Raw genomic sequence first — 131,082 nt, 5'->3', positions numbered from 1 at the left:
CGTGACACGCAAAATCCGTTTGATATAATATCCAAAGAAAATGTTTCAAAATATGTATGTACAGGTAATATAAACCTTATGCACCGACGAGATATATTACAAAGACTGATGGCCTTATGGGATTTAGCGTACCAGAGAAATTTCCCTGGTGAGGCACCCGCGCGAAAGAGACCGTCTCGCATTTAGCGCAGTAAAATTTAATGGAAACTAATACTTTTCAATTCTTTTCTTCGGGTCAAAAAGATTCAGAATTCAGACATATTCAAAATGTCGATACCTTTTAATACGTTTCAATTCGACATTTTATACAGGAAAACAGGACGAAGGGAATGGGATGCGGGCAATGATACATCATGCGTCTCCAGACGTGTCAAATCGTTTATTATATAGGAGACTTTGACACGGCAACATGTATTCGAATATTTAATCGTCCCATGGACCACTTATATATAATAAAAAAAAAATTAACGCGGATAAATGAACGAATCGTATCAATTTTTCCTTTTCTTATAGAGCAATGAAAGAGCAATGATAGAGCAATGAAAGAGTAAATCAGTATCGAAAATCGAATACCGATTAATACCATAAATCAGTGTCAGAAAATTGTCCAATGACAATTTGTTCTCATTTTTCAAGTAGTTACCGCTGTAATTTACATAACAAATTAACTCGGTTAAACGAACGATTCGTACCAATTTTTCTTCTCTTATAAAGAAATGAGAGAATAAATCAGTACCGAAAATCGAAGGCCGATCAATATCTAATTTATTCATCAAATTAACGCGGATTAATGGACGATTCGTATTAATTTTCTGTTTTCTTATAGAGAAATGAAAGAGTAAATCAGTACCGAAAATCGAATATCGATTAATACCGTAAATCAGTGTCAAAAAATTGCACACGTGCAACAACAATTTGTTCTTATTTTTCAGGTACATACCCCTCTAATCTTATTCAACAAATTAAATCAGATAAACGAACGATTCGTATCAATTTTTCACGTCTTATAAAAAAATGAGAAAATAAACCAGTAATGAAAATCGAAGACCGTTCAATAACTAATTTTTTCATCAAATTAACGCGGATAAATGAACAACTCGTCTGAATTTTTTCTTTTCTTATAGAAAAATGAAAGGAGAAATTAGTACCGAAAATCGAATACTGATCAATAACGAATTTATTCATCAAATTAACGTGGATAAACAAACGATTTGTATCAATCTTTTTTTCTTTTATAGAGAAATCAAAGACTAAATCAGTACCGAAAACCGGATATTGATCAATGCTATAAATCAGCGTTAGAAAATTGTCTAAGTGCAATGACAAGTTGTTTTCATCTTGCAGGTACTTACCCCACTAATTTACTCAACAAATTAAGTCGGATAAAAGAAAGATTCGTATCAATTTTTATTCACTTATAAAGAAATTAGAGAATTAGTCAGTACCGAAAATTGAAGACCGATCAATATTTAATTTATTCGTCAAACTAACGCGGATAAATGAACGATTCGTATGAATTTTTTTTCTTATTGAGAAATGAAAGAGTAAATCAGTACCAAAAATCGAATATCGATTAATACCAGAAATCAGTGTCAAAAAATTGTCCAAGTATAATAACAATTTGTTCTCATTTTTCAGGTACTTACCCCTCTAATTTACTCAACAAATTAACTCGGTTAGACGAACGATCCGTATCAATTTTTCTTTTCTTATAAAGAAATGACAGAATAAGTCAGTATCGAAAACCGAAGACCGATCAATACCTAATTTTTTCATCAAATTAACGTGGAGAAATGAAAGATTCGTATTAATTTTCTGTTTTCTTGTAGAGAAATGAAAGGATAAATCAGTACCGAAAATCGAATATCGATTAATACCATAAATCAGTGTCAAAAAATTGCCCACGTGCAATGACAATTTGTTCTTATTTTTCAGGTACTTACCCCTGTAATCTTATTCAACAAATTAACTCGGATAAACGAGCGATTCATATCAATTTTTTTTGTCTTACAAAGAAATGAGAAAATAAAACAGTACCGAAAACCGAAGACTAATCAATACCATAAATCAATGTCAAGAAAATTGTCCAAGTGCAATGACAAGTTGTTTTCATCTTGCAGGTACTTACCCCACTAATTTACTCAACAAATTAAGTCGGATAAAAGAACGACTCGTATTCAATTTTTATTCTGTTATAAAGAAATTAAAGAATCAGTCAGTACCGAAAATTGAAGACCGATCAAAATTTAATTTATTCGTCAGATTAACGCGGATAAATGAACGATTCGTATGAATTCTTTTTTCTTATTGAGAAATAAAAGAGTAAATCGGTACCAAAAATCGAATATCGATTAATACCAGAAATCAGTGTCAAAAAATTGTCCAAGTGCAATGACAATTTGTCCTCATTTTTCAGGTACTTACCCCTCTAATCTTATTCAACAAATTAACTCGGATAAACGAACGATTCGTATCAATTTTTTTGTCTTATGAAACAATGAGAAAATAAATCAGTACCGAAAATCGAACACCGTTCAATATCTAATTTTTTCATCAAATTAATGCGGATAAATGAACAATTTGTATCAATCTTTTTTTCTTTTATAGAGAAATCGAGGACTAAATCAGTATCGAAAACCGGATACTGATTAATATTATAAGTCAGCGTTAGAAAATTGTCCAAGTGCAATGACAATTCGTTCTCATTTTTCAGGTACTTACCACTCAAATCTTATTCAACAAATTAACTCGGATAAACGAACGATTCGTATAAATTTTTTTTGTCTTATAAAAAAATGAGAAAATAAATTAGTACCGAAAACCGAAGACTGATCAATACCATAAATCCATGTCAAGAAAATTGTCCAAGTGCAATGACAAGTTGTTTTCATCTTGCAGGTACTTACCCCACTAATTTACTCAACAAATTAAGTCGGATAAAAGAACGACTCGTATTCAATTTTTATTCTGTTATAAAGAAATTAAAGAATCAGTCAGTACCGAAAATTGAAGACCGATCAATATTTAATTTATTCATCAAATTAACGCGGATAAACGAACGATTCGTATAATTTTCTTTTCTTATAGAGAAATGAAAGAGTAAATCAGTACCGAAAATCGAATATCGATCAATATCGTAAATCAGTGTCAGAAAATTGTCCAAGTATAATAACAATTTGTTCTCATTTTTAAGGTATTTATCTCTCTAATTTACTCAACAAATTAACCCGAATAAACGAATGATTCGTATCAATTTTTTGTCTTATAAAGAAATGAGAAAATAAATCAGTACCGAAAATCGAACACCGTTCAATATCTAATTTTTTCATCAAATTAATGCGGATAAATGAACAATTTGTATCAATCTTTTTTTCTTTTATAGAGAAATCGAGGACTAAATCAGTATCGAAAACCGGATACTGATTAATATTATAAGTCAGCGTTAGAAAATTGTCCAAGTGCAATGACAATTCGTTCTCATTTTTCAGGTACTTACCACTCAAATCTTATTCAACAAATTAACTCGGATAAACGAACGATTCGTATAAATTTTTTTTGTCTTATAAAAAAATGAGAAAATAAATTAGTACCGAAAACCGAAGACTGATCAATACCATAAATCCATGTCAAGAAAATTGTCCAAGTGCAATGACAATTTGTCCTCATTTTTTAGGTACTTACCCCTCTAATCTTATTCAACAAATTAACTCGGATAAACGAACGATTCGTATCAATTTTTTTGTCTTATGAAACAATGAGAAAATAAATCAGTACCGAAAATCGAACACCGTTCAATATCTAATTTTTTCATCAAATTAATGCGGATAAATGAACAATTTGTATCAATCTTTTTTTCTTTTATAGAGAAATCGAGGACTAAATCAGTATCGAAAACCGGATACTGATTAATATTATAAGTCAGCGTTAGAAAATTGTCCAAGTGCAATGACAATTCGTTCTCATTTTTCAGGTACTTACCACTCAAATCTTATTCAACAAATTAACTCGGATAAACGAACGATTCGTATAAATTTTTTTTGTCTTATAAAAAAATGAGAAAATAAATTAGTACCGAAAACCGAAGACTGATCAATACCATAAATCCATGTCAAGAAAATTGTCCAAGTGCAATGACAAGTTGTTTTCATCTTGCAGGTACTTACCCCACTAATTTACTCAACAAATTAAGTCGGATAAAAGAACGATTCGTATCAATTTTTATTCTCTTATAAAGAAATTAGAGAATTAGTCAGTACCGAAAATTGAAGACCGATCAATATTTAATTTATTCATCAAATTAACGCGGATAAATGATTCGTATGAATTATTTTTTTCTTATAGAGAAATGAAAGAGTAAATCAGTACCGAAAATCGAATATCGATCAATACCGTAAATCAGTGTCAGAAAATTGTCCAAGTACAATGACAATTTGTTCTCATTTTTCAGGTATTTATCCCTCTAATTTACTCAACAAATTAATTCGAATAAACGAATGATTCGTATCAATTTTTCTTGTCTTATAAAGAAATGAAAGGATAAATCAGTACCGAAAATCGAATATCGATTAATACCATAAATCAGTGTCAAAAAATTGCCCACGTGCAATGACAATTTGTTCTTATTTTTCAGGTACTTACCCCTGTAATCTTATTCAACAAATTAACTCGGATAAACGAGCGATTCATATCAATTTTTTTTGTCTTACAAAGAAATGAGAAAATAAAACAGTACCGAAAACCGAAGACTAATCAATACCATAAATCAATGTCAAGAAAATTGTCCAAGTGCAATGACAAGTTGTTTTCATCTTGCAGGTACTTACCCCACTAATTTACTCAACAAATTAAGTCGGATAAAAGAACGACTCGTATTCAATTTTTATTCTGTTATAAAGAAATTAAAGAATCAGTCAGTACCGAAAATTGAAGACCGATCAATATTTAATTTATTCATCAAATTAACGCGGATAAACGAACGATTCGTATAATTTTCTTTTCTTATAGAGAAATGAAAGAGTAAATCAGTACCGAAAATCGAATATCGATCAATATCGTAAATCAGTGTCAGAAAATTGTCCAAGTATAATAACAATTTGTTCTCATTTTTAAGGTATTTATCTCTCTAATTTACTCAACAAATTAACCCGAATAAACGAATGATTCGTATCAATTTTTTGTCTTATAAAGAAATGAGAGAATAAATCAGTACCAAAAATTGAAGACCGATCAATACTTAATTTATTCATCAAATTAACGCGGGTAAATGAACGAGTCGTATCAATTTTTTTTTTTGTTGAAAAATGACTGAGTAAATCAGTACCGAAAATCGAATATCGCGATCAATACCATAAATCAGTGTCAGAAGATTGTCCAAGTGCAATGACAATTCGTTCTCATTTTTCAGGTACTTACTTCTACAAGTTTGGATTTGGTAAAAAAAAAGTCTTTCCCGAGTCGAAATATTAATTCTACATTAATCCTGCAAATTGCATCAAATTTGAAAAATCAATGCAGAATATCCAGATGCGCAATAGTGAACATGCTTTGTCCTACCTGAACGTTACATCTGGCTACTCTCGCAGGCTCGCCCATGATGAGTCTTCAACAGCGACGTATTCCGCACTTATTTAATACTCGTTTATATCGATAATGTATATGTACTTAATCCTTATATTCTTAATTAATAAATGAGCAATTTTTGTTGATATTGATTATATATTCGCTTAACAGCGCAAGGAAGAGAACAAAGATAAAAACGTAAATAGAACTGCCTGTGTTAAAACTGCGCGTGAGATAAATATATAAGGATTAAATAATCATATAAGAATTAGAGGAAATGGGAGATGAAAAACACTTTTTATTCTCATCATTCTTAAAGTTCTTTTTTCCTTTTTTCTTCTCTTTTTTTTCTTTTCTTTTTTCTAATAAGAATGATGAGAATTGTAGCTCTCAAAAGAGCTGAAGCTGCAAAGGCAAAGACAACGGTTATGTCTAATAATGCTGTTTCACTAATAGAGATTTTAATTCAGATTCGGTACAATAAGAAAGATAAATAAGAATGAGAAACGGACATTCTAGCAGATTCTAAACGAAAACAGCAATCTGAGCATTATTAGACGAATAAAAATCAACACTTGTAAAATTTATATCAGATTGTAAGATCATTATTCATAGTTTTCTAAATTATGTGCAACTTTTTATTGAGAACATAATTAAAAATTTGTATTCATAAACCTTAGCTTGCCTCAGCAACCTTGCTTAAATAGACATTCATATTTTATGAGAAAAGAAAAGTAGAACTCATGTTACGTGAAATTAGGTTAACGAATAATCAAATCTCAAGCTATTTTATCATTTTTCAGATGATAAACTATGAATGCTGATCTAATTTCGACTCGGGTATGTCCTTACTTCGAGTAAGGTCCGTTAAAATCAGAAAAATCCTGCGTAATAATAATGACTCGAGGTACCTCGAATATTACACATGATATATCGCTGTCCACGTCTCTCGGCGCGCTCCAAGTCCTCTCTCCATCCTGGCTTCTCGATCCGACGTCCTCCTTCTGGTTACTCCGTCGCAGCACCCCCGGATACTCCATCGTAGCACTGGCGACGACACTGACTCTAGCTCTAACACTCGCGCAAGTAAGATTCGGGGGCAAAGAAACGCGTATTAACCGACACTCGTACTATTCTATGTCGCGGTATGCGCGTCGTTCGTCGGCCCGAGGCGCAATGTCCTTTCCGCAATCACGGAGTCATATATAAACGTACGAAACCAAACAATCGGGAAGGCACGGTTATCCCCCACCTTGCCGATCAGTGTTGATGCCTGCGTCGTCCGTTAGCTGAAAATGAAAACAACTCATGTTTTCAAAGCATGCAAAGCTGTGAGAGACTCGCTTCAAACTTCACAATACTTATTTACGTCTGTTCCAAGAATCATATTAAGCCGAATTCAAACTGTCTCTATTGACATGACATACACGAGATCTGCGATCGCATCATTGATCTTTCTTTGGACAAGAAAATCCTGAGAGGAACGCTGTTCAAGAATATCACATTTTATGTTTCAGGTGCCTTGCAGATTATCGAATCCGATGTAACAGATCAGGGAAAGTATGAATGCGTCGCTATGAATAACACGCGTGGGCACGGAGTACTCCAAGTCAATTACGTTATACGTGAAACGTACGTATATTTAATATTATATAAAACTTACCTTTTTAAACAAAAAGGTAAAAAAAAGGCGCCAAGTACAAGCGCAACACGTATTGTGTTATTTTTAGAAGTATCAAACTCAAATTATTTTTTTTTATTGTATATATGTGTACATAAGTTTTTACAAGTAAAACTTATAATTATAATAAAACTCTGCAACACTTTTCTACTGTACAAAAGAAGTGATATATCAGAACAGTAGCGCCAACTGAGAAACCTAACATATATATATGATTATTGTATACTTAACTTAATATTTTTAGAAATCTCAAATTCAAATTATTTTCTTTTTTAAGATATATATTATGTACATAAGTTTTTATAATATATGTACATAAACTTTTAAAAGTAAAAATTATATCGTGTTATAAAAATTTAACACGTTTGTTAATAGTGTCCAATATTTAAAAAAATATATTTTTAAAGGTTATGTTATTCAAAATATTCAAGAAAACCTAGCTACAAAAAATGTCCATAACATACATTTTTACATAAGTAAAATTTATTACTATTTATTAGAACACTGAGTTATATGGTTGTTTTACTTGTTATTGTAACAAATTAATTATTATAAAATGCAATAAAAAATATTTAATACAAAAAATCTTGGCGCGGCTGCACCAAAAACTATATCGAACTAAAATTGTTTAATACATATATGACAGCATTTTTATTATAATATATTCTATAATGAAGGTTTATAATTTATTTATTATAATACTATATAAACTTAAATAAAACATTATACCGTATATGCACAAAGAGAATTTACAAGAACATTTTATTATAATAAAAATGCTGTCATGTATGTATTAATCAAGTTTTAGTTCGATATAGTTTTTTAAAGTCAAATTAGATATCATTGACATTTCGTCAATTATAATAAGAATAACACCATTGAATAAAAAAATATCAAAATATGTAGAATATATACACATTCGATATGTATATTCTATAGTGAAGGTTTATCATTTATTATAATACTATATAAACTTAAATAAAACATTATACCGTATATATATATAGAGAGAATTTACAAGTACATTTTATTATAATTACATAATATTATAATTATAATTTATTATTATTATATATACGAGAGTAATTGCAGATTCATAAAGTGTCTATGATTACTAGTCGGATGATGACGGATCGTGAATGCCGAGCGCGAAATTCCAACTTCTTATTCCCGGAAAATTCGTTAAAAGGTCAAACGAAGAGCAAAAAGTGTCGTCGCTCGCGAGCCGATCAACACAATCGGCGCGATATAAACATTGCGGGCCTCAGCGGCGGTTGAAGCAAGAGAGTCTTGCCCTTGGGCATCTTTTCTTTTCTCGAAGGTTCCGGGATAACGAGGGGAATGCGAGGAGGTCTTTCAACTGTACGCGACTTTGATTTACTACTTATTGATTACTGAAAATAAAGAAAATTATTCTGTCGAAGTATCGGATATTTGTTAGCTTTATGTTAATTAAAGAGGAGTGTGTACGATTAGAAAATATGTTAGCAACTAATTGTACAGAATGTCAAAGTTGTTGTGACGCCGTTTGCGGAGAATAATTAAAGATCATGGTAGCGTTAAAGAGTAGAATTTCATCTCATGCGAATTTTGTCTCGTTCTTATTAAATGTTAGATTATCCGCTGCGGACAATAACTCTTCTCCTTTTCATCTAATATTCAATGATAATAAATAACATTTAATTGCATTCGTTTGGCTTTTTTTTTTTCGAAAAGAAAAAAATATATACCAGGGTGAGATTTCACCCATGACAACATCAACGTGATTTTCTTTGATGCTTTTTTTAAAAGTTCAAATATTTCGTCGACTCGCGGGATATTTATAATCAGAGTCTCGTCGCGTTAATTAACATGTGCTCCTCCGAGCGGATCGAATGCTCACCGACGGCCACTGTCAATGCCACGAGCGAATGTCCGGAGCGGACGGGATGTTGAATTGAGAAGCAGGACGAAGGGAACGGGACGCGGGCAACGATACATCATGCGTCTCCAGACGTATCAAATCGTTTATTATACAGGAGACTTTGATACGGCAACATGTATGTAGAGGATTTAATATTTAATATGTACTTTTATTTTTCCTGCTCCCCCCCCCGCCCCCCGCTCTTTTTAGACCTTCGGGTATAGTCTGGCATAGAGATAGTAACTATGGTTGCAGCACGGACATAAACCGCCTGAAAGTGGATGTAGCACGGACTTCCACCACATGTAGATTTTACCAGCAAGACCTAAAAGTGGAGTGTAGCATCGTAGTTCTCCTGTCAAAATGGACGCAGATGGCGGCCATTTCCAGCGCGAGAAATCGGTGTCGCCGAAAACGCCGTGTTGGCCGCTCTCTCAGCTTCCTCTCTGGTCGCATAGGGTTTTTCTCGCTCGGCAGTGCCGCTCCGCAGTGGCCGCAAATCAAATGTCCGTAGAATAGTGCGGCGGGTGTGTTGGACGTTTGAAAATTCGAATTCCTCGAGACGATCGGCCGCGCGCTACTCGAGGAAGCGTGCGTGTGTTCCGCCCGTCGAGCGATGTCCGGCGATGTGCAGCCAAGAAAGCGAAAGGACAAGCGGCGCAAAAAAGGTAAAAACGGGGAGCGACGGTGCGCGTACGTGCGCGCGAGCGAGCGAGCGAGCGCAATTCACATCGCCGCTTTCGTAACACCGATCCCACGGTACGGTATTTTTAGCGACACGTTTGTTTTCTTTATTTTTATCCTCGACAATGATACTCGCGCTCCTACTGTTTTCACCGCGACGTCTCACCGCTCTCTCCGCTCCCTCCCCCCTTCTCCTCCTTCTATCTCTCTCTCTGTCTCTCGTTTTTGGGAAATGTCAATCGGCATTTTTCGCCCCTACGGCTCTTTTCTTTCGCTCCTCAGGATCACATCGCGATGTCGCATCGTCACATGTTTACAGGTGTGAATGCCGTTGCCGTATCTCGAAGAGCGGGCCACGTCCCGTCGCGAGATTATGATATTACGAGCGCATAACACAATTTTACACTCGCTCCGTTCGGTGCGCCAAAAATATCCGCGCACTGTTGCTTGTTCGCCGCTCGAGTATGCGTTCCATCGGAATTTTTAAGTCGGTCTTTTCGTACATAAATTCTCTGGGCCTTTCGACAACGGATTCACACCCGTCGCGTCGCGAGAAAATTGTTATTTTTAATTTTTCAATTAATCGGAGGTGTCCGTCGCTTGGACAAAAAATGCCACTGAAAGTTTCCGAAATCCGCTATATATATATATATATATATAGGACGCTTTATTTTGGGCGATGACCGTTTTCGAGGTGTTTCGTGTGCTTTAACGAATTAACATGGGACGATATTTGACGTGCGACTGGTGCAAAATCGGATTCACCGATAAAATAGTTGGATATGGAATTCCGATCGATCCACGGAAGCTTGGCAAAGCTGCTCAAGTGCAGAAAATGCGGGTTTCAGATGCTCGAGCCAACCTACCTTTTAGCTTTCAAAAATAGATTAAACTGTATTATCTAGCCCAAAAGCATTTCTCCTTGAGTCGCTTATGAGTTCCGCTCGATTGTCCTTACGCGTTTTTTCTTTTTCAACTTTTGTCAACTAATTTTCCACATTTCCACTTGGACGCCTAACGAATCGTACGTCTCATATACAGGGTGTCCGGGATCGTTTGGAAACGAAAAATTGTGAAGATTGATCAGACGAAACTGAGAAGAAAAATCAACTAGCATTTTGCAAAAATCGCCATAATTATTAAGTTATTAGCAATTGAAAATGACCGCGTCCAGAAGCTCTTTTAATTGATTGCTCGAAAATTTGCCTACTTATCCGCGAAATGGTAAAGGACTTTTTTCTTCAGAACGACTTAATTTGCAATTATATGACAGCTATTATGCCCAGCGACAGGTTCAAGATTCAGGATTCAAAGTTCAATATACTAACATCCAGAATTGGGAAGTAACTCGTTACTTGTAACGAAGTTACAGTTACAGTTATTTCTTTTTGGTAACTATAACTTAACTTTATTCCGTTTATTCCGTCTATAACTTATTCCATCTGTAACTTGACTTAGTTACATTTATTTGATAACTAGTGACTAATTTAATAGTCACTTTAATAGTTACTTTATATATTTCAATCTTAAGTTTCTGGCAGATCAGCACAATAACGCGACGTGCGATGTCCAATAAGTATAACAATTATACCGGCTGCATTTGGAAAACGCGCTATTGCGTCATCTATCTTTATCGTTCATTAGATGCGAAACAAGGATAAAGTGACACAATAGCGCTGATAGTCTTCTCTTTGAACGCAACCTATATTTCTTTCAAAAATATTGTACGTCTATTAGATATTTTCGTCGCGCGTCGCCAGTCCTTATTTGTTAACATAAAGTGCGTTCAGCATGAAGTGTGCTGCATGGTTTCAGTTACATAAAAAATTCAAGCAATGGATAAAACATTTCAATCTTCGGAGAAGGATTGTAAAATGCTATAGCTAGCATATGCAGAAATATTCGAGTTACAGCAAAAACTTGGAAACGAGAATAACTGGGCACTTCTCTGCAAAATTTGCGCTGGCAAAAAGTTACTTATGCAAATAGAACTTCAACTGCAAATTTAAGAAAACATATGAGCCTAAGTCTTTATTTATAAAATATCAATATATTTTTGAGTGAAAAAATCTAATTTTTTATGTCAAAATTACTCTTGGTAATTTTAGTATTTATTATCTCCATCAAATTCATTCACTTTCTTATAATTGTTATTAATAGTTATTAATTGTTATTAGTTATTAATTGTTGATAGTCTTAAAGAATAAATATGAATTACTTATTTAAATTAATGAATCTAATTTGTAAAAGTTACAATTACAATAAGAGTAATATAATAATCAACAAACCATTCTTATATAAAATTGAAGGAATTTACGCAATTACGAAATTTAAAATAATAGCTCAATTATTGTAAAAAAGTAATTGAGAAGTAACGACTCGTTACTTTCCAAATAACACTATAACCGTAACATGTTATTTTTGAAGGTCAGTAACTTGTAACTGTAACCAGTTACTTTTTCAGTGAGAAAAATTCTAACTGTAACTAAATATTTTTACGAAGCACCTTTCCGAACCCTGCCTTTACCATTTTGCAAATAAGCAGGCAAATTTTTAAGTTGTCGATTAAAACAGCCTCTAGACGTGGTCATTTTCAATCACAACTATTGCGATTTTTGCAAAATGATACATGACTTTTCTCTTCAGTTTGATCTGATCAATCTTCACAATGTTTTCTTCCCAAAAGATCCCGGACACTTGCTGCATGTCGTCGCGTATCCCTAAGAACCTCCCATAAATTAGAGTATATGCTATATTTAGTATCACCTACTTTCCGTACATTTTTAGCAGACGGGGTATACACTATTCAAAGGATACGTGGTGCGAGTATCGGTACGGCATAATTTTTTCTTAGTCGTAGGTATTTCATCATCCCTATTCTTTTCCTGCGCTTTTCTTTCAATTTCTATTAAACGGCCCTTGTGTGCGCGAGGTAAGACTTGAAGTAAATTTTCCGCAGCATGACTTAAAGTTCAGACATCACGTCACAATGTGGCGCACATTTAACACATGTGCCTCGAGTAATTGGAGCAAATTTCTAGATTTCGATTTCTTAACGTTGACCTAAAAGAACCTCCGCAAAAAGGGTCGATTTTTTGTCCGTTTTTCGGTCCTCGATTTTGGAATCGAATTTTATGCCAAAAGATAGTTCATGATGAGACATTAATTACAGAAAAGTTTTACGTTGAGCATACGATTGGTTCCAAAGATGTACCAGGTGTGGCGGTTAATAATTCTTAATTTTTTTAAGAGATGGCGCTGGAAACAAGGATCGGTTCACAGTCTAACCTCTTGTGTCATTTTGTTGCTATGACAGTACCTTTGCCATTGATGTTTAAACCATTGAGTTTAAACCATTTAAGCCATTGATGTTTAAACGACTTCGGGTTAGCGTCATATTTTTTTATTTTTTTATTTTTTGTGGTAAACATGTCGAGTTTCAAGCCAAACAAAGAGCATTTGCGGCACGTACTGCTTTTCTTGTTCAATCAAAAGAAAAACGCGAGTGAAAGCCGTCGTATACTTGTGGAAACTTACGGTGACAATGTCCTAACGCAAGACTTGCTTGTGTGCGTTGGTTTAGACGATTCAAAAGTGGTGATTTTGACTTGAAAGACAAAGAACGCCCAGGTCAACCGAAAAATTTCAAGATGCCGAATTGCAAGCATTGTTGGACGAAGACGATATGCAAACTCAACAACAAATGGCAGAGAGGTTAAATGTTGCTCGCCGAACTATTTGTAATCGTCTGCATGCCATGGGAAAAATTCAGAAAGCAGGAAAATGGGTACTACATCAGTTAAACGACAGACAGATGGAAAAGCGAAAAACGGTGTGCGAAGTTTTGCTTTCTCGGCATAAAAGAAAGACTTTTAGAGGGTCAATGTGGTCACTATCTACTAAGAAAGTATGACACTAATAACGCATTATCGTACGAATTTTTGCAAAATTCGGTATCTATGGGTTCTTTGAGTTCTTGCTGATTATGAATCTGATGTCAGATTTTAAAAATTCAAGATGGCAGGTGCAACATGGCGGACGCACATAGTGAAACAATCATTTACTTTTATTGGAACTGTTATGTTGTGGTTTTTTGGCTAGCAGATTGCGAATTTTCTATTAGGTTTCCATTAGGTTTTCTATTAGTTTTCGAAAGTAATTTTTCCAACGACAATTTTTGAGTGGAAAAAATACTTTTTTTATTGATTTTTCATAAAAAAAAATATCAATTTCAAATTGATACGTTACATGACGCATAAAGGATAACGTGACAGTTTTATTTGTTATATTTAAAAGCTTATTTTGCCTCCATTGGCTGGATAACTTTTTCATCTTGCCTTCACTGGCTGGATAACATTTTTATCTCGCCTTCATTGGTTGGATAACTTTTTCATCTTGCCTACACTGAAGGTAAATGTTGTAAATCTGATAAAAAATTCGTAATCAGCTAGCCGAAAAAACCACAACATAACAGTTCTAATAAAAGTAAATAATTGTTTCACTATTTGTCCGCTATATTACATCCGCCATCTTGAATTTTTTGAATCTGACATCGAATTCGTAATAAGCAACTAAAAGAACCCATAGATACTGAATTTCGCAAAAATTCGTGCGATAAAACGTTATTAGTGTCAAACTTCCTTAGTATAGGTAGTAGTTACCACTTTGACCCTCTATATCTCTGAAACCAATCGTATGCTCAATGTAAAACTTTTTTGTGATTAATGTCTAATCATGAGCTATCATTTCGCATAAAATTTAATTTAAAAATCGAGGACTGAAAAACGGGCACTTTTTACGGAGGTTCTTTCCGTTACTAAGTGTCAGATATATATCAAGGGTGTGCAAAAAGAAACGAGTTTGTTCACATAGCGCTCTCTTTCATTTGTTACATCACGACGTTTAGACGACGAAGATACCGGGACACCACCGCCTACGTTGATCAGTTCAGCCGACACTTCTGCGGAAAATGTCTCGATCCATATCTATAAGGAAAGCAGCACAGGCGGCCATTGGTGTGCTCGTATCGTGTTCTTTGCTTTACTGGCCGTTCTCGTCGGACTGATCGGCGTAATAATCTTTGAACACAGAGGGACTACGGACGGTAAGTAACAGGATAAAACATCATCACTACCGTGTCCTTTAAACAAAGAGGCGGAAGGCTTCTCTCTTTACAAGTGGAAAGGAAACGCGCAAGCTTCATGTCTTCTGATTGATCTGTTCTGCATTTTAAGTTGACACGCCACTAACATCGTCACGCTGGGCGAGTATATTTGAGGGCTGGGTAGATGATTCACTACTTAGCCATGCTGACGAATCGCACGGTCAGGACGAAGCGGCGGAAGCAAGCGAGGAAGCCTTAGAGGAGGGGACAAAAGAGGAACATGACGAGGAAGAATCTGCAGAAGCTGAGAAGGAAGAGGAAGAAGGTAAAGAAGGAAGTATAAAACAGGATGAGGAAGATGAAGGAATCGGAGAAGAAGAGGAAGAAGAGGAGGAGGAGGAGGAAGAGGAAGAAGAAGTGGCTGAGGGAGCAGAAAGAAGAGACGTAGAAGAAGAAGACGAAGAAGAAGGGAGCGAACAAGAAGGAGAAGAAGAAGAAGACGAAGAGGAGGCAGACGAGGACAATGCGGAATCTGAGGAGGCAGTAGATGGTACATGAAACGAGAAAAATATTGATCCTTTTTTTTATAGTAATCATTTCCTCTTTTTGTCTCTAGACAAAGACAGCAAAGAGGATCAAGAGGAAGACGAAGGTATCGACGAAGGGGACGCCGATGAGGATGAAGACGATGACGCACAGCGAGAGTTCGATGATAATGGTATACTGGAAGAGGTTGATGATACAGATGAGAATGACGACGCGGATGAGGAAGATGATACACCGGACAATTTCGATGCGGAACTTGACGCCAGTACTGAAGACGACAGCTTGGAGGAGAAGGATAACGATGAGGACTCTGAGGAATTCACGGGCATACCTGGTGTTAATGATATCGACGACAATAGCGCCGAGCCTCTGGAAGAGGTACGTTTTGTCGCCTTTATTTCTCTTCTGCACCTGTCACCCTCGTCATTAAGGATTAATGCTTGATGCCTTTTTATCAGATAGAAAGCGAAGAATCTGAAGATGTAAATGACGGAGACAGTGAGCCTGAGGAGGAGGAGGAGATCGAGGAAGAATCTGCCAGCGGTGAGTAGCCTGTGGCCTGAGAGACAGCGAATGCATTAGAAAACGCCTTTGAACGACATGATGAAAACTAGTAACGTGATCCTCCATGCTCTTACTTGGTTTCATTCTTTGGCGCCAGCACCGCGAGTTCAGGCTGGCAGGCCAAAATGTCGCTGCTACTATATATATATTACTTATAACACTCTTCTGTGGCAAAGGGGTAATATTATCGGAAATAACGTATGGTGGTTGCAGTGGCTGTGAAGTTCGGGGTCGGTGTCGCGCTTGTCGTTGCTGCACATTTCGTTCTTGTTAGACGGTGGAACAACGGTAAATTTTATATTACACTATCTCACACTTTGACGCATTTCCTGCTGGTTAGGATTATTTGTATTATTTATCAGAGACGTGTAGTAGGTTTCAGGTATAATTACAAAATCAAATCGAAATTTCACAGGTAAGTAATTTTTGATACAGATCAACTTATCGTAGACATTCAGTAACTGTATTGTGTATCTCCGGATATTTATTCGCGACAAACAACACTGTGTGTGTGTGTGTGATCTGATTTTTCAGTCGACATTCCTCCGCGGGATACAGATGACACGCCTGACTTTGCAAGACGCAACACGATAGTTCCACCTCCTCACATTAAACAACTGATCAAATCAGCCGAAAACGTTGAAAGTAAAGTACGTGCGCAAGCGCAAGCAGAAAGTTACGAAGCTTTAAGATCCAAGTACAGTAATCTGCAAGAAGAAGATATTCCAATCGACATAGGGAAACTAATCCCACAAGGTGGAGCGAAAGAGAAAGATACACGGTCGACCAAAGAAGGTATGGTTAACGTGTTGCTTTTCCTTAAGGTTTTCTTATGTTTTCCGTTGATGAACTGTATATCTGATAAATTTATTCACTTATGTTTCTCAATTATAGAAATTGGTGCAAATCGGGATCAACCTAAAGCAGTATCATCCGAAGAGGAGGAGGAGGAAGAAGACGATTATGAAGGCGAGGAATTAGAGACATCAGAAGGTGAGCATGTTTCTGGTGCGGAAGAGTACGAGGAAGAACAGGCAGAAGAAGAGGAAGAAGAGGAAGAGGAAGAGGAAGATGAAGAAATTGAAACTGTCGACGATTCCGAGTTAATAGCTAAGCTTGAAGCAAAGTATGGAAAATTACCCACCCCTCAAGATAGCGAGGAGGAACAGGAAGAAGAAGAGGAAGAAGAGGAGGAGGGGGAAGAAGAAGAAGAAGAAGAGGGAAATGACGAATTGCCAGAATGGAAACGTAAATAAAAAATTATTAAGTAATATACATTTTGATTGCGTATACATTTTAATAGTATGGTTTTATCTGTACTTATTTTTTAAGTGGCAGGTGTTTATTACAGGTTGTCCCAATAGTTCTTTTCGTTTTCTTACAAGAAATTAAGCGCGCGAAGCTTCATGGACGACATAATTTATTAAATTACGTACGAACGAATTTTGCGAATTTTGTTGTCATTCGAGGAACCGAATTTTTTATGGCAAAGAGAATTTGTTAAAGAAAAAGACAAGTTATCCATCTTTCAGAATCTTCAGCAAGAGAACGGAGCATTTTTCGAGCGAATAAACGCACCATTGGAAAAAGCAAAGTCGAGCAAACACGAAGATATCAGCAAAAACTAACCAGGTCTGCCTTTTCGTTAGCCAGCAATGCGCGAATTGCAAAAAGAATTTTTGGGACAAACAATCTAATATATATGTATTATAATTTTATTAAATACATTGTTGTACTAATTAGATTAAAAATAACATGACGATTTCATGAGCACCTCGCAAGCTTTTCGATGCATATGGACATTGTGCAAATTATCTTTTAGCTAGGTACAAGTGGAAAATCAAAATTTGGCATTTGCGAAATAATCAAAACGAGCATGGAGGATTATTGTACTGAAGCGATCTTACGCTAGATTAAGAATAACTTTTTATCCTTAACTGCTTAGAAGGATATACACCGTATAAAAATCTAGTAGAATTACTCGTAAAAAATGATAAAACAGTTGGATATAATTTGGTGTAATTTTTGCAAAATTATCACTTTGCAAACAGGTGCTAAAATGCCGAAGGACCCTCGCCTCCAGTCTCAAACGAGAAAACCTACTCAACAATCGACAGGAATAAGAAGAAAAGAAGCAGATACTAGCGGAGCCAAAAGCGAAGGAAGAGCTTATAATTTTAACAACGTGTCGAGTGCTGATGACGTAACTGTTCATGAAGAAAATGATTCTGTGGTGCTCCAAGTTGGAGAATTTCTCGATTAGAATATATGCGTTCCTGTAAGATAATTTTGATATAAACTTACTTGTTTTCTCAAGCACAGAGAGATGTCACTGTCTTCTCTATAAACAATCCTACGTTTGTATCGTTATTAATCGTTATTAACTTAAATTTATATCGTTATTAACACGATGTATGATTTGCAGTTTTCAAATGTTAGAGTATCGATCAGTGTCATGTATATAGGAAAATGATAATCTCTTCATTCGTCTCTTATTCTTCGTGTATAATTTATTATCTAACTGCTTCTACTTTTTTTTGTTTGTTGTACATAAGGTTATCTCGACTTGAAATGTTTTAACTTTGTTAAGGTCTAACCACTGACATACAACATATATAAAAATGGTACACCAAAGACATTAGATCTTTACAAAAGTGACTGATGTAGTATTAAAATCAAACGAATTTGGAGGGAAAAAAAAAAAAGAGATAAAAGATATCTCTTTTACGTCGTAATTATTTAAAAATCAATAAATTACGAAAATGTAGCAAGAAAAATGAATGTATTCCCCTGCCTTCTTTTCGACAAGTCAACGCACACGTAAAAGTAAGACACATTATTTTTCATGTATATAAAGTGATTTATTTGAAATGTTTACAATGCAACGTAATAGTCTTGTTACATGTACAAGAAACACATTACTTCACTCAAATCTGAATTACTTCTTGCAGCACTTCCAGGATATTTAACAAATATTTAATTTGTTAAATTTAATAAATTTACATGCTTCTCTTCATGAATTCAAAAGAAGAAAATTATTTTCTATCTTTATATTTTATCGTCGGTATATATATTTTCCTGTCGACTGCTTTTCAAACAAGCATATATCTGAGAGGTATTGAATGTGTGAGCGCGTGCTGTATAAAATAAATTTCAGCCTATAATAAAATATTTTACGTGTTCTTCAACGCTTAAGCGTCACTCACGCAAAAAAAAAAATATATAGAACATAATGTGTTGAATATTTAAAATTAAAGAATTTAAGCAATAGAATGTAACAAACAGCGCTTTTTCCTTTCATTCGTATGTTCCGTATAAGAAAAATATATAACAAGATACATATGTACGATAAAACTCGGTCGAATCAAATCAATCGACACTCACTCGTAGTGAATACTTAAGTGTTCATGAAACGTGCAACGTACGAATTATTCTGTTATTATTCTGCACAAAATATAATACGCGAAATTTCGTGACGTAAAAATAAGATTTTTTTATTTTAAAATAATTAAATATTGAAAAAATACTATTAAATACATCTTTTATGATATATGTGGGAAAATAACTGCATAAAAACAATTACGGTAAGATCAATCATGTCTGTTCAGTGTTCCATCATAAAGTCTACCTTATTTAATACCTACAAACATAAAATGAGATAATAAATGTTACATGACCTAGAAAATAAAGTTCGGATTTGCCTGCGAAGAGGATAATTCCTTAAACGACGTTCAGTACTTATGCTTGTGTCTGTGTTTACGCGGGGAAGGAGAAGGTGGACTACAAGCTCTATGTTTCGAGGAAGAAGTACGCGGAGGAGGCGGTGGCGACAGAGATAGAGGCGATCTACGTCTTTTCCTGTCGCAACGTTCATTAATGGGAGATCTGCGTGAGGATCCTCTGCACGAGGAGAAGGAAGGCGATGGTGTACGTCTGATGCGAGGTGGCGATGGCGTAACCGGTATACGTTTCTTATATGGTGACCTGGATCTGCGTTTGCAGCGCGGCGATCTGCTGCGAGACCTGTGCGAAAGTTGTAATTACATTAGAATTTTGCCTTTGTCTCTCTCTAAGACAGAGGTCAGAGTTACATTTAAAGATTTTTTTATTTATATTTTAATATTCTAATATTACAATATTTTAGTTATATCTCAATATATATTTTTTTTATTTATAATTCAATATTATAATTTATAATTTAATATTGGAATATATAATTAATATTATAATATAATTTTATATTGGACCTTGATAACATAAAATATATACAGAGTACCTGGCGATGACACACAAACTTTCCGTGTGCGTATAGATTGAATGAAACTGAACGAAAAATTCCTCTACTATTTTGCGAACAACCGCGTAGAATTTTGAGTTATTAATTGAAGAATCGTGTCAACCCAAAATTTTACATCTTTGTCGAAAGAGTAGAGGAATTTATCGTATCGTCAGACATCCTGTATATGAGAGAGAGAGAGAGAGAGAGAGAGAGAGAGAGAGAGAGAGAGAGAGGGGGGGGGGGGGGGAGAAATGAGCACACATATAAATATTGAACATGTTTACCTGTATCTTGTGCTCTTAGTTGATGGACTCGTTGATCGTCTCCGATCTCTATAGTGACTAGGGGATTCCGGCGTCGTGCTCCGTTTCTTCTCTCTTCGCTTATCGTCGTCACGCTCCTCGCTCTTCAAATCTTTCATTTCTCTCTCGCTCTGTCAGTATCAATCGTGATGTATGAACATCAGGATGAACATAACTACCTTGTACATTACAAATTACCTTTCTTATAAGTTTCTTCCTATAGTGCTCCACTTGCCCTTGTATCGTCATGCCAGACTTCAGCGTTCTTCTGCCGCTCTCTAACTCGTCTTGGTATTGCATAATTTTTACTTCGATCTCGCGCAATCTGTTTCGCCTCTCCTCGTTATAGTCTCTGCCGCTGTTGAAGTAATTTTATGTAAACACACATTCCAACGTTTGGTTTATATGAATTACGGAGCAACGTAATCACCTGGAATCCATGCTATTATCTTGCGAATTAGAATCTTCATTCTGACCCAACTCTTCCCACTTACTGGTGGTCATAGCCTGTGCCTCCACCTGATAACAAAACAGGTGTTACATATCGGCTTTCTACGGAAAAAGATCAACGTTATTTGCCGAAAGTATCTCGAAACCTGGTCAGGATCGACGGTTTCCCATCGCGAAGGAACAAATCCAGCCGGCATCGACGATTTCTTCTCGTCCTCTCTATTTCGTACGTTCGTACTGTCGTCGTCGTCCATTGGCACTCCGTCGATGTCTTCATCCACTGTTGCAAATAAACGCGACAATTCATTAACGTATAAATGTTACATCACGTATTTATTCTGTGCTACAGAGATGCGCGGATCAAGGATTTCCCATGTCGAGTCGAATCGAATTCTCAAAAAAAAAAAAAGTTAACTTTTAATTAAAAACATAATTAGCAGCACGAGGACTCAGGAACTAGTCGCTGATCAATTAACGCAGAAATCAAACATGACTCTTCAAGAGATTTGTATTTAAATTTCCCTCCGCAGTTCCAAATTTTCGAGCAATTTGAACTTGAACAGCAAGGGTTTAGATTCGAATCGAATTCAAGTGCTTCGCACATCTCTGCTATACTGCGCATTTATTTCAGGAAGCGGATGCTTACTGGGAATCCCGTCAATATCGTCATAGTTTGAAGTCGTTTGTGGCGTAAGGCCATGTTTCATAGCACCTTTCAACAAGGCGGCACCGTCGAGTGGTACTCCGTCCAGATCTTCGGCACCGTCCCCGTCAACATCCGACAATGGTGCGCCATCGATATCTTCATCATTTTCTGGCTCAGGCTCGTCCATCTTAAAGAGAGATCGCTCATGTGGTCAATTGTTTATACGGAGTAACGTAGCTGTAGACGCGTGATTTACCAAGACAAGTCCTAGGAAAGTGTTCTGTAATTTAACTAAGAAATCTCTCGGGTACACTGCCCAATCTTCCCATGCTCTGAACATTCGCATAACACGCACTTTGAATCCTTCCGCCTTCAGTCTACTGTCAAACTGTTTGTACGCCTGGTGGACCTCGTTAAAGATATCTAGAAGACGTGTCTCAAATCTACAGAACGAGCAGATACGAGATGTTGTAGTATGATGCGCGTGTAATTATAATAATTATAACATACGTCGCAGTTAACACAGTAAGTTATATACAGGGTGTTTCAAAACGGGTGGACTGGTCATATATTTCTCATCGAGACAAACAAGGTTTCTACAAATGTAGCTTGTTTTGCGCTTATTTAAAAGATCAATGTCGACTAACTTTTCGAGTCGAATTAACTTTTGACATTAAACGTTTTAATTATGTGTACCACATAATGTTTCGTTTGTCCGGATGAGAATTTAATTATATAGCTCGCCCTTCTTGGAACACCCTATATATATATATATCTGTTTCAACGTATGCCGAGCTGAATATCACACTCACGCTTTTCTATAAATAGTGGCGTTAGTCACTTTAACACCACAGTTGTGCAATATATCAGATATCAAGTACAATCTTGCAATTTTCTTATTTACTGGAGTTTGCAGTATTGATAGCGACTCTGAAATACAATCACAAATCTCCTCTGCCGCTTCTGCATGTTCTATACAAAATACCATAGCTTCTGCAACTTTTATTCGTTCGGGTGATATGTTTCGCAATAAATCTTCTAAACGATCTCGCTGACTATGAAGAAATAGAACAGGTTTAAAAAGCTTGTCACATTGTATCCTTCGCAGGAAGGTAACATTTGATCGAGTTCGAGCAATGTATATACCACAAGGTGAGCAACTCCTTATCATTGTGCTCTGTGTTACCTGTTCGAAAGGCTACCCCTCCTAGGCTCCTGCCTCTCCTCCATTTCTATGAGCTCTTCCGGCATGCCTTGTGTCCAAGGATTGATCGGTGGTGGTCTCCATACACTCCCACCCTTGAACATTCTGAAATCTTCCGTATGCCATTCCTTTTGTCCGTCTCCTTGCAAAATGGAATACAGTTTCCAGCGGTAATAAGTGTGCGCGGCGGAATAATTGTCAAACAGAAATCTGCAAACAGTCGAGTCACCTTGTCAGTTTAGCCGAGAGATCATGAAGGGAATGGAAAGGGCGTGTCTCCGCGCTTATCGGCACGTCTCCTCACCTGAACATTGGATTATTCAGTTCCCTGTTCATAATCATCGCTTCGAACATCGGTCCCTCTCGTATGACAAATTCCACCATTCTATGTATTAACATGACTAAGTTCCTATAACGCACAACTTCATTAAGTACACGCTCACATCAACATCCCCGTTCGACACGAATTATCACGAATATCACGACAGAAACTCATAGACTCATTCCTCGTAGGTATACGTACTTACAGATCTCTCATGTTATATTATTAAAGTGAACAAATACCTTTCTGTTGGTATAACCACTTTGACAACAGCATTCTGCAAAACCTGATAGTCCAGATCATAGTTCAACAGTGACAGACAGACAGAGAGAGACGACAGGGCGTTCCGATCCAGATCGCCAAAATTGTGTTGTACCCCAAGAACGGTCGCCGACAAATTAACACAACACAATTCGTAAGCGCAAATTAGAGTGTCTTTTTGAAAAAAAAATGTTTTTTTTTCTTTCTTACAAAGATACTCATGTTCCAAACAAAGATACGTCATCATTCTTATCTCGTTACTAAGAGTCTTTGTATTGCAAAATGCTCTTACGCTCTATAGAGAACTTACCAATTTTACCCACTTAGAACATTACCTTCTTTAAGTTCTCTTTTACGTACAGATTTTATGTATGCGAATTTGCGCGCGTTTATATAATGACTCTTAAAGGTAACGGTAAGAGGAATTTTATAAACGGAACAAGCACCAATCGATCGAGATTAAATATTATCTAACTGAGACTATCAAATCGCTGGAGTTGTACAGAATTTGTTATCGTCAACGTAACATACACTACTGTACCGAAGACAGAATAAATTGTTCTAACATAGGGATAATGTTACCTTTTCAAAGTTTTCCTTTTCCTGCGGGTCCGCGGTCTGGATGTTGCGGATACGTGGTATCTGAGATTATGTTTCAAAAATGGTTATACGATTCCAATGTAAATTAGCAAGAAAAAAAAGTAAATAATGACAATTCGTTATCAATCATCTTGGAGTGTCATTTTTATCGGTGTCGCGCGGAAAGTATGAATGCGAATTATCGTACAGAGCCGTTTTTTACGTTTTCGTTAAGTTACTACGAGTGCAATTTATTCGGCATGTGCGTTGTTAGGTGCAACAAAACTTCGAGTTGAAACTCGAACATGCTGAATCAAACGAGATCAAACGAAAGATGTCTCTCGTGAGACCTTTCTTACTACTTTTAGCAAAGAGACGCCTTTTCAAATCCTGCGACAATTGACACACGTACTTATGTAATAGAAAAAGAAGTATATATATATATATAGATATATATATAGAAAGAGAGAGAGAAAGAGAGAGAGAGAGAGAGAGAAAAAGAGAGAGAAAGAGAGAGAAAGAGAGAGATATATATGCACTATACATAAATTACAGATATTCGGAACGTGATTATTCTCGAGGGTAATATCAAGTAAGAAGAAAACGAAATCGTTTAAACGTATACTTGATCATTTTATTAACTGCGCCCCTCAATTGCTTTATTTCGTGTACCTTGTGTCTGTCGCGACGATGCGGTTGAGCATTAAACGGAAGACCAGACTGAGGCGGTGGCTGCGTGATGTCCATCAAAGCGGGCGGAATATAAATAGGGTAAGGCGGAATCGGTACACTCTTTCCCCAGCCTAACTTCATCTCATACTGCATTATGTCGCGACCTACCTCATCATATTGTGGTAACATGTCTTTAATGTTCTCATAGTCAAACGTGATCGTAAAGTATTGCTCAATAGAAAGGAATAGCGAATAAACTGATAGACGAATTAAAAATAATATACATAAATGAGTGAACTTGTGTCCGTTACACACAATTTATGTCTTTTTCGCAAAACGCTCTTGCCATATTCTCACCATTGAGGTTCTTCAGCGCCCGCTCCCCGTCTTTGCGGCTCATGAATGCAACGAAACCACAGTTCCTTTGTCTGGCCTTCTCCTCGTCACTGCGTGGCCACATTATCTTTATACTGGCTAGTGGACCGTACTTTCCAAATATCTCCATCAGCTGTTGCTCTGTGATCTGCCATAAGAAAAAAACACACATGCAACAAGTATGATACAATATTTTACATATATAACAACAATTTAATAGAGAAGCAGCATCTCTTACTTTAGGATTTAAATTTCCCAGATACAAGTTTGTAGTGTTTGGATCACCATTGTCGAATGAACCATCTGTAAAGTAATGGCAACTTTCAGTTCTTATCATAATTGCAAAATAGGGAGAGATGGCAAGGATAAAGGTAAGGAAGGACGATGGTTACCCTCATATATCAGGGCTAAGAGACGGGCATCATCAACGAAGTTATGCAGATTAGCCTTTCGCGGATCCGGATATGAGGATATACTACCTACTGAAGTTACAATTATGCTAGAAATGTAGATGCTATGATGCATGATAAAAGTATACTGGGACAATCCCATTCTACCACAAGGTGAATCTGACTATTTCACTCAAGAGTTTAGGACCCCAATTATTACCAAAATTAAAATAAGGATGGGGAACTTTCGGCAAGAACTTGTGATGCACATACCTTCCACACATTTCAAAGCAGCCATCATTGGATCTTCAGATTGTGCGGATATTACAGTCTTTACCACGCCCTTATACTTATGTCTCTCTTCACGTTCCTCTTGTATCATTTTCAGTTCTTCCTTGAACAACTCAAGGTTGCTTTTCTTCTTCTCACCTTCCTTCTTCTTTTTGCCCAATCTATCCATTTTCCTTTCATTTGAACCAAGCAATCGTGCATATTCTTGAGCTTGTTCAGCTGATGATCTATTGTCGAGTAACTCTGAAATTTTTGACTGTGGCTTATAAAGCTTCCCCTTTTCCCTCGTATCTTCCTCTGTAAAGTAGATCACTTGTAAGTCCGACAAATCTGTATGAAAGTAACTCTTGGAAGTGTATAAGACTGCAACTGTATTTACGTCTTTTGCCAGCATCATATGTTCCTGCTTTAACCCAGACTTTATTGGTAGTTTTACTGGGTGTTTCTTGAAATGTTGCCACAAATTCCTCAAACGCCTGCATATAACACAATAATTTATGTAAGACAGCCGGGCAAAATATGAAAGTCAAGTTACACATAGCACTATTCACCTGAGCCGCAGCTTGTTCCTGCTCCTTCTTGCGCTGTTCTTCCAATTCCTTCTTACTCAATGGACGTTTACCCATTGTGCCGATAGAAAAAGCTTTGAGCTTTTGCTCAGCAATTTGCTACAAATATAAAGAGATTCGCAGTTACGCAACTAGAAAACACAAGCCCAACGTGTGAGACTCTACCTTCATTATAGCCTTATCCGCCATTTGCTCGGATATGTTATAACCTAGAAGAGATTAACATGTTAAGTTGAGTCGTGTCTGCGTAAGCCGCTTCCCAAATTGCAGCGAATAAGATCGAGCGTGTGCAGTCGCAATATTGCGAACGTTCGCAGGGGAATCTTACTTGTACTCAACGAAATGTATAACGTCGAACGGTAGCAAACTCAAATCACTCGCACTCGTTGGAAACACTAAGCCGAAACACGAGTGAATATCACTGCACGTCCTGATGGCACGGTCACAAACTTTTATCGATTCAAAGAAAACTCCGCAGCACTGATTGACAAGAACGAAAAATGTGCATTTTTATTTATTTACATGACTTACTAGTAAGCTAGAAGCCTCAAGACGACATTGCAAAAAGTGAAACCGAAATCCACAGACGGAGCATAGAGTGCACGTTCAACAGAAAGATGGAGAACGATAAGAGAGAAGAATTTTTCGATTCTCCTGGCTGGAGACCCTCTGATAAAAGTCTGGGCGTGAGAGCGCCGGTTCTGATTGGTCCAGCATGTTTCGTCAACTCCCGCTCATATTTGAGTCACAATAATCCTGCTATTGACATAAACGTTGTGTTTGAATATAACACGACATAACTTCATTATAATAATATACATATTTTAATAATGGCCATCATTGCTATCACATTTATGGCTGCATATTTTATTATACAGGGTGTTCGGGATTGTTTGGAAACGGAAAATTATGAAGATTAATCAGATCAAACTGAGAAGAAAAGTCATGTATTTACCATTTTGCAAAAATCGCTTATAATTGTAGATTAGATGATTTTAAACAATAAAGCCCTTTACCCTTTGCAAATAAGTGCGCAAATTTTAAAGTTACCGTTACAATTAAAAGAGCTTCTAGATCTGGTGATTCTCAATCATTAATAACTTAATAACTAATGCGATTTTTGCAAAATGGTACATGACTTTTCTTCTCAGTTTAATCTGATTAATCTTCACAATTTTTCGTTTCCAAAAGGTTCCAGACGCTTTGTATCTCTGATTGGACCAAAAATTGATAATGAACATTTTTAAAATGTTAAAAATAATTTTAAACTATTATAAAAAATAATGTTAATAATGTAAAATAAATATCAAATAAATATTAAATAAACGTTAAATAAATATTTCTTAATCATTATTTTAAATAAAGAATTAATGTAAAATAAACGTTAAGTAAATATAATTTTTAAAACATCATTTTAAATGAAGAATTGATGTAATAAAATATACATTAAATAGATGTTAAATAAATATTTTTGTGCAATGAATGGAAGAAATGTGAAAAAAAATGTAAAATAAATATTTGGAAAATGTTAAAAAATATTGTTTGCTGATTGAGATCCCAGGCAGAACAGAAAATTATGATGACATCAAAATGACGTCAAAATGATGAGGAAAATTCATTTCTTCATCATGATTCGATCATTTTCTCGTCATTTTGATGTCATTATGATTTTCTGTTCTCCCTGAGAATTATAGATTTCCTTTTGTACTTTTGCAATATATAGTACACTTGTTGCTTCATCTGTTGATTTTAAATCAATTAATTTTTTGAAATTCACTAATTTTTTGGAATTAATTAATATTTTTAAATCAATTATTTGTAATCAGCTGCTTACTGACTTTACGAAACGCAACGCCAGTAATTTTCACTGCTGTCAACTTTATTCTTCTTCACTGGCGGCGGCTATTTTCAAACACGTCCCTGGGCTATGTCCCAAAATTCACTGCCAACGCTGAAAAGTTACAGTTTACGTGACACAAACTATATATTTTCAGTACTGGCAGTGAATTTTGGAACACGGCCCTGGCGAGTCACCAGCGACCAAAAGTCCCCGCACCGAGGATCACCCGACGGATACTCTTGCTCAAGGAGAGGAGCTCCCATCTGTGTGTACTCATCGCCATGACCGTTAATTCGTCGATTACGAAGAGCTTTACGTTATCGACGAAAGCACCAATTTGTCACTGCCGCCGCATGCGATCGACGCGCGGCGTGCGCGTTCGCCAATCGAGCGGACGATATGAAAAACTCGATATCGATATTATTTTGTCTCCCACCTCCGCCCGACTTCCATCGAAACGGTCGCAATATGAAGCAACATGGGCGACGCGGTAAAAACGCGTACGAACCCCTCGGCGGGGGATGAAGCGCAATGCAACATTGCGGGCGACGCGATGCATTCCGTGGCGCAAATAATGAAGCAGGTATTGTCGCTTTTCCGTATTACTCGGAGTTTCGCGGATGAAGAGCACGGGTAATAAGCGCGTGCATTACGCGGAACGCGAATGGCTCCAAATAACAGGCTGCCGCGGCGGCGGCAAAATGGCGAGCTGGAAAGTACCACGGAGACGAGAGTGAGTCCGTTACTTTGCCATTAGCGAGCTATTTACAAACACGCGAAGCCTTGAAGAGCACGGCGTAGGGTAGCCCCCGTCGGTGACGCGCGCTGCTCCGTCATTGCCGTCGGGGGAAGCCCGACGCGCAAAGTTGACTCTTTTTTTTACACGCCATTTTGCGCCCGACAGCGGCCGGTGTGTCTAAGCTAAGGACGCTCCGAGGATGTTCAGTAGTCGCGGGACGTCCACGGGACAGCCTCGGCGTAATCGAGCGCGTCGGTAATCGAGTGCGATTTCGTCTGCTCCCTTTCCCTCGAAACCCCCTTCGGAGGCCGGAGCGAAGCCACAGGCAGGACATTCACGGAGATATTTCGGCGCTTCCACCACCGGGCTGGCCAGAGGCGCGAGGATGTGGTGGTGATTCCACCCCCTACTCCCGGTCGCGATACAGCGACGCCTCCGCACGGCGTCGATCAATAACACCGCCGCCGGACGACGCCGACATCGAGAGCGTCGTCGCGCTTGCGAGGGATCGGCGCGAGGCGACGCGAACGGAACGGAACGGGACGGGACGGGACGCGACGCGACGCCAGGCGTCGTGTCATCATCATCGTCGTCGCGAGAGTCGTCGCACGACCACGCACGCCGTAGCAGGGATTCGCCAGAGAGATACGCAGAGTGCGCGCAGGGGACGACGACGACGACGACGACGACGACGACGAGGAGTCCAGAGCGCCGCCGGCGACGTGGGAATGTGAGTGACGACCTCGCGCTTTTCCACGAGGACGGAGGAACGCGGCGCGAGCCGTCCACCGCCGAGTCTCCGAGGTCCCACCCACGACATGGCCAAGGTGAGTCTCTCGCCAAGGTGCAACGCCGGCGGCTGTACGGTGACGGTGTGAGGGTCGTCGCGGTCGACTCGCGACGATCGCGCGAGGTCGTTCCGACACCTCCCGGTTCGTCGCCGATGATACCGGCGCGACGTCCGCGCAGACGATCGCCGACGCGACACGACGCGACGCGCCAACGGGGTGAGGCGAAAGGTTGCACGTACGATGAACACCTAATAATAACTGTGCGGTAAAAACAATAGTTATTAATAACTAGACTTTTATTTACATTTACTCTCGCATGTTGCGGGAAGCTCGAAGAGTCGCCTGAGGAGAGAGAGAGGGAGAGGGGCAGTCTGTCGATTTTGAGACGACTCGATCGAGCTTGCACGATTGAGCTGTGCCGAGTTCTGTGCGACCGTTTGGCTCCGATGTGATTAGGCTGTATCAATTTCAACGTCGGCGATCCGCACGCACTCACGCATGCATGCAGAGATTCCGCTGATTCCTCGGCGAGAGAAAAGGAAGGGAGCGCGACAATAGGATGTATAACAATACTAGGAAATAGAGCCACAGTTGGTTAGCATGCACGGGAGTACGGAGTATGATGCTGCTTTTACATAATTTAGAGCACGCTCCACCGCGCGACGGCGCAGACGCGGACGGGTAATCTGGACACTGGCGAATTTCCCAGTGTCCCGGTTAGACGAGCCACGAATACGCATGTGGACGTGCGAATTCGCAATTTTCCGATTGAAACAAGGCCGCGCACGCCGCGGCATGGGTGGTGTCGAGTAACGGATGAGCAAGTTTTACAAATGCAACTAACGGAATCTCGCTTTCAGCCGAGCATATGGGCCGACCCGACGAAGTTTCACAGCTCGAGTCGTCGCCGTCGTGCGTTAATAAACTCAGCCGCGCGCGCACACACACTCGCAACATTTGTGTAATCGTACATCGGTACAAACGTTACTGAATAAATACACAACTACAGATACACATGATTGACATACAACTACATAAATAAGGCAGATATGTATACAGAGTGTCCGGGGTCTATTGGAAACGAGAAATCGTGAAGATTGATCAGATCAGACTGAGAAGAAAGGTCCGTCAAGTCACCGTCAAGTACCGTTTTGCAAAAATCGCGTCATTAAATTATCAATGATTAAAAATGATCGCATTTAAAGGCTCTTTTAATTGATAATTTGCGTAAATGGTAAAGGACTGTTTTGTTCGAAGTGACCTAATCTACAATTGTGTGGCTGTTATTGTGCCTAGTGACAGGTTCAAGGTTCAAAGTTCAATATATCTATCGCTATCTTATACCATTTTGCAAATAAGTACGCAAATTTTCAAGTTGTCAATTAAAAGAGCTTCTAGATATGGTCATTTTCAATCATTAATAATTATTACAATTTTTGCAAAACGGCATTTGACCTTTTTTCTCAGTTTGATCTGATTAATCTTCACAATTTTTCGTTTCCAAAAGATCCCGGATACTCTACATATATATATATATATATAACATACAGTTTTACATACATTTTTTACATAATTAAAATGAACATGTTGCATTATTACATTAGTTTAAACATTATTAAATAAATACATAGTTACACATATATATAACACACATATATATACATTATATACAACTATATAAATATAATAATTATATACATACACAACTGCATAATTAAAACAAACATCTTGCATCATTAAAACAAACATCTTACATAATTAATACATCGGTATAAACGTTACTAACAAATACACAACTACATATATACATAGTTACATATATAAACATAGTTACATAAATAAATATAAATATATATATATATAAAACATATACAGATGTATACAACTATATAAATATAACAATTACATACACAACTGCATAATTAAACCAAACATTCTACATCACTGATATATCAATATAAATATTATTAAATAAATACATAACTACATACACATACATAGTTACATATGACTAGATAAACAAATGAATATATATATGCATAACATACATATAGTTACATTATATAAAACTATATATTAACCTATAATGTAACATACATATAGTTACATTACATACATTACATATATGTATATCACAACTATATCACACGCATACAAACAACCACATTGTTACAATACCGGTACAGGGGGACGCACGGCGGCCGCTTACGCAGGCGATTACGCGACCGTCGCACCGCATCGTACACCGCCGGCATACGGATTCACGGATTGGTGAATGCAAAAGCCGCGTGTCCCGACAGAATGAAGCAATTGTCATGTCGTCGTCATCGACATTACGCTCGGCAGCTCGCTAGCTCAGCAGCTCGCACGCTCGCCTGCGAGTCCTCTCCATGTGACGAGCACTCCCGCTCGCGAGGCTGCGGATACGTGGCGGCGGCAGCGGCGACGGCGGTGGTGGCACCGGGCCCAGCAGGTGTAGAGTCGGGGATCGCGAAGCGAATCCGGAACGTTTCACGTATTGTCGTGCACACGTCGGCCGCAACAACACGATCGCCCGTGGCCTGTCGTCGTCGTCGTCGTCAGTCGTTATCGATCCTTCGCGCTTTTACGAGCTTACGTCGCGCGCGCGAAAGCGAGAGATTCCCCTCTCTCTCTCTCTCTCTCTCTCTCTCTCTCTCTCTCTCTTTGTTTCTTCCAGTTTTTTCTGTCCCTCCGTCGTCGCGTGCCCCGCCGGGGAAAAACCGCCGATCCTATCCGATCCGGCCGACCGGCCGGAGGCGCGTCACGGTGGTGCTGTGGTGTGTCAGTGGAAAATTTTCGCGATCGATCCATCCGTCGCGGCGTGCGATCCATCGTGCGAGCGATGCCGATAAGAGGACGGGGTACGTCCTCTCCGCGGCTATTGCCGCGTTTCCCGCGGCTTTCCCGTCCCGGCTGAACGCCGCCGCCGAGCGGAAGAGTAAACAATAGCTTCCGCTCGCTCGACGCGCGCTCGACTCATTCAGGGAGAACCTCGCGGTCTGAAAAACGTAGTCTGATGGCGTTAATCGCCGTTTCCCAGCGACGGTGTAGATCTCGCCGATAGAGGCCCGTGAGTATCCCCGCGAGATCCAAAGGAGCGATAACGCTGAGTTCTCTCGTGAGAATGCACGAAGATAACGAAGAAACCGCAGCGCGTCGTCGATTGTGTGACGCGATTGCGATAACTTATCGTGTGCCGAAGATCGGATTCCGATGCTTGTCCGCGCGCGAGCACGTCGTCGTCGTCGCTAGCGGCTTGTTGACATTGGCGATGATAACGGCGCCAACTGCGCGTCTTATGTAACGCTAGATAAGCGAAACGTCGCTAACGGCGGGGCGGCAAATAGCGCGAGCGTTATTTCGCGGCTCCGAGCACCTCCGCGAGCCGCCGCGATCGGCCGGAGATCGCGTCGACCACGTCGACGACGGGGCACCGAGCGGACGCCAGCGGTGCATTCCGCTGAAATTATAATCAATTGAAGGTACACGCGCCGCTCGACAGCGCGCCGATAGGCCGAGCGTGAGCCACGAGCTCAAAACGCGCAATAAGCGGCGAGACGTGGACGGAGCGACAGCGCGAGTGAATCGCAAGGAGGATCCGATCGGCTACGCTTGTGGTCGCTTGTTTCTTGTGTCGCGTGTGTGTGTGTGTGAGTGAGTGAGTGAGTGAGTGAGTGTGTCATAGGTTGTCTCATACGCGCATCACTCGAGCGCGCCGCGTAAAATTCCGCGACGACGGCAGTCTGTTCTCTTTCGGGGAACTTGTCAACCGGTAAGTTGGAGCGAGACGGACTCTCGTATCTTGGCTCACTCTAATTTATCGCCAAGAGAAAAAGAGCAGAGCCATTGTATGGCAATTGGACGCGGTGACCGACTGTCCGGTTTCTCTGCGATCCGATCGCCCTCGGGCAATCTGGAGAAAGGGGACAAAGTGTGCGTACGAGATTGAACGGACTCGCGCGAGCGCGCCGCGCTAATTAGATTCCATTATTATTCATCCGAGAAGCGAGCGCACGCGGAGGATTTATCGCGAGCGCGTATACGCGGTTAGCGCGGTTTTCTACCTACGTACTATCTACTCTCTCTCTCTCTCTCTCTTTTTCATCTCAGGAGGCAACAAAGCGTGACTGGACACGCGCCGGCGCAAATTGGCGCGAATTAAGCACTGAGGATCAAACTTATGCTCGATTTGGCCTTTTAGCCGCTCGTTCGCTCGCTCGCTCGTCCATCCACCGCCGCCGCCGTCGTCGTCGTTCGGTCTTTCCGGCATGCAAAATTTATTCTGTCTCTTAATTCAACTCACGTTCCCTTTCCACGATCGGTCTCACGATCGCGCGCGCGGCTCTGTCCGCTGACTCGCCGGTTTTTTCACCTTGGCATTTTATTACGGCGACTACGACGACGACGGCGGCGGCGGCGTTTACGCATTTGCGCATTTGCATGACTAGATAGCTGCGTAAAGGACAGAAAAAGAGCCGCGCGCGCGCGCGGAGAAAATGAATTTCAATGACGCGAGAGTGCGAGCGCGCGGATCAAATCCCGCGGAGATGTGAAAGGCGCGCGCGAGCAGGAAACTGATGTGACCGTGATGATTGCTGACCCATCGCATTACCGTTTCGCCTGGCTTCTGTCGGTTCGGGAAATGTACGCGGTAGCTAAGACGTCCGCGGAGGAGAAATATTACGCTCAGTGGCGCCGGTTCCACGGTTCAGAAACACGTCTCTCTCCCTCTCTCTGTCCTTCCACTTATCTCGCGAAAGCCATGTAACAGCGACGAGACTTAAATTACACGTGTTTACGTCCTAGACGCCGCCGAACGAGCGCCGTCGAGATGATCGCCGCGGTGTAAATGGGACGGCGGATTTTGTTGGCGCGCGGCGCACTTTTCGCGGCCGAGGATTTCTCGGCGGGACGGGACGGGAAACTCGGGCTGGCGCGGCGCGGCACTCTTGGCGCTTCCTGGCGGGAAGCAGGGATCCCGCCGGTGATTTACGCCGAGGATACGGGCCCGGCGCGTAGCGGTTCGCAGTAACCTAGTTCTCAGTCCCGACGCCGCCACCACGTCTCCGTCGGTGAACGCACTTGGTTACGCGATATCCCGTTCCCCGCATCGAGAAGAGACCATCGATGATATCTGCCATTGTTCGTAGACACGCTAGCACAGTTCTCCGCGTCGCTTCGGCCGCCCGGGGAGCAGGTATCGACGAGAAGGGCTACCTGGCAGCCGCGTCCGCCTCTCGCGAGCGCCGTCGCAGAATTTCTCCTCCGTAGATTCGGTCAGACCCCAGGTAGAATAGAAAATTATAATGACATTAAGATGAGGAGAAAATCATGATGAAAAAAATGAGTTTTCTTCGTTATTTTGGCGTCATCATGATTTTCTGTTCTGCTTGGGAATGTGGCGGCCGAGGCGAGGGAGCGCAATTGTATCGGCCGTGGCTTACCTTGTACTATCGATTGATTGTACCGCGGGAAGCTGTCTGCTGTGTGTCCGGTAGGCTCTCCTTGGACCGGCCTGTACACCCGCTGTGGGCCTGAAAAGGCAGGTGCTAATTAGCGGTAATTGTTGTCACGAGTTACGTGCGCGGTTACGTGACGAAAAGGGAGAAGCGTACGAAATTGCGTTTGCGTGTATTTTGAAGAAGAATATACGCGAGCGGGCGAGCGAGAGAAAGAGGGGAGGGAGGGGCGTATAGTCATGAACTAAAATTAAATTAACCAACTGAGAGAAACGCTTCTCACTGATTCATCGAGGGCGAGGGGTGGAGCTGTTATTTGGAGGTGGGCCAAGGGCAACGGACTCCGCTCGGGTCGAAAGTTCTGGCTGGCCTTGAAAAAAATAACTACCTTCGAGCTACGCCCACCCATTAGTCCTCCGCTCGTGTAATAGAGCGGTAATTAAGCTCGCTCGTTCGCTACTCGCGTTATCTACCGTCGATGTCACGCGCACTCGCGAGAAACCGAGACCGCCCCTGCTCTCGCGCGACACACGCGAGAAATCTCTCCAGGACGTGCTAGGGTCTATGACGAGGAGTAGCATGAGAAGAAGGCATTTACATGTTTACGAGCGTGTCTCCGGGTAAAAAGTCCCCGCTCGCTCACACTCACTTGTTTCGGTTGCAGAACGTAGGGGAGAGCCGGATACCTGTTCCACGGCCAACTCGTCCGTCGTTCTTCCCGAAATCGAGAGTACTCGAGGCCTCGAGACTCTTGTCGGGAGGTCGTCGGTCCACGATCTTCTCGGGATGCTTTCAGTTCGTTAACACCGAGGACGAGCCTCCGACTCCGAGGGAGAAGTTCACGGGATTCGTGTCGTCGACGCCTACTATTAAGAGTAACTCTTGCGCTTTTCTCATCCGAAGGGTTCGGCTCGATTTCTTTGCTTTCCTTGACGACGAGAGCCGGTGGTCCCCCGCGATAAAGGATATGGGAACGTTGGTGCGAAATAGGATTACTCTCGGTAGATGAGTAATTTATTTCCATTGCATCCGAGAAAAAGTAATTTCAGAACGGAATCATCTCAATTTTAGAGAATTTTGTTCTTATATATGGCCTCAAGAGGAGATTCCTCTAGGATTAAGAGGGAAATATTATAAACACATTATTCTAAAGTTAGAGGGATGATATGTTATATGTATAATGCAAATCTTATTGACTTTAATAGAAATTTCCTCTCATACACAGATTATTTAATCTTTTTTTAAGAGGATTATTATTTACTATTACCGGTTATACTAATTAATTTGAAAAAAATTATAAGGTACAGCGAAAAGTAATAAAGGGTGTCCCAAAATTCATCACAAAATTCTATCAAAATTACAAGAAGTAATTTTGATAGAAAACACAGGTTTATAATTAAAAATTCTAAATTTTTTATTGATTCATAAAGTATACAATATAGGGTTATGTATGGAATAGCATATCGGGTAAATGGCCTCCACGGCTTTGCTGGCACATATGCACTCTTGTTGAAATTTTCCATGACCGTTTTGCATAAATGTGGCTGAATTTCGTTGATACAGCGCTCAATTTCCTCCTTCAAGGCGTGGATGGTCGTGGGTTTGTTGGCATAAACCTTAGACTTCAAAAAACCCCAAAGAAAAAAGCCCAACGGCGTTAAATCGCATGATCTGGTCGGCCAAATCTGATCACCAAAACGGGAAATTACATGATCAGGAAATGATTCATACAGTAATTGAATTGTTTCTCGGGCTGTATGGCATGTGGCACCGTCTTGTTGAAACCACATGTCGTCCACATCCATATCTTGCAATTTAGGCACAAGAAACTGGATTATCATGTCGCGATAGCGAGCACCATTAACTGTTATTGCCTGACCAGCCGCATTTTCGAAAAAGAATGGTTCGATGATGCCTCCAGCCCAAAATGCGCACCAAACAGTGACACGTTGTGGATGCATTTGTTTCTCAACAATCATTCGTGAATTTTCTGAGCCCCAAATGCGACAATTTTGTCGATTAACCAAGCCATCAAGATGAAAATGAGCCTTATCGCTGAAGATGATTTTGTTCGAAAAATCAGCATCCATTTTAAAATATTGCTCAACAATGAAAACGCGTTGTTCTTTCGTGTAGCACTCCATTTTAAAAACCCTGAACTGTCAGCTGTCACGCTGTCTTTTTTTTTTCGTTGGCAACACTACTGCACAAATGGCGTAAAATTCAAATCTTGCGTGAATTTTGGGACACCCTTTATATATATAGATGTACTTTTCTGGCTTCAGTTCTACAATAAGTAGGCACGAATGAAATAAGATCATCATGACAAATAAATTTCCAATCAGTTTTATTATGAACTTTATAGCAATACAAAGATGTTCATCATAACCATTTGTATGAAACATAGTTAAAAGAAAGAATATATTATTCAACTTCTTGCGATAGATTATAAACTGTATTTGACCAAATATGGGTAAATTATCTTCGTTATGTGAGCAACACACACATATCTTTTTTAAAAAGCGTTCCAAATATTCTAATCCATGAGCATATGATTATTTTTTCGTTCATGTCTGGAGATAGAGCATGACTAAACAAAAGAAACCAGCATTCAAATCAATATATTCCTCTTCATATAAGAGAAAAATTGATTGATATAAGAGGAAATCCTCTTGAAATAAGAGAAAAAAGCAGTTAGAATAATATATAATAAATTTTAGATGAATGGTTCACTTTAATCGTTTGATCGAAAGAGGAATCCTTTTTCCGCAAAAAGCTTCGCTTGTAATATGAGACTATGGGAAAAATCACTTTACAAATAGAATACCTTTTTTGGATGTGAATGATGAAAAAAAATTATAATGTAACATGTACAAAACAATCATTTTTCCACTGAGTACGCAAAGTAAGAAATCGAACCAAACTTTCCGAGCTTTCAGCGCGTGCGATGCTGTCGCTCCAACACAATTGGACAAGTACAAAGGCAATTCCATGTTGCAGGCGACACGACGGATCAGACATTCTCGATATCACCCGTGTGGGACATAGACAAGAACGATGTGCAGCAATTGGTGCAGCTCAGCGAAGAGAAGAGCAACCTGTTCAGGTACGGATCTTCCCCCGATGTAGACCCGTTACGAGATTTACAATTGACGAGCTTCGTCTTGCTTCCACGATGTAGACTGCTCGAGGACTCCCAGCTGAGCATGATCGAGGATGTCGGCGACAGCTGCCTCGTAGAGAGCAATTTGAGCAATTACAATGAGGCGAATGCGACGCCGCATTATCTGATGCTCAACAAGCAGAACTCCTTCGAGCACGACGAGAGCCTAGGCATCCTGACCCCGGACCAGATGACTGATTTTACGGTCGCGCTGGAGTGCTCCAGGACACCATCCTGCGAGAATCTCACCGGCTCGGCCGGCTCGAAACTGGCGTTGACGCGAGCGTCCGCGTCGAGACCGCTGGCGGAGGAGGGTTGCAGCGAGAGGACGCCTTCCCCGGAAGAATTGCCGCTGGACCCGAAGCCGGTGGAGCCGATCAGGGGCAGTACGGTGCCCGTGAGCTTCGTCACGTCGGTCACGAGCATCACGAGTCTCGAGGCGGGCTATCAGGGCGACGGCGAGAACTCGAGGCCGGCTAGTCGTGGCGCGGATCCACCGTCCATAGTGCCGGCGGTCAATCTGCCCGCGCCGTGCCGGCAGGACCCGATGACCGATTCGGACTTCTTCACCGAGAGCGACGCGGACGCGCACGAGGAAATTGTGCGGGGCGACAGGAAGGCGCAGGTGATCGACGGCACGCTATTCTGCGCCCCGGGCGAGCGCAGATGCCCGAGCTTCACCGGCGAGGAGATGGACTCGAGCGGCATTTACTCGGACTTGGATAAGCTTCAGGTGCCCGAACAAGCACCGGAAGAGAACGACGATCACACACCCGACACGGGCGACACCGAGCTCTCCCAGAGGAGCCAGCCGTCGCCGGTCGCGGCGAACGTCATCATGGATTACTTGCAGGTGAGTGGACGCGAGAACGGGATCCGGGATTATGCATTATGCATGCGGCGACGGTTTTCCTCGTCGACTCGTGCGTCTCGTTATCATGTAAACACACATTGTAGATTCCTATAAAGACGACGGACGAGACGAACGGCTTGAACGACACCACGAGCTCCGCCGAAGTGCCGGTGACCAAGGCAGCCGAGACTAACGAGAACATTCGGTCTAAGACACCGAGCAAAACTGATTCGGTGCCCCTGAAGAAATACAAAATGCCAAAAAAGAACGTCGTCTCAAAGATCAAGGCGATGATCGAGTCGTCCGCGAAGGACGACGCGGAGAAAGAGGCGAGACGCTCGCAAAGGTCAACGAGGAAAGGCGGCCGCTGGGACGCGGTCATGAACAAGATAGAAGCTGGCAAGAACGAGCAGAGAACGAGGTCAGCCAGGAAGGAAGTTAAGTCGAGGGTGCTGCAGAACCTGGCACTGTCGCCGTCCACGAGGCCGACGTTGAAGAAAGCCGGCGACGCGAATAATTACAACAATAATAACAAGGACAAACGGTAAGCCCGAGAACGGAGGCTCGTATTTTATCAACGAGCAATCTGCGAAAGCAAAAGAGAAATATCGATTCGGTCGCGTGTCTTGCACGATATCATCGTCGCTCTGCGATCGCTTCTTCTTTACCATAAACCATGTTGGAAATATTCCCGAATCTCAGGAGGATGCGCGGCTGGCAAGAGATGAAATCGCCGACGCAGGAGACCGCCAGGAGTTCCGTTCGCAGTTCCATGAGCGACCTCAGCAGCGGCCCGAGTAAGGACATGCCAAGTAAGTGCGATGTATCAGTTTTGTACTCGATCAAACGGGCGAAACATGCCAAGTCACACATCGCCACAGAGACTTCTGATTTAAATGATAAATGAATCTACATCTAGCTGTTGCAAACTATAACAGCAGGAGTTGGTAATACAGTTTTGTGGCTTGCCGTGCAGTCGCTGAAAGTTTTTCGTCATTCTGCCTCAGCCGCGTTACACCGGCTGATCAATTATAATCGAGAGCGACGTCGCGAGTCGTTGAAAAAAGCGGCAAAATTCGAGACGGATCGGAAATGCGCGGAATCGCTACGTCATTATTCGATTTCACGAAAGGCCATAATCGAGAAACAATTCTTGACGTCTCGGAGGATTTTTCGAGTTAACTCGAGCGCAGCGCAAGACTGGAAGGATTGTTAGAACTTTCGCACTAAGCAAATTGACCAATCGCACGGTTGGATATTTTTGTGCCGTAAGAAGAATAATCAATTTTGATTAGGCAACACTTTACTATTGGGTAACGAAGAAGTTCGCGCCGTTTTAATTAATAGACATAAAAAAAATACACAAGGTGGGTCAAACGATACTTTATTCAGGAAAGTAGTCGCCTCCGGCTTCCATTACCTCTTCCTAACAATGTAACAAGTTTTCTATTCTTTTCTTCGTAAAAGTTTTCCTCTCTGCTGACAAAAGAACGCTTCAACTTCCCTTCGACGTCTCGTCGATTTTCTTAGCTTGGCAAATTTTTCAAACCACTTTCGGCCACAACGTTCGCTCACTGCGTCATCTTCGAATACGGAGGAATTTTTCGGCCTCTGAAACTCTGGTACTCAACCGGAAAAAATTCATGAGACAAACAAGTCCGAATGATTGACTTTGACATGGCCATACTGAGGTTACTTTTTCAAAACTATAAATAATTAACTTCTCTGTTAAATAAACTTTTATTTAAGAGGAGAATTATATGCGGAAGGCCGTTTTCAAGGCTATTTTTATGAATTTTTTTTAATAGAAACGGTAAGATGGACTTGAAATTCTCATAGTGTATTCATTAATGTTCAAAGTATATATATAAAATAAATTTTATTGAATCACAAGAACTGATCCAATTTGTAATTATAGATAAAAATGCAGTCATCCGTTTGCGAGCTCTATGTTTGCTGTTAACATAATTCCGGGTCACTCACTACTCTGAAATCGAAAAATGAGAAAGATTTTTAAAATACACGGTTATTATTATAGCTCGTATGAAAATGAAGGCAGTGAAGCCAAGTTTGGAAAAATAATGACTGTACAAAGAGAAGCATAAAAAATGAAACTTTTTTCAACTTGTAATCATGTTCAAAAAAATGAATAAAATAAAATATAACTGTGTTCGAAATAGAGGCGAAAACTACATGTCTACTGTATATTGTGTAAAAATTTCAAGTTATTCGGTTCAGTAGTTTGTGCGCAGTCGCGTCGACAGTTTAACAAAACGGTGTTTCCAGATAAACGCGTTTAAAGTTTTATATGCACTTTCCATATAGATAGTAATAAATTTATTTTATATTTTGAATATTAATGAATACGTTGCGAAAATTTCAAGTTTATCGATCCTACCGTTGAGAAAATTCGAAAAAATGACCTTGAAAACATGCTCCGCATGTAATTCCTCCCTTAAGCGTACACGACCAAGACCTAGAAACAAACTTTCTCGCTCACCTAATATAATCTTTACCAACAAATTTCCGAAATACAGAAAGAAAACTCCAGCAAACATAAGCGGTAAGGAAAGTGACCAACGAAGAGATTGATTATTCTTCTACGCACGGAGAAATACTCAACCGCGGTGATTGCAATTGACTTATTCGCTCACGCCCACAACTTCAGTTTTTCCGCGCGAAAACCGCCGATTCTTCAGGTTCGATGTTATTACCCACCGGAGAAAAAGACGGCGGTCTCTTTATCGACCCGCGACCGCACCGAGCGGCGGTAAAAAATATTCGCCGTCGAGAAGCGCCGAGGAACTCCCCGCTGTCCCTCTTACCGGCGCCACAGAGAGAGAGGGTGAGAGCGAGAACGAGAGAGAGAGAGAGAGAGAGAAAGAGAACCGGCGTCTCTCCTCTCCATTGTGTGTATACACGAAGTAGGGCTGCGTCGCGCAGCTTCGCCGTAGTCTCGCGTCCAGCCAGCATCCAGCCGGTCGGCGGTCCTCGGCGGATCTCGTGCTGGATCGTTCTCTCTTTCTCTCCGCTCCTCCTGCGCGCACTTACACGCACCACACGTACATATACGTGCACGCGCTATGCTACTACGGTGCACTCTCTCCGTCTTTCGTTCGTCCCTCTCTCTCTCTCTTTTTCTCTCCCGCTCGCTCCCGCCATCGTGGTATCGGGTCACCGGTGTGCACCGAGAGTAGTGCGTAGTGCAGGGCGACCTGCGCGCGAGGAAGGGCGAGAAGGGCGGCGTTGACAGGCAGCTTAGTGCGTCCGCTGTCAGTGGGTAAACTGGAGGGAGCGGAGTGACAGCGCGCATTCAGGCGGTGGCCCGGACGTGGACATTGATTGTCCTCTCTCTCTCTCTCCCCCCCCCCTCTTCCTCTCGACGTGGTGCTCGCGGTTACCGACGACGACTTCACCGCCGCGGTTACGTGCCCGTGCGAGGAACGTCGGGGCGGCCCCGAGAGAAACCCTCGTCCCGCCTCGCTCCGTCTCGCCTGCCTTCGACGTGACCTATTTCGCGTTCCTCCTCGCCCCTTCGCCGTGGTGCGCGCGCGCGCCCCGACGGAGACACGTGCGAATTACACACGCAGGCGGGCGCGACGTTCATCCCGAGGACAGCCGAGTGAGTGCCGCGCGCCATCCCCGTTGATCCCGCTTGCCTTCTTCCTGGGACCTTGAAGACGTTGCACGGGGAGGTCGGGAGGGACATCAGCGTCGGCGGGCTGCGAGTCATCGTCCTGCGGAGACGGCGCGCGCGCGCGCGCGAGCGAGCGAGCAAGCATCCATCTGCGCGCGGCGACGGGTATCCCCGGAGTATCGTGTCGCGTTAACGGCACCTCGGCGACGCCGAGGTAGCCGCTCTCGCTCGCTCGGCCGCTTGTGTACGGGTCAACGCCATTCGCGGTTTATTTCCGGCCTTAGCGAGGCCTCGTCGTGCTTTCTTTGCACCTCTCGCCTGTGCACCGCTATGCGTCGCGCACCTCCGTCGCTCGGCAACGATGCCTCCTCTTGGCCCGCGCCCCCACCATCGGCAGCAGCAACACCGGCCTCTCCGCAGGCAGGTGTACCCGACATGACCACGAGCACGTGCGTCGCCAAGGTCGACGACTATCGGTACGCGCCCGGCACCTCCACGGTCTACCTCGCACCTTCTTACGCAATCGCCGGCGGAATCGGCCGCCGTTGAGCCCACACGCCGCCGACGAGGAGCGTCGTCGTCGCCGCGTCTGCCGACGGCTGGATGATCGAGGCAGGCTGATCGCGGACACCCGGTGAAGACGACGGAGAGGACGAGTCGCGCGCTGTCGGGGGGTGTCCAGAAACGAGAGCCAGGTGTTGGTGGCCAGGCTTGGCGCTTGAGCGCGCTAAGCTCGTTGCTCAATCGCCGACCCACGCAGCCTGCGTCGACATGTGATCGCCTGTGATATATAACGAGACGTGCTACAGTTCCTGCCGTCCGGTCGGCTCGTCCAGTCGGGATACGCGATACGTGTGACGACGGCGAGGGCATTCGCGATGCGCAATCGGCGGTAACCGCTCGGAGGAAGACACCGAAGACGCGCTCGCCAAGGTGGAAGATGCTCGTGGCTGTTGTTGTTGTTGTTGCTGCTGCTGCTGTTGTTGCTGTTGCTGTTGCTATTGTTATCGTGCGTCGTGCCGGAGAACGTCGCCGTGAGGAGGTCAGCGTGAACACCGTTTGCGGATCGGCCGGCTCGATCGGCTCGCAGGACACGACAGGATGAGGGCTCACGCAGTCGCGTCCCGCGAGGATCACGCTACGATGAAGAGACGTTGACGAGGCAGAGAGCGGACTCGCGTCGTCATGGGTCAGCAAGGATCGAAGGAGAGACCGCTGCCGAGAAGGGCGGACTTTGTCCGCGACTCAGCAAAGATGCGTCTAGGCAGCTTCAAGCGAGGTAGAAGCCAGTGAATGAACGCTGGCCGTGTAACGGTGCTTCCGGTTTGCCGCTCGGCCCGACGGCGACGACGGCCGGCCGAGTCCTCCATCCGCTCTTCTCTTGATCCGCTTAATCGCTCGATCCTATTTGCTCGCGGAATTTACCGCGGGCTTTCTCGCGCTGACCAGTTTTTCTTCCCCCTCCCCCTTCTCCCTCTCTCTCTCTCTCTCTCTCTCTCTCTCTCTCTCTCTCTCTCTCTCTCTCTCTCTCTCTTTCTCTCTCTCTCTCTCTCTCTCTCTCTCTCTTTCTCAAGATTGATCCTTTCATTGTTTCACCAGGCGAAATCTGCGTGTGGTATATTTTCAGAGAGATCACCGACGTCCGCGAACCCACCCAGAAGATTCGTCTCGAACAGCCACGCCAATCACCAGGTCCGTTTGAATAATTTCGATGCGAAAAAGAACTGCATCGACGTGACGCCGGTCGTCCTCGGTAAATATGCATATGCACTTGATGAGACATAGTCCAAGTTTCGCCGCGCCATTCGGTAACCGTATACACACATACATACATACATATACACGCATGTATGTACACACACACGCACACACTGACCGACGCATTTGATAATCGGGCTAGGAGGAAGGAGAACAAGGAGAGATAGAACGAGGGCACCGTCGCGTACTTCCGCTTGGAGGCCCCATTGCCATAACGATGAGCGACGTGATGAGCAGAAAGAGAGGGAGAGAGAGGGCGGGAAATAGAAGAGAGAGAGAGAGAGAGAGAGAGAGAGAGAGAGAGAGAGAGAGAGAGAGAGAGAGAGAGAGAGAGAGAGAGAGAGAGAGAGAGAGAGAGAGAGCGCGTCTCCCGTCTTCGGGGCCGACTATCCGAACGCGGCTGCATCTGCGAACACGGTCCGCGAATCGCGAGGACGTTAATGAGAGAAGGCAGAATGAAGTGGAGAAAAGAGAAAGCTCTCCCCGGCCGAAAGCAAATGGCAGATGCGGGAATATTCTTGTATCTGCCATTAGTCACGTGCTGGATAGCAGAGCTAACAGGAATATTTCCGGGAATTCGCCTTGAGACCGGCCGCGTTATCTCTCTCCCTCCCCCTCTCTCTCTCTCTCTCTCTCTTTCTCATGCATGTACACGCGGATCAGATGAGGGGACCCGTCGAGATTGTCTTTCCGCGCGACTTCAAGTTCTCTAACGGTGCTTCGCGCGGCGCGATCCAGCTCACTATTTTCCTATCGGCAAGAGAGAGAAAGAGAGAGAGAGAGAGAGAGAGAGAGACCTTGAAATGCTAAACGCACCTCCTCCGCACTCTTCAAGAGCCTCTTATCTCGCGCGCACTCGGCGTACGGGCGACATGAAACGGTGGCTCGCGCCGTACGGTACCCGCACGCTGCCGGTACGCTGCGAGTTCTCGCGGGTAACTGCTACCGCTTTAGTGCTTAACATGCTCTCGTTAACGCAACACAATCTCTTTGCAGAGAAGAGCCCGCCGTCAGCGCGAAAGCCGGCGATAACAAGAAGATTAACGGCTAACACAGCCGTGAAACAGAAATCCTCCACACCGTCGATAAAAGGTATTTGTGCGAGTGTCCCTTCCCCCCGCCCCCGCTCCCCCCCCTCCCGGAGGAAGGGGATGGGGCGGGGGGCAATTAGCGGGCTAATTGGTCGGCAATTTCTTCGCGCTCTTCCTCGTCGTTCCAGCTGCATCTCGCTAACGACGGGCCGCGGAGTGAAAACAAGCGTTCGCACGTTGTGCTTTCCACGCCATTAGCCGCGTCGCCGCTGGATGATGCGTCGCGGCCGGTTCCCTCAAAAGTTCCCACGCTCTTCTCGCGGCACACATCGCCATCGCGCAGCCGTTCGCACGCACTCGCGCACGCAGGTACGCGGCGTCGGACGCGTTTTAATTCGCCCGCTGCGGCGACGCACCGCGCACGCACGCACGTACGCACGCACGCACGCACGCACGCACGTACGTACGTTTTCGCGCGTATACGCGTGTCGCGCTCTTGGAAGAAAGTCGCGGCGCTTTCACCCGGTGATCCCGAGCGCTCGGCTACAACCTGTTCAACCCGCGGTGCTTTCCATTCGAAACTCCTCGAAAAGATCCCGACCTAATCTGTCGGCGGCGCGGTCGCGGGGAGATCGTTATCGGAGAGGAGAGAGAGAGAGAGAGAGAGAGAGAGAGAGAGAGAGAGAGAGAGAGAGGAGAGAGAGAGAGAGAGAGAAACCGGCAGCGGCTCTCGAAATAATATGCGGGATAGCGAAAGCAGTTTCTGCGAGTTCAACGATCGGGATGATGGCGGCGGCGGCGGCGGCAGCGGCGGAGAAAGGAGGAACGCGCGGGAGATGCGTCGCAAAGGGGATCATCACCGTCGACGACGAGACGCCTTCATCACATTCGGCATTCATCGCGGGTCCTGACGTAAGAGGCGTTACATTATAACGACCGCGCGTCGCCCCGCGTCGCGATTCTTACGCTCGGCGAGCGTAAGTAAGCGCGAACACTCCCGTTCGCCTCCTCTCCTTCCATCTAAGGACGACGGCGGCCGAGTATGCGAGTATGGAAAAGCCGGGGCTTTGTTCGGCGCGCGCGTGATTCGCCGCCTCCGTTCGGGAACGGAAATGCAGGCGAATTTTTAAGCAGCGGCCAGTTCCGCCGCTGCGACCGAGACTGCAGATTGATGGGATTCACGTGCTTTCAGGTAGCCGTCGACGCCCGCCGCGCTAGCTTATCCGCCCTGACGGCGCCAGGCGGGTCTCCGCCGAGACGCTCTCCGATGCTTTCGCGTCGGAGTTTTCACGTCTCCTGTTGAAAACAACTTTCAACGGACGGCTGTCCGTCCAGACGGAGAGCGCTGGCGAACCCGGCCTGACGCGGCCCACTTTTTACCGGAGCTTTTACCGCCGCGACGGGATTCTGAAGAAGAAAAAAAGATACGTCATGCGAGGACAAAATAATTTTGTTCAAAGTCGTTGCTCGAGTAACTTTCGCGAGATCTTCGCAAGTTTTGCAATCACAAGCCAACCAGCCTGGGCCGCTTCTTCGCTGAAACGTCCTCCGCCGCCGCAAAACGCAGGAGCGATTAGAAACGCGCAAAGTCATCGGATCGATCAGAAAGAGAGACTCGTTATCAGGCCCGGGGACGGCTCTTATCGCGGAGAGGGCCCGCGCGAAAGCGCCATCCACTCGCGGCGAGTTTAGTCTTCGCGGTTCCACCTTGCGGTAAGAGTGTTTAGGAAGACAGCAGCGAGGCAGAGTCGCCAGGGAGTGGGGCAGGCGTGCGGCTCTCCGAGGTGGCCCGTGTTCGCTCGTGCTAATTCAGTCGAGGCGCGAACTCGGCCAGCGAGAGCGAATTGTTGCCGCTGGTGGTTCTGATTAGAGCCGCGCGCGATGTCTGTCATCGTCAGGACGACCTCGCTCTTCCTCTCTCCCTCTTCGCCTCCGCAGAGCTCGTCGTGAGTCGCGAGCGGTCGCGTGGATCGACGTTCTTCCGTCTGCCCGAATCCGCTCGTGATCGCCGTGACTGGTCGGTCAATCTTGAAGAAGACTCGCGCGTAACCGAGGAAGACCGACGTCGAGGAGCTGTTGACGTCTCGCGCGTCGCTGATAAATACCTGCCGCGCTACGTGAATCGGTTCCCGAAATACTCGCTTTCGTTTTTCGTGCCGCTTGACCGCGTGGTGACGGAAGAAGAAGAGGAGGAGGAGAAGGCGGCGGCAGCAGGTGCTGAAAGCCAGCGGCGTGTAGGAAGCGAATTTTCTTGGTCGGGTCACGGCGGCGACGGAGCATCCTCTGGCAGTAGCGCAGTTTTCGCCGCGCGTCGCACAGCGTTGACCTTAACCCGACGTCTCTCTTCATTGAGCGCCAGGGTCTGTCTGCCTGCCTGCCCGCCGCGGCAGGGAATCGTCGTGTGTTGCTGCCGCGTCGCACGTGAAGCTCGTTTCGTAAATCGAGCCGTGACGTAAACGCGCCCGCACCCGCGCCCGTCCGTACTCGCCAAGTCTTCCGTTCCGCTCGCGTCCAACAAGTCCCGATTTCTCTCGATTAGGCGCCTCTCTTCGTGTATGTGCGCGTGTGCCTGCGTGCGCGTCACGTGTCGACGGACCTGACACGGGTCAAGCTGGACGAAAGCGCGCGCAGTAACCCGACTTTCCAGCTCGACGGCTTCTCCGCCGAGCTCTCACCGATGCACCTAGGTCGCCGTGGTGCCAACCGCCGCGCGTCTGACCTCGACCTCGCGATCGGCGGACAGTGATGATGACATCGCGGTGACACCGGCCGCGATAATCGCGCCCTGGGCGGGGTGACAAGGTGCGGCGAGCGATCCGCGCATTATGCGCGATCGCGGCTCGCGTGGATTGAGAGGGAACGTGGGCTGATTGATTGACACGGCGAAGTGGCTGGCTGGCTGAACGGCCGGCCGAGACTCCGGCTGTCGAGAGACCTCAGCAGTTGCCCACTCGTGGTGATATGGGCCCGGTCACGCTGATTGCAGATCGCGAGTCCAAGGAGGCCCACCACAACATCAGCTATGCGGCGACCAGGGCGTCACCGGAGACGCGGGACCAGGCCGCGCAGACCACCGTGCCCTACGAGGCCTCCCGCGCCGAGCAACTGGAGCGGACCGCGCAGGCCCTCGCGGTCACGGTGCAGTACATGACGTGCGAGGTACGTTCGCTCCACGTGCGGGGGACACTCGGGCGATGTGTTCGAGCGCTGATCTGGCGGGAGATCCAGCGGTGAACGGGATGGTGGTGGGCGAAGGTCGTCTTCCTTCAAACGTTGACTTTGGGTAAAGGGTGAAGGCGTATCAGTAGGTCGACAGTCGGTTTGCATGGGAATCAGGTGGAAAAGGGTTGTCAGTCTGAGAAAGCAGCTTCTGGAGAAGAAGGATCGCCTGATCGACTTTCCGAAGGTCGCCCACTGCCGTCCCAGGGCGATGCTCATGGTCGGCTCTTGCGTTCAGGACGTCTCGAGTTTGTTTTGATTTCTCCTCGGATGCTCCGCGGTCCGAATAAAACGACCTGAAGCCTGAAGGGCTGGACTTCAGGCGATCCTGTGAACGCAGGAGCCGTGACTGTGAATCCTGCCGCGTAGAGCCGGAGACGCATTCTAACGAGACGTCTTTCAGCTGGACGCGTTCGCGACTCCGAAGCTGAAGAGAGACTTTGAGCAGCTGAAGGCCGACTACGAGAAGATGAGGAGCGAGCGGTCGGCAGTGCTTTCGGAAATCGACGATCTGCGCATGAGATACGTTAGCATCGAGGAGAGGCTCGAGGCGGAGAGGGAGGACCATCGTAAAGCTCTGGACGAGCTTCGCGACGATCGTAAGTTCTTACGTAATGTGTTTGTTTGTTTCCTCGACCGACGGCGCAGAGCTGTGCGCGTACATGCGTGTCGGCGACCGGCGCAAAAGTTTCGCACGGATCAACCACAAGCTCCCTCCCTCCTCTCCCCGCCCCCGTCCTCGGTGCGCACGCGCGCGCGACATGTAGAATAAAATCCGGCTACGGACCGTCACCGACCACACCGCCAGCATGGAGATATTATTCCTTGCGCCGTTCACGTGGTAACGAGCATAATCGTCCTAATGTCGGTGCGCGAGCCATGCCTGCGCAAAGTGGAACAATTGTTCATTAAAATAAACGATTCAGCAGTGCCTACGCGCAGCTGGATGCCTCGCAATTAGTCCTGAGAGCGTGTGTCCTCTCTCTCTCTCTCTTTCTCTCTCTCTCTCTCTCTCTCTCTCTCTCTCTCTCTCTCTCTCTCTCTCTCTCTCTCTCTCTTTCTCTTCTTGTTTCCGCTTAGAAGATATTTCGAACTCGCCGAGCGATTTAGTTCTCAATTTAGTTCCCACGTAACGTTCGACGTTTCGATAGCCGCTAATTATAGATTCAATGCGCGCGCTCTCCGCGCTTCAACTGCGTATATACTTTTGTTTTTAAAGCCGCTGCCAATATGGCAGCCGTGGCGGGTAGTTATTGTTATTATAGTTAATGTTAAAATCGTGACCGAAGGCTACGCATCGCGTGATAGCTATTGTCGTTGCAAGAGGGAGAGAATCTACGTGAGCTCTTCGCTGTTGTTTCCAGTGGAGGCTCATAGGGCGGAGCAAGTCGCCGCGCTCGTCGAGACCTTGAAGGAGGAGAGGCGCAAATACGACGTCAGACTGAATGACGCGACGAAGGAGCATCGCGCGACGATCGCGCGATTACGCGCCGAGCGGGACAGCGAGCTCGCCCGCAAGGACGCCGAGGTGATGCGGAGGTCCGTGGTCCACGACCAGGGTGCTGTGCTGAGGGCGGAGATCGAGTCGCTGCGGTCCGTGCTGGAGCTGAGGAGCCAGGAGAACGCGGCCCTCAGGTCGGAGCTGGACAGCTTCAAGCGCGACATCGAGGACAAGGACGCGCTGCAGCTGCGGCTCGACACGGTAGAGGCGAGGTGCGAGGACCTGAAGGCGCAGCTCCAGTGCAAGGACAACTTCGAGAGGCAGGTGTCACACGAGAACGAGATGCTGCACGAGTCGATCCACCAGATCTCGAAGCAGAACAAGCGACTGGCGCAGCGCAACGAGGAGCTGCAGTGGAGGCTGCGCCAGAAGAACGAGTGGGTGAGCGTCCTAGCGAACCAGCTGGCGGGCCCACGGCTCTCGCGCTCCGCGGGCCCGGAACACACAGAACACGCCCTCTCGCCGGACAAGAGCGAGCCGCACGCGTCGTCGTCGTCATCGTCGATGGTGAAATTTATGGTCGAGAAGAGTGACTCGGTCTCTTGGACCCTGGAGATCGACGACGAGTTGGCCAGTAAGGCGGCGACATCCGACTCGCTGAGCAGGCTACCGAAAGTCAGCAGATCCGAGAGCGACGCGACCGTGTCGAGGCAAGGCTCGCTCAGATTGACACCGAAGCGCTCCCCCGATGCCGACACCAGAGCGAGGTCGAAGAGTATCTCCGTGACGGACGCGGCGACGCGGGCGGAGGAGAGCGCGTGGTCACCGACGTTCAACTCCACACCGATCACCCGGCGACGTCCCAGGAACAACGACGCCTCGCCGTCTTCCTCCTCGTCCTCGTCGTCGTCCTCCGCGTCGTCCTCGGCGCCGGGCGCGAACCCCACCGTGGCGGCCGCGGTCGCGGCCGCCGCCGTGGCCGCCGCGGCCGCGGAGGACTGCAGCGTCGGGCAGAACCAACCCCAGGAGGCTGGCGGGGAAGCGATGATCTCCGAAGAGACGTCCGCGTCCAGCAGCGAGGACGAGTCATCCACCGGCAGCGACATACCGCGTCTACCGATGCAATTCGCCTGGGGCAAGCCGATCAAGTAACGCCCGAGTGAGCCGCGTTCAAATTCCGCCACCACCGCTGCTACCACCACCACCAACACCACCACCACCACCACCACCACCACCACCACCACCACCATCACCATCACCACCTCCCGCCTACGCGTTCGTTCTGTTGCGCGCAGTGCCGCTGTTTGCGTCGTGGAGCTATCGTAAAGAAAACGAAAAAAAGAAAAAGAGAGAAAAAAACGGCCGTTTATCCTCGCTCTTGCCTATCGCCGGCGGAGGGGGAGATGTCTCTCTCCGTCTTGAGAAGAATTTTCGTGAAATCCTCGTTGCACGCGTGATCATTCCCTCTTATTCCTGTTTCTTCGAGGACAGGTTGCGTTTCACTGTCGTTCAACGTCGGCACCTTGTTTCTTATTTTTCCAACTGATATACATATTATATATACATACGATACCATACGATGCATAACATATATACTCGCTCGAGAAAGCTCTCGCGTGCGATGAGCGCGTTTTAAGTTCTCCTTTTAATTGAGCGCCACGCGCCGCGCGTGTGTGTCTAACGATACGCCAGGCAATTCCGGAGTATAATGTTGTAAGTTAGTGAGAGACGTACGAGAATGAATTCCACGACGTGTTTTAAACGTTACGACTGTATAAACTAGACTTAGTGTACGGTTGTTTCCGTGTCCTTTCTTTCTTCTCTCTCTCTCTCTCTCTCGTTATTTTTCTTTCTTCCTCCTCCTTCTCCTCCTCCTTTACGCGATCACAGACACTTTACTTCCTGCACGTTTTACATTACGATTTCATGGCAGCGATTGACCGTGCGTGTGGATTCAAGATGTCTACCTTCGAAATCCCCATCTTTGAGAGATCCATCTTCGAAACCCATCGTGTGTGTAGTAATTTCTCGATACGTACAACGAAACCGCTTCGTTTGCTGTATCAAAGGCGACCGTGCCTTCTACCTCGCGGGCTTCTTCTCGCCTGTGAAAGGTCCGTGAGATGCGAGATCGCATAGCATTGTTTTCGTTTTTCTAAACCGTAGCAGGCATTGTGAGGATGAAATTAACATTTTTATTAACAACTAATATTAGGATCCTTTGGAGAATTTTTCACGTGTCCAAAACGTTGCCTCTCTTGACAACTTTTACATTTTGAATGAGCGAGTTTCGCAAGCGTGTTGCTCTACCTTTTTTTCCGCCTGTTTCTTTTTCTTCTCTTTTTTTTCATTTCTTCTTTTCTTCTCGGCACAGATACCTTGTAATATCGCGGCAGCTAAGTGTAAGAACATGACAAGGCGAACTGTTGCTTCGTTTGCGATCATACCGATTTCGTATTATCTTTAAGGGGTACTCGTTCGAATATATAATGTGCACATTGCTTTTGTTCCAAATTCGTTACATTTATCACGGATTTGAATGAATTGCGTAACTTTTGTCGCCAAATGCGGGGAGGAGTCACGCTGCCGCATTTGTAGATTCTTCTTTTTGTGTGTAACGACACGGATATTGCGGGTGTCTACCCGGAAAACACAGCAGAGCAGTGAATACTATTAGCGACTACCAGCACGTTGCTGCAAGTGTTAATTAATTTCACAGTCCGTTCCATAGAGAGACAAGCGGTAGTTTAGATTTAAAGGAAAGAAACGTCGCGCCGATATATATATATATAAAAGGTACCAAGTATTATTCTCACTGAGAAAGTACGTTTCTTTTTCTCATGTGTGCTGATAAAATCGATGTATTATATATATACTTCTCGAATAAATAATATATAAGTATAATCTGAATCGTAACGACCTGGAAGATCTGAATTGTAGCAATTTGAGCAGAGATTTCCGTTTATATATCCGCCGACCGTTATGATTGTCGAGTCAAGAGCTCATACTTCAAGTACCTTGCCCAAATTGATTACTCGCAATTTCAAAATTCCAATTTCGAAATTCGATATTCAATTTAACGGAGAGGGAAAATACAAGTGTGCTGAACGATCGTCTCTCGAGGTCGATCGCGAGAAACGATCGCGACGACGACGAGACACGTTGAGATGAGCCGACGAGATCTTTTCACGGTCGGAATATGAGAGCCTTCAAATCGCAGAATTCTCTATCTTTCTCTCTCTTTTAAATTGCCGCATGAGATTTCATTCGATCGATTTCAATCAAAATAAAGGGAAATATATTATGATTACTGTTATACTTATTACGGATTAGATTACTTGTTGGTTACACATCTGTGATGTCCTCTTTGTTTGAGCATTAATAAAACGTTTTATTATGTGATTCTTGTTTATTTATTTTCCTCCCGGATTTCTTAGAGGCACAACTTCCTCTTTTACTCCGACGAGAGAAGTGTATACGGGAAGGTGCGCGAGTGTCCGGCAAAATTACAAAAAAAAGAAAAGAGCATACTCAAAATCTCAATTCGTCGCTCGTGGCGCTCCCGCGCGGCACCGTCGCAGATTACTTTCCCCGCCGAAATTCCCTCCCTCGTTTTCATTCCCTCGCTCCGCGATATCCACGCACGCTCCGGAGTCCAAAAATGTCTTCCGTGTAAAACGGGCCTAAGGATATATATGCGTATTTTAATGCCTTCCCGAACCCTTCGTCAGCTGCACCATCTACGATGGCCGATAGTCGAAGGTTTCGATATTTCGGTTGTGGTTACTTTAATTTATTGACAAAAATGTAATACCCTCTATTTTTAATTGGCCATGTTACCTCCGCTCGCGGCATGATAATAAACACTCCGCTCGCGTTTATGTTGTTTCCAATATAAATAACCGCGCGTGCTTTTATTCAAGATTCCCCGATCTGACATCGACGCGAAGATGTCTTCGAAGAGGTATTCGATTGTTTTTACTTTATGTTTTTGCCCACGGCTGACTGCTCGCGCTCAGTGCCGCCGATTTATCTTTAGAGATTATTTATAGCTGCCACAGCGTGGAATTTCCAGGATGAAATGATCGACCCCGATATCCCGCTCCGAATCAATCCAGCCGACTCTTTGTCCCTTTGTTAACCTGCAATAATGATCGTTCAAAGATTATTTACCACATTGCAATCCTTTCTCTCGAGCTCTCTCTCTCGTATGCTGGCGTGATGCGCCTTACAAGGTCTTATATGCTTGTTAAAAACTAAAGTTGATCCGCTTATGGAATGTGAAACTAGAGATATAGTTGGGAGATAAACTTCAAATGATTCCACGAAAATCTAGACTCTTGCAAAAAATAAGTTGTACACAAAACGCACAGGGAAATTATTTTGTCACTTTCACAACAGGATGCGCACACATAGATGTGATATTACAGTTGAGAGAATGTATTCATGTTATTTCCAGTGAATTAAAAAAGCTATCAGAGGAAAGTCTGACGAGACAACCTGAGGAAGTGTTCGACATTATATGCAAACTAGGGGAAGGGTGAGTTCTTAGTATCTTTCTGCGATAGATAGAAAAATATTTTACATGAATGATTTCAAAATACCTATTTCTTCGCAGTTCTTATGGATCGGTTTACAAAGCTTTGCATAAGGAAAGTGGACAAGTGCTTGCTATTAAACAAGTACCAGTGGATACGGATTTGCAAGAGATCATTAAGGAAATCTCAATTATGCAACAATGTGACTCTCCTTATGTTGTTAAATATTATGGAAGTTACTTTAAGAATACAGATTTATGGGTAATTTGGCAAGTTTGGCTCTATTTATCGAGAGAGAGATGTTTCACAATTTATCCATACAATTCCAACTTTCAGATTGTAATGGAATATTGTGGAGCAGGGTCTGTTAGCGATATAATGAGGTTAAGGAAGAAAACTCTGCAAGAGGATGAGATTGCAACAATCCTGAGCGATACCCTGAAAGGACTGGAGTACTTGCACTTGAGAAGGAAAATCCACAGGGATATCAAGGCTGGAAATATTCTCCTGAACAATGAAGGCCACGCAAAACTGGCAGATTTTGGTGTGGCTGGTCAATTAACGGTGAGTTACGAGAAGGAGGTCTGAATAATATCTGGATCTAAGTTTTTTTTTTTTACATTTACAGGATACCATGGCTAAACGCAACACAGTTATCGGTACGCCATTCTGGATGGCACCAGAAGTGATACAAGAGATTGGTTACGATTGCGTCGCCGATATATGGTCACTCGGTATCACAGCCTTGGAAATGGCTGAGGGCAAGCCACCATACGGCGACATACATCCGATGAGGGCGATATTTATGATCCCGACTAAACCGCCGCCTAGTTTTAGAGAACCTGATCAGTGGAGTCCAGAATTCATCGACTTTGTCAGTGGGTGCCTTGTAAAAAATCCGGAAGAGAGAGCTACCGCGACCGAACTTTTACACCACGAATTCATAGGTGAGTCAAGAATTGCGTTGATCAATCGTTTGAATCTTTGCAGTGTTTTTATTAATGCATGATTGCAGGTAACGCTAAGCAGCCGAGTATCCTGAATCAAATGATCGCTGAGGCTCATGAGATACGAGAGAAGCAAAGTGCGCATAGAGCTGTTATAAACAACGTGGCGATTAAAAGTCAAAACCAGGCAGATGATTCGGTAGTTGTCATCTTCAAGTTTTCAAGGAGATGATATTCATAGTCTAATCTTACATTCAAGGTTGTCTCAAGTTTATCTTCAGATGCTGTTTCATTCATCACAAATTGTTTCATTGGCCATCTACGAATAAACTTGAGACGATATTAAATATAAAATCAGGCCATGAATATCAGTCTCGGTTCATTTGTAATGATCCGTAACGCTACTGTGTCTCCGTTGCAAGGATGAGGACGATTGCAGTGGAACGATGAAGCCGCTACCGGAGGACAGTAGAACTCTAGTGCCAAGTCACGATCTTCCAGACACGGGTACTTTAGTTTCGGCCATGTTGGACTTGGGTACGATGGTCATCAATAGCGACACCGATACCGAAGCTACCATGAAGAGTCAGTAGACCGTTTGGTTATAATTTTAGAACCTCGGGGAGGAAAATAACGTATAATTAACATAAGAACTGGTACTGCTTCCAGGACACAATACTGGCTCTGTGGAATCCGGCAAGAAATATCGACCCTTATTCTTAGATCATTTTGATAAGAAAGAAGCACCAGAAATCGGCAAGGTAAAAGCCTGCTTCGACACCTGATCGATTTTATGAGCATTGCTCTTATGAGCATTTAGATATCTTCATGTACCGTCTTTGTTTCTGCTGCTTTGATCGATATCGTTAATCTGTTTTTCTGTGTTAACTGTCCTGCATTGACAAATATCACAAGCATCTATCATGACTTTTTGCACCTGCGTCTGCCTACCGGAAATGTTGACATCATCACATTTTATGACACAGGGCAATGGACAGATATTGGGAGCGCATAATGCAGAGAACGCGAACAAATTGGAGCTGCAAAGTCCCACCGAATCTCAAAGATTTCAGAGTCATCTGCAACTACAGTTAAATCAGATATCCCATCCTGTGCCGGAGCAACCTCACAACAACATATCCAAGTTCCAAAACGTCTTCACGGAACGTGACTTCGATTTTGTAAGTAGCGCCTCTTACCTTAGCGCTTGTAGTTTACAGTAGTCACCCTGTGAGGACGAATAATTTTCTTGTGTGCCTCACAACGGGGGATATAGTCGGCTCGAATTATCCGGAGTGATGCCACTCTAGGCATGATAAAAAAGAAAACTTGATAATATAGATAAACAACCATGTCCTGCAGCTGAAGTTTCTCTCCTACGAGGAACTGCAGCAACGGATGGCTAGTCTGGACGCGGAGATGGAGCGGGAGATCGACGAGCTGAGAAAAAGGTATCAGACAAAGAGACAGCCTATTCTCGATGCCATGGACACCAAACGGAAGCGCCAGCAGAACTTCTAACAGTTCGGTTTCCTTCTCCACGCGAACGAGTGACGACGATAGATAAGAGAGAAAGAGAGAGAGAGAGAGAGAGAGAGAGAAAGAGAGAGAGAGAGAGAGAGAGAGAGGGTGTACAGTTGTATAAATGAATAGATTTTATTCACGTCATCCCTGGTTTCATCAAAGAGAAGAACATTGCTGCTCACACCGTGAATATCTTACCTCAAGTAACGGACAAGAGACGAGAGACGTAGCGAGATCGTGAATGTTTCCTGTTTATCCGTAAAATCAATGTTGCTTTTCTTTATGAATCTGGGGTGTTCTAGCTAGTAATAGCTAATAGCCTCACGTCACCAATGTAAATTATTTTACGCGATTTAGTGACGGAACAACCATTATACTTAATTTTTGTATTATGTTTACCTATTTACTGTTAAATATATCCTATTCTTGTAGAAATATTGCCGGGCCCGTTAGGGCCCGTTAGAAAGTGAAGGAAGAGGGATATGCAATTAGAGAGATATTGCAGAGAGCAAACGCATCATGATTACAATCGTTGAAATCGAAAGAGAGAGAGAGAGAGAGAAATTTTATATTCGCTTGAAATGAAATTGGTATCGTGTCGCATTGTATTGTCACGTTACGCGCGCTAGTCATCCATAATGCCATTTTACCCAGAGAATGTTGCGTTAACGGAATCGTCTCGTGCGAGAGAGGAGGAGTTCACGCGCTCACAAAGCGCACTTTTAAACGGTCAGGCATTTGAGCGGTTTTGAGTGTGCGAATGTCATGTTTGATTGTGGCAGTCTCAGACAAGCGAACAAGGCTGTATGATTTAATTAACTTTTTATTCTACTGCCATAGATAGACTCTCTATATATTCGTTCGTCTACTAATATTAACTTTAGTTTACGTCGATTCCGCGAGTGATCGGATTTACTTTCCCCGAGTTGCAAACACCAATATGGTCACACACAATTCTAAAGTAACGGGTAGTGTTCTTCGACACGCAGCAGCAACGGCGACGACGCTGCATTCTAATGAGAAATATTTCATGAACGAACGTACTAGTATTAGTCTTCCGTATTAGAAAATATTCCAGTATACCCTAATTTTACTCGATCGCAATGTCGAAAATTGTTGAAAACTGAAATCCATCAGATTCCACTGATGACGACGGTATTTTTAGAATCGTATAAAGGACAAATTCGTACATGGTAATGCCTTACAATAATCATCTTGTGTATAATAAAGCATCGAAATTTTTCATCGCATATTTTTTGCAATCGCGTCGCGAAATAGATATATTTGTACGGTGCCATTGACACGGAAAAATGGCAAGTAACCAGTAGTGGAGTAATTCTTTGCTGACGTTGGGCTATTTTGCAAGTAGCGGAAATAGAGCTGTAATACTTAAAACGCTATAGCCAGAACTGACCTTAATTTTCTTCTTTTAGGGAGTATAATAATACAGAATATATAACGACATATTTTTGATATAGAAAGTATGCACACTGTCAGTGAAATAAGGTCCGAACGACTCGAAGCGTATAATATTCATAGTCCTGATCCCCTGCGAACAAAGTGTAACACAGCATAATTGTCTCAGCATTTTAATGAGATTCCGAGCGAGAACACATTGCATTGCTCCACGTAACTACGTCGTTACGCTCCGAATATTGTTTTATAGCGCGAAGCGCGATCTGTATCATGTTACGGAGTCTTCTTTATACATTCTTTCTTTTTTTTTATTTTAATAATTTAGTTCGTACAAACGATCTTCTCAACGCATCGCTTTTTACGGTTTTATTGTACACGTTTCACACAATTCATAGCAATACATCGGGACACTGAGGCTCGCATTAACAGTCGGCCGATGCTATTAATGCGGGTCTAACATGTGTTTGTAAATTGCATATTTAGATAAAATTATAAAGATTTATAAATTATATATATATATATATATACATATATAGATTTTTTACAGTTTCCTCGCGCTATCACAAAGTCCTCCCGTTTAAAGTATTTATAATTTGTGATTTGTGTCTACTAACGAATACGAAACAAAGACTTGCAGTTCGTAAAAAGTATCACAAAAGAGCACACCGACGCATTTTTTTTTTTCTACGTAACTATCGGTCGTCTAGCGGTCACTTAGTGAGCGTGATCACGTCTCATGCGAGAATTTACATTTACGTATTTCGTACAACAACGGCATATTGTAAGTCCGTTTTTATTTTTTCACTTTTTGAGGTATGGCTTTGTATTCATATTTAATCACGTGATTCTCCTTTTTACGACGATATTATCTCATCTTACGTTCATCTTATTTGTGTATTGTACGATCTATTACAGTGTTTGGCTGAGAAATATAGAGACTGAAGGCAGAAGTATGTTTCCCGAGTGAATGATTTAGTGAAAGCAATAGTCTGATATAGGACACACATAACAACATATAGGATGATTGCTATTTAACATTAAAGCGAGATATATTGATAGTTCTGTTTAAGATAATTACGAGAGCAAATATTAACGTGCTGCCTTTTTGATCATTTTGTTTAACAATAATAAAACATTATGCAAACATCATGCGTTCTTTCCATCCTCTCTCTCAGACACGATTAATTCGTTAATATATCAATTTTATCAGTAAGTACCTTACACAGCACTGCATTTTTATTAAACGACATTTTCTGACTCGCGAATTTTTGGCAAGAGTTAATCTTTTCGTATATTTTTGGTACGAGTCGATATTTTAATAATTTTTAATAATTTACGATTAATTAATTAATTATTTTAATAATTTACGATTAATCAATATCCAATCATGACGATTCATTGTCATGATTTGACAACATTGTAAGATGTAATGCATTTATATACATAAATGCATTTTAATCACATGTACCATCACATGATGCGAAAGATACGTAACAACATACAACAATCTGAAAAAATTCTGATAAAATTACCGGTCATTAATTGTAAGTAGTCGGAAAATATTTCGTAGTGTCTCGCAATAAATCTCCTAAAATATATATCTTCTCCATATCGTTTAGATATACGTATAAGGCATACTTTGTTACTCTATATATCACTGTGCCCATTTGTCGCCCATGAAGCTCAATCGATAATTATAAATCGCTCTATAAATCATCATCACCTATCATACGAAAAGCGTTGTTCTCCATGACGTCAAGGTCCATCGTGTGCGTTTCTTGAATCCTCCTGGCGACGGTTGGCGAGTCGCTCGACTTTCTCAGCCTCACAGCTGACAACTTATTAGCCAGCTTCTTTATAATTGGCCCCGCTTTAGTCGAGTGCTCGTTATTGGCACGTTCTCGCGACGGCGAGCCCATAGTGATGCGACTCTGGCCGTCCCTCATAACGTACGTCCACGACTTCTGAGGCAGCGTCTGTAAATATCACGTATTAGCGGTCGGAGCCGGTTTGACTGTCCAAGGATAGGTTGTTCCAATTCCTTGATAAGTTAACTGATAGTTAAATCATATGTTTGTCTTTGTCTAAATTGAAGAAAAAACAAAGATAAACATATGATTTAACTATCAGAGTTAACTTACTCCGAGTAGAAATTGGAACAACCGGCCTTAAGTGTACCGAAGCGTTTCATCTAGCAACCTGAGTCTTGCTCCCCACCACGCATTTCTGCAGCAGCTCGTCGATCATGGCCTGCAGGCAAACGGACATTAAGATCGCCTGCTCCGAAGCGATCGTAATCCATTGCAATTCGTTTCTGGCGACTAGATACTCGAAAGACAACTCCAAACTGCACTCGTTATCCTCGCAATGCTCCATCCCCTGTGTTCAATTGCCGCGTCAATTTGAGATCCAAGTGTCTCTCCTTAAAGGATACTCACATTTTGCATGGTGGTGATGCGCCAACATCGCATTCGCGACACTTTGAACGCAACCTCGTGCTCTTCCTCCGACGACAGAATGCGTAAATTCAATTCGTTTCTACCTATAGCAAGTAACACTCTCGAACCGTGCTGGGGATAATCGCAAAAGCATGGTGCAAACTGTATGTAGCCATAATATTTTAAAGTACGAGCTACATTCAAATACTGAAATAATAATAACGTGCGCAAAACAAATCACTCAAACATTTCGGTCAAACGGTCTCACACGGTAAACGTACTTCCTCCTTGTTCCCGGATTTCTGCGAGTTCTCCAGATGTTGCTGCAGTTCCCTGCTCACCGGGATCCAACCACCGCGAATCTCCGCGGCTGTCTGAATGTACAAGAGATTCAGAGCTATCGGGTCGTTCAGTAACTCAATGTCATACGCCGTGTCCCAATAACTCTTTTTGAGAACGACTTTTGTATCCATGGAACGTATATTTTTGTATGTTATATACGGTGACTCAAAATCTTGTAATTTCCGTAATACTAGAGAAACAATGCACGTGTCAGAAGGAAATTTTTAATCAGTCATCATAAAGAAGTAGACATACTCACTTCTGATGTTGCCATTGTCTTCTTGCATAATGATAAATAATGCAAAGTGGGAATGATATTTATCCATTAGCTTTACATGTTTGCACAAAGCCTGCAGAGAAGCAAAAATGCTTTAACAGTTATCGTTCACTTCATATTACAAATATCGAATATTGTTGTCTTGCATAGAGTAAAAAGTATACTCTGGCAGAAAAAAATGGATCATGTGTATACCTTTAAGATTTGACCAGAATGTTCTCCAGTAGAAACATTTAGCGAAATCTTTGAGCCATTCATGAGAAATATATCCAAGGTTTCATTTTTGGACAGACCACCTACAGTCTCTTGTTGAGCATTTAATAAAAATCCATTTAATATCTCAGAATTGTTTATGGCTACATTCTGACCGATTGACTGAACATATTTCTCCAAAGCCAATCGCCGTTCTTCCTGCTGATTGATAGTCAAGGGAAAGAATTTTTTCGGTGGGAATATCGGTAATGATATGTCTAGATCCTTGGACAACTGCTCGTGCAAATTGTGCAGCTGTTTGTATCTCACTGTGCAATGGAATAATCCATTGATATGAATATTATATCCCTGTAATGGGAAAAAGGACTTTATATACAAATATAAATCTTATTATTTACATAAATCTACAAATATTTATAAATATATATAACTTGTATAAACAAATTCTTTTTCATATAAAATACACAGTCTACCATACAGATACTCACAAGATACTCACAACATATGCATTCCCACCTTCGTCCACAAATTCCTCAGTATCCGGTATTGAAAAGTGCATCTTTGCGAAATAAGATTCTAATGGAAGATACAACTGCATAAACTATTATCAAATTGCATTATATGCAGCAAAGTTTATTATCTTTTTGATATCTTCACCGACATAACAGCATCTGTACGGAAATACAAAACACTAAACGCGAGAAAATACAATATTTTTCAAATTTCTCACTTTTCTATAGTATGTATTAAATTAAATATCGATTTAAGAAATTCTTTGAATCACACTATTGAATAATATTGGCCGGAGGAAGAATTTGCTTCTGGATGCGAAGTAGAAAGTACTGAATCGATCGGACGATCAAACTCATCTCTGTCGCGATTCGCGATACATTGCCGCAAAAGGAAATGATTGGAAACTTCTGATTAACATGAGAAGAGAAAAAAGACGAGTAGAAAGCGATGTTCCAATATATAATCGCCGGATCATATAAGCGTCGATATATTTTTCCTCTTTAACGACCTTTCACTCGAGTTTGCTCCTGTCGTTGCGGATATTCATACTCACATATTGTTGAAAAACTTTGGTGGTTTGTGATCTCGCATACGTGACAGTGATTTTAATCGCTCGCACACACCCACTCGCCACGCGTTACGTTTCACGCGATTACAGATGAGCGAATGTAGGACTGACGAATTGGTGTTTGATTCCTTTCTAAGAATCGACTACCTTTCGTTCCACTTTCAACATTTAAATAGTTTCCACGTTCGACAGTTTTTTTAAATTCCATGTTACCTGCAACTTGTTGTTGTTTACTTAAGTCTTATCGTTGAGTTGCATTACTTGAAAATTAAAGAGCGTTTAACCAGTCGTTGAGTGCTACTACTAAAAGATACAAAATCCTACGTTGCGCTTGAATCGATTGAATTGCAACCGCAAGTCCAATTAAAAAAAAGAATTTGTTTCCAATTGACTCCTAAAAATGAAATTCTTTTATTGGATCTATAGATATATTATATATAAATAAATTATCGTGATCCGGCTTGCGCCAACATGTGTGGGGCAAGGGGTAAATTTCCTCCCTTGCGCATGCGTAATTGTAAAATCATCATGGCGATTGTCGGCGTGACAAAAGGATTGTTCCGAAATCGGTCTCGAAAACTTTTTGGTTTTAGTTATAAAGTTAGTAGGCCTTAAACTGACTTAGTGCGTTCTGTAATTGACCAGCCGATTCGTACGATCGGCTTTACAATCGGCAGATTCGGTATAATCAAGATATAGTCATAAAAAATCGTGATCCATTTCTCTATCTAATATTGCAAATTAGTAACTAAAATCAGGTTTGTGAGCAGAAATAGTATATGGTTGTCAACGTTCAAGCGTGATTAACTGATCAATTACGGAACGTATCTAAAATTAATTTAAAGCCTACTAATCTTATAATTAAAACCAAAATTTCCAAAACCGATTTATCTGAAGTTATCTTGGCATTTGGAGGTCCCTACAATTTAGCGCAATGCTCTATCTATATATAATATTCTATAATTGGATCATAAGTCCAAATTCTATCAAAATCAAAATGCTCAAATCGTTTTGAAACCAAAGGTCTGTTCCTTTTAGTGAATTAATGAATACACTACGCATTGTAGCTTCGATATTTTTTTTCTTTTCAACGCTAGATTATATATTTCTTTCTTTGTAATTGCTAAAAGTGTAATCAAATTTGGGTTCACAGAAATTTCTGGAGACGCACGAATTCTGTAGACTCCTAATTAAAACGAATAAACCTAAAATGTTATTGCGTATTCCTATACTTTCTGAAACAATTTTGATGCGCATGCGCGGAGGCTATTTAACATGTTGGATCTGTTCTTTATAGCTGCACTGTTGAACTAGTGCAATAAGTTAGAGTGAGAAAAAATATAGTTATCTCATTTTAACTTATTGCACTAGTTCAGCAGTGCAGCTATAAAGAACAGACCTACCGCTACCAAGTTCTCAACGTCGCTTTGGTTAAGTTGTCCATTTCTGTCGAAGGCACAGGATAGAAGGATCAAGTATGTACATTTTCTGATAATATCCATTTTAATCCTATTTGTTTATGAAAATTACAAAGAAGCAAGAAATTTATTAAAATTCTGGATGTTTTCTAGATTGATCGTAGTCGGTTATATTTGATATTTTCACTTGTTATTGCGTTTTCTTATTAATATACAGTACATAACTGGCTTTTTTGTGCCGTGATTTAATAAGTTTTTGATATATCTAACCATTTGTGATTCACAATTAAAACTCCGCGAAATGTAATTTCGAGACATCGTAGTAAATTTTTTAATATAACTGTGATATTAAAATCGTTGTATTGAACATAACCTTAAAGTAAACATGTGTATCAATCTATACTGTTATTTTATCGAGTATTTAGAAAAAAGGAACAGGGGAATTGACAAATCTATGCTTTCTATTTGCTAATAAGTCCTATATAATGCTTATTAATTCGCACAATTGAACGATTTTCATTACAGAATGTTGATGCCCAAGAAGAATCGTGTTTCAATTTATGAGTATCTTTTCAAGGAAGGTGTTATGGTAGCAAAGAAAGACTACCATGCACCAAAACATCCAGAGTTAGAAACTATTCCAAATCTCCAAGTTATTAAAGCCATGCAGGTAAAAATAAATTCTTTCTCGGACAAAATATGGAAAAAGCTATAGCTGTGAAATGTTTATATTATTTTTGTTATATCTCAAATTTGTATCCATATACATGTATAATTTTGTTCTGTATGTGATTATTCTTTCAGTCCTTAAAGTCAAGAGGGTATGTTAAGGAACAGTTTGCATGGAGACACTTTTACTGGTACCTTACCAATGACGGTATTGAATTTTTACGAGGATATTTACATCTGCCACCTGAAATCGTACCGTCTACACTTAAGAAACAACCAAGGTCTGAAACTACCAGACCAAGACCTGCAGCAACGAGGAGCGAAGGCTCCAGGCCAACAGAAGATCGCGCGGGATACAGGCGAGGTCCAGGTGGTGCTCCGGGTGGTGCTGGAGACAAAAAGGCAGACGTTGGAGCGGGTACTGGAGACTTGGAGTTTCGTGGTGGCTTTGGTCGTGGCAAAGCTCTACAATAATTTTTTTTATATAAAATAAATACTACATACAAGATGTAATGTTTTTTTGTCATTACAACACCCAACTAATAGTCCTATGAAGATGGTACATAACAGGTAATAATTTGAAAGCATAGCCAAATTTGTTCGTTAAGCTCTTACTGACTAATCACATCTATCTTAAATATAACTTACAACATTATGGAGAAAGTAAATAAGGAATGAATTCAGTTTCTTTAAGATTGTTTATTTCTTAATATTATAAAGCTGCGGTTCTTTAAATCATGACATTTTACAAATTTTATATTTTTGTTTTACGATGTACATTTTAGATGGAAGCAAGTATGGATTATTACACAATTATTATGTTATATTTCAAGCACATTTACCTTTGGAAATTATACCTAGCTATTCGATTACTAGCTAAATTTATCATATTCAACAAATTGAATGTTTACAAACGAAATCACAGATTTTCCTATATTTGTGCTTATACAACAAAAAACAAACATAAACAATCTTTATATGTAGTCGCAGACGTTTTCGTTAGTTATGCTTACACTCTAGTCCAAACAAATGTTATTCAAACAAGGTACTTGCAATTTTCATAAGAGCAAAGTTCTTTCATGTCAAGATATTACAATGCAAGTTTACACAGTAATCATAGGAAGATAATTGACCTTCATTTATACACTTTGAAGATATACATATATAAAAGATTTACCGACTGAATCTTAATTCAATTTCTCATACTTGCATTTGTAAGCTATCATATCAACATTATCAATATTATTTTTTGGTTACCATGACTAATCAGTATTTACATTGGTAACATTATTTATACTGGATATTACATATTTATATAAATTGCAAGTTACAAACAAATTATAGCACAGGGCTTGCATCACTTTAATGATTATAAACTTTAATGATTATAAATAAACTTTAACTTTAATCTCCTTCTGAAATGGATATATATGGGAATTATAATAAATATTCACATTTCTGGCAATATAATGCCAGTGATATGGGAGAAATTCACTTAAAGATTGCGGTGCTACCCTAATAAGATCAATTTCCTTTTACAACAAAAATTATTATTTTAGAAAAGTTTCAACTTATTTATATTACCATCACTCTTTCAAAGGCCTTTATATTCTCAAAGAGATGATCGATCGTTTAATTTTCTCCATACCTAATTTTCTGACCTATTTTCACGCATATAAATAATTCATCTAAGGGATTCTCAAGTTTAATCAACATGATGATATCTAAAATTTTCATAATCTTCGCATTTCCCAAAGCAAACAATTTAACAAGACAAATTGCTGCTTTGAATAATTACGAATACATTATTTAAAGTATATTGTACTAGAAAGAATCTACATATATATATATGTATGTGTGATGTGTGAATTTTATATATATATATATATATAATTCTGTTCAGAAAAATAATTTCTTATATCACAATGCTACTATATTATACAGAAGACATTGTAAGGATTTCATCAAGAGGCTGAGATAAGTATAAAAAAAATATATCAGCTGTAATTTTTTATACGATCCATTTTATATATCAAGTAGAACTCGAATTAGATTGGATCCTAGAAATCTTACTACTGCTAATGAATGCAATAGGAATCTAAGATCTATATACGAATATTGTCAAAAAAAAATGTATATCATTATATAAATTCTTGTTATTTAAAGTTCTATAACTCAGAGTCTATATACAGTCGATATGTAACTGTCTAACATAACATTAACAATTCTCGCAGACAGATCATCCCCAGAATTCTCAGTAACCTGTTGCAAACCTAGACAATATCTATCTATGCAATCTATGCCATCTAAGCGGTTGCACTCAAACAGAGTGCGCACTACCGCGAATTAAAGAACTGTCTCCAAGCGTTTTGCCGGAACAAGGCCGGAAAGTAAAAGACAACGAAAAGAAATCAACAAAGGATAATTCTTGAATCTAGGGCGGATATAACGCGACTTTAGCCATTATCGCATCTTACTGTATCGCAATTTGTGCTCCACAGTAGGCAGTTGCCGCTGCCGCTGTAGCAGATGAGGAAGACAGCAGTGAGGAACACCAGGCTGCAGACGGTACAAGGTTTGCGCTCCAGGAAGAAGCCGATCAGGTAGAGCGCCATAAACATGACGTGGGTCTGCAACAGCGCCGGGTTTACGGGTTTCGGTATCAGTAGCACAGGGATCAACCACTGTAGGCAGTACATCCTCTCTTTCTGCGTGATGCGGTCGGAGCTGTGCACTCGCGACGTGTTTCACGTCGGGCAGATATCTCATCTATGATAGTATCTTTGGGGAAGAGAATAACAACAACGTTAGAATACCAACTTGAGCGAGTCGATTGATCATACTGACCGTGTGTCGCGGACTTGGAAGTCATTAACTAACCTCATATGGGAGCGTCGCCGCTCCTGTGCATATCCGTCCGTCGTCACTCTCTCATCAAATTTCAATACACATTTTCGTCGTCATTTGTCGCATGACCATTCCTTGTACCAATAGTTTCGCACGATTTCGAGACTACCTGACGACCATGAACCAACGTACCTATGACGCCGTCCTCCGGCGAGACCTCGCAACTATTTCGATACGGTCCTTGGCGACTTCAGATCGCTCGCGGTTTCCTGCGTGCGCGTGTCACTCATTCTGGCTTGGTTTCTTTTAAATGCAATTTCTGTAACTCGTTCTTGTCCCTCCCTGTTGATTTCACCGAGTTTCAAATATATTTCTGTTTTGTTTCGAGTATAGAAAGAAAGTGCAGTTAGAAAAGCGAACGTATTCCCTGATTTGCCACCTCGTCACTATGTTATTATGTCAGTTCGGTCACTGACGAAGTACTAACAAAGACCGTTGGTCCTGCGGGATTTTTCGCACCAAACAAACCGCACTAACGCCTTCTCCAGAATATCGTACACATTATATAGAAAAGTCTCCGAACGGTCAAATATATCGAAAATAAAACATTTTAGATAAAAATGTTTCATACAAAAGTTGTAGAATTTCAAGTGATGCATTATTATAGTAATATTAATATGACCTTGAATAGTATTGTCAAAGTCATGTGAGGGTCACTTTGAAATTTTTAAGTGGGAGTCCTCATTTTTTATTATATCGTTTTTTTCTACCAATTGTAACGGAGAATCTTTTTTCAGATTCTCCTCCGTGACTACCGGGTCGGCGACCGTCGAGCCGTCGCCGCCCGAGAGACATCGCCGCGACTCCCCCCCCCCCAGAATAGCACGATAATCAATGCAGCGGCGATTACGCCGAAGCGGCCCGAAGAGCCGGCCACAGGCGCTCGGGGAGATCCCCCCAGACGATCCGCCGAAATATCGGTGCGCGAAGCGCGCGCAATTACGCGGAAATCTGGAGAGCGAGTAACCCCCTGATCGGATATAAAATCCGTTCTCTCGTCAAAATCGAGAGATTGTGTCTAGTCGTTTTCGATCAGCATCATTGAGAAATCTAGTCTAGATGAGTCATCTTCGACCAGCATCACCGAGAGCAGCGACCGAGCAAGGAACACTAGGAGAGATCAGGAGGAAGTCGAGGAGAAGGAAGTCCGGGCGTGAGTCAGTTGGTGAGTAAAGGGTTCCCCATACCGATATCGGCCGACAAAGGCACTGGGGGAACTCTGAGCAAGAGCCGATGCTCGTATACCGGTCCGCGGCTAAGAGAACCTCCTGGTTCACCGGATTCAATCAGGCACGCAGTCCGCCCGATTCTCTCGAGACGGCGACGTCTTCGTCACCGGCGAGTAGAATTTCTACAATTAAGTTTCTGTGCTATCACCGGCTACAAGTCGGTCCGTATTACCGCTAGAATAAGTTTTGTCCGTTCAGATTCTCTCGGTCCGGCGGCGATCTTCACCACCGACGAGCAGAGTCGATAGCATAAATTGTGCTGTTGCCCCCGGCTATTATCCGTCCCGTTATAAACATGCCTAGGATAAGTTGTGCTCGTTGATTTCTCTCGGCACGGCGGCGGTCTTCGTCGTCGACGAGCAGAAGCGATATATTAAGTTGTGCTACCTGCCGTTTCATATATTCGCTCATAGAATCACGCTGTGATAGTCAAACTTCTCCCAGCGCGGCGGTGGCTTCGCCACCAACAGGCGGATCCATCAGCTCTCGCGTTTGTGTTATCTGCCGGCCACGAGCCGTCCGTGTAACCCACTTACCGTTACTCCAACTCGCCGCATTCTGTGTGAAGGTGCACCGCACCTTCATTCGACGAGGCGACATTTTCGTCACCCGATGAGAGACAATTGCGAAATGCTGTGGTCGTCCAGCTACCCTCAGGAGCCGTTCCACGTAAAAAGCCATGAGTTATCCTCGTGAAGTGTTAGACTCAGCGACGTCTTCGCCACTAGTCTAACGGTAATTGTGCGTTAAACTCTGTGAACATTTAAGTCGCGGGGCTCCGACAGAACGCAGCGCACGGCGCCATAGAATCACTATTCATCTCGGTCACCAGTCATAAAGCATTAGGATAAGTTGTATAAAGATTCCTAGATAGTGTACATAGCCACATCACCAGATTTTGAATAAGAATACTGTAAATAATAAACTGTAGCTAGCCTGGCGATCATTTACCGGATAGTTCCGATACAAGTTACTCGTGGCCCGACATCTCTCCTCCACGCCAGCCGCCACCGTTGCACCCGGCCGCCCGACTGCCCGTCCGCCGACGCGGACGACGGGGCCGACGACGACGGGGCGAGACCGTCGTGAAGTTAGCAGACAAATTGAAGATTTTATAATTTGATTTTTTTGTATCATTTGGGAATAATTTAGGGAAGTATAGGAACATAGTCTCATACTTTGGGATACAATAGTTTATTAATAATTAATAAAAATTTTTACAGGTATTTTCAGGACTATATTTTGGCAGGAAAACAGGCTTGTATCTCTAGCCGTTTAGGAGATATCGAAGGTTAAAGTTTTCCAACTTGTTCCGTTGATATCTCCGATTCTACTGGGAGCTGAGAGATGTAATTTATGGAAAAATGTAGGGTTTTTAGATGATTATATTCTGGTGCAAAAACAGGCCCGTATCTCTAGCCGTTTAAGAGATATCGAAGGTTAAAGTTTTCCAACTTGTTCCGTTGATATCTCCGCTTCCACTGGGAGTTGAGAGTCGTAATTTATGGAAAAATGTAGGGTTTCTCGAGGACTATATTTTGGTGCAATAAACAGGCATGTATCTCTAGCCGTTTAGGAGATATCGAAGGTTAAAGTTTTCCAACATTTCTCCGTTGATATCTCCGCTTCTACTGGGAGTAGAGAGTCGTCAATGTAGTCGAAAATGTAGGGTTTTGAGAGGACTTTAATTTGGTGCCAGAACCAGGCCTGTATCTCTAACCGTTTAGGAGATATCGAAAGTTAAAGTATTCCAGCCCTTCTCCGTCGATATCTCCGCTTCTACTGGGAGTAGAGAGTCGCCATTTATGGCAAACTGTAGGGTTTTGAGAGGACTTTAATTTGGTGCCAGAACCAGGCCTGTATCTTTAACCGTTTAGGAGATATCGAAGGTTAAAGTTTTCCAACCTTTCTCCGTTGATATCTTCGCTTCTACTGGGAGTAGAGAGTCGCCATTTACGGCAAAATGTAGGGTTTTGAGAGGACTTTAATTTGCTACCAAAGCCAGGCCTGTATCTCTAACCGTTTAGGAGATATCGAAGGTTAAAGTTTTCCAGCCTTTCTCCGTCGATATCCAGCCTTCCTCCGTCGATATCTCCGCTTCTACTGGGAGTAGAGAGTCGCCATTGTAGTCGAAAATGTAGGGTTTTGAAAGGACTTCATTTTGGTACCAGAGCCAGGCCTGTATCTCTAACCGTTTAAGAGATATCGAAGATTAAAATTTTCCAACCTTTCTCCGGCGATATCCAGCCTTCCTCCGTCGATATCTCCGCTTCTACTGGGAGTAGAGACTCGCCATTGTAGTCGAAAATGTAGGGTTTTGAAAGGACTTCATTTTGGTACCAGAGCCAGGCCTGTATCTCTAACCGTTTAGGAGATATCGAAGATTAAAGTTTTCTAACCTTTCTCCGTTGATATCTCCGCTTCTACTGGGAGTAGAGAATCGCCATTGTAGTCGAAAATGTAGGGTTTTGAGAGGACTTCATTTTGGTACCAGAGCCAGGCCTGTATCTCTAACCGTTTAGGAGATATCGAAGATTAAAGTTTTCCAACCTTTCTCCGTCGATATCCAGCCTTCCTCCGTCGATATCTCCGCTTCTACTGGGAGTAGAGAGTCGCCATTGTAGTCGAAAATGTAGGGTTTTGAAAGGACTTTAATTTGGTACCAGAGCCAGGCCTGTATCTCTAACCGTTTAGGAGATATCGAAGATTAAAGTTTTCCAACCTTTCTCCGGCGATATCCAGCCTTCCTCCGTCGATATCTCTGCTTCTACTGGGAGTAGAGACTCGCCATTGTAGTCGAAAATGTGCTAAATTAAAAAACAAGACGAACGGGACGCGGACAACGATACATCATGCGTCTCCATACATGTCAAATTGTTTATTATAGAAGAGACTTTGATACGGCAATATATATTCGAAGATTTAACATTTAATACGTACTTTTATTTTTTCTGCTCCTCCCCCCTCTCTCCCGCTCTTTTTAAACCACCGGGCATAGTCTGGCATAGAGATGGCAACTGTCATGGCAGCACGGACATAAACCGCCTGAAAGTGGATGTAGCATGGACTTCCACCATATGCAGATTTTACCACTGAGACCTGAAAGTGGATGTACTATCGTAGTTCCCCTCTCAAAATGGATGCAGATGGCGTACTTTCCCAGTGCGGAAAGTCGGTGTCGCAGAAAATGTCGTATTGGCCGCTCTCAGGTTACTCTCTGCTGATAATATTGATTGCTTTAGCTATGTTCAAGACAATACAGCTAGCAACTATTGCCGATGCACAGCAAGGGGAAAGACAACACGCCGTTACAGAGGCCTCTCGGGATTCCTCCGCCAGCACGAAAATTTATTCAGGGCTGACAATCTTCAGTATTATCTCGTCGGTGATTCGGCTCGGTTTGATTCAAACGATTTCGGATGCCACCGTAGGTTATCAAACTGTCGATTTCAGTGAATCCATGTACCGAAATAAACCTGTCAAGGGATTCCAATCCCCTTTAATCGTCCTTAACCGTAATAAGCCACCAACAAGCGCCGAAAAAGCTAACGATGCATCAAGGAATCAGCAAAAAGTACCAAACAATTCTACCAAGCCGTTTAGAAGTAACTCACAAATCTTGAGTCTGTTCGAAGAAGCGATTCGGGAAAACGATGATAATTACGATAACATAGTAGAAACTAATCCGTCGAAGAAAGAAAAATCCAATGATAATCCAGCTGGCGAGAAGAAGACGTCAACTGTTGCATCGCGCTCGAAAGTGTAAGTTTCCAAAGAATAGATGTTATAAAAGAGACAGATTATTCCTTATTTACATTTAAATAATCATATTTTTTGTATAGTATCTTTAATGTGGTATATGGCAAAATATCTTCAAAGAAACACAAAACATGGGATGGCGATGGATTGCTAGAAGTGGCTGGGAAAAGTGCAGTGCTTAAGGTGATAATCATATAATTTATAACTTCTTGAATCAATAGATTGTTTTCATACTTTTTATTACAACAGGATTTGGATGGTAATGTTATTGGAAGAGCTACAGTTAATCCAAGCAATGCAGTAGAAGGTTCCAGATTAATCATAGCAAGCAAAGAAATAGAGGTGAGAGTCTCTACTGATGTTTGTTTATATAATATTGTATATATAAGAGAATCTGACAGTCAGATATTTTAGATAATAGATCAAGCATCTGAAGAGCTATCAGTAGTATCAGAGAAGCGTTCGGAAGAAACAGTAGAAGAGCCATTGCAGAAAAAATTTAAGGCATGTCCTGCATATGCATTTGTGCCTCCATTGCCCAAAAAAGGTCTCACAAAGTTTATAACAGAATGAAAAATAAATTTTATTAAGCATTGAAATTATTAAATAAGGAAAAAAATTTGCATTGAAGGATTGACATTAAATTGCAAACCTTTGGTGATGCCATATATGAATTCTACTGCTATATGGATAAGTCAGGAAGCTTCGCAAAAGGAGCAGGAAGTATCAGTTGACTCTTGTTTAGTAGCAATGCTCAGAGAACACCAACGACATGGCATTGTTTTTCTCTATGAATGTTTGATGGGTCTGAAAGTAGCAAATTATTTTGGTGGGATTTTAGCCGATGAAATGGGTCTTGGCAAAACATTACAATGTATCACATTAATTTGGACAATGTTGAAGAAAGGTCCATATAGCAAACCAATTTTGAAGCGTGCATTGATACTAGCGCCCAGTAGTTTGTGTGACAATTGGAAGAAGGAATTTGCAAAGTGGTTAGGCTGTCACAGAGTATCTCCGTTTGTTGTGGATGGGAAAAATAAACCTAAGGACTTCACCAGTCGACCAAGAAATTCGGTGATGATTATTAGTTATGAAATGTTCATCAGATGTCATATGGAAATTAATGAAATTGCCTTCGACCTGATCGTGTGCGACGAAGGCCATAGATTGAAGAATAGCAATATAAAGGCAGCAAAAGTAATTCATTGATCTTATTTACTTATTAATTCTTATGCCGATGCAAGTGTATAAATTTTCATATTATATTTTGTAGTTATTATACGAGGTAAACTGTAAGAAACGAATTATCTTAACCGGCACTCCTATACAAAATGACTTGAAGGAATTTTATGCATTAGTGGATTTTGTTAATCCCAGCATTCTTGGTACTCCAAGCGAATATAGAAATTATTATGAGGATCCCATCGTCGCGTCTCAATCTCCTCATGCGTCCGACGACGTTCTCAGTTTGGGAAACGAAAGGGCCATGGAGTTGCACGAATGCACCAAACGTTTCATCCTGAGACGCACGCAAGAAACGATAAATAAGTACCTGCCGTGTAAGCATGAGATGGTATTGTTTTGCTCTCTATCAAGTAAACAAGAAGATTTATACTCTCTCGTCACCGATGCCTGGTTCGACCGAATTTTTACACAGGATAAAACTATTACACACTTGACTATCATCACGGCGCTTAAAAAAATTTGCAATCATCCGAGTCTGTTCACGAACGATAAAGGAGGTGTGCTGTATGACGCTCTATCAACGCGCGTAACGCCGACGAAACACGACGAAAATTTTACAAGATATTGCGGAAAGATTACAATTGTACAGACGCTGATGAGAAACTTGAAGAACACTAACGAGAAGTTGGTGTTGGTTTCCTATTACACGCAAACGCTCGATCTTCTCCAAACCGTATGTAGTGTGGAACGTTTGAAGTATTTGAGATTAGATGGTGCCACTTCGACCACCACGCGATCGAAAGTTATTGAACAATTTAACACGAAAACCGATGAAAGCAGTAAGTTTTATGAAATCTAAGGCATGTATGAAAATTGACATATCAATTGTGACAGTGAGATGATAATTACAGAAATCCTCCTATTAAGTGCGAAGGCAGGTGGGGTTGGTCTAAATTTACCAGGGGCATCTAGACTTGTGTTATTTGATTCTGATTGGAACCCCGCGTCTGATATGCAGGCTATGGCAAGAATCTGGAGAGACGGGCAGAAGAAGGATGTTTATATTTATAGGTTTGCACAAACTTCATACTGTTATACTATGTAATACCTGGAAATATGCAGCTGTGCATGATTAAATTTGCAGATTGCTGACGACAGGTACAATAGAGGAAAAAATATACCAAAGACAAATCAGCAAAGCTGGTCTGAGTGAATTCGTGGTAGATCTGAATCACCTTAGGTCTTTAAAATTATCAACTGAGGAACTGAAGGTATATTTTTTACTGTAGGGCAAACTATATTATTGATTATAAAAAAGACTAATATCAAAAATCTTCCATACTTTAGGATCTATTTACACTGACAACCGATACGGTCTCTGTGACGCACGATTTGATGAATTGCTCTTGTTCTGGTAAAAATAATGAACATATATCTATTGAAAAGTTTCAAACAGACAATGGTAGCATGCGCGATTGCCAGTTTGTATTGCAGGATAAGTCGTCTACTACACAAAACTTAACTATAAATCAGTTATTAGATTGGCAACATTACAAGCAACCGATTCTACCCGATATTATGCAGGTAACATGCTCTACAAGAATTTATACTGAACAAAAAATTTATCAAAACCTATATTTATAACATTTATTTTGCAGGAAATTTTGTTAAACGAAGTATGCGATCATATAACTTTTATGTTTAAAAATTCCATGAGGCAATAAATTCCTTGAATAAGAAGTCATAAAAAATTCAACTATATATATATATTGAATATGTTTATACTCTTTAAAAATTGTCTTTATTATTTGAATGAATTTCTTTCATTCAATATTTCATTTTAGTTCATCCAAAAAATTTGAATGACATCGATTATTTTTTAAACAAAAAAAATCGATTTACTAATTAAATTTGCAAAGTAAACATTTAAATTGGATAGCACCAGATGGTGCTATCCTTAAACAGACCTTAAACACTGCTAGAGGTGCATTCGGAAACATCATTCGGATACTCTCCTTATTTACATGTTGGATGCGTGCTTACATTCGCAACAAATGTATGTACATGCATGGAATGACGCCCGCAATATTCTCATTATTACTAAAAATCTTCCTAAAGGATCTTGCACACTGAACGCGACTAGCGACGTGCTATGAGTGATATCTAATGAGAATTCTGTTTTAAGAAGAAAAAGCTTTCATTTCTTCTTTAACTCTCACTGTTAGTGGGGAAGTATACTTCCCACCTTTTCTTGATTCAATTTTGCGTTGTAAATCACATAATTTTGAAGAACTAATCGGGGATTTGAGTTTTCCAGATAATTGAATAGTTGTTCAACATACTCCAATAAGTTTTTCTACCCAATTATTCATTTGTGATTATTTATAACAAATCGAAGTTGAAAAAAATGCTTTTTTTTAGGGGAAAATCGATTCCTCGGAAAGTATTGAATGTAGAGGTCTGAAATTTTTACTAAATGTTTTTCTGATGTTGTACAAAAACATATTTTTTTCAGTATTTTTTCGCAGGTTAGATTTTTTTGGTAAATATATAAAAAGGGGACACCTCTCCGGTTTTCATTTTGAAATATGTTATAAAGTGTGAAATTCTGAATAACTTTTCTTAATATAACTATACGGGGGTCGCTTGTAGTTTAGAAGATATAACAAGATAAAGTTAAGGTAAAACTCCTATTTAGCGGATCAACTTCCAAAAAAAACTTCATGAATTGAACATGAAATACCTGCACTAGCATGGTAAAAAGTACATGTATGAGCGGGCAGGGGCTGCGCCCCATCTCACACCTCCCCCCACTCCCTCTCTCATATGTATCTGCTTTAGTATGGCAAACAGTATATGTGTGGAAGAAATATATGCTGTTCATCATACTAATGCAGTTACATACGGGAGAGGGGGGTGGGGAGCGGTGTGTGTGGGAAGAGGTGCAGGGAAGGGGCGCAGCCCCTCCCCCACTCATACATGAACTGTTGCGTATCTTGTTACATTACATTTAAAAAGCATAAGCTCACGATTTAATTTCAACACTGTTTCACATCGCAGACATTTAATATCTCCATGAATAACTTTCCGACTAATAAGAAAATCTATTAATTTATCATTATCCTCAATAAGACTTCGAAATTCGTGTAGTTTCATACATATTGAAAGCAAATTGCGAACTGTTTCAGATTCATGACGATTGCCAAGTAAAAAACTTTATAAATAATATAAACAAATACTTTTTTTTGTTAAAGGATAAGCAACGGATTAGAGAGTACAGCATATATAAACTTTGCACTATAAATAACGTCAGATTATATCTAGAATTTAACATCAAAATTTTTAACTTTATCTTGTTATATCTCTGAAACTACAAGCGACCCCCTATAGTTATATTAGGAAAAGTTCACGCTTTCAGAATTTCACGCTTTATAACATATTTCAAAATGAAAACAATCGGAGAGGTGTCCCCTTTTCTATATATTAACCTTTTTTTTATAAACAATAAATATTTCTAAAAACGACCGAAATTTGATTTTTTTACACTTTTTAGCTCTATTTTCCTAGTTTTTTCATTCTGTATCTATCAATATTATTTTACTCAAAAGATTCGTAATCAGCGATTCGAAAAACCCATGTATCATCAATAATAATCAGAATTTTTATCAATTTCGTACATTATGGTCGCCATATTGAATCCGCCATTTTGAATTTTGCAAATCTGATTTTAGATTCGTAATCAGCGCCCCAAAAAACGCAGGACTACCAAATATTTTAATAATTTCCTCAAAGTAAGTTAATTCAGTAGTGAAAGCGTTAAAACAATCCTTATTAGATATTACTTATTGTTCATCGCTATAATCGCATTGGTGTGAAAAGCCTTTACCTCGGCATCTCACTTGATGTATTTTCCATGTGGTAAGAGGACTAATTGTGGGAAGATAAGTGCTCTCATTAGACTATTCGGCAACGTTCCGAAACTTTTCAATAAAAATCGGACAACCCTATTGTCCATGACTGTGCAATAGATGTAGTAAACTTTAGACCTTAAGAAATTAGCCAATTCCAATTTATTTTTATAAGAATAACTGACTGTGGTTAGCCAATTTTTTAAGACTTATGACTTGACTATGAAATAGAATGAGAAAAAATATAGTTGCCTCACTCTAATTTATTGCATTAATTCAGAAGTGCAGCTAAAAAGAACAGACCATAGAATGATTTGTATCACAGAGAATAAAGCGGGAAAAGTCTTTGTTCGCTTCTGTGGCGGTTGAATGTGGTTCCTGTAACTGCGTATATTTTTTGATCGTGGGGACTGCATATACGTTGCCCCTGTTTTTCTCTAAAATTCCTTGGTTTGCAAAGAAGTGGAAGCCATTGAGCGTTCAGTTATTACTCTCATGGCCAAGTTCAGATCGTTTCACTTTCTCACCTCTTCGCATTTAAAAAGATTAAACATTATTGACGATGAACACTACGTTTGTGAAGCTTATAACTGGTATTTAAAACACATCTTATACACGTGCCCAAATTTCTCTAGAGAAGCTGACCAACTACTGATTAAATTATACACTAGAGGCTTTGACTCCAATTATGATCGATTGGCGGAAGAAGCCTTCAAGATAAATAATGTTCCTGTTTTTAAAGAATTAATGCTAAATTCTTGAGGAGTACACAATGAATGCTGTAATGAATCTTTTGGATTCATTAATTCCAAATACTTTATTCACGCAGATTACATGGGGTCTAGGGATTGGCGTCAGCCTGGGGTTTTACAGCGCACAGTCATTTATTGAATGAATGAGAATAAAGAGGTTAAGAAAATAAGCTTCCTTTCTTCTCTAACGAAGAACCGTTCAAGAACAGCGATAAGGAACACAGCTAGCGGCCATACTGTGACTGAAAAGAAACTGAAAAGAAGTCTTGACTTTATCAACAAAATTTAGTACGACCTATTTTATTCGAAAGAAAATGGAACATGGTGAAGAATTCTTTCAGCGTATATCTCTTTTCTACTTTGATATGGGGAAAAGTCTTACTGAAACTCATCAATTGCTCAGTGAAGTTTATGGTGACAATACTCCATCGAAAACAACTTGCGAAAAATGGTTTGAACGATTTAAAAATGGAGATTTTAACATAGAAGACAAACAACGTCCATGCCAAAAGTCAAAAAAGTTTGGAAACAACGGATTGCAAGCATCGTCAAATAAAAATCCATTTCAAACGACCAAAGAATTGGCAGAAGCATCAAATGTCACCGACGGAGATGTTTCCAGACGTTTATCCGTCATAGGAGAAACTCATAAAGAAGGAAGATTGAATGTATTAGATGATGCTGCAAGCTTTGCTCGTGTTTCTATCGCTACTTCTTTGTTCGCAAGGTATATGAAAAATAATTTTTTGTGGCGAATCATAACCGGCGGCGAAAAATGGCTCTATTACGATAATCTAAAACGTAAAAGGACACAGGCGAATCCGGACCAACCATCAACTTCGACGGCCGGACGGAATATTCACAGAGTAATGTTGTGTATTTGGTGGGATCTGGAAGGCATAGTGTATCATGAGCTACTGCAACCAGATGAAATAGACACAACCGACCGCTACAAACAACAAATGGAACGTCTGAATGAGGAATTGATGCAGAAAAGACCATCACTCGTCAGTAATCAAGGAGAAATCATGCTTTTGCACGACAATGTTCGGCCACATGTTGTAAGAACCTTTCAACAAGCAGCGATAGAGCTTGAGTGGGAGATTCTTCCACACCCAGCCCATTCTCCAGACTTAGCTCCGTCGCATTATCATTTGTTCCATTCGATGCAACATACCCTTGAAGACACACACTTTTCTAATTTACAAGATGTGCAAAAATGGGTCGATAATTGGATCGCTTCAAAAGATAAGAAATTCTACCAACATGGAATTCAACTTTTGCCAGAAAAATGGGAAAGAATCCTAGAAACTAATGGAAAATATTTGGATTAATGTATTTATTCATTTTGTCATTGAAATAAAAGCATTTTTCAAAAAAAAAAAAATCGAAAATTAAGTTCGACACCTAATATAAAATGCTTCAAACTTGCTTTTTCCTTAACAGTAAATCAACAACTATAAAATGATTGTAATATAAAGCCTAGTCATATGCATACATAATCATTCCATATAATTAACCTCAAATTGTAATCATTTTATAGTTGATTGACTTTCAAATTATAAGCTTAATGTTTGAGGCACTTAACAGGTATACTCTAGCAACTTGAAGCATTCTTCCATACAAACAATTTTTTATTTAAGAATGACATGTAAGAATTTTAAGTATATATTTTGCCTGTTCTAACATTACAATCTTATCATTACAAAACTTTTGATGACGAGTGACCAAAAGTTGTAAGAATTATTATTAAATACCTTCCATATATTATGCGTTATCTGTTTACACTGACACCAATACAATCCTTTTAATCCATGATTTAATGAATTGCTCTTGCTCCAACATGAATAATGAACATATGTCTACTGAACAATTTAAAACACACAGTGATAGTATATGTGATTGTTAGTTTGTATTGCAAGATAAATCATCCATTACAAAAAATTTAACTATAAATTACTAGCCAATTACTAAATTGGCAGCATTACAAGCAACTAATTACACTCGATATTATATAGATAACATGCGTTTCAACGATTGTGCTGAACAAGAAACTAATTTTGAAATTCATTTCTACTATATTTATTTTATAGCATGCTTTATCAAATAAAATATGCGATTACATAATTTTTATATTTAAAAATTCTATAACCGTAACCGTAATAAAACCGTAACTGTCATAATCATATATATACAGGTTGCGTGAAAAGTTCGCGGAACGGTATCTATAAGTAAATGGTAGAATTATAAATTGTAATAGGTTATATAGAATCACTCTTCACATGAACCTAGGTTAGATTTCATTTCCATTCTGTCAATTCTTTCTGTGTTTACAAGCCAATTGAAGTTGACGTGTCAGTATATTTGTTTGCAATGGAGAATTTGAAACAGCGTGCAGTGATTGAGTTCTTTGTTAAAAAAGGTTTAAAGGCAATGGAAATTCATTCCGAGATGGTAAATGTGTTAGGGGAATCTGCTCTTTCAAAAACAATGGTTTGTAAATGAGCACTTGAGTTTCAACGTGGTCGTACAAGCATTGAAGATGATCCACGCAGTGGACGTCCAAAAAGCGCATCAACACCAGAAATCATTGAGCAAATACATGCTATTGTTTCTGAAGATCCAAGTGTGACTACGCGTGAAATTGCTCATACCATAGGCATTTCAGATGAACGGGTACGGCATATTTTGCATAAAGAATTACAAATGAAAAAGATGTTTGGAAAAGTGATGCCGCATACGTTAACAATTCAACAAAAACTCGCTCGAAAGCAAATTTCTCAGCGTCATTTGGATCGTTTTAAGAAGAATAAAACCGATTTTGTGCGTCGTTTTATAACTATGAATGAGACTTGGATCTATCACCAGGATCCTAAATTGCAACAGGAACGTTTACAATGCACTAAAGCTAGATGTTCAGCTGCAAAGCAAACAAAGCATGAAAGATCGATGCCAAAAAAGGTTTTGGCATCAGTTTTTTAGGATGCTAAAGGGATTTTGTTAATTGACTATCTGGAAAAAGGTAAAACAATTAACTCTAAATATTATTGTAACCTTTTGGATCAATTGGATGTAAAAATTCGTGAGAAAAGACCTGGTTTGCAGCACAAACAAATCATTTTTCACCAACGCACCTGCTCACAAAAGTGTTTTGTCAATGTCTAAATTCAATGAATTGAAGTACAAATTGCTTGATCATCCACTGTATTCGCCAGATTTGGCATCCAGCGACTTCTATCTGTTCCGAAACCTGAAACAATTCCTCCGTGGAAAGCATTCTTTGTCGAATGAAGAAGCTATAGCAGCTGTAGAGGCATATTTCGCAGACCTTCCAGAAACACACTTTCACAATGGAATAAAATTATTGGAAAGCCATTGGGCCAAGTGTATCGAAGTTAATGGAGACTATATTGAAGAATAAAATCATTTGTAGAATTAGATATTCTTTATTTCAGTTTCATTCCGCGAACTTTTCATGCAACCTGTATATATGGGATATACTTATATATATTTATAATTATATATATTTATACTTGTATATATTTATATTTATATATATTTATACTTTTAAAAAATCACCTTTATCGAATTTCTTTCATCCAATATTCATTCTAATTCATCCAGAAAAGATATATCTAAAAATATTCTTATATTAAATCTTGCTTTTGTGCATTAAAAATTTAAGAATTCTTTCAAATAAGTCGGGAGACTCCCATCGTTTTTTCAATTCTTTTGCTTCTTCTGCATTAACTTCTAATAAAATTTCTCTATTCCATTTGGTTATCAAATATTTAGTCGCCAATATTGACTGAAATAAATCAATTTCATTAGTTTCATTACTACAATTTAATAGCATAATAGTATCAATACAGAATTTGAAAATATGGAAGAACAATACCTCTGAAGAGAGTTCAGAAATTTTGTTCAAGTAATTCCACACTTCTTCAAGTATGTCATGATTGTACACTTTGCTAACTAATCCATATTGTTTAGCTTCATGAGCACTCATTTGGTAGCCCATATATAACATATCTCCAGCCTAGCAAAGATTTTTACAGTATAGTATTAAAATCTCAAACCCAGAATTATTACAAAGAATGAAGTTCTGAATGCATGCTAAATATCACAAAAATATGAACCATACCTTGGAAAGTCCTAATAGTCTTGGGAATGTATATGTAGAACATCCTTCAGCAACAAGCCCCAAGGAACTAAATGGTGTTTGAAAATATGCCTGCAAGTTATATAATATATTTATACTATATTATTAACATATTTATTGTTTTAATATAATCTATAACATAAATCCTTCAATAGATACCTTATCTGAAGCATAAACCATGTCAAACAAGCCTAATATTGTGCAAGCTATTCCTATTGCTGGTCCATTTACAATGGCTACTAAGAGTTTTGGATACATAATCAGAGCATCAACAAATTCTCTAAATAACGATTTTTCATATAATTCCAATATATTAAATATTTAATACACACATATATATATATACACATACATACATACACACATAAGAAATACTTGGTATATTTTTGTATGAAAAGTATAATGAACATATTTATACTTTTCACATACTTTAATACAATATTCTTATGACTTACTTATATGCCACATTTGTATCCTCTGCAAGAGTAGGAGAAAATTCTGATATATTTATATCAGTGCCGCTGCTAAAGAAATTTCCAGTTGCTGTCAGTACAAAGATCAATACCTCTCTATTTTTAGCAGAATTATTTAAAAGTGCTGTTAATTCCTTGTACATCTGTAAGAGACTGATTGTAAACACATAGTACTAACTAAATATTTTCTATCTGTCCTACATGTTCAATATTAATAGATTTAGAATTTTTTTATATATTTGTATTTACCGATAGTGAAATTGCGTTCTTCTTGGTGGGCCTGTTGATCACCACTTTTTGAATTTTATTCGTCACAGTAGTTAAAATCAATGAACTTTCACCTGCCATTGTAAGCACTTTGCGATTTAAAATTCGTATCTAGCAAGCATATAATGTTATTCGTACGCTGCTCTTTACTATTTCCGGCTTATTCGTGATTCTCGTTCTTTTACTTTCGTTTCTTCCGTCACCTTCGTGTTGAATAATGTACTAGAATGTAAAAGACTTGAACTTTATACCCACTTACTTGTATAAGACTTGTATAGCACCTGATTAATGTGAGTTTTTACTAACTTTGCCGGCTAATTATTTCACGGAATTATCCAATCGCAGATGTCATTAATCGGTATTGGCAAATGCGATAGATGAATTCCGTTGAAATAACTAGCCGGTTAAGTTAACCAAAGTTGGTAAAAACGTCACGTAACTGTAACTTTGATACGGCTGATCTAATGATTATCGTTTATCAATCAACTTCTGTGTGCGTCCGTATCTTGCGTTTTATATAAACAGATTCTTATACATACATATTTGGTTCTGGTTCTGGTTCAATAAATGGCTCTGACCAGAGCTGTTACATTCTACCTCCTACGCCAGACATTCACGATTACGAAAGTAAAAGAAAAACAGAGATAACGCGTACGCAGTCCCCACGACCAAAGTATGCGTAGTTACCACATCCAACCGCCACGAAGGCGAACAAAAGACTTACATACATATTTGAATGGATGAGCGTAAGCTTTTGAGTGTCTTAAAAATGTGAACGAGTTAGTTTTATCATGATTTATTTATTATACTTATAAATATCTACATGTATCATATATTAAATACTAAATAATATGATAATGCTATATAATAAAAAAAAATGTCAATTAGTTAATGTAATGAATAAATCGTGTTTAATATTTTCGTATTTATATCATTTTTCTATTATTATTTTTAGTATAATAGTATAGTATTTTCTATTATTAATATAATCGTATTTTATATCATTTTTCTATTGAAAAATTTATTCAAACTTTTGTAGTCACCCAGTATTTTTTCTGTTATCTATTTTTGATGATAGGCAGCTTTAATGCACAGTAGAAGTAGTTATTAGTATTTTTAATATTGGCGTTACATTTACATACTATCATATAACTTGCTAATTTCCCGTTCGTTATTTTGTAGGAGACAAGTGGATACGTATTGGTAAAATAAAGACAAAAATATTTTGAGCTTATTGTTCTTCATTTATTTATCTACTGGATAATGATTAGTACCAATAAGAAAATCAGCCAAGTCATTTTTTTTATATACATTACTGTGTACTTGTACAATGTATTTAATACCGTATTTGGTTTCATTTTTATGATAAATATGCATCTCACAGGATTTCCCAAACTTAAGATAGATAAAAACTAGCTTCTTTGTTAGCTATTCTTTCTAAGAGAATACACTTTTTGTGTGTGTGCTTTATATAACTATTTGAAGATTACTCTCTTTACGCGATTCTAAGGAAGCTGCGCGAATACAATAATATTCCTTGAGAATCCGTCTACCTTTTTTAAAGGATTTACGAGAGTGATGTGTAGTTTAGGAAACCCTGATCTATTTCTTTATGTTGATTGTAAACAATTGTCTGGTGGATTTCGACGATACAATGTGTAATCATAGATTACATGGCCATGTTACTGTCTGCTAGACAATACTTGCTACAAAAAGCTATTAGCAGCAGTATTTCGCGTTACGCAAGCCTCGTGAAATATAAATAGTATATAATCAGATGTATAAATGCGAGCGGCTCGCAGCTGTAAATTATATTCAAACTCTTCATGGACGTGTTCCGGTTTGCATCTAACAATACAATTTGCGACATGAGGAGATGGAAGTAGTAGTATTACCAATAAACGGCTGGCGCAAAACTTTTCTTTTTCGGGTAACGCAACGTAAATATCATCTTATCTCTAACACAAATTACACATGAAAATTTATTCTCGTAATCGGACGTAGATTTCGATTCTCGATTTCGGACGTCGTAGAAATTAATCAATCATTCTCGCATTACTGTGAATTTGCACGTTAGTATGAGCTTTATAAATAAATATTGTATTCTTGTACTCTAGCGTGCCGTATGTGACGTCATATGTCGATATATACATCAAAAAAATAAGGAATGCCGATAAATTATACATGCGCACGAAAAGGACTGCGAACCGTAATATTAATTCGTACTGCTACGCGAAGGCTTAGGTACATTGAAATATTGAAGTTCAGAAAGATATACATAGATATAAATCATAAAGCTCGTAAATAAATATATCTCTCTAAAAAGTGTACCTTCTAGCACTGCATCTCATCTCGGAAGATTTTAACCACTTTCTACTTAACGTTTTTTAAAGATCACGTCGCTATAATTAAATAATCGTAAAATTGGAATAATCTTATTAATGTACATATTAAACGCACGGAGTAATCAGTGAAATATCGGCGCACGTCTTAGATCTTCGATTTATTACGGCTTCAAGACCTTCTCGATAAATTTCTTCACGTCGTGCATCTCCTGCAAAAAGTAACACAAGTTACAAAAAACATTCAGAATAAGAATGGTTGATTTCTTCGCGTTAATATGCTTGTTCTGTGAGAAGATTTAACGCTATATGACAAGTAGCTATCCCCATCGACAATTTTCCTCACCTCTTCGCAAGACGTATGCATCATGCCGTTGTAAGTTTTAAATTCTGTCTGCGTCATGAATTGTTTCAGAAGAGACGCTGTCATTTGACCCCACCTGTACGGCACGATCGGATCGCAGTTGCCGTGACATTGTAACAACGGTGTATCCTTATTACCTATCGCTTCCTGAAAAGGTGATTCAATATCAATGTAGTCCCACAAATATTGTATACACGTAAAACACGATGTACATACCGCTGGAAATTTAGCATGTAACGGAAGCCATGAGGACATGGCTATGATACCAGCTAAAGGCTCTGGGAATGTAAGGGCACTGAACATAGCTAGCGCTCCACCTTGACTAAATCCACCAAGGACAATGCGTTTTGTGGGTATCCCAGCTGCGACTTCCTCAGCTATTAACGAGTGAACCATCGCGGCAGCTCTGCGTATACCTTCTTCATCTTCTGGGCCTGTGGAGTCCAGAGATCGTAGATCAAACCTGCGTATATACAGGATATATCAGCAAATTTCTAACAATTTCGTGAAAGCACTGATTTGTAATTTTCTCTCGCACAAATGAGAAAACCAATATTTATTCCATCAGCTTTTATTTATAAACATACTCTATCTCCCAAAGTCTGTTTTCATTGAATTGTTTCCATTTAGAATTTAACACCTTTATATCTTTATCCTTACATGGAAAATTAATTACAAACTTACCAGGAAGGCATTCGAAACCCTGCATTAAGTGTTACCGGCATTGTAGGTCTGAAAGAATAAAGTCATATTCAGATATTACTGATTACATTAACTTGCAATCTGAATATATATCTAAAGATATTAACAATCACATACGCAGTAGGACAAATAACTTTGATGTGTGAAGATCGCACAGCAGCCATGGAACTAGCCCAACCATGTCTGAAAGTAATCGTACGAGTGAAACAGTATTAAACTAATATATCAATATGTTATATGGTCTCATATATCACAAATGGAAATTTACCTTGCATCATTCATATATCGCAAATAAAAACTTACCCTGTATCACCTAAGCCGTGGAAAAATATTATCTGAAACAGATGAATCTCTTAAAACAGGATAAAAAAATACACATTGATTGTTTTCAGCAACTTTTGAAGAAATATCTTACATAACATTCTTAAAGTTCTTATTTTAGAGTGCAGTTGAATACTAATGAATACACATCATAAAAAATAATGTCAGACAGTAAAAATCATAATGTTGACATAATGTGAAAACTGGTAACAGTTTTTACATTATGAAAACATACGTTCTCATATTATGAAGTGTCACATTTTTCAGTTTTTACGGTATAAAATGTTTTACACGATAGAAATATACGTTTTCTATCGCAAGAGAGGTAATGTTTTTTTCCGTTGTAACGATTGCGGTATTTTGCAGGCATCACTCCATCAGCGAATAAAGCAATTCGAGACGATACAAATGAGTTAAGGCGACGAATCCGAGCTATCGCCAGCGAAATAATCGTACGACAGAAGGCACAGCGTTACAGACACGTTATCGTAAAAATAATCCACTTATGATCAATTAGAATCACTGCCATAAGAGGTATAACCAAAAAAGACCTTATCTTAAAGAGGTAATATCTACCGTCGCTGTGTGCTTAGCCGTGGCTGAAATTATGACTGGACTCGTCATGTTTTGTCGCTTATTTGGACGGCCTGGAAGAGATCCAAACAATCGTGTAACAATTTGATAAAAATTGTAAATATAGAATGGTGGCACAGAGAGACGTGACACTACTCTCCGCTCTCTACATCGAGTTCTCCATCGAGTTTCTCATACTAGGGATAAGTAAGGGCGGTTGGGGGGGGGGAAGAGAGAAAGAGGGAGCGAGAGTGGCGTCACTCGCGCATTCGCATAAATATTTAAATATAATTATCAGCTATTTATTGCTTTCATTAACCTTCGTGATAATTTGATAACGACCTACATATGTAAATAAAATTCATATGATTTATGAAAAAGTTTTATAGTTTCACCAGGAAAGTGGTTTATGTATGTGTGCGCGCGCGCGCGCGCGTGTGTGTGTGTGTGTGTGAGATAATTTGAAATTACAAATTGAAAATAATGAATGAGCACGAACCTCTGGACAGCAAATTACCCATGGTTATTTAAATATTGCTTACTCCAAGACTTGTCGAAATATAATTTTGCGGATCGCAGATGAGATTTGTTGCTCCTTTTTTTCTTTTTTAATCATTAAAATACGGTAATTTAATACTAATTAAACAATGTCCAAAAAGAAAGCAAGTTATAATCAATTTCTAACCGTTAGTTCTCCCGTATGAAATTGCGCACATATCTGCTGCGTATATCTGTTTGAAAATTGTTTCTAATTGAAATTGAAGAATTTCGATTTGGGTCAAAGTCGTAATCTATCTATCCATCTATCGTATCTAATCTATAAAAAAAATCTGTTTAGACAGATTTTTAGCGCGTGCGAGCTGTCGCATAAGATATAAGGAATATCGTATAAAAATAACTTTTGTATAAAAGCGATATCGCAGCCGATAGCGTCAATATATGTTAAGATCGCAACAAATTTAAGAAAGAGAAATTACGCATTATTCAGGAAACGTATGTTTTTGATAACCGCTTATTAAATTAAATTATCCATTGTGTAAAAATATACGTTTTACATATACATATATGGGGTGTCCCATAACCTAATATGAGGAATTCATGAAAACATAAAACAGATTAAGACAAATATAAAATTTTGCGACAGTTATCGCAATAGTTATTAATTGCTCCGCGTTATGGCCCGAGCAGCTGCGACACTTTTCCAATCATCAGATTTTTGTCATTAATAATTCGATAATTATCGTGAACATCGCAAAATGGTACGGGACTTTTCGTCTTAATCCGCTTTATCTTCACGAATTTTTCATATTGAGTTTTAAGACACCCTGTATTTTTTCTTATTTTAACTCATCGCGCTGGTTGAAAAATTCTTTCAAAAAGAACAGACCCCGTGAATTCCGACCAAAGAGTGCAATGTGTGCAGCTAAGTAGAACAGACCTGCCGCTGCTGTCAAAACGCGCCTTAAGCGTGCTCCGGAGAATGCAACAGCCAATTGGACGGTCGCCCCGAAGATGTCGCAGCGCTGGGAGATTCAAGTCACCCATCAGTCGATCAAATGAAACTTCAACGGATCGACGCGTGTCCTTCATAATATATAAAAAAAATAAAATAAAATAGAATAGAATAAATAAAAAATCACAAATTAATAATAAAATCGTTTATTATTGGCTGCGTTCAGAAAATACAACGGTTACACAACGGTTGAATAATTCGTCAATGTTATTGGTCTGAATGTAAGGATCTAACAGTAAGGACTAATAGTTACTAAGCGCTCAATGAGCGCTTTGTTTTCTGAACGCAACTATTATCGCAATTGAGCGGTTGCGATACACCGGATTTCTATGCGCGTAGTCGCGCATGCGCGAATGCGATACGGCCAACATGGCGCGAAACTCCGACAGCCGCATCGCAGCCGTGTCTATCCGCTCTCGGTTGTGCATGGACGATGATTTTGAAACTGCCTCCTACGTGCTCACAGCCGTTGAAGAGCTGTCCTTTGTGCAATTTGCAGTGACCGTCGAGTGTCAGGACACTCTCCGTCCTGGTGCGAGATGCGAGGATAGCCTCGATGAAGCAAGCAGGTGTAACTTTGTCCCGATGTAATAAACGCAACCAAGGAACCCGTTCCCGTCAAGGTAAACGGTGTCGACAATCGCATACTATTATGCATTACGAGCACGTGTCGCTACTGCAATTAATCGATCAATGTTTGTTTCCAAACTTATTTTGTCTCTCTCTGTTTTGTCTTCACTCTCGATTTCTTACCAGTACGCGGTAAACACGAGTGTTCGCGCGACGCGTATAGGTTATGAGAAATCGCGAGAGCGCCGAGGAGCAATTCTCCCCGACTGATAACATCTCCCGTGTTGGCCTGTAGACGGCAATTAAGCGATAACGCGATTTACTCGTTTCTCCGCGTATACGTGCATCTTGTTACTCCGATGTCAGCGGTTGAATCCGCTCGCTCCTTTTGCGTAGCGATCGCCGTCGCAGTAGCGCTTGAGAACGCACGATCGTTAGTCTTGGAGTTTATAGTCAGCGAATTGTAAGGAGAAAAATCAGCAAGTATGACTCCGAGGATAGTCGTTGTCGGTTCGTGCATGATTGACTTCACCTGGTGAGTAAGAACGAAGCTTCCCGGAGCGGAGAAAAGGTGACGTTACGCGACGAGCTGTTGAGAAAACGTCTGAGATTATTGGTTATGATGATTGCATCACGCATTGCCGTGGCCGTAATGCGCGATGCACGATCGTTTGATTCTCTCTTTTAGTTTCTCCCATCGTCTGCCTAAGCCCGGCGAGACAATAATCGGAACTAGATTCGAAAAGAAGTACGGCGGCAAGGGTGCCAATCAGTGTGTGGCCGCTGCCAAACTTGGTGCATCCACTGCACTTGTAGCCTCAGTACGAATACTTGTGATTTCTCTTGCTCCTTTTTTTGTTTTTTTGTACGTAACAACTTGTGTCGTATCAGTGTTTAATTTTGTCTTGATTTTCCACCACAGTTGGGTTCCGACATGTTTGCGCAAGAGTACTTAGAGATTTTGAAAAAAGAAAATGTAGACACGTCTCATGTCAGGATACAAAAAGATAAACACAGCGGTGTTGCCCACATTACTGTCGCCGAGGATGGTATGTTTTTTTTCCTTCATAGTTATGTAATTATATATATTAAGCGTTCCTCGTGCGAGAATATCCTCAAACACTACTTTACGCTGTATGTGCAATTTAGACTTTAGACTTTTAAACATACAGATAATAGAGAAAAACATGAATCAAGCCCCTCGTTAAGATAATACGCTTTTATATGCAATAATGCTCCCCCGTCATTAAACGGCAATCTGCCGAGATAATCTCGACGACTTGTTCGAACCACGTTTTGCAGGCGAGAACAGTATCGTTATCGTGTTAGGCGCCAATGAGTCATTGACGCCAGAACACGCGGACTCCGCCGTTGATGTGATCAAAAATGCCAGCGTCTTGCTATGCCAGTTTGAGACTCCGCTGGAGGCCACGTTGCGCGCGTTGAAGTTACACCGCGGTCACGGTGCGTCCTCTCTTTATCTTCCGCTTGACATTACGGAAGAAATTCACATCTACCGCCCTCGGAGCCGAACTGTCGCAAGTTCAGAAAGAAATAAGATCTTCGCGCTGATTACGCGTTGCGTGAAGAGCAAATATGAAAATGATGATGTACGCACTTGTATTATCAGACGCGCGGAACTCTCTCGAGCGTCCCGTCGAGTGGGCGAGGTAGCCGTCGCTCTTTCAGCAAAACGAAGCGGAAAAACGAGCGCACTTATCTCTTTTAATTGCAACTTGCGATATCGCCGCTCCGAGCCGCCGATACGATACGGTATGCTCATACAAGCGTAACGCAGCAGGACTGTCGATTGTCAACGGAGCGCCCGCGATCGAGAGCGTCGATCCGGAGATCCTGCGGTCGTGCGATATTTTCTGCGCCAACGAGACGGAGGTACGTAAACAATCGGCCAGTGTCATTCCCAGCCGGGGTAACGGTAAACCGGCGGCCCTTTCGGGAGTCTCCGAGAGCGCCGCGTCGTTAATCGAATAATGCAACGCTCGGCGTACAATGAGGGTCACTGCACGCTTTCGCAGGCGGAAGTTATGACGGGCGTTCGACCCGTTGACCTGTCGAGCGCGCAGCAAGTCGCCGACAAGCTCCTGGCCAAGGGATGCAACGCGATCATACTGACTCTCGGGCCGCTCGGGGCTGCCTACGCGTCGACGACGAGCAGGATTGTCACGTGGATTCCCACTACCGCGGTTGCAGCTGTGGACACTACCGTAGGTATCGTGCGCGCATCGGACATCCCGGAGCCGTCCTAGTTTACGTGAATCTCATAACGAATCGATTTCATTCGAGGAAATTTAGAGATCACGTTATTATGTAACTGGCTCCGGAATACTTTCTACGAGTTCGACGGCCGAGAGCAACGCGTGACGAGAGCCTGCACACATGTACATATACATACACATACGCAGGGTGCCGGAGATGCGTTTCTGGGTGCGCTCGCGTACTTCAAGGCGTATCATCCACAACTACCGACGGACGAGTGCGTCCGAAGAGCTTGCATCGTCGCCACGCAGTCTGTCCTTAAATTCGGCACGCACGCGAGCTTTCCCACGAGAGGCGACCTCCCGGCGGACCTGTTCGCGTAGATCGAGCGGGTAATTATCGAGTTTCCTTTTCATCTCGCCGACGACTTGTCGCATTTGCTCGGAACCCGTTTCCCATATATGTACGTTTGGGCTTTTCCGAAACGTCGCAAGGTGTTTTTTATGAATAAAGGGATGCGAGTTTTAGCTGGAAAGGTGCGTGCACACCGTGCATACCCTTGGCCCCAAAATCCAAAGTAAAAAATGCAAAAATCCCCTCCGTTCCCGTCACAATACGAGACTCAGCGACAGCGAGTCCGGTCGCAATTCGTCCTTATTCTAAATAGAGATGTAAGTTTTCTTTGAAGTCTTCGTATTCGAAGCTTCGATACAAAATATTCGACGACCGACGTTTCGAAGCTTCAGAGCATCGAACCTTCGAAGCTTCAGTCTTCGAACTTCGAAATTTTGAGAATTCGAAGGTGTCCGGAAATCGCAAATTTGCAATTGTTCCGAAGTGCTGAGCATAACTATGTAGACATTTTTTTCTTAATTTAGATTACTAGAACATTACAGGCGGGCGCTATTTAGCTTTTATACTATATTAAAAAGAACATATTTGCACAATAAAAAAATAACTGCGGTTCGAATAAGTAGATTTTAAAGTCAATCAGTTTAGTAAGCTCAAAAAGCTGCAAAATCTCGTGAAGTTTAACCACGAACTCAAAATGCACGACAGTGCATGTAGTAAGGCGCGACGCAATAACCAATTAGCATCGCGGAAAAGAGATTTCAACATTTCAATACAAATTCGTTACGTTTGATCACATGCTTTTTTAAAAAAGTATATATTGCCTGATTTTTTATACTTTTATTATCCACGGAATGTAGAACATATGCCTGAGATGACGCCTTTTAAGCTGGCACAGCCATTTTAGCACAATCGCATGGGACTAGCACAGAAATTTAGTGTTTTTTTGTTGTTAATTTGTTGCTCTATCCCTAACTTTGTTACTCTAGTCATTTCGAAAAAATAGTGGCTGTGCTAGCTTAACATTAAAGTTAGTATAGCCATTTAAAAAAAAAACCAAGAACGAACACATTTTTAAACTAAGATTTTGTTGCTAACATGTTACTCTAATCATAACATTAACATGAAACGAGCAACAAATTTTTTCTAATAGTTCACTCTTGTACGTAAAATGCATCAATATATTTCAGGGTGTTGTTTAAATTTATCGTAATATATTGTTTAAATTTATTATATTGTGATATATATATGTTAATATTAATTTATTATAATATGTTAATAGAAAGCCAGACACAATCTCAGGAGTAAAAATATATGTTATATAATATATATAACTAAGGTACTATTAAATAAAAAATAATATAATCTAATAATGTTGATGTATATAAGTAAATGTGGGTTGAGATCATATAGTTTTTCTATTGGTTTGGCGTTAGGCGTCAGATCATTATATTCAATCCAACAATTTCTTGAATGTAAACAATTGTTCTCTAGGAAATTGTTGGGTCTAATATGATGATCTAGATAATTGTCTACATCCGGGAAATTGTTGGGTCGAATATAATGATCTGACGCCTAACGCCAAACCAATAAAAAAACTATATGATCTCAACCCGCATTTACTTATGTATGTCAACAATTAGATATATATTATTTTTTATTTAATAATACTTTAGTTGTATATATATTATATAACATACATTTTTATTCCTGAGATTGTGTCTGGCTTTCTATTAATATTAATATATATATATATATATATCACAATATAATAAATTTAAACAATATATTACGATAAATTTAAACAACGCCCTGAAATATATTGATGCATTTTACGTACAAGAGTGAACTATTAGAAAAATTGTTGCTCGTTTCATGTTCATATTACGATGTTTTCCGAAATTATGGAACGCAAAATAAGTTTAAACGAAAAGCGGAAACATGTTCTACTTGGTATACACATACCGCTATTGTTAAATTTATCTTTGGAGCAATAAATTTAGAGTTCGGATATCTTAAGAGCAACAAAATCAGACAACATATTAAGACTGAAATTGGGCAAGCACTAAATTTTTTTCGAATAGTTTACTCTTCTAGCCACACACCTATAGGTTCTTGACTATTGTTTAACACACCGATTTTTGTCGAAACGGCTGGAGCAACAAAATCGGGAATACAGCAACAAATTAGCAACAAAACCGTAGTTTAAAAATATATGTTCGTTTCTGATTTTTTATTTTTTTTTGGAATGTCTGTGCTAACTTTAATGTCAAGCTAGCATAGCCATTGTTTTTTTCGAAATGGCTGAAGCAACAAAACCGGGAATAGAGCAACAAATTAGCAATAAGAAAGCATTAAATTTCTGTGCTAATTCTATGCGATTGTGCTAAAATGGCTGTGCCTGCTTAATGGACATCCTGAGATGGCCTAGTAAGTAATGCGTGCATGCAGAAACAAAGAGCGCAGGCTTCGAAGCTTTGGAGCTTCCAAGCTGCCAAAGAGTAATAGTCCTGATTCTAAACTGCCACGATGTACGTATCGCGGCAGAAAGTCGATCAGTCGATCTGGGCAAAACAACTCGATTCGCGCGCATCGTAATAAGTCTGCTTGAATCGCTTAGAAAAAGCAACCGTCTGTTGAACTGGACTCTGCAGTTTTTTAACGATGTCGCCGACGACTGATATCTTCACTTTTTTTTTGTTGCCGTCCGCTGGCCGGGCGAAATCCGCAGAACTCGAAAATATGAATATACAAGCAACAGCGGCATTAGCATAAAGTAAACACCCATTAATTTTCGGGTAGTTAAATTTCTAATTTGCGAAACGAAGCCGAGAATCGGCGGCTCTGCTCGCAATCAGCTCGCTCTTTTCTTCCTTTTGTCTCATTTCTTTTTTTCTTTCTTCATCTCAAAATAAGCGACGTGACGTTCGCGTTTTGTTAAATGCCGAATATCGAAAGAGAGAGAAAAAAAAGAAACAAAGAAAAAGAATTCCAGAGTGCAATCTCATCTAGCGATCTCGACGTATTTTAATCTCGGAGCGGAGACTTTTTCGCTTGCAGATTAGCGCGTCTGGGTGTCAGAAGGTTGCAAACTCCACAAAACACAGTCCAGTCGGACTGACTGCCGAACGGGATGTATGGAAAATGTCTTTGGCCGCATTTTCTGCTTACCTCTACCTGTGTCACTTTTACCGCGTTATGCAATCTAATCTTAATATTATGTCTATCTACGCATCCACGTAACGACTGAGCTAGCGATACATCTCGTGCGTACGCACACACACGCACACACACACACGCACACGCACACACACATGCGGACGAGTTTCGGGGGTTTTCCTGTATCTAAATATATCTGCACGCACGCGCGCGCACATACACGCGACAAAAAGGAATAACGGCAGGTAAATGGTAGGAGTTAGCGAGGATTCCAAGCGCTTTCACGATACGCGCGTGCCCCGACCTTTTAAAAAGAAAGAGACGACACGTCTGGGAACCCCGAGTGCCTGATGATTCCACTTCAACTGGTTCACGCGAACGCGCGCTGCAACCACCGTGGCGTTTATTCAAGAGGGGGAGACCGACGGTATGGGTATAAACCGCGTTCATAAATGCCATTTTAAATATTTTCGCATGGAGACGGCGACTTTTAATTTTTTGGCAGCTGCTGGCGTGCTCGAATCTCTCTCTCTCTCTCTCTCTCTCTCTCTCTCTCTCTCTCTCTCTCTCTCTCTCTCTCTCCCCCCCCCCCTGCCTACCTCTCACATCGCGCTGTAGAGATTTAACCGAGACCAGTTAGCGGCGACTCAATTTTGCCGATAAAATCGCCGGCAACGGCGAGCCGATCGTAATCATCGCGGACGCATAACGAGCTTCAAGCCGACGGTGATGCCGCACGGCGGCGCTGGGGATGGCGAAGGTTTGATTTTCGTCCTGGAACTCCGGAGATCCGTGACGCGACCGAGGAACCAACGGCTGGCGTTGCTCCTCGTCCTCGGCGAGCAGCTCCGCGAAATTCCCCGTGGAGGAAAGAGCCGACGGTAATGATCGGTAGCAGGTGTGCTTTCGCTCGAAGGAGCCGGCGATTCGGCTAATCTGCAGGCGCAGCTTCGCCTGCGGCTGGCGATCGGTGCGCCTCTCGCCGGTCGGCGAACGTCGAGATGCAAGCAATAACGCACGTCAATGGGGAAAAATGTGTCGTGAGTAAACGGCAAAAGGGAAAGGCGTAACGCTACTTTCGAAGTAAACTCCTCCCCCTCTCAGCTCCCTTCCAGTGGGCTGGCATACTCTCGTTATTGCTATCGTCATTACCTTCTTCAACGTCATCCTCTTTATCTCTCTATCCTCATCATCCTCGTAGTCGTTATCGTTGCCGTCATCATCGTTATCATCAAAACCTTCTTCCTTGCTCCTGGACTTCAGCAAGGAACAAAAGCCGGCGAATTCGCCGAGGACGGTGTTCCGCGAAGCGGCGAGCGACCGCTGGCCTCTTCACTTTTTCCGCTATGGGTGGGCATACCGGTGGCGTGTGACGTCGATCTCCGAGGTGGATAGCAGGCAACGCTAACATCCATGTTTAAGGGAACAGCCTGCGGCAGGCATGAGCTCGTATGACGTCTGCCGAGAGGGAACCGTGACGTCAAAGCAGAGACTACCTTATCCTCGAAGAAGAAGAAGAAGGAGCCGCGGCCTCCACCGCCGCCGCCGCCGCCTCCGCCGCCGCCGCCGCCGCCGCCGCCGCCGCCGCCGTTGCCGTTGCCGCCGCAAAGCCGTGCGCGCGAACCAAGAAACTCTCCTCCTGGGGCCTCGGCCCCGGCCCCGGCGCCGGTACCGAGGGGCTGCACGAGGTGCGCACGAGGAGAGGGGGGATTAGTCACTTTAGAACATCACATTGGCACGCGCAAGCCCCCGTTCAAGTGGGGCAACAACACCCACGTGCGTTTCCACGATAGGATAAAAAGTCCTTCGGGGATCAAGGAATACTCAGTTTTAAGCAAACCATTAAGCGAGACGGCCAAGTAGAAGAGGAAGAACGACTCCTCGTGGCAGGCTCGAAGAAGCGGGAACCTGAGACTGAGACGCACGACTGAGTGCCGGCCGCCAGCAGAAGCCTGAAGAATTCGCGGGGACGCTCTTTCGAGCCAACTCGCCGAACTTCGACTGGACGGATCGTCACGGACAGGCGATCGTTCGGCACGGCCGGTCAAGTTCTCTCGGCCGAAAGACTCTTGGAATTTACGTCACACGTTATACCGAGAGCGGCAGGGCCGTGGTCAAAAATTGAGGATCGCACGTTGCGTCATCCCGCTTCTTCTTCTCGCCGCTGAGAGACAACGTTCTCGCTCTCTTTCTCTCTCTCTTTCTCTCTCTCTCTATCTATCTATCTATCTCTCTCTCTCTCTCTCTCTCTCTATCTCTCTCTCTCTCTCTCTCTCTCTGCGCCGGCTGCGCGTCTCGACGGCTTCAAAGGCAACTCGATAGTTCTCACTGTTCGGGAACGACCCACCTTAATAGCCGAGGAAGCAGCCTCGACTCGTCGTCGATAACTAAGGGCTCGGAGGAGGTGAGTCCCTTTGAAGTGGCTTCGTGCCGTAATCGCCGATCACCCAACGACCTCCCGCTTCTTTTCGTCGGGAGACGAACCGCGACAGAGAAAGAGAGAAGAGCCGACTTTCGAGCGTTCCTGTGGACAGACAAGATCTCACAATGAGTGTAACCGGCGTCGGACTGTGCCTGACTGTTCTTCTCACCTGTGTCATCGTCGACATGCTGGTCCAAGCCGCTAGCCTGAGGCGACATCACAGTCATCATTCTCGACCGCAACATGACGACTTTGAAGAACTGACATCGTTGGGTTTATCACCCAAACACTCAGAGAAGAGACATGTCTATCCAAGACATCGCGATAATCCTCGGGAGAGGCGCGGCTACCTGCAGGAGTCCGGGGCGGGCTTGTTCCCAAGCTCGGACTACGAAGACGTGGAGGTGCAAGCGCCGCTGCTCCACCGGCGCCGGCACGTCTCTAGGAACTACCAAGGGGATGAGTACGAGAGGCAGCACAGTGCCAGGAGGCTGCATCACAGGCACCCTGCTCCCAGCAATAGCTACCTGAGCGTGAACGAACGTCTGCGCCAGCTGAACGACCGTCAGGCCAACAGCCTGCCGGATTTCTTCGAGCTCGAGGTCAGGCAGGCGCAGAACAGCACTGTCTGCAACTACACCGTCGTGCCGGTGCCGGACCCCAAGGGCTGCAGGACCCCCAAGAACCTCGAGCACATTATGTGCAATCGGGCCGGCAGCAGCTGCTTCGACACCAACAGCCACTGCTGCATACAGACATACAAGAAGATCGACGTGTCGTACGGCGACGGCACCAGCGACGTCATAAAGCTCTACGTGGGGTGCGTGTGCGTCCGGCAGGAGCTACTGATTGAGACCAAGTTACCCATCGACAACTAACACCCGGGTGTGACCCGCTGGAGGACGCTGACGCGTTTCGACCGTGTTGATGACGCGATGGTGATGGCAATGACATTGGTGGTAACGACTACTTTCGGCAGGGAAAGGGGAGAGTAGCGATCGTCGTCTGGAGTTTTCTCCCTCGGTATTCGCAGTCAGGTCTCGTGTTCCAAGTTCCTCTTCAGGTCCTCCGTAGCATCCAACTAAAATTTCAGACATAATTTCTACCGATTACGGCTGCCACTTTGAAATCGCCGCTGGGGACCAAGAGAAGTACGCGTACTAGCCGGGGACGTTCATTTCTCGACGACCGCGTCGCGGAACAAACGGGGGATGGTATATACACTTTGGCACTAGTCCCTCGCGCAGGACGAATCCCGTGTCGCATCAGGCACGGCGATCAGTTGGCGCGCAGCGGACGTCTAGACGCCGTCTCGGCGATTCGCGGCAGGTGTTGTTATTGCCGGCGAATATAATCGCGACTGCCGCTCCGTAAATAAACGGATATTCTTCTGTGTTTTTAATTGTCATTTGCTCCCGCGCGTACGTAGGAACTCGTTTGAGGGTCGCGGCTTGTGACGCGCGTCTACTGGGAATTTAACAGGTTTACCTGACGTTTGACGTTAGAAGGATAGGAGTGTTGGTGCTACTTTACGTAGGAATAGATAATAACTATCGCATGCCTAGGTATTTTTAGATTCTCTCACGTCCGTGTTGCTAAACAATATGATAAGACGCGCAATCGGCGAGCGATCGTGCCAGGTAGTAGTGGTAGTGGTAGTAGTAGTGGCAGTCCGCTCGCGCGCTTCCACCGACGACAACACGTCCGAATGTAATTATTTCTTCCGCCGCGCGTTCATATCACGTGCGTTTAAATCGATAATCATCGCGTCGGAATGAATCACGAGAGCGCGGCCGGCGCGTGGCCGCGTATTGTCTATTTATTATTATGTATTATTTATTTCTCCTACCGCATCTGTATACATAATTATGCGCACGCGTAATTATACATGCAGATGCTCCGTCGTATTTGTCATCGTATCGTCTGTATTTATTGCACTATTTATTACGCGCATACGCTGCGCACCATTCTGTCTACTCATCTATTTATTTATTTATTTATTTATTTATTTATTTATCTATCCACCTGTGACGAGAGTATCTCGTCTACGTACTTGCACAGAGCGCCTTCGTACTTTGCGAGAGAGTCGAGAGAGGCGGAGTAGTAACGCGAGTACGAAGAACTGCTGTCACGATAATCGCGGGAAACAGTCCGTGTTCGCGAGATTTGCACATGATAATTGGGTGATAATGTGACGATGCCTGTGGTTCATCGACCAAAATGTATTACGCCTGTGCAATTTAGTATTCCGCCACGAAGGATCTCACAACTCGACAACTCGCGCGCGCGCGCGCGCGCAGTCGGTTCCTCGAATCGGCCACACGTACGCGACGTAGAAAAGATAAGAACAACAGTATTAATGCGAAGCAACGACACTAGGATATACAAAACTGTGAGATCCCGATGCCACATCGAGCGCGATATTTTTTACTTCCATAAGAGATTGTACAGCTCTGCGGAGAGAGGCGAACAGTATTAAAATAAATCCAAGTTTCTCTAATTTTAAGTTTCTTCCGTCTCTTTCGTGAATCCTCTCTTTCTCTCTCTCTCTCTCTCTCTCTCTCTCTCTCTCTCTCTCTCTCTCCTTCTGTCATGTGGAAACTGCGAGAGAACCAACCGCGCTCCAAGTATTCAGATTCATAATTCCCCGATCCTCCGGATCCCCCGCGAAGCGGGACGAAAACGCGAGAATCGCTCGCGAAAAGATCGGCACTGAGAAAAAATTGTTATTAAAATCAAACAAATATTTGTTCGAATACGACTGTGAATACATTTATTCAAATTAAGCGACTAATTTTTAAAATGAAATACAGAGGTTCTCTCTTTCTCTGAATATAAACTTTTTTCTTGAAAATATTTCCTTTAGAAAATAATTGCTTAATTTAAGTAAATGTATTCACAGTCGTATTCGAACAAATATTTGTTTAATTTTAATACAATTTTTTCTCAGTGGGCTTAAGCGAAGTAATTTCAAGTATCACGCCTCGGGAGAGTGTATCGATGTTCACGCACAAATTTGCCGCATAATCGCTGCTGAGTTACTCTCACGGCGGCGAGAGATTTTCAACGATCGTCTTGCCCACATATCCGTAATATTGCGAAAGATTACCGCTAATCAACGATACGCAACTTTTCCCTGTTTTACGTCACTTTATCTTTCTTGTCGCTGATCTGATCGATCTTTCCTCGCGTGAAAATTAATGTATTTTCCCGGCGATTCTACCGAGATACCTCGAGACACATGTCGAAACTCGAGACACACATCATCGACGCGTATGTTATCATTTTTATCGCGTCACTTCTATTCTGCTTTCTTAAACGTTTCGGAGCAGCGCGTTGCCTGTAGCGTGAAAGAGAGAAAGAGAGAGAGAGAGAGAGAGAGAGAGAGAGAGAGAGAGAGAGAGAGAGAGAGAAAGAGCGTGATCATCCGCGCGAAGATTATCGAGACTATCCCAACACAGGTCCATTACCTATATCTTGAAAGACACCTCGCTGTTGCGTCAAGTCGGCGACACCGTAAATCGTATCGCGTTGTCCGTTGTCGCGTTGTCACAGTCGGGCTGTCCGTTTATCCGATTATTAACATTGTATGCGACTGTTAACATTTATCCAGGTATCAACGGAGCGACATAATGGCTTCAACGTTCGGCGCAAGGCTGCTGGTACTCTCTCGTTATACGAATACTTCTCTAGATATTAACATAAAATTGACGTAGTCAAGCTGCCCATTTATCCAATTATCAACCTTTTGCCGCATAGTGGTCCTCCCAGAGTGCCATCTATGATCCAAGCTTGTTTTTCCAATAATTTAAATTTTTCACATACTTCTTGAGCATATTTGGTATTGTTTGACTACTAAAATGTTTCTCTAATTAACCGGCTTACGGTTAGACCCGAGTCTGACTCGGGGTAAGATTTATTACTTTCAGGTCCGCCATTTTGAGTTTTGTAACAACAACCTCAAATTTGAGATCAACATGTTTGAAAATTATTATAAAACATGAAAGTAAATATTTTTCTCCGCAGAAAAGATTTAGCCATTTTGATAGTAATTTCTGCCAATAAATAGAACCGCAAGAGGGTTAATGATTAACTTTAGGTCATTATTTTAAAACAATAAATTGAATAACATGTTTGTTAATAAACATAATAAATTTCTGAGAGATTACATTTGATTTTTTTTTTTTTTTTTTTTTGTAATTTGTTAACATATACTGAACACTAAAACTCTCGTTTTTAGAGGATAAATTCATTTACATGAAATTTTAAATAATAACGTATACTTAAAAATCATTATCTGGGGATTTTTGGAGTCGCTGAATACAAATCCGGTGTGAAATATACGAAATTCAAAATGACGGACCTAATATGGCGGACGGAATTTTCAAAATCAGTAGAATTCGCTTGAAACTTGTCGAAACGCGTGCGTTTTTAAAGTCGCTGAATTACAAACCCGATGTGAAAAATACAAAATTCAAAATGACGGATCTCATATGGCGAACATAGTTATAGAAATGAAACTAGCTGACAGCGCTTGAGAACCGGGCAACCTGACCGGTGTCAACCGAATCTTGCCGTATATATATATCCGTCATAGCTCTAGTATCTCGAATTTTCGATAACGAATTTCTAATTAGCAACCACGAGAATCCTTAAATAACCAATTTCAAGCGAATTCGGCTGATTTTGAAAATTCCGTCCGTCATATTGGATCCGCCATTTTGAATTTTGTATTTTTCACACCGGATTTGTATTCAACTACCCAAAAACCCCTGAATAACAAGTTTCACAAAATTATATTTATTAGAAAAAAACGTGCAACAAAATAATATTGTATCTAACTGTTAACATTTATCCAGGTGTTAACAGAGCGACACAATGGCCTCTACGTTCGGCGCAAGGCATTTCTCTGGACATTAACATAAAGTCGTCACAGTCGCGCTCCGACAAATGTGTCGCTTTGACGGGGTTTCCGCTGTTGCGAATAATCAATGATTAGTAAATCATATGACGTGCGCAATTAAAAGATTCTGACAAACCAGATGCATAAAATATCGAGGCGTTGTTACGTCATTACGTATGCATTTCCGGCAGAAAAGGAGCCCTGGAGGCTGAGATTCTTTCGTTAACCGGTTCGGACCGTCTGATTCAGAAGAAGGTGGAGCTTCCTCTTTACAGCATTCGATCCGACGCGGACATTGAGTTCTAATTAGCACCGACTTTCACAAATCAGTTCATGAATCGAGTACCCGCTGACTCACGACTGAACACGCGATGGAATACTCTTTCGGTCACTTGCCGAGTCTTTCTCGTTTGTCACCAAGTTCGTTGTCCCCTTGGCATCGCGGTAGGTCCATTCTGCTGCAACCTTCGACGACCTTGTCGTTATCCGCCTGTGATATACGGCGGAAAAGCAATGAGACGTCGCTTTCACGATAACGCCGCAGATTAGGCCCAGAGCGGCTTCTTGAAATGACGATCGCGCTCGAAGCCGTAACTCCCGACGAATTTCGAGCCTATGACTGTCCCTCCCTTCCGCCGGACGTGAGTTAATTGGATTCCTCCTGTTCGTGTTACAGGAACGCGATTCTGACGTACGAGTTCAATCAGAGCACGATTCGCCGCATCTTCCACGAAGGCGCCTCGCCGCCACCGCCGCGACCAAGAAGCTAATGACAGACCAGGGTCAAGCAGGGTCGGCCGGCGATGAGCGTGTTCCTCCTTCTGCGGGTGGAATCCTCGATATTACTCCGCAACCGGCAACTCTGACGTACTCGCGTAGTGTTGTTGCACGATTCACGCTGATTCACGGCAGATTCCTCGTACAGGTACGTCTTCCGACGCAGGGACTTCCCTGAAAGCTCCGGGGGGGAAAGATCCCGGAGGCCCCTGCGGGGCCTATTTGTATATACATGTGTTGCAACAATGCGTGTATCTTGCGTGTGGCGCGACATAATCGCCACGCTGGTACACGCTGCGTGGCTCGGGAATGCACACATGCCGTGGCGTGGAGCAGGGGGGAGAAGGATAGGAGGAAAGAGAAAAATGAGCGAGGGATGAAGAGAGAGGAAGAGCCGGGGAGCCGTGACGAGGGAGGAAGCAGGGGAGTTTGAGAAAGAGGTAGGTCGGTAGACGGAAGATGCTCGATTGGAGATATTGCAAGAATTTCCGATGTGTCATCGCGCGGAAACGCTGAATTTTAACAGAAATCTTGTCGCGCCGGCTGATGTATCATTCGCGGCAAGGTATCGCGCGACGACCGGGAAAGAAGAAGGTGAAACCGCAAAAGAAGCAAAGCAGCGGCGGCGGCGGCGGAGAAAGGAGTCGCCGCGGATTTCATTCGGACTCAACGGGTTGCGGACGCGCGCGGCATCAAACGACAGAAACGGCCAGGGTTGCGATGTCGGCTGATCGTACGCGACAGGTACTGAGAAATTGTGCTCCCCTCCTCCCCTTCCCCGCCTTTCTGCGAGGCGGGCTGAAGCACGCGGTTGAGATGGTTTCGGCAGAAATTCAGACGAACGCTCGGTGGCTCGGTAGCTCGATGAATCAGCGCGGCGCGGTTTCGCCAGCAAGCTCGCGGAGATTTGCGGTTTTTAATGCGCCGTGCTCTAATGCAATAAAGTCGCGCGCGCGCGCGAAAAATCGTGCTTGTTTTTGATAATATTTTGTGACGAACTGAATAAATGTGCAGGAATGAAAATTTTAGGTATAGTTATGACATATGAAAAATAGAAAAATTTTGTTTATTAACAACGATATATATAGCTGAAATATACTCTCCTTTCTTTTTTTCAAGTTATCGTTTTTGCAGAAATATCTCGGCTCTCGGTGGTCCGATCAGAGCGAATTTTAGCTAGAAATCTTAAGGGGGCTTATCATTATCCAGTGAAGCATTATAAAAAAAAATCGAACAAAATTAACGAAATGGCAGCTATTATTAGGAAAAAATTCAAATTTTTCAGTTCTTTTACAATAAAAAAATTAATATTTCGAAATGAAATATTTTGACGGAGTTGTCCATGGTGCATCTGAAAGCCAGATGAACAAATATTATTGCTTTAAAATTTCAAGTCGATACGAAGCTCAGTTTCGGAGAAATTACTGCAAAAAGTTGAACAATAAAATTTCGAGAGAAACGCGTTTAAAATTTAAGTGGACTTATATTTATATGAATATTTGTTAATAAACAAAATGTTTCTACTCTTCATATGTTATATAAATATATCAAAAATTTTCACTCTTGCACATTTATTCAGTTCGTCACAAAATATTATCAAAAATAAGCATGATTTTTCAGTAATCTGACCCTCCAGTCCCCTTAAGTTAATCTACACTTTTTCGTACAAGGATCTTAGCTCAAGCAGCCAAGCAGGGGTCAATCATCTGCACTTGCTCCGAATAATGACACGATACGTGCAATATCTATACGCAAGTCAATTAACTACGATGCCGTCGGTAATGCCGCTAAATCGTGTGGTAAAAATCGGCAATGCCGTCGGTAATGCTAAATCGTGTTGTTGCACGAACTCGTGTACACCTTGTATGTATAGAGGGTGTCCGGGATATTTTGGAAAAGAAATATTGTAAAGGTTAATCGGATGAAATTGAGAAGAAAAGTCAAGTACCGTTTTGCAAAAATCGCCATAGTTATTAATGATTAAGAATGACCACATCAAGATCTTTTAATTGATAACTTGAAAACTTGCGTAAATGGTAAAGGATTTTTTCGTTCGGAATGACCTAATCTACAATTATATGACGGCTATTGTGCCTTAATGATAGATTCAAGATTCAGGATTTAAAATTCAATATACTCATATCTATCGCTAGATTAGGCTATTCTGAACGAAAAAGTTCTTTACCATTTTTACCAAATAAGTACAAACAAATTTTCAAATTATCAGAGCAAATTAAAATTTTTTACCAAATAAGTACAAACAAATTTTCAAATTATCAGAGCAAATTAAAAGAGCCTCTAGATGTGGTCACTTTCAAGCATTAATAATTTAATAACTGTTGCGATCTTTGTAAAATGCCACATGATTTTTCTTCTCAGTTTGATCTGATTAATCCTGAGAATTTTTCGATTGATCCAAAACATCTCGAACATCCTATACACGTACAGGAAGTTTTGTCTTGACTACTCCTGAAGTATTCTTTTTGTTTTGTACGGATACTCTATCTATCGAGAGGCATACTTGGTTGAATTTCTTTGTACGTTTGGTGATACGGAAAAATGAAAAATTGCACTCTATTCGAGAGGGCAATACAATGGTGGTGGTGGGAAAATTTCTTCCTCAAGGTCATCTGTTTCGGAGGTTCCAAGATCATTTTTCCAAATGGAACCATATATCTTCGTCCGGGCAATCTTGTAGCCGGCTTCAAATGGATCTCGGCAACCTCTAACGATATGACAGATTATTCCCCACATGGGAAATACACATGTTCGAAGAAAACGAAGATGATCCCGAAATCTCTGAATAGAATGACCCTGAGAAAAAATGTTCCCGTCATGATAAGCATCCCCTTGAGCGGCGCAACTTTTTCTCCAGACGTCTTTCCGTATCATCAAACGCAACGGAATATTTCAGGTGGTCAAGATATACGAAGCACCTTGTATGTGTGCGTGTGTGTGCACACAGGGTATTCAAGAAAAGGGCTCCAGACTTACGGAGTAGATAGTATTCATTATACTGAGCAAGCAGTGCCTGGTGAACCCAGGTCGAAAAATTAACCCTTTCAAGGTTCCAAACGTTTGTCGATTTTGCCGTTGCCCTGCGCTTCTCAATGTTGCGCCTCTTGGTTACAAACGCGGCGCGTGCAAGACGGACCTCCAGCTCATTTTGTATTAATTGTCACAGAGTGCATCGAAATGAAACATTCCTCGAAAAATGGAGTGGACCGGTTGCAAGGCCTCCTCGATCTCCCGATTTAAATCCGCTGAATTTCTTTTCACGAGGGTATATAAAAAGATTGGCTTAAATACAGGGTGCTAAATTTCAAACGTAACAGATAAAATATCTCGAAAACTATAAAAGATATTAAAAAAAGCTAAACCACGTGTTCTATGATTTCGAAGGGGAAAGAGAATGGCATTATCAATTTTTTTATTTGGAGGGCATGCTAATTAATTTTAACAACTTTTGTCTGAAACATTTTTTTATTTGCCTAATATTGTTTGAAATATTTAAGGAAAACTTGGTAACTTTTTCAACATTTAACTTACGATATCTCGCTAACTATTCGTCGAAAGAAAAAATAGTATTAGACTTTTTTACTTTATTTACTATCAAGAATATATTACTATAATAGTGCCCTAACTTTTGTTAATTTAATAATTGCGAAATTTCCGAAGGTCGATAAGTTAACACAAGTTAGGGCACTATTATAGTAATATATTCTTGATGGTAAATAAAGTAAAAAAGTCTAATATTATTTTTTCTTTCGACGAATAGTTAGCGAGATATCGTAAGTTAAATGTTGAAAAAGTTACCAAGTTTTCCTTAAATATTTCGAAAAATATTAGGCAAATAAAAAAATGTTTTAGAATTGTTAAAATTAATTGATAGAAAAAGAAGATACAATGAAAAATTGGGCTTTCTATTTAAAAAAATTAAGTTGACTTTCAACTGACCTTGAAAATGCCCTCCAAATAAAAGATTGATAATGCCATTCTCTTTCCCGTTCGAGATCATGGAACACGTGTTTTAGCTTTTTTTAATATCTTTCATAGTTTTCGAGATTTTTTACCTGTTACGTTTGAAATTTAGCACCCTGTATATACTCTTCATTTGGTATAGGCAGTATACAAGAATTATACATCAATGAACTCGAGATGCGGCTGACTGGGTTCGAATCGGGGATCAGAAATTTCCCGCAATCTGCAAAAGAGTCCGCGATTCTGCAATTCGTAGATGTCGAACGTGTGTGTGGAAATCGAGGGAGGGCACGAATAGAACACTTATTGCCGATAAAGCAGAAATTAAAATAATAATATGGTACCGCACTCGTCCGTTTATTTATTTGCCGCGCGTGATCAATGGGAGCGCATTGAAACAACTTGCGTTACCAGAATCGAGAAGCGTTTGCAAAGGTCTGAAAAGGTTGATTTTTCGACCCGTGTTTACTAAGCGCTTTTTACTCGACATAAAGATCGCTATTCACCCGTAAGACTGGAACGCTTTTCTTTTTTAAACACCCTGTATGTATTTATCGTACGAACGATGCAGAGTTCGCAGATTTGTTCTAAGAAGCTATTTACCTTTGGCAACCTGTTATTCAGCGTCCAGTATCGTCTCGCGTGCCGCAGACCCAAGTACCGAAATTAATCATCATTATCAACATTGTAATTTATAACTGCGCGCGATGACGTACGCGTTACGTTGCGCGAAAAGCGCGCTTTCGCAACACGGAAAGTTGCTCTCGGAGCGTAAGCGGCTCGGTAAGAGGCTCGGTAGAATGAAAAAAAGGAAGAAAGAGAAACCGGAGGAGAATCCGGGCGGAATTTCATTTTCCGGTTCCGGGGATTTTTACAAATCATTATCGGCGGATTACTAATTAATTCGCCGTGTAACGTCGATTCTAACAACTCGCGCCGGCCGGGCCGCGCAAACGCGCGGCGAAGAAGGAGGCAGAAAATTGCACGATCCTGCGCGCTGGCGAGCGCGGTTTTATTGACAAGGATATATTTACAAGAATATATTTACGCGTACACTCTCGAAGTATAACGATCGGCTTGCGACGAGCCAGGCCGACGGTACATTTTACACCTTACCAAGATAATGAAGTGTAATCCTATATTTTCTTCGCAAGAATAGGAACGGTTTTTTGCGAGTTTTCTCTCTTTTCCTTTTTTTTTCTTTGTTTTGCGAGACGAACTTTTCCTACGGCGTAAGCGGCAGTTAACAATGGCACGTCGTTTTTTCCTTTTCTCGTTCAAATTAATGAGCAAGAAAATATCAAGTTTTCGACATATCCATAGTTTTATAAATATAAACTCGCCATCGCCCACAACAGTGTATGCATCAGCTTCTCCTCGCGTCGTGCTCTTTGATTCTGCACAAATTTCCATGAAAAAAGGAAGAGAGAGAAAAAGAGAGAGAGAGAGAGAGAGAGAGAGAGAGAGATTCGAATCGCATTACGCTGCGGTAAACAAGGTATAAGGCTACCAACCTCAAACAAATTTAACAAATTCGTTAAACGGGTGCGTTCAACGAATTCAAAGTATTTTATTTGAATTTCACTAATTACTCATCACGCGGCGGCGGTGTTTCAGCAAAATTTGGTCTCGAGAAAAGGAGAGACCGGCACTCCGCGGAACGCTCCGGCGTGCAATACGCGACTCATGCACGCGGAGGAGCGCTGGAGTATCACGCTGGAGTATCGTGCGTTTTCGCGGCGAAAATGGGAAAAAAAGGACGTTTTTGCAATAAAACAAGTCGTCGGAGGCATTATTTATGACGAGTCGACACGCATCGACAGGTCGAACGGGTTCGTGCTCGTCCCGCCCGAGACAATTACGGCGCGCTATTTTCGTCGTAGATGCCCGCCGCGAGAGAATGCTAATTCCGATATTCAAATAAAGACTGATTAACAGCCGAAAGAGACTGATAGAGCGTCGTGTTATCGCAATGTTTTTATACGTCCGTCTGATCACGGGCGGTGCAGCGTTCCGTGCGAATCAACCGGCATAATGCAACTTTAATACCTCCGCTTATGATCGCCCGCGCAGCGCCGCGCGGGACACCTCGACGGGTCGGCCGCGCAGCCGGTTTCACGATCGTTCGCCGGGATTCCGAGTCGCGTCGCGCATTATAAGTCGGGAACGTTCCTTTGACATCTAGCAATCATGCGCTCGTCGCCCGGCCGCGAAGATTCGCCGCCGCTCTCGTCCACTGACATTTGCCGCCGCGTAGACGTTGACGATTGCGTCCAACAGGCGCGTAAAACAGAAAAGGAGAGACAGAGAGAGAGAGAGAGAGAGACAGAGAGAGAGAGAGAGAGAGAGAGAGAGAGAGAGAGAGAGAGAGAGAGAGAGAGAGAGACAAATGTTGCCGGCCGATAAGGCGATACGCGCGCGGAGGGATCCCCCGAGTCGCTGATTTGCATGCTAAATTCATTGCGAAGGCCGCGCGGGAGGTCGCGGGAAAGCACGAGTAGGCTCGCGAGGACGCGAAGACCGACGCGACTCGATTGAAGAAGAAAAGCCGGTCTCGAGACGAATGAGTGGCGATCGGACGAGGCGAGGATAATAGCGCGCGGAGGATTATTATTTAATCGTGTTTGGGCGGCCTCGCGGCGGCCGCGCGCGCGCGCGCGGATCTACATACTGATGGGGAAACTTTTTGAAGAATCTCCCGGAGAAATTTCCATTCGATCTCGCGGCCCGGCCGAAATTAAATCGCCGCGCGACATCTTGCTTCATTTCGCAGCGCGCAAACAAGAGAGGCAGGAGAGAGGGCAGGGAGAGGAGGGCCGTGCGTGCCCTGCGCGCTCTCGCGCTCTCGTACCTTCGTGTCATCGTTTTTAATTTCTTCACAAATACATGGATTCTTGCGCGTTTGGACGCGGCGTGCTGTTTTTTTGATATTAATTCTTTAGCCGGCGCGGCGTCGTGCATGTGTCGTCCGGTTTACTGCCGCACGTCCGCCGGTAGGATTTAATTTCGCATTTTTTGCTATTGCTCGCATACCAGAAGTAGCATTCCTCCTGTCTTTTTTTGCCTCCGGCATCTCATCGCGTTTTTTCTCCTGTTTCTCTCACAGTTTCTTGATCCAATTAATGTCATCGTTCCGTTCACCGATACGTGACGACAGGACGGCCGATAATTTCAGCGCGATTTATCGGTGTTATAAAAATTTCGCAAGATCATCGCGTGACAATGTGGCGTGTAAAAATATACGGTTGACGTCAATGACGAAGAAATGCAAGCGGCCGCCATGCCCGGTTGAGTCGCGGGCCGAGCGACTGTCTCGACTGACGTCAAGAAATCGAAAATCAAATCGGACAGATCGACAAATTTTCGAGATCACGAGACATATATTATATATACAATGTATATACAATATATGTATGTGCGCGCGTAGGACACGAGCCTATATACCGTAAGATAGCGTCGTAACGCAAAGCCGCGAGGAACAGCGTCGACCGGAGGAACTTGAAATTTTCGCGCTGGATCTCTCATTTTAAATGCAGATCTCAACGACTCTCCTCTCCCGCGCTTCTTTCTTTCTTTCTTTCTTCCTTTCTTTCTTTTTTTTCCTTTAATATTATCGTCGATTCCTTAGACAGCCGTGTTCTCTCGAGTGGTCCCGCGGGGAGGAGACCAGACCAGAAGCGGACGCCGCGTCGGCGTGCGCGCCGCGACGCCGCCAAGGACAGCTTTCACGTTAAACGTCCTCTCCCGTTAAACGGCCGACGGTGACGCTCGAGTTTCGGCGAGTGTACCCTCGCCCGCACATACCGGGAGAGAGTTGTAGCGTTGCGGCGATAACGCGGATCATCGATAAATCGCGGCCGGGCGCGACGCGACGCGATGCGACGCGGACACGGAGAGCCGCGATTCCTTTTTTTCGGCCGACGATACGGCTACGAGGGACAGAGAGTCGCGAGAGCGACCCAGGCAAAGCTCAGTAGGACGTAATCGGCTGAAGGGGATTTCGTATTTATCGTATACAGCCGAAGCTCGGGCGAGCGCGTATTTCGTTGCCGGCGCGATGGGCACACAGGACACACACGCGCGCGCGCGCGCGCGCGCGTGTTCGTCCGCGTGCGTTCCACGTGCATGTGCATGTGGGACGAAAGGCGGCGAGGGAGGGGGGGAGCGAGCGAGAGAGAGGGTGGTACGTACGTATTTCGAAGACTATCAATCATTGGTAACCTGTAAAGGATCTAATTATCCTGGAGCTGACTGGGCTCCGTTCGCTGCACCCACCGCTCGTCTTGTCCACCCCCGATGGTGGTGGCGCCTCCACCCTCCCGCGCTCCGATCCGTTTCCGACCCGTACCCAAGGCCCCCCTCTCCGCCCCTGCCTCTCTCTCTCTCTCTCCCTCTCTCTCTCTCTCTCTCTCTCTCTCTCTCTCTCTCTCTCTCTCTCTCCCTCTCTCTCTCTCGGGAGGCCCCCTTTTTCGCTCTAGCAACCACCCTTTTTCACAGAAGAGCAAGGCGGACGAAGACAGAGCGGCGGCGAAGGCGGAAGCGAGAGGCTGGGGGGGCTGGACAGCTGAGGGGGAAGGGTGGAATTAGAGAGAGCGAGAGAGAGTGCAAGAGTGAGCTCCCACCTCGCAGAAAAAGAGAGACAGAAAGAGGAAGGGGGGGAGAGAGAGAGAAAAAGAGAAAGAAGGAGCGAGAGAGAGAGAGAGAGAGAGAGAGAGAGAGAGAGAGAGAGGCGGCGGGTGTCGGTGCGCCGCCTTTTTTTCGTACACGCCAGCCCCGTGTCTGCCGGCGTGTGTGCGTGCGCGCGCGTGTGTATGTTTCCACGTGCGTGTGTGTACGTGTGTTTGTGCACGCGTGTGTATGTGTGTGTGTGTGCGCGTACGTGTGGGGCAGGTGTATAATAGTGAGTGCGGGTAGTTGGTTAGGTGGCCCGGTCGATATATCAGGGCTCCGCTGCAGCTGTCTGTCAGGCTCGCGAACTCAGCGCTAGACGACGGGCTCGGGGTCTAGAGAAAAAAGCGACCGGCTCGTTTCCTCTCTCTCTCTGTCTCTCCCTCCTACCAACCCGTCCTCCCCCTTTCTTTCCCTTTCTCTCTGTCGCACGTTCGCGTTCTCGATCTTTCTCTCGTCCAGTCTGCTTTCCCTCTCCCCCCCCTCTCTCTCTCTCTCTCTCTCGCTCGCTCGCTCTCGCCCCTTTCCACTCGCCCCCCCGTCCCCACCTCCCCACGTCGCTGCTTTTTCCCTCTCTTTCGCTGCTTCTGGGGTAATTTTTCATCGTTGCAGCGGACGACAGAAGCGCCGCGACGGCGGAGGCGGCGTTGCCGCGAAACGTACACGAAGACGCGCGCGCGAGCGCGCGCGCGAACCGCACGGGGGTGATGGTACACCGATACACGCGATCCCGCGGAGTACAGTGCGCACGATATTGTCGGATATATCGTCGTGACGCTCTGAAAAATTTAGGAGAGCGAGGAGGAGCGCGCGCGGCTCAGCCGAGTCCGTTCCTCCCTCGACCCTTCGCCCCCTCGGCGGCCGCCGCCGCCGCCGCCGCCACCACCGCCGCCGTCGCAGCGCGCGTCGAAGGTTTCTCGCAACTGCTTCCTTCTTCTCTTTTTTTTTTTGCGCCCGCGCGCGCGACAGAGAATTTCGTAGATTCCCGCAAACACGGGGGATCTGCGCGTTCAATGTAGCACGCTGTACGTACGAATAATTGCAGGTTAGGTCGGCCGCGCCGCGGAAGTACGACTCGGCAAGGCGGCGGAAATGCATTCCGCGCGGAGCCTGTTAATTTCATCGCGGGATAATCCCATTACCGCCCCTCGATGCCGGCAGGGCTGACCTTCGCTTTATCAATGCAGCGGCGAAAGCGGCTCCATGTTACAAGTACGTGTCACCTTTGCTCTTTATCGCACGCCGTTCGCCGCGCCATTTAGTGGATAATTGTCGCGATTGTCGCGTACATCTCTGTCGTTGCGAATGTCATCGTCTGAGACGCCCACTCGACTCGTGGATAGTCGAGGCGCTTTCTCGGCCGGCGGACTTCCCGCCGATCAAAATTACATGCACGAGAGAAATGCGTCGCGAGGAAGATGAATGGAAACGTATCGATTGTACTTCGTTACGGCGTAAGCCGCTGGTAAACAATTTCATGGGATTAAATAGCGGTCTTAACGCGCGCGCGCGTTTCTCTCGGAGTAACATTCAGCGGAATTCCCGCGACTCGCACTCGTTCGATACCGAACGAGCAGAGTGTCGTCTGAAATCTCTCAACAGTCCCTCTCTCCCCTGTCCCCCTCTCCCCGCACGCGCGGAACGGTGCACGGTGCAAGCGCCATTACGGCGATAAAGTATCGAATTCATTTTCGGTCATCCAAGAGCGCGCCGAGATCCGACGCGTGCGACGATATTTTATCGGCGGCGCGACCGGTCGCGATCGCCGCGGAAACCGGAGTCGCGTCGATATCTTCTCTTTCTTATCTCTTTTCTGTGTGTTATATTTTGATCACGGCCGACGTGTTTGTTTATGCCCCCGGCGCTCCTCATAAGAAGCGAAATGTTGCGGGCAAGAACCTTGTGTTTACCCGCGCCCAATGACAATGGCAATGACAATGACAATGAAGGCCGGACGGTGCGAGGCGCGAGAGGACGACTCGTCGAAATTGTATACCGATCCTCCGGTCCTCTCGTTGCAAGATAGCAGGGCGTTTTCCGCTGTCAATGAGGCGCACTGTACGCACACGGAAACCGCCGCAGCCACGTGGACCCACACAAGCGGAGAACTGCCGCGAAAAAAACTGTCCAAGGCGCACGCACATACACACACACACACACACACGTGCGCGCACCCCACGCGGGCAGTGCCCCACGAACACCCGCGAAAAATCCGCTCAATCACACCCTCACACCATCACACCGCGTATCTGTCCACGTGCACCCACACGCGCCCCCGCCGCCAAGCCCCTCAGCGTGTGCGGCGCCCGCGCGCACTCCCGCAGGATGCATACACACATGCATACACATACACACACACACGCGCGCGCGCGCAAACGCTCGCGAAGATCCGGAGATGTGGATACACAGAGACAGACGCGGTGGTACGTAGGTAACCCCCCACGAGCCCCCCTATCCCCCCGCCGCCTCTACCACCTCGTCCTCCTCCTCCTCGTCCTCCTCCTCGTCCTCCTCCTCCTCCTCCTCCTCCTCCTCCGCCGCCGCCTCCGCCTCCGCCTCCGCCGCCTCACCTCATCCTCTCGCGCGGTAGCAAACCTCTCTAGGGGAAAAAGTAGGAAAAGAGTGGGGAGGATCGATTTTTACTGGGGCAACCGCCCTCCTCCCCCATGCACCCTCCTGCATCACCACCCTCCCACACCCTGGCCCCTTCTACCCTCACATCCTGTACTTTCCTGAGCTAGCCATGCCATGCCCTGTCCCGGTCGTAATGCACCGTCTCCGCCCCGGCTAACACCCCTCCCTCCCTCCGTGTCGTTAACCGACCCCTCCTGCCCCCCGGCCCCCTCCCCCCGCGGCGCTCACTCGTCCTCCTCCCTCGACTCCCCCCCCTCATCGACCCCCCTCGTTCCTCTTCGCTCCGACGTCCGTTGATCCGCCCCTGCCTCCCGCGCGCACTTCAGCGTGCCCCCGCAACATTTTTCCTCTTTTTATTCGGCGAAAATATTCAAGAGAGTTTCGGATGATGGTGCATGACGATCTTTTACCTCGATGCTTGCCTCCCGACTTCCGTCGGGACGTTAAACGCTGCGGCCGGACCGCAGGTCGGCGGGTCGAAGGGGGAAGAGGCAGAAAGAGAGCGAGAGAGAGAGAGAGAGAGAGAGAGAGAGAGAGAGAGAGAGAGAGAGAGAGAGAGAGAGAGAGCGAGAGAGAGAGAGAGAGAGAGAGAGAGAAGGCGGGAAGGCAAGGGGTTGGTGGAGAGAAGCGGGCGGTGGACGAAAAAAATTAGAAAAATGGCTTTGAGCGGTTTGAGCTTGGCTCGCGCGCGCGCGAGCCGACAGCGGCGAACCATCGGAGAATTCGGCACCTGTGCGCCCGGCTAAGCGAGAGGAAACAAAACGGCGGAAATGCGAGGTATCGCGAGATTTCACATTAGTGCTTCGCGCGCCTTCGAGAGCCTCGTCCTGCGTTTAATTCGCGAAAGGTGCGCGATGCAGGCCAGCGGGCTGTATTCGCAGCCGCTTCTTGCTCCGGCGTCCTCCTCCCTCGCTCCCCCCCCTTCCCCCGCTTCCCGCGAGTCGTTATTGCGTGGATTGGATAATGTCGGGCTGACGAGCGGCGAGGAGTGCAAACATCGACTTGCCAACGACACCCGAATCGATCAGACGCACCCGCCTAAGTGTCCTCGCAGGACACCAGTCCGCGAGTTTCAACCCCCCGGAGGACACTTCAGCAAATCGTCGCGGGCGATTTGCATCGCGACGGACTCGCCGGGCCGTCGCGCGACACGTCGCGGATGGAGCTCGGTTGAGAGAGACGTCCGGTGGCCGCGACGAGATTCCTCAGGATCATCTTCACGACGGTAGCTGCACATCGCAGCGTCTTCAAGTGGTCGTCTCACTCGCACTCGTAGCCGCCATCGCGTCCTAGCCCAGTTCCCATTATCCCAATCGATGTTACGGCGTATTCGGCGCGCCCCCCCTCTCCCCCTCGCTGCTCTCCTTGCTCGCGTGCTATTCTTTTTTCCTCGCGAACGCACTCGCGCTTCTCTCTTTGCCAAGCGGCGGCGGCGGCGGCGGCGGCGCCCGCGCCGGCAGAATGACAAGGTCAGTAGCTGGCATCGAAGACAGCCGGGGCGATTGTTGAGGTTGCGGATCGGTGTCAAGTAGGCACCCTATGCCATGTGCGGCGGCCCATTCAGTCGTTCGTTCATTCAGAAATATCCTGCTTCTCTCTCTCTCTCTCTCTCTCTTTCTCTCTCCCCCTTTCTCTCTCTCTCTCTCTCTCTCTCTCTCTCTCTCTCTCTCTCTCTCGCTCCCTCTCTCTCCTCGCTATTCAACAAGTAGATCATCGAGCCTATGCGGCACCCTCTACCGTCGGACCTACGCAACTTCCAAGGGTTACGAGCTGACTGAGGGGGTTGTTATGCAATAAATCCGAGTTCCCTCGAGTCTCCTTCAGGGGCTCGCGCGTCCTGCGGGACTTTGCGCGTCTCTCTTTCTCGCTCTCCCTCTCAGTTACCCTCGCTCCTCCTTTTCTCTTTCGCTCTCTCGCTCGCTCGCTCGCTCTCCGTCGCTCCTCCTCCTTCTCCGTTCCTTCCTTGTCCGCTATCCTTGCAGGAAGAGTCGACGACCCCAAGGCCGCCGTTGCGAGAATTTTGAGGGCTCGTCTTGCGCGAAGGTCGACGAGGGGAATTCCCATCGCGCGTCGAACAATTGCATTAACGTCGCGCTTACATAAGACGGACTCGGCCGGCCGGCTCGCCGCGCTTTAAATGGCAATATCGCGCAACGCGGGACGTTATTTGGGAAAAAAGATTGCATTACTTTTTATCGGCCTTCTTACGTAAGTCGGCAATAATTTAAAGATAAGCGATAACGGAGTCCATTTCCGACGTTTAATGCCTCTTTGTTATCGGAGAGGAAGAATACGGCGCAAACAATAGAGAGAGAGAGAGAGAGAGAGCAAGAGAAAGAGAGAGAACGTGAGAGAGAGAGAGGGGGGGAAGGAGAGAGGGAGCGCGGGACAGCGCGAGCGGTGTAGATTCGAAACTCGCGTATAAACTATTCACAAGTGATTTATGAAGTCTCGCGATAGTGAATTCTCTCAGCCTGATATCTTTATAATTTGTCTTTGCAATACGCTCGACCGCGCATACTCGCGCGCGCGCACTCGCGAGTGCGCGAGCTCCGCAGCGCGCGACGTGAAATTTCGCAGTCGCGGACTTTTGATTACACGGAACGTTACTAAAGTAATCCCGAAAATAATCAAGCACTGTCCAACGCCGCTGTGTTGTTGTTGCAGCGGCGGCGGGCCGCCGCTTGCGCGCGCGCGCGCGCGCGAGCGCTCGTGTGCGCGCATGGTGGTAACATAATATATTTATAGACGGTAGCACATGCCTTATCGTTTCCGCGCCTCTCTAATATTAACGCGACTCGGGCGCGTTCGCGCATCACATTAAAATCCCGCCTCAGCCGCAGTTTTTTCTCCGGCGAGCCGTTAGCTCGCCAGCCAGCCAGTTTTTCCCGTTGCGGGTAGAGGAAGGGTATATCGCGTCGTCGTATTTATAGATTTCAGCATAAATTAAATGGCTTGGGAGAAAGAATGGAGCCAGTGAGCCGAGACTGGCAACCCATCCGGACGACGTACGAACGAACGAGCGGGCGATTTTGCGCTAATCACTAATCAGAGCAGGCTCTCGCCGAGAGACGGCGAGAAACGAGAGAGAGAGAAAGAGAGACAGAGAGAGAGAGAGAGAGGGGAGGGAGGGAGGGTGGTTGCGGTTGAGAGAGCGACAGAGAGAGAGAGGAAAGGAAAGAGGCAAGATGAGAGAAAGAGAGAGAGAGAGAGGGGGGGCAACAGGGGGAGAGAAGAGAGAGCAAGAGAGAAAGAGAGAGAGAGAGAGAGAGAGAGAGAGAGAGAGAGAGAGAGAGAGAGAGAGAGAGAGAGAGAGAGAGAGAGAGACCGGCCAATAGTGCCCGCCCAACCCCTTTTAGCACTGATGTCAGCCATGGCCAGCGCAACAACAACAACAACATCAACAACACGGTCGGCATGATTATAATAAGTGATCGCTTGGATACTCGATGTGTGCCAAACTGGAAAGCTTTCTGCCAGGTGGAATAATGGGCTGCTCTGCACAGTCGACCGACGACATTGCCACTCATCACGGTCTCATCACTGTCACTGTCTACTCGACAAAGCCCTTTTGTCCATAGCGACGCGATGCAACGCGGCGGTTCTGAACCGCCGCCCAGCGCAGCGCAGCGCGCGCGCCGACGGGAGAGAGAAAGAGAGAGGAAGGGAGAGGGAGGCAGAGAGGAGAGAGAGAGAGAGACGGGAGAGAGAAAGAGAGAGAGAGAGGGGGAGAGAGAGAGAGAGAGAGAGAGAGAGAGAGAGAGAGAGAGAGAGAGAGAGAGAGAGAGAGAGAGAGAGAGCCGCCGCACTCCACTCCCCAATAAACGCGAGCGGCGGCTTTTTATGAGGCGCATTACGGCCCCGAGATTGCGATAATTCTCGCGCTAAGTCGCGCGCTCCTGTTCATCGGCTTGTTTTAGATAGACGAGGCCGGGCATTATCGGCAACATTATCGCGCCGCCTCCGGGGCGTCTCGTATCGATTTGCGAAATATCGCGACATCTGAGCGGCGTGAAAAAAAAAACGCGCGCGCGCGCGTGCACGCACGTACAGAGCGTAGCATTGCGCGATTGTGTGATTAATCATATACGTCCAGCGACAAATGCGACGTTATCGCGCGCTCCATCGCTCCATCCCCTCGCGCACCCTCGCACTGATCGGTGACTATTTTTTCAAGAAACAGTTCTCGCGAGACGAACGCGACGGTGGAGAGAGAGAGAGAGAGAGAGAGAGAGAGAGAGAGAGAGAGAGAGAGAGAGAGAGAGAGAGAGAGAGAGAGAGAGAGAGAGAGAGAGAGAGAGAGAGAGTTTCTTCGCCAGGATGCGCGTGCAATTCTGCCGTGGAAAAATACAACAACACTTTTCGAACGTAATTTCCCTCTTTCCGCGTCGCGCGCGCGTATGAAAAAAGCGCGTCGCGTTCGGGAAAATAGCAGAAAAAACCCGGCTGCTTCGTAACGCGCGACAATTTTGAAACCCCGAGTTGTGAGAACGTGCCGCTGCAAATTACAACGCTATCGATCGGCATCGCCGGTAAATTGCGACGAGGAGTCGCAATCGCGAAGGAAGTTGAGGCGAGTCGCGAATGACGTGAAAACGCACGTCACGCAATAATATTCGGGAATACCGACTACAGAGGTATTGCATCTGCCGCGCGTTGACGCGACGCCGACGACGACGGCCGGCGGTTGGGCGGGGGGGGGTTGGGTTGGGTGAGGAAAAGGGACGGGAGAGGAAACGCTCTCGGCGTAATAATCTCGCGATAGGTGCAATCGCGATCGCGAGTGCGATTAATGCGCAACGCCGGCGAATGGAATTTTTCTCCGGTGCACCAGTTACGCTCGGCGTAACGTTGTACCGTACACTCGTACCGAGAAATCCGACTAGACGCTGAGTAATGGACGCTCGCGTTGCGTGCCCCTCGCGCGCGCGCGATCGAGGAAAACCGCGCGGAACCGCCGCGGGAAAGCTCTCCCGCGCGCGCCGCTTCGGCCGAATCAGGAGTCCCGCTCTCGGAATCATTCCGGATCATTCATTCGGCGACTCGCATCTGACTTGCGTGACTCGTGCGTACGTGCGCGCGCGCACTCCCGACGCTCGAGCGCCCGCAACCCGTCGCACCTGGCTGCATCGGTGTTGCCTGCAGCCAGGCGCTCTCGAGATGCATACATCGGATAACCGAGAAAGTTCGTGCCGTTTTCGTCGGTGGAGATAAGTGATAAATTTTCGCGATCATTAATTTCCGCGAGTGTCACATTTACCGGTAAATCCTCTGCTAATCCTAAACCCCTTGACTGTGGGTGACGCGTATACGCGCATCGAAGAAAAGAAACAGTAAAGCTGTTGTTATTTGTATACAAGTAGGTATCTGTATGATTTTGGGACCACTGAATCTGAATCTCATATCATAATTTCGAAATTCAAAATGACGGCAAATGTAATATGGAGTGTAAAAATTTTGAAAATAATCGAAAATTTTCGATTGAATCGAAAGTGAGTATTTATAGGTTTTCCTCCATTTTTATATTTCTTTTGTTTTTATAGTTTTTAATTTTTCGGGGGTTTTAATAATTTTTAATTTCTTTTTGTTTTTATAATGTTTAATCTTTTTTTGTTTTTATAGTTTTTAATCTTTTTTTATTCTCATAATTTTTAATCTTTTTTGTTTTTATAATTTTGAAATTTTGATGTCAAATTCGAATTCAGCGGCCCCAAAAACTTTTATAATAATGTCATAAAGAAAATTCGACATTTCTTTTCAACACAAAAATGGCACGACTAGTCTATTTCTGTCTCCACAATCAAGGGGTGAAAAGTTACCATCAAACATCACACCGAACATCAATTTTTCCTGTTATTGTTTGTAGCAAACGTAAGAATAAAATTAATACTGCCAATGTGGTTACATTTTTTAATGAGATCAAAAATTCGCCTGGGGGCGAAATTTCATGCATGGTAGCCTTTAAGGCTCTAACGTACATAACCACACTTTTAATTGATAATGTGCGCATGCGCAGTTTGGCAATGACAAAACCTAGAAACGGCATAAAGTGTCTGATAGTGGAAGGTGGAATCAGCAGCGGGCCTTGAAACGCCCATCGCGACAGAACGATCGAGACGGACCGATCCCGCGAAAGAATCATTCGACCGAGCGTGCGCACAGAGTTCAAGTTCAATGAGCCAGCTCGGTGAATTCGGCGAGGCCGTGGTCGAGCGCGTCTCAGGCTGTGATACAAAGCTGTCCGGCGGCGCGGATCTGACGAGAGTCATTCGGGGGAAAGTTCCCGAAAGATCCGAAAAAGCCGCGATCCCCTGACGCGCGACTCCGCCATCCGCGAGGATCGCGGCACGGGGTCAAGGATCTCACGCTCCGTAAGATCGCGGATCCTCAGCGCCCGACGGCGCGCGACGAGCAAAATAGGAGGCGAGGAGACGAACAATCGCGGTACTTTGCAAATGCATGGGGGAGAGCCGTCGACAGTAGGGAAGAAATGTAATGGCAGGCAGCGGGACAACAAGAGAAAGGGAGAGAAAGGTAGCGAGGGAGGGGGGAAGAGAGAGAGAGAGAGAGAAGGGGACAGAGATAGAGTGCGAGAAGCAGAAGAAGAAGAAGAAGAAGAAGAAGAAGAAGAAGAAGAAGAAGAAGTCTAGGCCACTAGAGTGGTGAAAGCTCCCTCTCTTCCTCTCGCGTACACCCCTACCCCTCTCTCCCTCGGCGCTGTCTCGCTTTTTCTCCCGGTCTCTCTCGCTCTCACTGATTCATTCAGCAGTACAGTTGCCTCTCTGTACGAGGCTCCTTTGCGGAGGTGGAAGCAAAACAACTCGAGTGGCCCTGAACTCCATAATGGCAGCGGTCCATTTTTTTCTCCTATCGCACACTTTTCCGCGCATTGTTCGGCGAGAGGGAAAAAAGGGGCCGGGGATTGGGAGGGGCAAGGAGGGAATAAGACTCTCATCCAGTCCGTACTTCTTCTTCCGTTCATCCTGCTGACCAACTTCGGCGCGAGTTCGTCTTCCCCCCCCCGAGCCGCCGGCAGCTCGATCTTTCTGACCCTCTTTAGCGCCCCTTCAACCCTTCCCCCTCTCGCCCCCCCCGTCGTTTATCCGCGCGCTTATCGAGGTATCTTAGCGAAAGCTTATGAATAAATTTCCTGCCGACAAGACCGGCTTCCGACTCGCGGTCGTGTAATAACGAAACGACATCGCTTCAAGCGGCAGAAAGAGAAAGAGAGAGGGAGAGAGAGAAAGAGCAGGAAAGAGGGGGAGGAGGGGGAGTAGCAACGACGACGCGACAAAAAGTCTCTAATATCGAAGAGAACGATGTCGCAATAATAAGGATGTAGTTTCGGGACGATCGTTTACCTCGAAGCAGCGCCCTTCAACGGCGCTCTCGCCGCCGCCGCCGCCGCCGCCGGGCTACGTGAAAAGGCGGAAAGAGCTTTGTGTGTCTTGGCGAAAAGAGAGTGCCCTCTCGTCGGAGCCTCTGCAAATTAATTAAGGCCGTTACGTTATACCCTCCCAACTCCGGTGACGGCCGGCCGGCGCTCTTCGATCACGCTTCTCCCGACGCGGGCGTCTGTTTGTTCCGCGTTTCTAATCGCGATTCCCGGACACACGCCGCTCGTGAGATCGACAGCGAGCGATCGGGCTTCGATCTCTCGATCGAGCAAAGCGGCAAAAAGCCCGGCGCGTTGCTAACGCGACAAGTCGCCAAACAACGACCGGCACTTTGACTCCGAGCGCTTTTGACGATTCCCGGCTGCGATCGGCCGATGCGCCGCGTGTTTACGTCTTGCCGCTTATTGCCGCGCTTCCTGGCGCATGGAACGCCAGGATGATCGCGAGGATCCTCCGAGGATCTCCGAGAGCTCTCGCTCGAGTCATCCCTTTATACGCGCCGCGCCGGCTGACCGTTCTCGCCTTCGCGGCGCGCATTTGCATGCGTGACATTTCCATGCCGAAAAGGGAGCGGGGTTAAACTTTGCACAGTTAGTCACCGGCCGCGCCGAGGCTTCGGAGGTTGATGACATCTTTCTCCTCTCCTTCCCTCCCCTGCCTCTTCTTCGCGCGCACCTACCCGTTTCGCTCCCCTTCCGCGGCCGAAAGCCGCGTATACGTGCGCGAGGCGAATCGGGCTTGTCGTTTCTCCCTCCCCCCCTCTCTCTCTCTCTCTCTCTCTTTCTCTCTTTCTCGTTACCCTTCTCCCCCGCTGCTCTCTCTCTCTCTCTCTCTCTCTCTCGCAGTCCGTCTCCTGTGCGCGGCGGTCTCGTTTAAATTTACTTTAAGTATTGGCCCGCGACTCTCCGATACTTAGCTCGCGAGTCTCATAATGCCCGCCTTTTACCGGTCCGAATTATCGCCCGCAATTAACGCAGACCGCTGCCGATGTTTACAGAGGATTCGGTATCTTCGAGTGAGTTAATGTCGATGAAATGTTAATATCCCCGCCCGCGCGCACGGGGACGCGCGATCGGGACGCGCGTGTTTCCTCGCTGCGAGCGGCTCGGGGGGGAGGGCGGGAGGGAGGGAGAGGAGAGGAAGTCCGATGTGTTTACGGAGTGTCTGCTTTCTAGCGGCCGCGACGGAAATTCATCGCGCGCTCGCCGCGCCGGGCACGATCGTGACGGCGGACGGCGGCCGAGAGAGCGTCTACGGCGCGGTTTAAAGACTACCGCAAAACCGGATCACCGGTGTCCGCGGCGGCGGTGACGGCGGCCTAAGCCGCGTCCTAAGCGCGACTAGATGACGAGCGAAGCGCGGCGAGGCGCGACGCGCCTTGCGGATCGTCGTCGCCGATGATCGGCGTCGCGGCGCGAAGGCGAAGGCGAAGGGAGACGTCTCGGCGCGGGCCGAGAACGAAATCCTCTCTCGCACGCCACGTGCTTTCTCCCGTGTAGCTCGGTCAATCGGCCCTGACACAGAGAGGAGGATAGCGGAGGGCTCGCGGGAAAAGAGAGCAGAAAGGACGCGTTGGGCAACGAGAGACGCCGCGCGGGACACGACGAGAGAGAGAGAGAGGGAGAGAGAGAGAGAGAGAGAGAGAGGGGGGGAGAAAGGGGGCAGAGAGAAAGGGAAGGTAGAGGTACTCGCGCGCGCCGTGCAGACTACTTTTCGTCTTTCGACTCGCAGGAGGAGGACCTTGGTCGCTCTCGGCACTCGTCGGAACGTGATTTGCGGTCGATGTTCTGCGCCTTCGCAGTCCATCGATCTGCATTTCTCTGTCTCTCTCTCCCCCCCCCTCTCTTTCTGCCCCCCCTCTCCTCTCTTTCTCTCTCGCTTCCTCTCTGTTATTCTCTCCGTCTCTCTCGTTCTCGACGGTTTCGAGTTTTCGGTGGGTTTCCGTCCGCTGGATACGCGCGCGTTATCGCCGGGTCCGAAAAAAAGGATCGATTCCCCGATGGGAGTTCAGGCTCCGCGCGGCTCCGCCTGTCGAAGCTGACAAGCGGAACCTTCGGATTCTTTATTCCGGGACTTCTCGGCTCACATTTATCGGAGGATACTTTCTCTCTCTCTCTCTCTCTCTCTCTCTCTCTCTCTCTCTCTCTCTCTCTCTCTCTCTCTCTCTCTCTCTCTCTCTCTCTCTCCCCCGCCCTCGCTCTTTTTCTCTCTCTCTCTCTCTCTCTCCGATAAACGCGGAGCGCTTGATTATGTAGCACGCCAGAGCTAAGAACCAAGCGCCCTGTGCGAAGCGTCCCTCGTCCTCCGCCCTCCGCTGTGTTTTTTATAAAATTGTTAAGGAAATAGATCGCCGCGCGTTTCGAAGCTTGATCCTCGTAAATCCCGGGCTCCTCGGAGCGTGAGCCCCCTCCTCCTGCTCCTCCCGCCTCCCGTTCGTTCCTCGTCGATCGGAGTCGGGACGAGAAAATCGGAGTCGAGCGAGAAACGCTCGAGTCTCCGAGCGTTTCTCGCTCGACTCGACTCGATGCGAGCCGCTAACGATGGCTACAGGACAGCTTCCGCGCGGCGCGTCTTCATGAATACGCGATCTTCGATAGTTCCCCGACTGCCTCCTGCAGACGCGAGAAAACGAGCAGCGCGGACTCGGCCGCGTCGACCGCGAAAGAAACGCCGGTAATTTTATCGAGTAACATCAAAATCGTGGCACTGCCGACAATCTCTTCCTCCCCTTTGCGCGCCCCCTCCTCCTCTCCCCTCCCTCTCTCCCTCTCTCCCCCCCTCTCTCTCTCTCTCTATCTGTCTGTCCATCTCCGCCGTTGGTTCCCTCCTGCTCTCCTTCCTTCGTCCTCTCCGTTCCTCCTACGACCCCCCGCCCCCACCCCGTTCATCCTGCTCACGTTGTCCGGCTGCTCTCGCAGAGAGAGGAGCAGAGAGGCGACGGAAGCGGCCGGTGATCGTCGTCGCTGTCGCCGTTGATGTTGCTGTCGGTACCGACGCGCTGCTGCTGGTACCCGCTGCCGCTGTCGTTGCTGCCGCCGTTGCAGTTGCCACTGCTGTTGCTGCCGCTGGCCTCTGCTGATGCTGATGCTGCCGCAGGAGCAGATACGCGCTCTTCTCGGAGCGCGCGCGCGGTAAACAAAAACTCCAACTCGGCGACGTTGTCGGTTCTTCTCTCGCTCGGGGTTCAGGGACTTCCTCCCATTGGCCACCGCCGGATTTTTGTCCCTCTCTTTCTCGCTCCTCTCGCGCTCAGTCTCACCCTCCTCTCCACCACCACCCCCCTCCCGCCCCCCGCCTCTTCCCGCGCTGCACCGCTCTCTACCCTCCCCCCTCATCCACCTGCTACCACTCTCGAAACGGCCCCACGGCTGTAAGCCGGGCGCGAGGGGGAGCACGGGGTGACGGGGCAGCAGGGCCGGGCGGGGGGGGGGCTACGGTGACGCGAGCGGGGCGAGGAGGGTTGCTGCGCTGCGGATGGAGGAGGTGAAGGGAGGACAGGACGGGAGGCACACAGGAATTCTCTCCCTCCCCTACTTTTCACCCGGGTTTGCAGCGCATCGTCTCCGACACACGGCTTCGCGTGTGTATACATACGTGCGCGCACACGCACGCACACGAAGAGCGCGCGGTTGGCGCATACCCGTACACACACACACACACACACACACGCATACGTGCTCGCGCGCACCACACCCCTCGCGCATCCTCGCGCCGACCACGCAGCGTGTCCATACACGCGGCGGCACAGCGACCGGAGGCGTACACACGTGGTCGAGCGTGACGCATACGCACACACAAACACACACGCACAAGCGACACGTGTACACGCGTATGTACGCGACATACGTATACACACACACTCACGTACACACACACATACACACACACCGCGCGCGCTCTCTTCTCTCTCTCTCTCTCTCTTTCTCCGACTCGTTCCATCGGTTCCATCGCACGTCTCCTCCTTTCCCTCCCTCGCCCCGCTGCTCCCCCCTGGACCGTCGGACCCAGCGTCGTCTCTCTGCCTCCTCGTCCTCCTTCTCCGGCCATCTCCCCCGTCCCCCCCCGGCCCTTCTCCTCCCTCATCTCAGCGGCGAGCACTCCCTCGCTAACCTACCGTACACTTTTGTATGTTTAAATTGGGTTGCGTTCTACACTCGCGCTTGGAGCGTTAACCGAATCCTTAATTACTATTCTGATTGCGTTTTACCGGCGCCCCGATATCTCTCCCGGGTCCTCGTCCACCTTCAGCCCCCGCTTATCCCTCCCGCCCCGGCGGCCCGCTCCCGCCCTCTGCCCCCCGCCGCCGCCGATTCCGTGGCGTAATATCTCGGACGATTCCCCGAGAATTTTCGCGGGAGAAGGTCCACGACGTTGTCGAAGCTCTTCTCCCTGCCTCTTCCTCCCCCCCCCCCCCGCCGCGCTCGCTTCGCCTTGCCTAATTCCCTGATAATTGCGCGATCTGCGTACGAATTCTGGGCAGTGCGGGAGTGCGCCGAAAAGCCGATCGGGGTCCGATCGGCGAGTCTTATGCTGATGCTACCTCCAGCTGAAACGTCGCTCCTGCGAGTAAGCTCTCGCGCGTTTTGCCGAGCGAGAGAGAGAGAGAGAGAGAGAGAGAGAGAGAGAGAGAGAGAGAGAGAGAGAGAGAGAGAGAGAGGCAGAGGGGGAGTAACGGAGGTCCTCGAGGTATAACAGCAGGTATAACAGGCCATCCGCTTTTGTAACGCTCCAAAAATGCTTGCTTAGCGTCGTTTCACCGAGACAACAAGTAGCCCTTTCAGGATGACTCAACGTTTATTTGCCTCGACGGTCTACCCGCATTCAACTTCCCTCGACTCTTCGTCTCAATAAGCGATGTGTGATACGAACCCTTACAGGAAGCCTACCACGGGTGAAATTTCACCCCACGCGGATTTTTTATCTCATCAAGAAACGTAACCGCGCTGACAATATTAATTTTACGGCGTCTATCCGCGCTACCGGTAGTGACATTCGTAGATCAAAAGGTTCAATTCTCGTATATACTTTGCGATAAACAGCGACGAGGAGAGTTAGCTGGGGCTGATGGCGGCTTTTAAGGGTCAATCACATCCCTCGCTCGGACGAAACGAATCTTGATAAATCCAATGCAGATTCCGACGCAAGTCTGTGGATGATCGAATTAAGCAACGGACCTCCTCCCCTCAACCCCTGTTTAGCGCAGACCTCTTTTTCTTCTTCCTCTTTCAGACCATCATGTCCTGTCCGTATCCGAGGCCGGTTACTAGAACTGTGAGTGTATCTTAAGTTCCCCGATGTCCGTTTCCACCAACCGTGGTTAATTTAACCGACTGGTTATTCCATCGGAATGGACCAATCGCACTTAACAATTCTAATTGACGACAAATGGCGATTGGTCAATTCCGTTGGAATAACCAACCGGTTAAGTTAAGCAAGGTTGGTAGAAGTGGGCACGAGTCGGTTGCTAGCTGGGTTTAGGTAGCCGACATAGATCGGCATGAGAGCGAGCGGTTTTGACACGAGTCATAACGCAATGCAGACCTCCTCATCGATGTTCTTCACCGTCGTTGGAAATTCGAGAGCCCGTAAGAGTCTCAGGGACCGGAGCAGAGCAGGAAGCAGTTATTAATATCGCCGCGCATCCTGCGTCCCGTAATCCGGCCCGAAGTCGGCTCCAGCGGTCGCCCGCTCGATGATGCCGCGCCGAAAATGCGAATCGATCGGAGACGCGTGGCGTTAATTAACCGGGTCGCGATGTCGCTCCCGCTTTCGCGCGCCCTCCGATAATTCGACCGGGCGGCGACTCGAGGGCGAGCAAGGTTCGCCGCGCAAGGTTTCGGCCACCGAATATACTCGTCTCCGATTGGCGGGAGGAGGCGGCACTTCGCCGAAGGTATACATCATGTATATCAATTTGGCCGGCGGCTGCTTTTCCGTCATTGCGTCTTGAGATGTACGCGTGTACGCGCGGCGCGTGTGTCCGCCATTGTTGTTTACATCGTCCGGCTGTTTTGGCGGCGCTCGCGAGCCGCTTAATCGCGCTGTCGTCGGCGATGACGCCTCGATCCGCGCGCGTTTCTCCGGCGGTGCTCGCGAGTGCTAATGAGTGTCCGGTATCACGCTGCAGCCAGGAGCAGGACGAGCGTTGGCCGAGCGACAACAGGATGCAGGACGCCGCGGCGATGTATGTCTCCAGGTGCGTCGAATTATTTACTCCGCGACAAGTTTTCGATCTCAACGCGCGAGCGAGGATAGGCGTTTTTATCTTCATCCTCTCGCGGGCTCCTTGTTTTCCGCCGCCGCGGCCATCTTGCTCGATGACCAGTCCGAGGGGGCAGAGGCGCGGGCTTGATATTTTTAAGGTTAGACTCGACTTGTCGGGTATTCTGGAAACTCGCCGAACGAGAGGGGGAAGTAAAGTTAACGCGGCGCAATCATGTGGCTGAAAAGTAAGCCGCTTTATGTCGCGTCGGCTTTATGACCGCTTTATTGGTTATTAGGACAAAAGGAAAGTTTCCCGAGTGCCCAATCGCTCGCAAGTGTCGCGCTTTATCGACGTATCTTTTTATACCGATGTGTACTCTGTGAGAATTTGGAACGTGTGAAACCGGCGATCGCAAGACCGGCGTTCGTAATTCGTCGTGACTCGATCGATTCCCGATTCATATTGGTTATGTTCGGCGATGCTTACTTCGCACGCGAGGGAGAGTCGATCCAAACAGCCGAGCCGCGTTTCGTGAATCCGAGTCGTCGCTAATTACTCCTAATCGAAAATTATGAATCACTTTACGAGCGGCTCGAGCGCCTCGCAAATGCCGAGACACGTTTTTCGTGTGTTACTTTTCCAACAACGCTCTTTGAGATGCGCGAGTTTCTCTCCTTGAGTCCACGACCTTGCTTTTCGCCTTTGTTTACCCGCGTTGTTGTTCTTGTACCAAAATCAGCGTTAAACCCTTGTTGACATTCACGCAACTCCCCCCTCCCCCTCCCCGCTCTCTACGGATATTTCCGCGACACCAATAATACAGAAGTTGCAAAGTCCTAGAAAGTTACGGTATACTTATTTACATCGATTATTTAGTGCTCGCTTATCGCAAGCGTTCTACCTGCGGATAGCGTGCCACTCTAATATATATATCGATTATCGGAGTCGCAAATGTAGATAAAATGCGAGGGGAATAGATCGAGGTGATCGAATGCTGAGCGACTCTCGAACAAGTGCCTCCTCGAGTGTATCAACGCGGGGAAAGCAGCGGTGAGAAACTGGTCGCGGCGTCAGGGTGGGGCGATGTAAACTTCGTACTTTAGGGGTGTTCGATTCCGAATCGATTTTCCAGAAGATCGATCTCTCAACAAAAATCGATCGTTTCTAATTGATTATTGTCAGGTCGGTTCTTTCAACGGGAAATCGATTTCCGGTTTGTCATACGTAAAAGCCATATGCCCGGTATTTATAGGCTGCGTTCCAAAACAGTGCCGACAATGCCACAACCGAAAGCAGCATATTAGTCGTTCCAAAATCGTCAGTAAATGATTAGCAACGCGGGAAACGGAAAGCGTTTGCGGAGTAACATAACCTATCCGTAGGGATGTGCGAATTAAGAATTTTTATGTCGAATCGAACGTCATTTTTTAAATTCGAATTCGAATCGAATCGAATCTATGAAATTTCACTCGAGTTCGAATCGAATCGAACGAAATCGAATGGAATCATTAAAAAATTTAACATGACTATTAAACATGCAAACAATGATGGAAGATTTTAATATGAAAGGAAATATTGATATTGTAATATTAACTTTCAGTAAAATATGAATTTAAATATTTAAAGTAATTTATAATTAAGTTATTAATTATAAGTTGAGTTAATTGCAAGTTAAGTAGGTTCAAATGTACAAGCCCAGGTGGCCCGTTTTGTAGCTGACGCAATAAGGTATTTGATTCCTATTCGTATTATTCGGATTCGAATCGAATCGAATTATATTAGATGCGATTCGATTCGAATTCGAATAGTTCGCACACCTCCACCCATTTGAATATCAAGATTGAAAGTAAATAAGTTTAGGATATAACGGCCAACCTAACAGCAATTTTTCTCGGTGCACAAAGTATCGCAAATTTGGTTGAAGATGATCTTCAAGGTTCATTTCATCAGACGATGAAGAAAATATTTCATGTATATCATAGGTTTTACTTTCACTTCCGTCAATTATCGTGAATCTTACTAGTGACATTTTTTATACCTTTTATTCATATATAGGTCTGTTTGCGTTGCTCGCACTTTTGACACTTTTCTACCTCACGCCCGTTGCACTGACCTTTCTTTAGAAACAGGAACTTTTATTGGA

The 131,082-nt window shown here is 43.8% G+C and overlaps 12 protein-coding genes and 1 long non-coding RNA gene across 25 annotated transcripts; 8 read left to right on the top strand and 5 right to left on the bottom strand.

Annotated features, from left to right (window-relative positions):
• Positions 1–9,578: 9,578 nt before the first annotated feature.
• LOC105187020 (glutamic acid-rich protein) lies at positions 9,579–18,818 on the top strand. 4 transcript variants are annotated; one of them, XM_011147586.3, is made up of 10 exons: positions 9,579–9,811; positions 12,618–12,659; positions 14,734–14,931; positions 15,062–15,481; positions 15,548–15,855; positions 15,936–16,020; positions 16,255–16,329; positions 16,576–16,836; positions 16,936–17,289; positions 17,574–17,815. In XM_011147586.3, exons 1-10 carry the CDS (start codon positions 9,760–9,762, stop codon positions 17,798–17,800), a joined length of 2,022 nt encoding a protein of 673 aa, XP_011145888.1. In that variant the 5' UTR covers positions 9,579–9,759; the 3' UTR covers positions 17,801–17,815. The 4 variants fall into 4 exon arrangements, with proteins under 4 accessions (XP_011145888.1, XP_025152473.1, XP_019698692.1 ...); XM_025296688.1 differs by having other exon boundaries at positions 12,615–12,659; XM_025296689.1 differs by lacking the exon at positions 17,574–17,815 and adding an exon at positions 18,093–18,818 and having other exon boundaries at positions 9,582–9,811; positions 12,615–12,659.
• A 954-nt stretch (positions 18,819–19,772) lies between these two features.
• LOC105187021 (U2 snRNP-associated SURP motif-containing protein) lies at positions 19,773–27,001 on the bottom strand. Its single transcript, XM_025296687.1, has 19 exons — positions 26,546–27,001; positions 26,363–26,479; positions 26,191–26,287; positions 25,794–26,108; positions 25,370–25,434; positions 25,114–25,279; positions 24,757–24,920; positions 24,088–24,147; positions 23,487–23,530; positions 23,227–23,331; positions 22,905–23,132; positions 22,531–22,773; positions 21,975–22,161; positions 21,719–21,905; positions 21,219–21,352; positions 21,053–21,141; positions 20,821–20,980; positions 20,605–20,753; positions 19,773–20,064 (listed from the first exon to the last, which is right to left on the bottom strand). The coding sequence occupies exons 1-19, from the start codon at positions 26,567–26,569 to the stop codon at positions 19,773–19,775; spliced, it is 2,826 nt and encodes a 941-aa protein (XP_025152472.1). The 5' UTR covers positions 26,570–27,001.
• A 2,587-nt stretch (positions 27,002–29,588) lies between these two features.
• On the top strand, positions 29,589–53,734 carry toc (toucan). 4 transcript variants are annotated; one of them, XM_025296683.1, is made up of 11 exons: positions 29,589–29,786; positions 35,895–36,105; positions 38,231–38,336; positions 38,412–39,246; positions 39,351–39,790; positions 39,949–40,058; positions 44,511–44,636; positions 45,638–45,733; positions 48,659–48,831; positions 49,295–49,490; positions 50,256–53,734. In XM_025296683.1, the coding sequence occupies exons 1-11, from the start codon at positions 29,778–29,780 to the stop codon at positions 51,482–51,484; spliced, it is 3,531 nt and encodes a 1,176-aa protein (XP_025152468.1). In that variant the 5' UTR covers positions 29,589–29,777; the 3' UTR covers positions 51,485–53,734. The 4 variants fall into 4 exon arrangements, with proteins under 4 accessions (XP_025152468.1, XP_025152470.1, XP_025152469.1 ...); XM_025296685.1 differs by lacking the exon at positions 44,511–44,636; XM_025296684.1 differs by lacking the exon at positions 45,638–45,733.
• Positions 53,735–53,862: 128 nt separating this feature from the next.
• hpo (serine/threonine-protein kinase hippo) lies at positions 53,863–57,903 on the top strand. Of its 2 annotated transcripts, none has more exons than XM_011147583.3 (10): positions 53,863–54,296; positions 54,792–54,872; positions 54,951–55,131; positions 55,207–55,434; positions 55,499–55,817; positions 55,886–56,016; positions 56,240–56,402; positions 56,487–56,578; positions 56,804–56,998; positions 57,180–57,903. In XM_011147583.3, the coding sequence occupies exons 1-10, from the start codon at positions 54,283–54,285 to the stop codon at positions 57,336–57,338; spliced, it is 1,563 nt and encodes a 520-aa protein (XP_011145885.1). In that variant the 5' UTR covers positions 53,863–54,282; the 3' UTR covers positions 57,339–57,903. The 2 variants fall into 2 exon arrangements, with proteins under 2 accessions (XP_011145885.1, XP_011145884.1); XM_011147582.3 differs by having other exon boundaries at positions 57,159–57,903.
• A 777-nt stretch (positions 57,904–58,680) lies between these two features.
• Snx17 (sorting nexin 17) lies at positions 58,681–63,536 on the bottom strand. Of its 2 annotated transcripts, none has more exons than XM_025296690.1 (8): positions 63,094–63,536; positions 62,527–62,698; positions 62,010–62,375; positions 61,797–61,887; positions 61,477–61,727; positions 61,196–61,327; positions 60,957–61,136; positions 58,681–60,733 (listed from the first exon to the last, which is right to left on the bottom strand). In XM_025296690.1, the coding sequence occupies exons 2-8, from the start codon at positions 62,623–62,625 to the stop codon at positions 60,464–60,466; spliced, it is 1,389 nt and encodes a 462-aa protein (XP_025152475.1). In that variant the 5' UTR covers positions 62,626–62,698; positions 63,094–63,536; the 3' UTR covers positions 58,681–60,463. The 2 variants fall into 2 exon arrangements, with proteins under 2 accessions (XP_025152475.1, XP_011145882.1); XM_011147580.3 differs by having other exon boundaries at positions 61,196–61,402; positions 63,094–63,533.
• Positions 63,537–64,476: 940 nt separating this feature from the next.
• On the top strand, positions 64,477–65,708 carry LOC105187017 (40S ribosomal protein S10). Its single transcript, XM_011147579.3, has 3 exons — positions 64,477–64,583; positions 65,052–65,196; positions 65,331–65,708. Exons 2-3 carry the CDS (start codon positions 65,053–65,055, stop codon positions 65,667–65,669), a joined length of 483 nt encoding a protein of 160 aa, XP_011145881.1. The 5' UTR covers positions 64,477–64,583; position 65,052; the 3' UTR covers positions 65,670–65,708.
• A 1,484-nt stretch (positions 65,709–67,192) lies between these two features.
• Positions 67,193–68,516, bottom strand: bc10 (BLCAP apoptosis inducing factor bc10). Its single transcript, XM_011147578.3, has 2 exons — positions 68,076–68,516; positions 67,193–67,976 (listed from the first exon to the last, which is right to left on the bottom strand). The coding sequence occupies exon 2, from the start codon at positions 67,892–67,894 to the stop codon at positions 67,652–67,654; it is 243 nt and encodes an 80-aa protein (XP_011145880.1). The 5' UTR covers positions 67,895–67,976; positions 68,076–68,516; the 3' UTR covers positions 67,193–67,651.
• Positions 68,517–72,517: 4,001 nt separating this feature from the next.
• LOC105187015 (DNA repair and recombination protein RAD54B) lies at positions 72,518–79,934 on the top strand. 3 transcript variants are annotated; one of them, XR_003112563.1, is made up of 11 exons: positions 72,518–73,093; positions 73,174–73,273; positions 73,340–73,432; positions 73,505–73,637; positions 73,722–74,290; positions 74,367–75,117; positions 75,190–75,349; positions 75,423–75,549; positions 75,626–75,862; positions 79,016–79,665; positions 79,754–79,934. XR_003112563.1 is itself a non-coding variant. In XM_025296698.1 (10 exons), the coding sequence occupies exons 1-10, from the start codon at positions 72,519–72,521 to the stop codon at positions 79,079–79,081; spliced, it is 2,811 nt and encodes a 936-aa protein (XP_025152483.1). In that variant the 5' UTR covers position 72,518; the 3' UTR covers positions 79,082–79,934. The 3 variants fall into 3 exon arrangements, 2 of the variants coding, with proteins under 2 accessions (XP_025152483.1, XP_011145878.2); XM_025296698.1 differs by having other exon boundaries at positions 79,016–79,934; XM_011147576.3 differs by lacking the exons at positions 79,016–79,665; positions 79,754–79,934 and adding an exon at positions 75,937–76,034.
• Positions 79,935–82,394: 2,460 nt separating this feature from the next.
• On the bottom strand, positions 82,395–84,570 carry LOC105187014 (enoyl-CoA delta isomerase 2, mitochondrial). 2 transcript variants are annotated; one of them, XM_011147575.3, is made up of 8 exons: positions 84,380–84,570; positions 83,823–84,062; positions 83,556–83,716; positions 83,260–83,380; positions 83,083–83,172; positions 82,837–82,977; positions 82,518–82,746; positions 82,395–82,420 (listed from the first exon to the last, which is right to left on the bottom strand). In XM_011147575.3, exons 2-7 carry the CDS (start codon positions 83,919–83,921, stop codon positions 82,591–82,593), a joined length of 768 nt encoding a protein of 255 aa, XP_011145877.1. In that variant the 5' UTR covers positions 83,922–84,062; positions 84,380–84,570; the 3' UTR covers positions 82,395–82,420; positions 82,518–82,590. The 2 variants fall into 2 exon arrangements, with proteins under 2 accessions (XP_011145877.1, XP_019698694.1); XM_019843135.2 differs by lacking the exon at positions 82,395–82,420 and adding an exon at positions 82,421–82,438.
• Positions 84,560–85,069, top strand: LOC109504192 (uncharacterized). Its single transcript, XR_002162908.2, has 2 exons — positions 84,560–84,619; positions 85,023–85,069. It is a non-coding gene; the product is annotated as an uncharacterized LOC109504192 (long non-coding RNA).
• Positions 85,070–86,058: 989 nt separating this feature from the next.
• On the bottom strand, positions 86,059–88,344 carry Apt1 (Acyl-protein thioesterase 1). The gene is made up of 7 exons (XM_011147574.3): positions 88,146–88,344; positions 87,552–87,583; positions 87,366–87,431; positions 87,231–87,278; positions 86,763–87,009; positions 86,529–86,693; positions 86,059–86,394 (listed from the first exon to the last, which is right to left on the bottom strand). Exons 1-7 carry the CDS (start codon positions 88,191–88,193, stop codon positions 86,347–86,349), a joined length of 654 nt encoding a protein of 217 aa, XP_011145876.1. The 5' UTR covers positions 88,194–88,344; the 3' UTR covers positions 86,059–86,346.
• Positions 88,345–89,957: 1,613 nt separating this feature from the next.
• LOC105187010 (ribokinase) lies at positions 89,958–92,977 on the top strand. 2 transcript variants are annotated; one of them, XM_011147572.3, is made up of 8 exons: positions 89,958–90,278; positions 90,622–90,760; positions 90,914–91,046; positions 91,148–91,274; positions 91,528–91,689; positions 92,024–92,118; positions 92,262–92,450; positions 92,649–92,977. In XM_011147572.3, exons 2-8 carry the CDS (start codon positions 90,711–90,713, stop codon positions 92,823–92,825), a joined length of 933 nt encoding a protein of 310 aa, XP_011145874.1. In that variant the 5' UTR covers positions 89,958–90,278; positions 90,622–90,710; the 3' UTR covers positions 92,826–92,977. The 2 variants fall into 2 exon arrangements, with proteins under 2 accessions (XP_011145874.1, XP_011145875.1); XM_011147573.3 differs by having other exon boundaries at positions 89,963–90,278; positions 92,027–92,118.
• A 4,571-nt stretch (positions 92,978–97,548) lies between these two features.
• On the top strand, positions 97,549–100,837 carry LOC109504189 (hypothetical protein). The gene has a single exon (XM_019843123.2). The coding sequence runs from the start codon at positions 98,500–98,502 to the stop codon at positions 99,250–99,252; it is 753 nt and encodes a 250-aa protein (XP_019698682.1). The 5' UTR covers positions 97,549–98,499; the 3' UTR covers positions 99,253–100,837.
• The last annotated feature ends 30,245 nt before the right edge of the window (positions 100,838–131,082 follow it).

This window comes from Harpegnathos saltator, unplaced genomic scaffold (assembly GCF_003227715.2).
Source record: "Harpegnathos saltator strain DR-91 unplaced genomic scaffold, Hsal_v8.6 scaffold156, whole genome shotgun sequence".
In the NCBI taxonomy this organism is placed as follows: domain Eukaryota; kingdom Metazoa; phylum Arthropoda; class Insecta; order Hymenoptera; family Formicidae; genus Harpegnathos; species Harpegnathos saltator.
The sequence above is the reverse complement of the archived record's forward strand: the minus strand, read 5'-3'. Positions and strand labels throughout refer to the sequence as shown.

Coding starts and splice junctions, on each gene's coding strand:
- LOC105187020 (XM_025296688.1), top strand. CDS start 9,760: ATGTCCGGCGATGTGCAGCCAAGAAAGCGAAAGGACAAGCGGCGCAAA. Junction 12,660..14,733: donor GATACGTGGTGCGAGTATCG/GTACGGCATAAT, acceptor CACGACGTTTAG/ACGACGAAGATACCGGGACA. Junction 16,021..16,254: donor CGAGGAAGAATCTGCCAGCG/GTGAGTAGCCTG, acceptor TGGTGGTTGCAG/TGGCTGTGAAGTTCGGGGTC.
- LOC105187021 (XM_025296687.1), bottom strand. CDS start 26,569: ATGGCGGATAAGGCTATAATGAAG. Junction 26,480..26,545: donor CGGATAAGGCTATAATGAAG/GTAGAGTCTCAC, acceptor TTATATTTGTAG/CAAATTGCTGAGCAAAAGCT. Junction 20,754..20,820: donor GGAAGAAACTTATAAGAAAG/GTAATTTGTAAT, acceptor TGATACTGACAG/AGCGAGAGAGAAATGAAAGA.
- toc (XM_025296683.1), top strand. Junction 38,337..38,411: donor GAGAAGAGCAACCTGTTCAG/GTACGGATCTTC, acceptor TCCACGATGTAG/ACTGCTCGAGGACTCCCAGC. Junction 49,491..50,255: donor GGACGAGCTTCGCGACGATC/GTAAGTTCTTAC, acceptor TGTTGTTTCCAG/TGGAGGCTCATAGGGCGGAG.
- hpo (XM_011147582.3), top strand. Junction 56,579..56,803: donor AAGCACCAGAAATCGGCAAG/GTAAAAGCCTGC, acceptor TTTATGACACAG/GGCAATGGACAGATATTGGG. Junction 56,999..57,158: donor CGGAACGTGACTTCGATTTT/GTAAGTAGCGCC, acceptor TTGATAATATAG/ATAAACAACCATGTCCTGCA.
- Snx17 (XM_011147580.3), bottom strand. CDS start 62,625: ATGCAGTTGTATCTTCCATTAGAATCTTATTTCGCAAAGATGCACTTT. Junction 61,728..61,796: donor AGACAATGGCAACATCAGAA/GTGAGTATGTCT, acceptor TTGTTTCTCTAG/TATTACGGAAATTACAAGAT. Junction 61,137..61,195: donor GCATCACCACCATGCAAAAT/GTGAGTATCCTT, acceptor AATTGAACACAG/GGGATGGAGCATTGCGAGGA.
- LOC105187017 (XM_011147579.3), top strand. CDS start 65,053: ATGTTGATGCCCAAGAAGAATCGTGTTTCAATTTATGAGTATCTTTTC. Junction 65,197..65,330: donor AAGTTATTAAAGCCATGCAG/GTAAAAATAAAT, acceptor TTATTCTTTCAG/TCCTTAAAGTCAAGAGGGTA.
- bc10 (XM_011147578.3), bottom strand. CDS start 67,894: ATGTACTGCCTACAGTGGTTGATCCCTGTGCTACTGATACCGAAACCC.
- LOC105187015 (XM_025296698.1), top strand. CDS start 72,519: ATGTCGTATTGGCCGCTCTCAGGTTACTCTCTGCTGATAATATTGATT. Junction 73,274..73,339: donor GGAAAAGTGCAGTGCTTAAG/GTGATAATCATA, acceptor TTATTACAACAG/GATTTGGATGGTAATGTTAT. Junction 75,350..75,422: donor AAGGATGTTTATATTTATAG/GTTTGCACAAAC, acceptor TTAAATTTGCAG/ATTGCTGACGACAGGTACAA.
- LOC105187014 (XM_011147575.3), bottom strand. CDS start 83,921: ATGGCAGGTGAAAGTTCATTGATTTTAACTACTGTGACGAATAAAATT. Junction 83,717..83,822: donor AGAACGCAATTTCACTATCG/GTAAATACAAAT, acceptor AGTCTCTTACAG/ATGTACAAGGAATTAACAGC. Junction 82,747..82,836: donor TTTCTGAACTCTCTTCAGAG/GTATTGTTCTTC, acceptor GATTTATTTCAG/TCAATATTGGCGACTAAATA.
- Apt1 (XM_011147574.3), bottom strand. CDS start 88,193: ATGACGAGTCCAGTCATAATTTCAGCCACGGCTAAGCACACAGCGACG. Junction 87,584..88,145: donor CGGCTAAGCACACAGCGACG/GTAGATATTACC, acceptor CATCTGTTTCAG/ATAATATTTTTCCACGGCTT. Junction 87,432..87,551: donor CACGGCTTAGGTGATACAGG/GTAAGTTTTTAT, acceptor GATTACTTTCAG/ACATGGTTGGGCTAGTTCCA.
- LOC105187010 (XM_011147572.3), top strand. CDS start 90,711: ATGACTCCGAGGATAGTCGTTGTCGGTTCGTGCATGATTGACTTCACC. Junction 91,275..91,527: donor CATTACTGTCGCCGAGGATG/GTATGTTTTTTT, acceptor CACGTTTTGCAG/GCGAGAACAGTATCGTTATC. Junction 91,690..92,023: donor GAAGTTACACCGCGGTCACG/GTGCGTCCTCTC, acceptor AGCGTAACGCAG/CAGGACTGTCGATTGTCAAC.
- LOC109504189 (XM_019843123.2), top strand. CDS start 98,500: ATGAGTGTAACCGGCGTCGGACTGTGCCTGACTGTTCTTCTCACCTGT.